This window comes from Choloepus didactylus, chromosome 9, assembly GCF_015220235.1.
Source record: "Choloepus didactylus isolate mChoDid1 chromosome 9, mChoDid1.pri, whole genome shotgun sequence".
NCBI classification, from domain to species: domain Eukaryota; kingdom Metazoa; phylum Chordata; class Mammalia; order Pilosa; family Megalonychidae; genus Choloepus; species Choloepus didactylus.
In genome coordinates this window covers 117,350,490-117,494,668 of record NC_051315.1, presented here as the reverse complement: position 1 = coordinate 117,494,668, position 144,179 = coordinate 117,350,490, and the positions used below count along the sequence as shown (strand labels likewise).

The 144,179-nt window shown below is 36.1% G+C and overlaps 1 protein-coding gene across 2 annotated transcripts; it reads left to right on the top strand.

The window, feature by feature from the left end:
* The first annotated feature begins 30,367 nt into the window (after positions 1 to 30,367).
* Positions 30,368 to 121,022, top strand: CUL3 (cullin 3). Of its 2 annotated transcripts, XM_037848554.1 has the most exons (16): positions 30,368 to 30,838; positions 55,060 to 55,257; positions 71,223 to 71,336; positions 89,694 to 89,854; positions 90,907 to 91,021; positions 93,626 to 93,854; positions 97,478 to 97,623; positions 98,370 to 98,546; positions 99,737 to 99,907; positions 100,467 to 100,574; positions 103,326 to 103,450; positions 104,066 to 104,162; positions 105,476 to 105,610; positions 112,582 to 112,768; positions 116,005 to 116,150; positions 118,272 to 121,022. In XM_037848554.1, exons 1-16 carry the CDS (start codon positions 30,773 to 30,775, stop codon positions 118,401 to 118,403), a joined length of 2,307 nt encoding a protein of 768 aa, XP_037704482.1. In that variant the 5' UTR covers positions 30,368 to 30,772; the 3' UTR covers positions 118,404 to 121,022. The 2 variants fall into 2 exon arrangements, with proteins under 2 accessions (XP_037704482.1, XP_037704483.1); XM_037848555.1 differs by lacking the exons at positions 30,368 to 30,838; positions 55,060 to 55,257 and adding an exon at positions 56,485 to 56,605.
* Positions 121,023 to 144,179: the final 23,157 nt, after the last annotated feature.

Genomic DNA, 144,179 nt, shown 5'->3' with positions numbered 1-144,179 from the left:
CCAACCCAGCCAGCCTGGCCTGGGCTCTCAGCTGTGAGGTTACCTCTTCTGCTTTCCCCCTCAGCCACGAAGCCCACCCTCAGGCCATGAAGGTCTGTCCCAGAGAGGGGAAGGATGAGCAGAGGGAGTGGGGAGACAGAGGGGAGGGAAAGTGGGAGTCTTTCCTCTAGGCGACAATCACCCCACCCCAGGCCTCCTCTGCCAAGAGGCAAAACCAAACACATCCAGCAACATGAAGATTCATTTCCTTCTGAAACTTGGTCTGGTAGCCTAGCACAGAATTCCATATTCCTCCCCTTAACATAACTTTGACTTTATTTCTTTCAAATTAGTATCCTAATCTTAGGAGGCCTAGACTTAGTAGGCTGGACTTTTCCTCAGATCCACTGAAGTATCCCATGGAACCAGACAGTGAATAACACAAGGCCCAAACTACGTTTCCCAAGCGAAGAGGCAGGGGAAGGGAAGGATGGAGAAGGGAGGGAAGTCTTGATGTTTCCCTTAACAGTTTAAGAATATGATAAATTTTGAGTAAATGTTGTTGCCTTTTTAATATTATGTCTTTAAAAATCTACATAAAAGGGGGGAAAAAGACACCCAGAAAATGCATCCATGGTTATAGAACCCTCGTCATCATACCTATAGATCTCAAACCTGACTCCTTCCTTATGCATCGCAAGAGGCTGGGGGAGGCAGGGGCAAGGTGGGCACCAGGAGAGGGGCCTGCCAAGCAACCAGCTCTCCTGGGCCCTAGAAGTAATCCATGTGATGGTACCAGGCAGCTTGTAAAGGGAAAATAAATAAGTAAATAAACAAGGCACACATGCATTCATATATTTATAATGTATTCAGGGTAGAAAGCCATTCAAGGCTAATTGCTAAGCAAATTAACAGACTAACCGAATTGCCTGGAGATTGTTATTTAGTATGGGTAACATAATGCAGTGAGTTAAATACCAACTCTCGCTGACCCTAGAGAAACTTTTATTTAAGAAGGGGGGTGGGCAGAAATTATGCCTTTGAGAATTCATTTTTTAAGCTCTCTGCCCTCTGTTTGGGTGAAAGACTATATAAAGGCTGGTAACCGACATTATCTCCAATTATCTGCTGCTGGAAATCTTTTTTAGTTTACCATTAGCATTAAATTTGAAGCCAGAAGGAGGCGTATTAAATCCTAGAGTCGATTTTTATTCTTTACAGACATGCAGTTTACAAAACATTTTTGATATTCTAATGTGGACTCTAAGGCCAAAAACAGTGTCTCCAAGCCAACTGCACATCTCTGCATGGAACTGCCTGCCCAGGCCTTGGACTAGGAGGGCTGTGTAATCTGGACTAGCTGCTTCTAGCTGGATGACCAGTTACCAGGGATGTGTTCAAGGAAACTCTGTCCCTGCATTGGGGAGAGGACAACAGAAACTGTGTTTGGTGCTTTTCTTGGATGCTGCCTTACACACTTCTTTGACTAATGTTAATCTACATCCTCTACCTGTAAAAAACCATAACCGTGAATATAAGAGCTTTTATTGAGTTTTGTGAGTCCTTGTGGTGAATTGTCAAACCTGAAGACAGTCTGGAGAAACCCTCAAATTTACAATAGGTGTTGGAAGTGAGGGCAGTCTCTTGTGGACTTTTCCTCTAACTTCAGAGTTAGCTAATCCTTGTATCAGGGGTGCTGCTAACCATCTTACTGAAATGCACCAGGATCCCCACCCCCAGCCCCAAAAGAATTATCCCGACCAAAATGCCAATAGCACTAAAGATGAGAAATGCTACTTTAGGGTACTGGGCAAGTGACCTTGAGCAAGTTACTTAACAACTCTCTGCTTCAGAATCTTCCTCCATAACGATACAGGGAACACTACCTAACTCATTCTATGAAGCCAACATCACCCTACTAGCAAAGCCAGATAAAGACACAAGGAGAAAATTTCAGACAATTTCAGACAAATTTCTTTTATGAATATAGATGCAAAACTCCTCAACCAAATACCTGCAAATCAAATCCAACAGCCCATTGAAAGAATTATATACCATGTATACCTTGTATACCAGGTATACAAGGGTGGCTCAACATAAGAAAATCAATTAATGTAATAAACCACATTAACAAAATGAAGCACCCCCACATGATCATCTCAACAGACACAGGAAATGCATTTGACAAAATCCAGTATCCTTTCTTGATAAAGATACTTAGAAAAATAGGAATAGAAGAAAACTTCCTCAACATGATAAAGGGCATATATGAAAAATCCACAGCTAACTTCATACTCAATGGTGAAATACTAAAAGCTTTCCCTCTAAATCTGGAAAAAGACAAGGATATCCATAGTCACCACTGTTATACAACATAGTACTGGAAGTTCTAGCCAGAGCAGTCAAGCAAGAAAAAAAAAAAAAAGGCATCCAAATTGGAAATAAAGAAATAAAACATTCACTATTACAGATGACATGATCCTATATATAGAAAGTTCCAAAAAATCTACAACAAAACTACTAAAGCTAATTAATGAATTCAGCAAAGTGGCTGGGTACAAGATCGACATACTAAAATCAGTATTGTTTCTATACTCTAGTAAGGAGCAATCTGAAGAAGAAATGAAGGGGGAAATATTCCATTTACATAACAACTGAAAGAATCAAATATCTGGGAAACAATTTAACCAAGGGTTTAAAGGACTTGTACATAGAAGGCTATAAAACATTGCTAAAAGAAATCAATGAAGACCCAAATAATGGAAATTCTGTGTTCATGAATTGGAAGACTAAATATCATTAAGATGTTAATTCTACCTAAAATGATTTACAGATTCAATGCAATTCCAATCAAAATTCCAAAATCCTACTTTTCAGAAATGGAAAAGTCTATCATCAAATTTATCTGGAAAGGTAAGGGGCCCCAAATAGCCAAAAACATCTTGAAAAAGAAGAGGAGGACTCACACTTCCTGACTTTAAATCTTATTACAAAGCTACAGTTGTCAAAACAAGCATGGTACTGGCACAAGGATAGATATATAGACCAATGGAATCTAACTGAGAGTTCAAAAATAGTCCCTCACATCTATAGCCAATTGATTTTTGACAAGGCTGCCAAGCTTACTCAATTGGGAAAGAAGAGTTTCTTCAACAAATGGTGCTGGAAGAACTGGATATCCACATGAAAAAGAACGAAGGATGACCCCTATCTCACACCATATTCAAAAATTAACTCAAAATGGATCAAAGACCTAAATATAAGAACTAGGACTATAAAACTCCTAGAAGAAAATGTAGGGAAGCATCTTCAGGGTGTTGTGTTAGGCAATGGTCTCTTAGACTTTAACCTAAAGCACAAACAACTAAAGAAAAAATGGATAAATGGGACCTCATCAAAATTAAAAGCTTTTGTGCCTCAAAGGACTTTATCATGAAAGTGAAAAGACAACCTGTTCAATGGGAGAAAATATTTGGAAACCAAATATCTGATAAGGGTTTAATATCCAGAATATGTAAAGAAATCCAACAAATCAACAATAAAAAGACAAACAACCCAATTTAAAAACAGGCAAAAGACCTGAATAGACATTTCTCCAAAGAGAATATATAAATGCTAAAAAGCACATGAAAAGATGCTCAGTATCACTAGCTATTAGGGAAATGCAAACCAAAACCACAATGAGATACCATTCCACACCCATTAAAATGGCCACTATTTAAAAAACAGAAAACAACAAGTATTGGAGAGAATGCAGAAAAATAGGAACAGTCATCCATTACTGGTAGCAATGTAAAATGGTGCAGCTGCTCTGGAAGACTGTTGAGCAGTTCCTCAGAAAGCTAAATATAGAACTACCATATGACCTGGTGTTTTGGTTTGCTGAAGTTGCTGAAATGCAATACACCAGAAATGGGCTGGCATTTTACAATAGGATTTTATTAGTTTACAAGCTTACAATTCTGAGATTGTGAAAATGTTCAAATCAAGGCATCAACAGGTGATCCAGTGATCCTGGACTCTTCTGTCACATGGCAAGGCACATGGCCAGTGTCTGTCGGTTCTTCTCTCCCAGGTTTCGTTGCTTTCAGTTTCTAGCTGCTCCATCTGTGGCTTTTTTGCTGAGCTTCTGTTCATGTCTGTCTCAGCTTTCATGCTTTCTCTCTATTTCATGCTCTTATAAAGGGCCACAGTAAGAGGATTAAGACCCACTTGGGTCATGCCACAACTGAAATAACCTAATCAAAAGGTCCAACCCACAGCAAGTCTACATCCTCAGGAATGGATTAGCTTTAAGAACATGATCTTTCCTGGGATCCATAAAACCTCCAAACCATCACACTCAGCGATCAACCTACTAGTTATGTATCCAGAAGACTGAAAACAGGGACTCAAACAGATGTTTACACATTGATGTTCATAGTGGCATTATTTGTAATTGCCAAAAGATGGAAGCAGCCCAAGTGTCCGTCAATAGACAAATGGATAAACAAAATGTGGTATATGAATACAATGGAATATTATTCAGTCCTAAAAAGGAATGAAGTCCTGATACATGCAACCACATGGATGAACCTTGATGACATTATGCTGAGTGAAATAGACCAGACACAAAAGGACAAATATTGTATGATCTCATGAATATGAAATAATTAGAATAAGCAAACTCACAGAGTTAGAATCTAGAATATAGGTTATGAGGCGTTGGGTTGGGGTTAGAGAATGAGGAGTTAATGCTTAATTTGTACAGAATTTCTATTTAGGTTGACTGCAAAGTTTTGGAAATGGATGGTGGTTATGTAGCACAATATTGTGAGTATAATTAACAGCACTGAATCATATATATTTTCTTATGTAAGTTACAAGAATAAAAATTAAAACATAAGACTGTATAACACAGTGAACCCTATTATAGATGATAGACTATTATTAATAGTACAAATATAAAAACGTTCCTTCATGAATTATAACAAATGTACCACACTAATGCAAGGTGTTAATAACAGGGTGGTGTAGGGGAAAAATACACCTAATGTAAATTATGAATTTCAGTTAATTGTACAATTTTAATATTTTTTCCATTAATGGTAACAAAGGTACCATACTAATGCAAAGTGTCAACAATAGGGGGTATATGGGAATGCTCTATTTTTTACATGGTTTTTCTATAAAACTACAACTTCTCTGATTAAAAAAAAAGATTTTTTAAAGTATAAGAACTCAAGCAAAAAAAAAAAAAGTTTATTTCTTGTCTATGGTCCAAAAAGAATGCTTGATTGAAGGTAGGCGAACGATGATTCAGAGACCTTCCTTCTTGTGGCTCCCTCTGCCATCTTTAACATGTGGCTTTCAAGGCTGCCATGTCCATCTTCATCAAGCTGGTAGAAGGAGACAGAGAGCATGGAGAAGGAATGTCTGCTTCTTAACCACCTTGGTTGGAAAATGATACATGCAACTTTTACTGTGGAGCCTTTGCATAACAAGTCACCTAGCCCTTCCTAGGTGGCAGAAAGGAGCTGGGAAATTTGGTCCCTGACAGTGTAGCTGCTTCCCGGAACCACTCTGTCCTTGCACTGTCCCATGTAGTACCCACTGGCCACATGTAGCTATTGAACACTTGAAATGTGACTTGTCCATATTGAGACATTCTGTAACTGTAAGTGGACATATTGGGTTAAATAAATACATTATTAAAATTAATTTCACCTGCTTGTTTTTACTTTTTTAATGTGGCTAATAGAAAATTTTTTATTACCTATGTGGCTTGCATTATATCTCTGGTGGATGCTGCTGCTATGGAAATTGCCTTCTCTGTTACACAGATTATCTTACAGAATCAAGATAGGAAGTACATCTGGGCACTCAAGGAACCAAAAGGAACTGGAAAGTTCTCAGGAGTCAAGGTGCTGACTCCTTTCTTCCTCCCTCTCTCAGGAAAACCCCATGGTTGCTGGTTTCTGTCTCTCTACAGAATGACTTCGGCCTCCTCCCTCTCGGCCTTGTTTCAGTCAGCTGTGGTCAGGAAGGTGGGGTCACATGGCTTGCTGCCTAGTCACCAGAAACAATGGGAGCAGGTTCTAAGGAAGGGGGCATGGACAGGTCAGACAAATTGACTGATGTGTTTGCTCAGCATGTAAAATGTATAAACGCTGTGTGGGGTTGGCAGCTGTCAACATTCCCACTTAATAGACTTATTTGCTTTGTGGCCTTTTGTAAGAACCCTGTGTTGAATAGGTGACAAATTTAATCTGCAGTTACATTATTTAGCTCATGTTACCACTAAAGAAAACATGTAACTAACCTTTCTTTCTGGCATTTGTACCAGTGCCCAGAAGTACTCAACCTCACTGACAAGCTTTGAACTTCCAGCATTTTACCTAGGGCTTAATGCATATTCATACATCAGATTTAGTCAAAAGGACAGGCTCATCAAACCATATGCAGACATTATATGAGGATACAAAGAAAATAAATGGGAGATCTACCTCCAAGTATAACTCTCCTGTAGGGCTAGAACTTTTACATTTCAGTGCCATTCTCTGTAGCTTAAGAAATGTCTCCAAGTGGCTCCTGTTAGAATATATATAAATGAACTAGGGAGATTACCAGATGCTTTTATATTCTCAGGAAGCATTTATATGCCAGATACTGTCCTAAATCCATTATCAACTTTAACCATTGATCAGAAATGGATTTGTAAGATTATTACCTTCCACATCGCAAAATAAATAAATAAATAAAATAAAGGACACACTCCTAAGGAATGAAATACAGTGTCATAACTTAAAGACCAGCTTTAGTGGGACCCTGCAGTGAGGAATATTGGATAGCCAGGATGTGGATTAGGGCCCTGGGCATCTGGGAGGGTAAGGGAGGTAAAACATGGCATAGAAAGAGGGGGCAGTAGCACAACAAATACATGCTTTGCCTGCTTTATCATTCTGATAGAACTCAAGCTCTGAGAATGATAACTCTTTGCTAGTCCAGTGTCATAGCTTTGCTTTGAAGCTGTCATATTTGAACTCAGTAGGAATCGCCTCCATTCCTGAGGTTCTTTTGGGCTGGTCTCAGTAAGTGGATGACCTTCCGGAAATGAGCTGACATTTCCTGTGGTATATTTTGGAAGCTGAGCAGGGCTGGTTATAAACTAAGCTGTTGAGGATGCAGGCTTGCCTCTCTCTCACTCTCCTGCAAAGCCAGCTTGGAGCTCAGTAGATGTGTTGAGCTGTCAGGAGATGGCCTCTGCTCCACGAGCACATTGAGCTGGGCCTACCATCTCCCACTGAAATGATGATCCACTTCAACAGAAGCCGAGCCTTTCCTGAGGGAGCACTTCATATCCTTCAACTGAGTGGAGATGGGGTGAGCATGCTTCTGCCAGCTGTACTCCCCTCTCAGGTTGAAATCCAGACAAATGCCAGAGGAGTGTGTGACTGGGAGTGGGATGAAGTAATGCAAACAGCTTAGGCATCTTCTGCTCCTTGTGGAAGACTTTGAGGTCTACCTATAAATCTTGATTAAATCATTGGCCCTACAATTTATAACAGATATTATTTAGTAGCTCATGGCATTTCTAGTACATGTTCATGAAATAAAATTTCTTCCCAAAGAGCCTGAACATATATCTTCACATGTTCACAACATTTGACTAGAGCTAGATTATCAGCTTGATGAGGGCAGGGACCACATCTGTCTTATTGTCTTGGTTTTCTTAGTATCCTTAGAGGTAAGCACTGATGGTTCGTTGAATGAAGGAAGGAAGGAATGAGTGAAGAAATGAGTGAATTTACTTATGCTCTTGGTTTTACATTGTCTATGATGATCGTGCATCTTGGCTATGATTATCCTTTCACGGAAAATGTTATTCTGTGCCTAGCAGGCAGCTATATCACAAAACCCTTTACTAAAAATTATTTGCTAATAAACAATTGGGTAAGAACACCTAGACATATTAGTTGTAGAGGACAAACAACCCTTTCCTCTAAGGTACTGTCTCCTTTCATCCGTTTGCCTTACAAAAATAAGCAATAATGGAGCTCACGTAAGAGATAATACTATTTGCATAGAACCCTATTGTGTAAAGAACAAAAACAAAAACAAAAACACTTTCACATACACTATTTCATTTTATCCTTAGATCAACCTTCTCAGAAACAGAAGCCAGCATTATAATCTGTTTTTCTAATAAAAGAGGAATTTAAGGCCAAATAGTTTTAGTGCCTGAGGGAGCATATCTCTGATGAAGCTAGAGTGGGGGTGGGGTTGGGGGTTGAGAGGATTGTAACTAATTTGGATGTGCTGCGAACTTTGTGAATCTGGATACAGATTTCTATGCATGGACTCTCAGGTGAATATAGGTTTTGACTCAGACTGGCAATTACAGCCCAAACTGTATTTCTTGTCTGACACTCTGACGTGTCCCTCAGATCTCAAATCAAGTGTCACTTCCTCAAGGAAGGGCTCCCCCAGTCACCTGGCTGGGTCAGATCTCCCCAGTATCCGCTCCCCTCGTGCCTGGTACATTTCTTGCAGGGCACTTACCACAGTTGTCTTTTATGGGGTTTTGAGGCATTATTTGATTACTGTCTGTCCCCTTGACCAGAAAAAGCATTGTTTACCAAGAGCTTGACACACAGTAAGCACTCAATGAACACATCATTCAATTAATGAGTGAAGGAACAATGAATGCTGAATTTTTAGAGATGGAGTTTAAAATCTAGACGGCATTCAAAGAAAAAGTTAAGAATAGAAATTCACTTTCAGAAGATTTGGATTGATGTGTATATTTCAGAAAAATTTAGAAGAATTTTAAAAATTTAAATAAACATAGCAAAGAGATGGATTTCAAACATTAGTTATTACTATAGTTAAATTATTTTTATATTCACGTATATGCACAAATGGTGATTTAAAACATTTGAAACACTTATTATGCATAAATCTGGAATACAATTTGGACTTATAAAAGAACTTAATTCATTTTATGCTTTACTCATAATTGTGTAGGTAAAATGCTGAATTTTATTAGTTTCTCTTTCCAAATAGCCTGAATATCTTATATTTAAGATAAAAGACATTTGATTTGTTACCTGTAGCAATGTATTTTATTAAGCTGATACTGAGCAGGGAGGAAATTGGCTAGGAAATATCAAGAAATAAAAATAGTGTTATAGTATACATGGATTAAATTTATAGGAAACTTTCTCATACCCCCTACTTAGAAAAGTTTTATAGGTCAGTAAGACATCAAACATTTTAAAAAAAATTTTAAGTTGACTAATGGAACAAAAAGTGTTCACAGGTTTTTCCAACCCTTCTTGGTCCATAATAAAAATTAAGCACCATTTAATAGGGTTCAAATGTAAGATATTTAAGGGGGTAAACAAGCAGTAGGTAGGAAAAAATGTCTTATTAAAACTGTTGAATTTTTAACATTCAAAATCATGGTTAATTTTCTTTTAGCCTAACACTGATAAAATATTTATAGAAAGATTACAATTTTCTTAACTTTCTTTTCATATTCACATATATGCACATATATGTTGCCTTAAGATATCCTCAGACTTCGCAAGTGTGCTGGTTTGTATATCTATATTGTGTTACCCAGAAAAGGCCATGTTCTTTGGTGCAGTCTTATGGGGGCAGTCTTGCAACTTGTTGGCTCCTTGTCCATGGGGACGTGACCCACCCAGCTGTAGGTGATAACTCTGATTGGATAATTTCCCTGGAGGCGTGGCCCCGCCCATTCGGAGTGGGTCTTGGTTGGTTTACTGGAGCACTATATAAGCTCGGACAGAAGGAACTCACAGGTAGCTGTAGCTGAGACAGACGTTTTGAAGACAGCCGTTGGAAGCTGATGCAGACATTTTGGAGAATGCCATTTTGAAACACAACCTGGGAGCAAGCAGATGCCAGCCATGTGCCTTGCCAGCTAACGGAGGTTTTCCGGATGCCAAAGGTCTTTCTCCAGTGAAGGTACCATTTGTTGATGGACACTTTATGGCCTTAAGACTGTAACTGTGTAACCAAATAAACCCCCCTTCTGGTGTTTTGCCTTCCGGCAGCACTAGCAAACCAGAACAGCAAAGAAAAGAAAAACCAAGTGAGCAACTGCAAAAATGAAAAAAAGGATTTTGAGAAAAATTCTTTTAGCAATTTCCTTAATAATAAAGACTTGGATCATATGTAAAAGTGATCAAAATCAAGAGTCAAGGCAGAGAAAGCCAAAAGAACTATTTGGGGAGAAGAAAAAAGGATAGAGTTCAGGAATGTTATTAGAGTGAGAAATAGACAAATCTGTAGAACACTGAAGAATTGGTTTCCATAAAGATGGGTCTCTTCCCTGGTAAGCCATGAAGCCGTGATCTCCTACTTGTGTTGTTTACCTTAATAGCAGAATTTTACCTTAATCAAAAGTTAAGTAGCTTTACTAAAATTGTTGAGCATTTTGTTTTGCTGAATTCAGTAGTTACCAGGATGGTGATTTGCAAGAGTCTGACATAAATGATACATAATGCTAGAAAATTGAGTTTAAAATACACTTCTCTTTTATATCCTCATTCCCATAATAGAAGAACAGAAAATTAGAGTCTAATGCTACTGGGTTACTGACACTTCAAATAAGATTTAATTAGTTTCTCTGACAAAGCAGTAAATCTTTAAATTAAAGAGTTCAGGAGTGCTTAGCCCCACAAATTCTCTGGGGAAATTTAAATAGGAATAACAAGTTTTAAATACATCTTTCTTGGTGCTTCCCATGAGGCAGCTAATGTTGCCCCTTGACAAATGGCAAGCATAAAGTTACCTAGAATCTGTAAGAGTCCATCTCAGGCATTTAGTAAACTAAAACTTCACTAAGTTAAGGAATTAGAAGAAATCAAATGCCAGAATATCAGAGCCATGATATAGGCAAAATATAAAAAATAAATAACGTCATGTTCTTCTATAATAACAGGCAACCTTTCCCAAGTGCTTTTCAAGTGCTGTGAATTAAAGTCTTCAATCCTCCTATTATCCTTTGTAGTTTGGGCTGTTATTATTTATTATTCCCATTTTACAGATAAGGAAGCTGGGGCATAATCAGGTTGAGAAACTTTCTGAGAATGTTCTGCTGGAGGGCATCTCTAACAAAGGCTGTGGGCGTGCCAGTTAAATCCCCTTGGTCCCTGTCAATGTAGTGGGCTCAGAGGCCTCACTTCCAACTGCCAGAGACCGCATCTCTTTGCCTAAAGGCTTGCTTTGGCTACTGGAGCCCACTCTGTGCTGTATGCCATCCAGACCAAAGAGACAGAGCTGGAATCAGTTCCCCTCCTCCCGGGGATAGGTGTTGGTATAAAATACCCCACTTCCCTCAGCCTCCAGGGGAATAACTTTGAGGCACATGTTCTATACTGGCTACCAAGAGTTCCCAGACAAGATTAAATTTCAATTATCCACAGTCATAACTTATTTGAAAACGCACCCTCAACTGGCTGCCTTCCCTCCCTTATCTTACTCCCTCAGTCCTACCAGTGATTCCAGGGATCACCTTCCAGATAAACTATTTTCACACATGTCTTTGACTCACAGTCTGTTTCTGAGAGAAGCCCAGGCAAGGATTAGAACCCAGACAGTCTGGGTGCAGAGTCTATGTGCTTAGTCACTGGAATACACTGCCCAGTCTCCCAAAAAGTTGACATACATTTTGTAAAAATTATTTCAAGATGTGACAGGAGGAAGAATTGTTGTCTCCATTTTACACCCCAAATTCTCATCAAGAACTGCAAAGGGTCTGAGTTCACTACCCTACTTGCCAGCTAGTGACTTACTCTGCAAACAAATTAGTCTGCCACAGTTTCATGGAGGTTGGCAGAAGACATGAGACTCCAAAGGTCAGAGACTAAGGACTTCATTACACACAGCAATAGAAGTAGCCCCAAGTATCAGTATCTGCCGTGGTCCCAAAAGGCCCATTTCCCATGGGATAGCATGGACAAGCACAGATGGATGGCTGTATAAGCTGTGGGTTGCATTTTGGGGGAGGAATCCTGAGGTTAGGGAACCCAAATCTTTTGTACTGGACAGTAAGCACGCCTGACCTTTGCTCCAAATGGAGATACCATCTCTGTTGTTCAAGGCGATTTGCTATACCAACATCCTTGAAAGATAGTCCATAATAAAGGGGCATCCATCCCTCATTCACAACATACACACATGTGAAAGACCTATGGAGAATTGTCTCCCAACCATTCTATGTTCTAATTTGAGAAAGATGTTCACAGCTTCATCCCATACTGAAAGCATATAATGCTTTATAGAAAACAGCAAAAACAAGTAAATGTTAAAATTAAAAAATTGTTTAGTGCATTGTTCTGAGTTTTTATGTTTTTTTGATTTTTTTATGTTTTTATTTTATACAATTTCTTTTGATGCACACAAAAATCCCCTGGAAGAATGATCAGAACATAAGGTACTTCACCTACTGTTCTAGTTTGCTAATGCTGCAGAATGCAAAACACCAGAGATGGATTGGCTTCTATAAAAAGGGGTTTATTTGGCTACACAGTTACAGTCCTAAGGCCATAAAGTGTCCAAGGTAACACATCAGTAATCGGGTACCTTCACTGGAGGATGGCAAATGGCGTCCGGAAAACTTCTGTTAGCTGGGAAGGCACGTGGCTGGCATCTGCTCCAAAGTTTTGGTTTCAAAATGGCTTTCTCCCAGGACGTTCCTCTCTAGCAAGCTTGCTCCTCTTCAAAACGTCACTCACAGCTGCACTCCGTTCAGTCTCTTTGAGTCAGCATGTTTTATATGGCTCCACTGATCAAGGCCCACCCTGAATGGGTGGGGTCACACCTCCATGGGAGTATCCCACCAAAGTCACCACCCACAGCTGGGTGGGGCACATTCCAAGCAAATCTAACCAGCACCAAAACGTCTGTCCCACAAGACCACAAAGATAATGGCATTTGGGGGACACAATACATTCAAACTGGCACACCTACACTCACCGAGGGAGTGGTGGAGCCAAAACTTAAACCCAGGACTTAACTCCAAAGCTGCCAAACACTGGACTAATAGCGCTACAATACAAGGACAATTGCCTAGGACTTAAAATCAGAAAGATTTAGTCAATCTCTTCATTTTTTCAGTGCTGCCACATCTCCATGTCAGGATTTCAAAAGCAGTATTGGATTCAAAGTTGGGGGGAGGGGCACGGAGGAAAGCTACAAGTGGAGGAAAGAAAGGAAATAAATGTCCTTTTTCTTCTTCTTCTTAATGCTTAACTCCCCTTTTTCCTATTCAGGTTTTTTTTTAAAAGGAGTTTGTAATGTGTAAATCAGTCACTACTTAAAACAAAAAAAGATAAATATCTTTGTTTGAAAGACATTCTGTTCCAGAAATACCATGAGTTTGGAATGGAGTTATGAAAAAAATCCAGATCAGAATTATAGCATTTTCACACAAATGGATGCGATAGGTATTTACTTCAGAATCTGAGGGCATTCAAAAGCCCAATCTAATGTTGCACTTTTGGATATACTGATTATAGCATCAGGGTACCTCTGTTTGATATATGTGATTCCTAAAAAAGAGTATATAGATCAGATTATACTATATCAAATTATATTTAAAACGCATTATGGAAATCTGTTATTTAAAGGAATAGCGAGTACATTTTATAAAAAGATGACGTGCTTAGCGGAAAAAACCTTGGACAAGGAGTAGAAAATCTGGGGTTCTAAGGTTACTTGAACACTTGAGTCATTTGTAACAGGGCATGAGGAAATTGAACTAGATAGTCCCTAAAGTTCTGTTCAGACTTGCTTTCCAATAGTGGAGCAACTAACAGCATTGGCTGGAGATTTAGGTGTGGTTTAACTCTCAGCTGTGTTGCTCTGCATGTGTACCCTCCTGAACTTCTCAAGTTTATTTCCTAACCTATAAAATAAGGATAACAGCACATACTTCAAATGATACTTGTGAATATTAAACTAAATTGTATAATGCATACGAAGCACTTTATACTGTGCTTGGCACATAATAGGCGTTCAATGAACTGCTAACAATGTCATTAACAATTATACATTTTCACGCATCACTTTCACTTAATGTGATAAGTCCTATAACACAAGCACATTCTGGACCCTTAAAAAAAGTCTGACTATAAATTATTTAATCTGTGCATGTATTTCTTTCCCAACATTTTATTGAAAAATTTCAAGTCTACTATAAAGGTGAAAGAATTGTGCAGTGAATATCATATACCAACCACCTAGATTCTACACTTAACATTTTACTGCATTTGCTTTATCACACATTTCCCTGTCTGCCTATTCCTACATCCACTTATGGTGGTTTGGAGTAATGTATCCCAGGAAAACATTTTCTTAAACTTAATCCATTCCTCTGAATGTGAACCTATTGTAAGTAGGACTTTTTGATGAGGTTACTTCAGTTAAGGTGTGGAGCACCTCAATCAAGATGGATCTTAATCCTATTACTGGAGTCCTTTATAAGTGGAATGAAATTTAGACAAAGAGAGAGAAAGTAACTGAAGTAGGAAGCTGAAGGTCAACAAACCAGGAAGGGAAGGGGGAGGTCAGGAAGGCCACCATGTGCATTGCCATGTGACAGAGGAGCCAAGAACCAAGGATCACTGGCAGCCAGCCCCAGAACAACAGTCTTTGGGAAGAAATCATCGCCTTGATGACGCCTTGATTTGGACTTTTCCAGCCTCAAAACCGAGAGCTGATAAATTCCCATTATTTAAGCCAACCCATTGCATGGTATTTGAGCAACCAAGGAAAACTAAAATTCCACCCCAACAATTCTTTTTTTTTTTTGATGCACTTCAATCTCAGTTGAAAACATCAGTACACTTCACCACTGCATATTAATTACAGTTCAGTATTTGATTTGTTGATCTATTTTTTTACTTTTTGAGGTAAAATTTTTATGCAATAAAACTACACAATTGTTTTTATATGTTGGGGTGATTTAAATATTCAAAACACATACTTGCAGGGATTTAAATATTAAAAATTGAATCATCAATGATCTATTTTATAACCTATAACGTAAGGCATCAGAATGTCTTTAGAATGCTGGTGTTAGAGAACCATCTTACCTTATAGGTCAGCTGAATCATATCAAGTTTCTCTGTGGTGGCTGCTCTATTTAAGGACATGTAATTTTATCCACATATCCAAATACATAAAATAATGAACTATTATACAAATAATTTTTACTTTAGTTACTGAAAAAGCACCAGTGAATCATGGCTGGACACTCAGGTTAATCTAAATTTTCTGATGAACTAAAAAAATCCATCTTGCTCCAAAACCTCTGTTGAAATTTTAGTTCCTTTCTCTAACAGTGAAAAGAACACATTCAGCAAAAATAAAACTTTCCTTGCTGATCTAATTTATGCCTTAATGTATGCAGAGAAGACCTTCATGGGTTAGGATCAAAGTAATGTAGACAGAAACAGAGAAATCTGCAGACGAGATGAGAAGCATTGACGGAATCTGTTATGATTCAGTCCCCACCTTGAACCAAGCCCATGACAGTGTTTGCTTTATTTGCTAGTGTGTTTGTTTGACTTAGTTTTTCATGTCACTTCTTTGGTTTTAAATGCTTACTTTCATATCATTTCTTTCACCAGAGAACAGAAAACAAAGCCTTGTCCTTAAGTTCTGGTAATTTAAGGTTTTGCTTTATATTGGTAATAAACCAGAGCAGGGAGCTCAGGAGCCTGTAAGATACAGCCACCAGGACTTGCCCCCAGGACTATGTGACACCCTGGGAAAACTGTTTCTCTTCACCAAGCTATTATTATTATTATTAATATTATTATTATCATTATTACATTTTCAGGGCATCTCTCAAAACTGCAACAGGGTCATTGGTCAGGGTCATAGGCATAGACTCCATTTGTCATTCAGCGACATCTACTAGTGCCCTCCAGGTATAGTTTGATCCCCAACTATGAGGCACTTCATCCTGTTATCCTGTGTAATTGGAATAAAGTATGTGAAATAGATGATTTATTAAAAAATGACAGTGGGGAAACATACAGACTCTAGAATTGGGCAAACCTGAAGTTAGATAAAAAGGTTTTAATCCCTCTCACCATTTATTTATGTTTTGACCTTAGGCAAGTTATTAACTTCTCTTAGGTATATAACAAGTTACTTAATCTCTCTAAGACATGACTTTCTTACCTGTAATATTATGATATTTAAAACAAGAACAGATATTTATTAAGTGCCTATTATTTGGAAGGTGCTGAGCTATGAGCAGTTGATGTCCCCTAGTTCATTTAATTCTCACAACAATCTTTTGAGATAGGTACTGTTATTCCCTTTTTCTCCAGAAGCACCCAGGGTCTTTCAGCTAATTAGTAAAGAGCCTGGGATCAAACCCAGTGCCATCAGTCATGGTGCTGATAATAATGGCAAAGGGCTGCTGTGAGGATGGAATGAGCAAAACTGAGTCATGGAGCAGGCACAAAGTAGATGGTCATTCAAAGGTGGCCCTTGTTTCCCTTGCAAAGTGTACCCAAATCAAGACACCCAGAAATGGTACTTTAGACTTTTTTTTTTTTTTTTACTTTTAAGAAGTTAGTGAATGTCAAAAAGTAATAAATTAAAATACACACGACCTGAAATACTAACTTCTATCCCCAAAGGAAATTTCCTTGTTACAGCAGCTCTTCACATCTTGGGGATGTGTGTGTGTGTGTGTGTGTGTGTGTGTGTGTGTGTGTGTGTTACCAAACTGTAATGAAAGGATCAAGGGACTGAGGGGTTCCAGAATAACTGTAAACATTTCCTATCTAAACATCCCAAAACAAAGTTCTCACAGACATACCCCCAACTTAGGGGGTCTAAAATAACCCTAAATCATACTTCATTCTTTGGATATGGCTTAATTAATTTCCATTGTAACATAGAGAGGAGCCAACCTCTTGATGACAAGCAGGAAGTGAGGAACAGAATTTCCAGAATCCCCAAAAGGAGCCAGACTAGGAGAAGAGTTGCTCTCAGAGGGCCACACCAGCCCCTCTTCTTGGAGATTTATAGCTGCATTTCTACCCTATATATTTGCTCAAAAAAAGAGCATGTTTGAATCTCTGCCATGATATTTTCCCACAGTTTTATGTAGATAGGTCAGTTTTACCCAAAATCTAGCCAAAATGATAAAGAGGTTGTTTTTCCCTTTTTAAATTAAATTTTTGTAGCAGTTTTATTGAGATAAAATTCACATACAATTTACTCATTTAAAATATACAATTCAATGGTTTTTAGTATAGCCACAGTTGTGCAACCATCATCATAATCAATTTTAGAACATTTTTATCACCTCAAAAAATAAACCCTGGACAACTTAGCTATCATCCTCCAATTCTCTGATCATTGCTCAGCTCCAAGCAAGCACTTACCTGCTTTCTGTCTCTCTATATTTGCCCATTATGAACATTTCATATAAATGGAATCATAATACATGTTTTTTAAATGACTGACATAATAGTTTCAAGGTTCATCCATAGTAGAACATGTATCAGAACTTCATTCCTTTTTTATGGTGGAATAATATTCCAGTTAATGGATATAACACATTTCATTTATCCGTTCATCAGCTGATGGGCATTTGGGTTGTTTCCATCTTGTGGCTATTATGAAGAATGCTGCTACAGACATCCGTGTACTAGTTCTTGTGTGGACATGTTTTCATTTCTCTTGGGAACGTACCTAGGAGTGCAACTTCTGGGTCAGTTGTACCATGTTTAACTTTTTGAGTGACTGCCAGTCTGAATGTTTTCCTTTTTAAAGTTCCCATCCAGCTAAGGAATGGGCTTATTTCCAGATACATTCAGATTTTATGATGAAATAGTGTTAAGATTTTGGTGGCTTAATGTGGTCTTCTTCCGACATTTGTTTGCCTCTTCAGATCTATTCCCCACCCTGACCCTTGCTCTGTGTCCAGAAAGGCTGACCTTTATGGACCCCATCCATAGGCTCCCTTGCCTTCCAAGGGAAGGAGGAGGGTGAGGCCTGGCTGCCTCCCTACTGAGCCAGAAATGAGCAGTAGCTTTGGTCCTTTCCTAAGGCCTCAGCTTTTCAGGCCATCTCTCCCATAGCATCCACAACAGTTCCCTCTTGAGGTTCTGGTGCCCGCTTCTTCCCTTGATCCTTCTAGCCTAGAAGTCGTGCAAGACTCCCTGCTGTTGCTAGTCCTGAGATGCTTCAGCAACTCTTGATCATGCCTTGACTCTGCCCACACTTCTGAAAATACTCCCTTAAATACCCCCCCCCCCGCCTCAATTTTCCTGTTTGAGGGAGCCATCTGTTTCCTGCCAGGACCCTGACTGATATGCAGCGGAAACTAACTTTGACTATTTTAAGCAAAAGTGGAATTTGGGGAAAGCATGTTTGGAATCACAGAAACGAGGAGAGGTGGGAGGCCCAAACTTGGAAAACAAGCAGGAACAAGGGGCCCACAGAGGAACTTGAGGCGCAGGAATGACAGCAACAGTTATTAAGTGGGAGGAGCCTCAGCCCCCCACTACTACTGCCCTCATGTCTACCAACAGTCCCCATGTCCTTCAGGCACCTGTTGAAGAGTCAGTTTCTAGGGAAGGGTCTGATTGCCTGGGTCAACTTTATACATACACTCCAGGAGGGACTCCCAAGAGGGAGAATCAGTCCTTTTTGGCTAATATGGTAGGAAGTGGAAACCACTATGAGCCAAGACTACACCCAATGGATGATTCCTTATCAAAAAAAGAGAGCAGGTGTGTTATGGTTAGGTTTATGGGTCAATTTGGCCAGGTGATGGTGCCCAGGTATCTGGTCAGAAAAGCACTGGCCTAACTGTTACTGCAAGGATGTTTGTGGCTGGTTAATAAACCAAAAGGCTGGTTTATTAAATCTTCAGTCAGTTGACTGCATCTGTGACTGATTACATCAACGAAGGGCGTTGTCTTCAGCAATGAGAGAATTCAATCAGCTGGATTTAATCCAATCAGTTGAAGACTTGTAAGGGAGAAAAGAGAGAACCTGCACTTCTTCGGCTAGCCAGCATCTCCCGAGGAGTTCATTGAACAACTTCATCGGAGTTGCCAGTTTGCTGCCTGCCCTAAGGAATTTTGACTCGTGCACCCTGCCCTACAGAATTTGGACTCGTACATCCCCACACTTGCGTGAGACACTTTTATAAAATCTTATGTTTACAGATATGTTTTTTGTCGGTTCTGTTTCCCTAGAGAGCCCTAACCAATACAACTTGGTACCAGGAGTGGGGTGCTGCTGAGTTTGCAAACACCAAACATTTTGGAATGGCTTTTTAAATGGATAAGGGGAAGATTCTGGAAGAATTGTGAAGAGCTTGATACAAAAGTCCTAGATTGCTTTGAAGAGACTGTTGGTAGAAATATGGACTCATAGCTCTGATGAGGCCTTGAATAGCAATGATGATTCTGTCATTGTAAACTGAAAGAAAGGTGATCCTTGTTTTAAAGTGGCAGAGAATTTGGCAAAATTGAGTCCTGGTGTTGGATGGAAGGGATACTTAGCTGAAGAGATTTCAAAACTAAATATCAAACGTACGGCCTGGCCTCTCCTTGCAGCATAAGCTTAAGTAAAATGAGAGAGGAGAGGGATATGCTGAGAACTGAACTCATGGGTACAAAGAAACCAGAAGTTGATGGTCTGGAAAACTCTGGGTTCCAGAAAGTGAAACCCTAAAGACTGCAGCCTCACCTAATGAAACCTATGGAAACAGCTAGCCATTTCAGTACAAGTCAGGATTGGAGATGGAGTTATCCAGAAAGGCTTTGTGAAAAGTACTGTTCTCTGATGGTTTTGACCCCTGTAAGCTGCATGCCAAGCCAACAAATTTTTTGAGAGATCTGTATAAATGGAACCACTGCCAGTCTGGACTGGAGGGGATGGAGAAGTGGAAAATTGAGAGAAGGATGACTTCAAAGGCAGAACCATGGAAGCTAAAGTCTGAAGCCAAGAAATCTTGGGCAAGGAGAGTAGAGCAACCCATTCATGTAGAAAGGGTGAGTTTGTCCCGGAGGCAGAGAGTGGGTTTTCCACCTGGGTGCTCAGGAAGAGTGCTGCCACCCCAGGCGTCAGAGAGGGTGGTGCACTTTCCCTGGCGATTGGGGAGAACCTGGCCGCCACCTCACTGTTTGGAAAAGGGGAGAGCTTTGTCCCAGAGAGGCAGAGACAGGGTGGCACCCCAATGCTTGAGGAGGGTGGGGCCAAGAAGAAGGTGGTCTCCCCAGTGCATGGATATGTTGGATCACTTGCCTCAGCATTTGGAGAGAAAAGGGCTGCTGCAAAGCCCCTTGGAAAGGGTTGGACTCCTACTCTCTCAAGCCTCAAGGATAAAATGTCATTCTATCAATGACTCTCAGACTTTGAAATCTAATGGAGTTTGCCCTGTGGGTTTTAGAAACTGTTTTGGTCCTGCAAACCCTGTTTTCCTTTCAGTTTCTCTTTATGGCAATGGGAACTTTTATCCTACGACTGTCCCTCCTCTGTATATTGGCAGCAGATACCTTGTTCTAAGTTTCACAGGTCCACAGCTAGAGGAGAATTTTGCCTTAGGATAGACCATGCCTATAACTGATTTTGATAAGATCTTGTACTTACCTATTGTTACTGAAATGACTTAAGTTTTTGTGATATTGTGACGGGATGAATGTATTTTGTATATGGAAAGAACAAGTCTTTTGGGGGACACGGGGTGGAATGTGCTGGTTTGGATGTATTAAGTCCCTCAGAAAAAGCCACTTTCTTTAATGCAATCTTGTGGGGACAGGCGTATTAGTGTTGATTAGGTTGGAATCTTTTGACTGAGTGTTTCCATGAAGTTGTGACTCACCCAACAGTAGGTGATAACTCTGAATTATTTCCATGGAGGTAATGGACCCATCCATTCAGCGAGGGTCTTGATTCATTTACTGGAGTCCTTTAAAAAGAGCCACATATGCCCAGATGTTTGCTGAGGCTGACACTTGGAGACACTTGGAGATGCAGACAGAAGGACATTTGGAGATGTTAAGCTAAGAGATAAAACCCAGAGTTTGCCCCAGGATACGTTAAGACAAGCCTCCCAGGCACTGAGCGGGAAACTTCCTGGGAGAAAGAACCAAGGACACACAGGAGCTGAGTGAGACATTTTGGAGAAAGCGATTTTGAAACACAACCCGGGATCAGCAGATGCCAGCCATGTGCCTTTCCAGCTAACAGATGTGTTCCAGGCATCATCAGCCCTTCTTCAGTAAAGGTATACTCTTGTTGATGCCTTAGTTAGGACACTTTTATGGCCTTAGGACTGTAAACTTGGACTGTAAACTTGTAACCTAATAAACCCCCTTTATAAAAGCAAACACATTTCTGGTATTTTGCTTAATGGCAGAATTAGCAAATCAGAACAAGGTGCTAATAGAAAGTCATCCTTCCCTCCAGAACAAGACAAACTTCACTATATTAATTAAAGGATGTGAAACTGTCTTAACAATCTAATTACCTAACAGAGCTTTCTCTCAAATTTTAGGATGCCAAGAGGCAAAATGAAGGTTCATATAGAGATAGGCAATTCTCAATAAGAATATCAGTAGCAGAGAAGTGCTATTTCTAGGGGTCTAATAAATGAAAGTTCTTTAAAAGGTTATAAGTGATACTGACCAATGGAATCGAATTGAGTGTTGGGACCCTTTCATCTATGGACAATTAATCTTTGATAAGGTGGTCAAGCCAATACAACTGGGAAAGAACAGCCTCTTCAATAAATGGTATTTGGAGAAATGGATATCGATATCCAAAAGAATGAAAGAGGACTCATATCTCAAACCTTATACAAAAATTAACTCATAATGGATCAAAGACCTAAACATTAGAGCTAAGACCATAAAACATTTAGAAGAAAATGTAGGGAAATATCTTAAAGATCTTGTAATATAGGAAGTAGTTTCCTAGACCTTACACCCAAAGTGCAAGCAATGAAAGAAGGAATAGATAAATGGGATCTCCTCAAAACTGTACACTTTTGTGCATCAAAGGACTTTGCTGGAAAAGTAAAAAGGCAGCCTATGCAATGGGAGACAATATTTGGAAACTACATATCAGAAAAGGGTTTAACATCCAGAATATATGAAGAGATCCTACATCTCAACAACAAAAAGACAAACAACCCAATTAAAAAATGGGCAAAAGATATGAACAGACACTTTTCTGAAGAGGAAATACAAATGGCTCAAAAACATGTGCAAAAATGCTCAACTTCACTGGCTACTAGGGAAATGCAAATCAAAACCACAAGATATCATCTCATATCTACTAGAATGGCCATTATAAAAAAAAACAGAAAATTACAAGTGCTGGAGAGGATGTGAAGAAAGAGGCATACCTATTCACTGTTGGTGGGAATGTAGAATGGTGCAACCACTCTGGAAGACAGTGTGGCCATTCCTTAAGAAGCCAAGTATGGAGTTAACATACGATCCAGCAATCCCATTACTAGGTATATACTTGGAGGAATTGAAAGCTAGGACAAAAATGGACATTTGTAAACCAATGTTTATAGCGGCATTATTCAAGATTGCCAAGAGATGGAAACAGCCCAAATGTCCATCAACGGAAGAGTGGATAAACAAACTGTGATATACACATACGATAGAATATTACTCAGCTGTAAGACAGAATAAAGTCACAAAGCATGTAACAATGTGGATGTCCTTGAGGATGTTATATTGGATAAAATTAACCAGAAACATAAGGACAAATAGTGTATGGTCTCACTAATATGAACTAACATTAATGAGCAAACTCTGAGAGTTAAAGCTGAGAACACAGGTTATCAGGAGATAGAAAAAGGGTAGAGATCAGACATTTGATGCTGAAGGAGTGTAGAAAGTTCAACAGGTTTGATTGCATAGATCCAGAAACAGAAAGCACAATGCTATATTATAGCAGCACAATATTTACAATACACTGAACAAAGATGAGTCTGAGTATGGTTGAAAGAGGAAGACTAGGGGCATGTATGACACCAGAAGGAAAGATAGAAGATAAAGACTGGGACTGTGTAACTTAGTGAAACCTAAAGTGGTCAATGATGGTGATTAAATATACAAATATAAGAATGTTTTTACATGAGGGAGAACAAATGAATGTCAACTTTTCAAGGTGTTGAAAATGGGATGGTTTTGGGGAAAAAATACAGTCAATGCAAACTAGAGTCTAGTTAACAGTAACATTGTAATATGCTCCCATTAATTGTAACAAAGGCAATATACCAAAGCTAAATGTCTATTAGAGGGGGACTTAAGGGAGGGGTATGGGATTCTTGGTGGTGGTGGTGGTGGTGTCTGACCTTTTAATTTTATTTTTATTATTTCTTTTATTTTTTTGTCATTTTTTTCTTTTCCTTTTTTCTCCTCTTCCTCTTTATTTGTGGAAGAAATGGAAATGTCATCATATAGATTGTGGTGGTGAATGCATAACTCTATGATTAAACCAGGAACCATTGATTGTTTAATTAGGATGGATTGTATGGTGTGTGAATAAAACTGTTTACAAATAAACAGAGGGATACAAGTGCTGGAGAAAATGTGGAGAGAGGGATGTACCTATTCACTGTTGGTGGGGAAGTAGAAAGGTTGGGCAGTGTGGTGGTTCCACAGGAAGCCAACTATGGGGTTCCCATATGGTCCTGTAACCCCCGTTATTGATTATATACTTGGAAGAACTGAGAGCAGGGGCATGAATGGACATCTGCATACTGGTGTTTATGGTGGTAGTAGTCATGATTTGCAATGGTTGGAGGTGGCTTAAGAGTACATCCACTGATGAACAAAAGGGCAAACTGTGGTGTATGCACACATTGAATATTAAGCAGCTGCAAGCAGTAATGAGGTTGTGAGGCATGCAACTAGGTGAATGGACATTGAGGACAGTATGTTGAGTGAAATAAGCCAGAAATGAAAAGACATACATTAGAATGCCTCATTAATATGCACTATTATATGCAAACTCTGAGAATTGAATCTGAGTGTATAGGTTATCAGGGGAAGGCTTATTGTAAAGGTTCCCAAACCGTAAGCTCTTACAGCAGTCACATCTATTCCTGAGTTGTTATGGTTATTTCTAAATTCTGAGATACTGAGCTGTTTGTGTATAACCTGGTTGGTCTCTGGAACTTTGGTTATCTGTGGGACACCTGAAACTCAGAGCCAGAGTTTGGCAGCTATGAATGCCAGCACTACCCCATACAGCAAATGTTAAAGAGTCTGAAAAAGAGATCAGACTTCAATTAGAGATATGAATGAAATGGCCTTGGTTAGGATTAAGGTAAATCAGACTAAAGGGTAAAGGATGATAATGACTGTGTCTTAAAACTTCAACTTCTGTGTGAGACCAAAGGAAGAGATATCTATTTAGTGGAAAATCTATATTTTCTATAGCATGCTTTGTAATTTAATTTATATGGTCATTCAACCACCATAACTACATGGAACATTGAACAAGACATGAGATCTGGTTGGCTTGTATAGGTTAGTGGGAAGCCCCAATACATCCAAGAGCAATTTGGGCAGAGAATAAAAAATTATTTGCAAAGCCCCCTTGAGGAACTGGGGAAAAATGTGGAAATATTAAACTTCCTCACCTGGAGAATTACCGATATTCTCACAAGCATTGGGGATTATCAATTTTGTAGGCCAAGCTCTCAATCTTGGGGCTTGCATTTATGATGCTTGTTGCTCCAAAGGAGAGGCTAAGCCTACTTATAATTGTGCCGCAGAGTCACACCAAGAGAACCTCTTTTGTTGCTCAGATGTAGTCTCTCTCTGTAAGACACCTGGGCAGATGGACCCACTGCCTTCCCCCCTACATGGGACATGACTCCCAGGGGTGTAAATCTCCCTGGCAACATGGGATGTGACTCCCGGGGATAAGCCTGGACCCAGCATTGTGGGATTAAATAGTCTTCTTGACCAAAAGTGGGAAGAGAAATGAAACAAAATAAAGTTTCAGTGGCTGGGAGATTTCAAATTGAGTCAAAAGATTATTCTGGAGGTTATTCTTATGCATTATATAGATATCTCTTTTTAGTCTTTAGTGTATTAGAATAGCTAGAAGGAAATACCTGAAACTGTTGAACTACAGTCCAGTAGCCTTGATTCTTGAAGACGACTGTATAAGTACATAGCTTATGCAGTGTGACTATGTGATTGTGAAAATCTGTGGCTCACCCTCCCTTTTTCCATTGTGTGGAAAGATGAGTAGAAAAATGGGGACAAAAAGTAAATGAATAATAGGAGGGGATGGGAAGATGGGATGTTTTAGGTGTTCTTTTTCTTTTTTTACTTTAATTAATTCTTATTTTTAATTTTTTTTTTTTTTGAGTAATAAATGTGTTTAGTGGCCGGTTGTGGTGATGGACTCACAACTATTTGATGATACTGTGAACAAGTGATTGTACACTGTAGATGACTGTACAGTATGTGAATACATCTCAGTAAAATTGTGGGGGGGGATGGCTATAAGTGGGTTAGATATAAAGTTGCTGGTTTTTATCTTAATGAGGTGTTCACTGTCTTAAGAACTGCATGTTAAAACTAGCCATTCAATGGGTCTTTTACCCAGTAATCAGCCACTCAAAAATTGCGGATTTAGAAACCAGTAACTTAAAATCAATTTATAGGTCTGTTGTAGGTTGAATTATCTACCCCAACAAATATATGCTCTTAATCTTAATCCACATCTCTGTGGTGTGAATCCATTGTAAATAGGACCTTTCCAACATGTTATTTTTAATCAAGGTATAGCCAACTGAGGCAGGCAGGTCTTAATCTGGATCACTGGAGGCCTTATAAAGAGAAAGCCACAGGGAGGAACAAGAAGGTGGAAGTCAGAGGGAATCCATCCATCACGTGATGGTTGGCAAAGATACAAGCCATGGACCCCCAAGGATTGTCTGCAGCCAGCACTTGCAGCTATAGTCTTTGGGGATAAAGTAAGCCTTGCTATAATACCTGCAGGGACTTTGGACTTCTCTTGCCTTAAAACTGTGAGCCAATATATTCCCATTGTTTAAACCAACCCATTATGTGGTATTTGCGATTGCAACTCTGGCAAACTAAGACAAGGTCTAATAATTAATGCATGATATTAATCTTGGGCTAGAAATAGGCCTTGATAATTTTTACATCTTTTAGTTTCTTAAAGATTTTTCTTCTCTCTTTACTAGGGCTCCTTTGCTTTACTCAAATTTTTATTTTTACTAGTTCAAGATATAAGAACTAAGAGTATAGTTTATTTGTAACTAAAGACAAATAGCTTATTGAAGAAGTTTAAAGATAATGCTATTTTATTACATTTGTTGATTGTCATATTTATAATTCATACAATTTCTAAAGCTAGTGTAAAATTTAGAATATATACTTTTACAGCTATTTAGAACCATGCTTTGTCAACTCCAAAATTAACTTACGTCACAAAGCCAGACTTGTGTTATAAATTTCAACATATATTTTACTCATCACAGATGAAAGCAATACATATTCATAATTGCCCCCTGGAGGAAATTCTTTTGCTTCCAGATAAAATCACATGGATGCAATGCCTATAATTTTTAATTGAGAATTTATATTCGATAAATTAGGTTAGTCGTATACATAGATACTTTCATTTCCAAAATATTAATGTACTGGGTAAATGTAGGATAAATAAACCCTGTCCAGGCCAACTAGAAAGTTTCTAGAGCTGCCAGGGCAGTCATTTTTTTTAGCATGACAATGTGATGAAAAATTAAGAGATGGGTTTTTATGATGTAATTAGTCATTTACGATTTTTCTTTAGATCAAGATATAGCTTGTTTCACATGCTCACGTTTCATATGCTTCTTGTCTCAATGATGTAATAAATAATAAGGACAACAAAGAAAAGGTACATGGAGAAGGCCTACAGTTTTCACATATTTAAGTATCTGTGGTTATGTTCTTGATGGGGTACTCTCTCCCCAGTCACATGTCATCTTACAGAGCACGTATGAATACATCTACCTTAAATATATACAAATCCATGCTTAAGAGCCTACAATGCTTATTAATTGCCTAGTGGGGAAAAGCAAAAAAGTAGAAGACATAGCTCTTGGTTTCAAGGAAATGATAATATTTATAATACGTATAATCTACAAATCTTTCCCTTCCAATTTGAAAAACATTCATCTATTCTTAACAGTCTTTGTCTATTCAAACCCATTGAATGGATCTTTCTAATTGAATTGGTGTCAGCTGTTTTAATAACCAATAACTGCATAATCAAATCAGCAGGTCTGAGGCTGTTCCCTTTCACAGGCTCTTCAGATCCCTTACTCCCCATTTACAGACTGGGATGTAGAAAAAGAGCTGTCCCTGCCCCGCAAGCGCTCCCCAACCTCTGTGCACGTGCTCCATACAAATCAATGGAAATGGGGCCACCATTTTCCCTGTGTCAGGACACAGCGTTAAGTAGTAGTACCAACCGGCAGGCATACAAGATCTAGTGAGTTCCTATTCCAGCCCTGGCTTTCTCTGTCAGATCAGGTGGCAGTCTGTAGAAAAGCTAACATCCTGAAAGTTCATTTGCTATTTGCAACTCAGGGAATACCACTGAGCATAGAAGAATAGTCTACTGCTACTTTAGGGGGTATGTCATAAAAATTCTAAGGATGCTGCTTTGCTAGGAAGGAACATTTCTGACTTCTGGACTGTAGCATATGGAAAGTTATTGCTGAATTGTACACGGGTTTGTGGTTTCCAAATTCTGAGATGTGAATAAGGACTACATGTCCTGTGATGGCAGGTCTCATCTCTTATATTTACCTTAGTGCCTGACATATAGCAGCCATTCAAAAATATTTCTTGAATAAATGAATGAATAAATGAGCACATGAATGGTTGATTTCTTAATGGCAGTGATAGACAAATTCATTTTGAAGTTTTTCTGTTTTTTGTTTGTTTGTTTGTTTTGTTCTTTTCTGTGGTTAAAAGCCTAAGGGAAGACAGGGAAGACGTAGCCGAAGAGAATCTTTTTAAGAGTAGCAAAGTTTTGCATAAGCAAAATCAACATATGAAAAACTGGGTTCACAAAACAATTAAATGGAAATGTGTTTTGATGCAATGGGTTCCTAAATGCTGGAGCATGATGACATTTTTTCAGGTTTACGGTGGAGTGAGAAAAATCAGCGCAATGTATTGTTTTTCATAAAGCTAAATTAATCAATGTAAAGAATTGCCCTTTATTCAAAAATTGACCTCCCTCCATTTCAGTGGTTAAAATACTTTTTCTTTAATAAAATAATGGGGACAGTCTATGATAGCTTTTCTTTCTAATGCCCTACTTACCAAAATAAAGTTGCCAACCCTACATCAGTTCCTCAGTTTTTTGAAAAATATTTTATTGGTTTGTGAAATCTAAATCTTGAAGCCTGGCTTAGTTTCAAAATACGAATCATTTTACAAAAGCATACAAGCACCTTTTAGAAACCTACATACTAAACAAAGGAAGATAAACCATTCTCTGTGTGTATAAGCGTGGTACCAAGGGTACCTGGTGAGCACTGCTCTCAAGGCTTTTAAAAATGTATTAACTCATTTAAATTTCATAACAGCCCTACAAGGAGATATTATTATTATTCCAATTTTACAGATGAAGAACTCTAAGCACAAACCAACCAAGTTCTTGCCCCCAAATACACATAACACAGCTTGTAAAATGGCAGAGCTGGGATTCAAACCAATATTACAAACAAACCGGGCCACATGACAGTACAACCAGCAGGAAAGCATTGGTTGTTTTTATATTCCAATGGTTAGGGAAATGAAGGTTCAATTAGCACACAGATTATAAACTCCTAGCCAAGATTTATATTATCTGATATATAAGCCAGAGCCGCTCCCAATCTTACTTTATTGCCCCAGTTCTTGATGACCTATTTTTAGCTTCAGTATTTACACAGATATTGCTTCAATCAACATCCTCATTTCCTAAGCTCCTGCTTTGATTAGTAAATACCAAAAAACAAAAACAAGAAAATGCAACATTTCCAAAGGGGTATGTCAACCAAGTAAGGGCTGAAAGCTCAAAACACACAAAAGTGTAGTTACCAGGACTATGTTAACTTAGGGGCAAATTCGGCCTTATATCAAACATAAAAATAGCACATTTGAGTTTACTTAATAGGTTGCTACAAAACAATTAAAACTCCAGCTTCCCAAAGTAGATACCCATCCCAACAATAGTTTATTTAAAATGTGAAAAATCAAAAACTTTAGTGGCAGACCCACATACTCCTCCGCAGAGCCTGAAAGCCAAATATTACAACAGAGCAAGTAGGTAAAATCAGGAAGTAAAATTCAAAATAAATACAAGAGCAAAAAGACAAGTCAAAACTAAGTGTTTTGAGTACAATAACAAAAACCCTTTCAAATTTACAGCAGACCGAGTTAAAGACAATAATTTTGGCTTTAAATACCTACAGTGTTCTTGGTAATAGTAAAAATGTTTTGGCAGGTTAAAGATAGGTTCCTATCTTCTATTTAATGCCATTTACCAAACGGTGGCAGTACTCTAAGGGAGATAGTGTATTTCGACGGTAAGGAAAAACAGGTTTTAACACCAATAAACCATGGGTCCCCAGAAAATGTCAGTGAGTCAAGAGGTCCTGAAGCTTCCGCAATTTAAAGCAACTTTACGGATTAACATCTTCACCACTCAGTCCCAAGAGCTGGGGAGTGCACATCCTGTTCGAATACCTTGTTAAGCATACAGAACCCTAATTTCCGACACTGCAGGTTACTCTGGCACAAACTCTTCCGACTTTCTGGCTTCTACCCAAGTACCCATCCCTTGCACATATGCCCTAGAAAAACATAGGAACCAGTTCTGGGACGTAGTTATGCCCCTATCATCCCACGCTCCTCCCCGAGACTGCCCTCCTCCGCCCCAGCCCTGGCCAGTCCAGTCCACTACCCTGCCCAGGCGCCTCTCGGAACCTCCCCTGCCCACTCTGCCCACGTGACAGGCCGCGCTCCACCAATCAGCAACCATCTCTGCCCAGAGCCGGGTCTCCGACGCTTGCTTGTGGAGAAGGCTGCTAACACCTTCCGCCCTCAGCCCCGCCCCTTTCCCTACTCCCCGCCCCACTAGCCCCTCCCATTTCTGCAATTCCCCTTTCCCCTCCTACCCTCTCTCTGCACCCTCCCGCTCCCGGGCTTTGCCCCGCCCCACCTGAAGTAGCGCGCTCGCCCCCTTCTCGCGAGATCTGAGTATCGCGCCGCACCGCCCGCCTCCCCCTCCCTTCCTCCCACCCCCCTCCCCCCAATCTCTCCACTCTCCGGCTCTCCTCCCTCCCTCCTCCCCCCTCCACCCTCTGGGCCGGATCTCGCCTCGCTGAGGCGGAGGAGGAGAAGGAGGAGGAGGAGGACGTTCGGCCTGCGCAGTGAGATGTTTGTCCGTCGCCGCCGCCGCCGCCATCGCGGAGGAGCGCGATAAAGGGAGCGGAGCCGGGCGTGAGGGGACCCCGCGGAGTCGCCGCGCCAGCGCAGCCCCGTAGCCGAGTCTGAGCCGCCTGAGCCCGCGACGCCGCCGCCGCCGCGGCCGCCCAGGGGCCGGCCAGCTCGCCCAGCCCAGCCCGGGGGCCGTGCCGCCGCCGCCCCCAGCGTCGCCCCTCGCCTGACCGCCCTCCTTAAATGTGACACCGGCGCTGGGAGTGCGACCTGAAGCCGCCGCCGGGGAGGGGACGAGCACCATGTCGAATCTGAGCAAAGGCACGGGCAGCCGGAAGGACACCAAGATGCGGATCCGGGCCTTTCCGGTGAGTCTCTTCTTGGCGCCCGGGACCCCGGGGCCGGGGCCCCGGCCGAGAGCCGCACGCGAGGCCCGGGCTGAACTCCCCCAACAGGCCGCAGGCCCAGTCTCCCCTCCCCCCCACGCCCGCCGGCCGCGGGGCGCGAGCCTTCGCGACAACCGGGCGGCTCGGGGCCCCGGCGCGGCCGCCCTCCTGGGCTGTTCCCGGCGCCCGGGCCCAGCTCCCCGCCCCAAAGCCGGGAGCTGCGCTGCCAGCCGGTCGGCGGGCGTCGCTGTGGCCGGAGCCTCTTCGCTGGTCCCAGCACCTTCCCTCGTTACTGGGGTGTAGGCCCATACCCTGGCAGTCCTCTCCTCGCTCGTTTCCCGGGACTCCCAGCCCTGCAGGGATGGGGACTTGTCGTAGTTCTCCTTGTATGGGGTGTGTGTGTAACTTTTTACGTACGATTTGCAGGGGTTTAAAAAATAGTCCAGCTTAGAAGACGGCCAAGTTTTTAGGGGGATGAAGGGGACTATTCTTTCTCTCTCTCTCTCTTTCCTCCTCTCCCCCCTCCTTAGGAAGGGTTATGGCCATCAACCTACCCTCGACGCAGTGACAGTGGTTCCACGTAATGCTCGATGGTAATACATCGGTATAGTTATGACATCTTTCATCCCACAACCGTCCAAAGCACTTTACAAATTTTCTCGTGCAGGAATTGCCTCGCCACTCGTATGAGGGACAAGGGGAAGCAAGAGAACAAATTGGACAATTCGTCCTCGATTTCCCAGCCTTGGAAGCCCTAAAGAGTGAATAGAGTCACTACCCTGAGTTGCTTTGCTCTGTCGGTTTTAGTGACAGCAAACGTGTTCTGTTTAGAAACTTTTTCTTTTTAGGTATCGTGTTGAGTCAAACGCTTGCGGCGTTTAGTTATATAGGGTATAACTTCTGATGTCTATCTGATTCAGATAGCCAATGGCAAGCAATTAAAACGTACTGCTGTAATAGAGAAACTGGACATACTTGCTTATGTCGCTATAGTAACAGGCATACGTCAGGATAGATAAACTAGTAGTTGAACTAGAATGGATTTTGAAAAGTCAAATTAGAGAATCTTGGCATTTCTTTTTCAAAATCATAAACATATAAGGTGAAGGAGGAAGGGAGGGCATTTGTGCTCATTTTTTTTGAAGCATGCTTTTTCTAAAGTGCACTGTTTGCATAGAGGAAAGACTTAATCTTAATATAATTGTCCTAGTTGAATGAGTAACTTAGTCCCAAAGAACTTGAGGGCCTCTCTGAATTCTTAAAATTTAAAAGAAAAGAATACACCTGGTGCAGAAATCTGAAATTCCGAGGACATAATATGAATGTCACTGTTTAGAAATTTAAGACTCTATGTAAATAAAGGTAGAGAAAGGGTATACTCTGGAGACATACATGTTTTGATACCCTTTAAAGGGGTTTTGAATTTTTGAAGTTTTTTCCTAAGCAAATGTGAGACACTTCATCAGAAAGTGAGAAATGTTGGCAAAAGTACGAATGAAACTCACTTACATGTTTTCCCTTATAATGGGGCAAAAAGCTGAATATATGAATTTGTGAGTAATGTTTTCCTACTAAGACCTTTTTCAGCAGAATTTAGAACTATTCAGACTTTTGTGAATTAAATAGCAGGTTTTCTAGGGAATGTTTGCTATCTTAACATTGCTCATTCTCGAAGTCTGAGCTCTTCTAGTTGAGATTTATTGCTAAAAATGTGAAATAGTTCACAGTTGACGTCAACTGACTTGTTATATTAATAATATTCTGATTAACCAGTTGTGTCTCTGTTTTTCCTTTAACTACATGTATAATCAACTCGTGGATCTCTAGATTAGCCTCCTCTTTTTATGTTCCCCTATCCTTTCATTCATTCAATAAATATTTTGAGTATGTGTGCCATGTGCTGTTCTAAGGACCTCTGGGATATGTCTTTGCAGCTTGAAAGACAGAGATACCTGCTTTCTGGAGCTTGTATTGTTGGGCTGGGATGGGAGTGAATTTTCTTACTCCTTTAGCTGACAAGTATTATATTGTGTGATAGGTTAACAAATAGTACTGCAACTAGTTTTATTATTATTTTTCAAGATCCTACTTAATGTTACTTAAAATGCTGTATGATTATGAGCTAATTAGACTCTCTCTGTCTATACTTTATTGCCCTGTTTTTCTAAAATCCATTAATAGAAGTTTGCAAGTGTTTGATGTTCAGTAGTTAATACCTGCTAATTTTTAGAAGCGTGAGTTTTTCATTACTAATTCATAAATATTAATGATAATGTATTCATAAATAGTTCCTGTGGAAAAGAACCATTATATTTTTAAATATATACATTTTCATTTATAGTTCCTTGAGCCTTCATTATCCCTCAGTGAATGCTCTTCAACTTACTTATCCTCTGGTGGTTAAGTACTTATAGACCTCCTTTTTCCTTTCTTCCAGGTTAGCGACCTTGACTACATAACTACAGCCTTCATGGGTCACTAGTCAGAAGTAGTAAATAGTCTTCCTTAAAGAAAAAAATATATTGTTTTTGTGTATACAGTGGTACATACCTAAAATTATTGGGTTTTAACCGTAGCATTTGGATACATAATGACATATAAGTTAAAGGAAATTGTAGTTTACCCCCAAGTCTCAAACGCTCACTTACGTTTTACAAAATTCATTTGTCAAAAGAATGAAAACATGTTTTTGGAGCATTTTGATTTTACTGCAAAATAGAGTGGTGAGTGAACTTACAGAATAGTGTATAGATGTGTGAGTATATTCTCGATATAGTCCTTTTAGTGAAGATAGGTTCATTTAGTGATTTGAATGCATATTTAAAGTGTGCCTTTACCATTGTTCACAGGAGTAAAAGTTGTGTCATACCACCTTTTTTTTTAAAATTTTATTTTAGCATCCTGTCACACCATTTCTTTCTTTCCCTCCCTCCCTCCCATCATCCATCATTTGCTCTGTTTTCTGAACACATGAGAGCAAGCTGCACACATCCTTGAACAAACAATATAATTCACATATACATTTCCCGTGAACAAGAACATTCTTTTATGCATTCCCATTAAGCACAGCTAAGAAGTTCAAGAAATTCAACATTGATACAAAGCTTACATTCTATATTTCCTTATGTCCCATCTGTGTCCCTTTGAGCCTCCTCTACTCCATCCTCAGATCCTATGCAGGATCATCCTTGGCATTTATTTAATTGTCATCTATTTAGACTGTCTTTTTTTTTTCCCCCCAATTGTGGAAACATATATACAGCCTAAATCTTCCCATTCCATCCCCTCCCTGGCGTTCCATTAGCGGGATTAATCACATTTAGAATGTTGCAATGCTATCGTCTTGCCACCATCCATTACTAGAAATTTCCCTTCACCCCATTCAGAAACCCTACACTCATTTCTTAACTCCCCATTGCCCCTTCCCCCACTTCCTGTAACCCATGCTCTACTTTTCATCTCTATGGTCATACTCTCTGATACTTTCTTTGTGTTTACCTTGAGGCTTATTTAACCTCTTAAATCTATAACAATCTTGTTTTTCTTTGATACCAACGTAACTTCAATAGGGCACGTAAACTATGTTCCTTTACTCCTCTATTCCCCCACCTTTATGTAGTTCTTGTCAAAAATTACATATTTTGCATTGAACCCAAAACCACTGCTTTATCATTACAGTTTATGTATTTTAGATCCTGTAGGAAGTAAATAGTGGAGTTACAAATCAAAAATGCAGTAGTATTGGTATTTATATTTACCATGTGGTCTTTACTGGAATTCTTTATTTCTTCATGTAGTTTCAGTCAGTTGTTTAGTGTCCCTTCCTTTCAGCCTGCTCAACTCCCTTTGGCATTTCTTATAGGACTGATCTACTGGTGATGAAGTCCCTCAGCTTTTGATTATCTGGGAGTGTTTTCATCTCCCCCTCATTTTTAGCCTCCAGGTGTTTGTGAATTCTCCAAGTCTCTGATGGTTATTGACTTCTATTTGTATTCCATTGTGGTCAGAGAATGTGCTTTGAACAAATTGAATTTTTTTTTTTTTTTTTTTTTTAATTTATTGAGGATTGTTTTATGTCTCAGCATACGGTCCATTCTGGAGAAAGATCCGTGATCACTAGGGAAGAATGTGTGTCCTAGTGACCTTGGATGTAATGTTCTATATATGTCTGTTAAATTTCTCTATGTCTCTCTCTCCTGTCTTTGTTTCTCTTTTGGTAGGGCTCCCTTCAGTATCTGAAGTAGGCCAGGTCTTTTATTAGCAAAATCTCTCAGCATTTGTTTGTCTGTGAAAAATTTAAGCTCTCCCTCAAATTTGAAGGAGAGCTTTGCTGGATAAAGTATTCTTGGTTGGAAATTTTTCTCCCTCAGAATTCTAAATATGTCATGCCACTGCTTTCTCACCTCCATGGTGGCCGCTGAGTAGTCACAGCTTAGCCTTATGTTGTTTCCTTTGTATGTGGTGAATTGCTTTTCACTTGCTGCTTTCAGAACTTGCTCCTTCTCTTCAGTATTTGAGAGTCTGGTCAGAATATGTCTTGGAGTGGGTTTATTTGGATTTATTCTATTTGGAGTTCACTGGGCATTTATGCTTTGTGTATTTATATTGTGTAGAAGGTTTGGGAAGTTTTCGCTAACAGTTTCTTTGAATACTCCATCTAGACCTTGACCCTTCCTCTTCCCCTTCTGGGACACCAGTGAGTCTTAAATTTGGATGTTTTATTTTATCTATCATATCCCTGAGATCCATTTCGATTTTTTAGATTTTTTTCCCCATTCTTTCTTTTGTTCTTTCATTTTCCATTCTGTGGTCCTTGAGGACGCTGAGTCGTTGTTCGGCTTCCTCTAATCTTGTATTTTGAGTATCCAGAGTCTTTTTAATTTGGCCAACAGTTTCTTTTATTTCCATAAGATCTTCTGTTTTTTTAATTTACTCTTGCAATTTCTTCTTTATGTCCTTTATATCCTGTGCCAAGCTCTCATTGTTTGACTTTAGTTCTTTGATTAATTGTGCCAAGTACTGTCTCTTCTGATCTTTTGATTTGGGTGTTTGGGTTTGGGTTCTCCATATCATCTGGTTTTATCATATGCTTTAAGATTTTCTGTTGTTTTTGGCGTCTTGGCATTTGCTATACTTGATAGGGTTCTTTCAGGTTATAAAAAATACCAATCTCTAATTTGTCAGATCTACAGCTTGGTGGCATACACTTTCTCTAACTAACCAGCAGATGGCATCTGCGAGTCACGTATTCCCCTCAAGTCAGTTCTTAACTTTGTGGTGCGTGGGGATCTGATTCTTGTGGGGTTCAGTTGGTGCACTAAGTTTGTGTGTGTTGTTGGTGCTGTCTGCCCTGAATGTGGGGCATGTGTATGGGTGGTTAGGGAGGCAGGGCAGCTTTAATAATCAAACCTCCCAGGTGTTCCCGGAGATTTAAGGCTGTTGCAAGAGTCTAAGCCTTCATTTCAGTCTTGCCACAAATTGTCTCTGCTGCTGACCCACAAGTCCTTAGTATTGGGTAGGGTCCCTGGGATTTCCGAGTGGGTCCCCCTTCTTAGCCATGCTCTTCCAGGACCTTCATTTCAGAATGCCGACTCCCGGTTTCACCAAATGCATGGTCCCTGTGGATTTAGCAGACCTTGTCCAGCTGATGTATCGCTGGAACTGGTGTTCTGGGTCACTTTCTGGTTTTTATGTAGTATTTTTCACAGAGGTGTTTGTTTACCCTGTCTCACCTAGCCGCCATCTTAGATTCCTCCCCATACCACCTTTTAATGCACAATTTGCATTTAACCTTTTCATATGATTTCAAAAGAAACTGGTTCTTTTTAAGATGAAAAACGATAAGGAACTTTCTGTATTTATAAACTGCTGACAGAAAATAAGTTTATTTCAATTTCTGAGCTTTCTTGCAGTGTACAAAATATTTGATGTTTTACATGTTTTTGTTAATACATTTAAAAAAAATTTTTTTTTTACCCAAAGTCACAGCAAGGGCCACTAAACTTATATAAGAAAGCTGTAGTAGAAAGTTTCTTATATAAGAAGGCTGTAATTGTGGAACTCCTGAAATCATACAGGTTTGGACTAAATAATGTGGCCCCAGGAAATCCCTGCTCTTCTTTTCCTTGCTGTTCCCATATGTCTTACTCCTGAGTCTTTCCTTCACTATGTAGGGTTAATTGCTGTCAGATGAACCTTTGCTTTGAAAAGCCATTCCTTGCCATCTGTGCTGTCAGGGGTTTGGTCCACAAAGATGTGAAAAGCTTTGTTGGTATCACAAGTAAAATGTTTGAATGAAAATGTTGTCCTCTCCTCTGGATTTGCCATTCTTAGCTCAGCTTTCATAGTTTAGGAGACATGTGACTGAAGGGGATCAGGCTCTTAAGATCTCTGTCTTGAGATCCTAGAAATGGCTTCAGTTACTAGTTAATAAAAGCATGCTAAATCATGATAAGAAAGGATCCCTGGTTGTGAAATCTCTGTAACTCTAGAAGAGATCCATAGAGAGTAATCTTTGTAGCATAGACAAGTGAATGATTTGGAGGTTTTGTTTGATGGAGCCCACAAAGGACTGACATTAATGAACAAAATGAGTTTTAAGATCATTTGTGATGTACCTAAGAGCATGAATGGTCTAAGAATAAATGGGGGTAGTGAATAGTTTTGTTTTTCTAACTATAGTGATATTTGTCAAGTTTTGGGAAATAGCTTTGATCTTCATAATAGGTTTCTCATCCTTAGGGAAGAGAAATTTTGCCTAGTATTACCTGGGCCATACACAGGAGAACTGAGTAAAAGTCTTGCCAATCACATGGAGAAGGGAATTAGCTATAAATTTGTTTTTCTCTCAATATGTATTTACGTAGGGAAATTATGGAGTAGGGTGTAACAGATTCATTAAAATGTTGCTAATTTTTTCTGTGTAATAGTTCTGGGAGAGTCAGCTGTATTGTAGTTGTTTCTCTGGCTTTAGAAGTTGGGAAATTCAAGGAGCATAAATTAGTTATCTATAAAGTGGTTATTTTGCATTGTCTTCCTAGATAGCATTTCCGTGGAGAATGGAAAATTATTAATACCAGTATTAAATTTTAAACTATTTTAGTAGTAAATATAGTGTGAAAATTTGGCCTTTTAAATAGCACATTGGTCACAAATTTGAGCCGTTTGAATAAAATAGGGAAAGCTTCATTTGTTTGCACATCACTCAGTCTTCTTCAGATGTAGCTAAGTATTGGCAGCATTTGTCTAGTTCAGGAAGATTATATAATTAAGACTAGAGAAAGTAGTATGCATTCTCTTTGTAATATAAATTGGGAGAGCTTAGAGATAATTTTTTCTTACTATTTTCATTCAGGATTGTATATAGAGTTTTTAAAGCAGTTTTCTTAGATTTTTATAAAAGTTACTGAACAATTTGTAGTTTTAAATAACGAAACTTTTGGAAATAGTTCTTGTTTGCCCATTGTAAGGTCAGCAAAAATGTATTGGTGTTATTAGTAAGAATAAATCAATGAAATAATTATAAATTACAATTTGGTGAGACTCTATTAATGTTTTGTGAAAACTATTCTGATGTAGTTTGTCAAAGCAATACTTTGTTTTAGTAGTTTTTCTAATTATAAAAGTGATGCAAATTCATGACAGTTTGATAAATATCTAAATTTATAAGGTATATAAAAATCATTGTAATCCTACCATTTGAGAATAAGCAATATTAACATTTTGATATTTTCTGTCAAACTTTCATACACAGTGCACAGTAAAATTGAGATATGGTATTTTATATACTGCCATTTTTTCACTCTTACTGTACATATTTTCTCATGTTAAATTTTATTTCTGAAAACATGATTGTTAAATAACTGTGTAATACTCCATAGTACCTCAGTTTGCTTAACCTTTTCCCTACTGCTCAGCACTTTGCTTCCATTGATTTCATACCTTCCCTATTATAAGTAAGGCAACTGTGACTAGTCAAATAAATATTTGTGCCCGTCCATGATTATGGAATTACTGGGCTAAACGTAATTGGTATATATTGCCAAACTGACCTCCAGAAGGGTAGTAATAGTAATATTGAACACTTAGTGAATGTTTACCATGTGTCAGGTGCTATTCTCTGTTTATATAAATGCATTTTATCCATATAACAATTCTGTGGAGTTACAGAAGAGGCCTAGAGAGGTTAAGTCATTTGGAACTAGGATTCTAACTCAGACAGTCAGACTCTAGAATGAATGCTCTTAAGAATTAATTATGCCTCTCAAGTTTAGCGTCTACTGTATAGAAGTGTCTTAGTCAACATGTATCTTTAATTTCAAAGGTGAAAAAATAGTATGTTAATACTTAATTTGCATATCTTTACTTATATGACTTACCAAGAATAAAAGTATGGATAGTCTGTAGGGAATTTTCATATAATTTTGTATTATTCAACATATGTATTAGGAATGTGATTAAAAAGTAAAGAGACTGAGAGTATAATAGTTAAGAGCATGGGCTCTGCATTGCCAGGGTTCCAATACCAACTGCTCTTTCTAGCTGTGTTACTTAACCTCTTTTAGCCTCAGTTTTCTCCTCTGTAAAATGAGAATACTGATAGGACCTGCTTTACAAGGTGGGTGTGAGATTTTAGAACAGTACCTAGCACACAGTTAGCTATTATACCAAAATTTAGCCATCATTATGCCAAAATTTATGTATTTAAGTTTAATGTTATTTTTGTAAGTAATCTTGGAATGCTATATATCTATTTTAGTGATGCTGTAAATTTTTTATACAATTTTTAGAACTCATGTTTTGAAAAGCTCAGAGCCAATTTATGAACCACACTAAGAAATCAGTCTCAAAGGATGTAGGTTTGGTACCACTGGGACATTTCAAAAGAATGTGCTATGGACTCTTGGGGAATAGTTTCAAAAGAGAAGTTCCAATAATGATTCTCATAATCATTGGAATAAACGTGTAATTTTATTGAAGGAGTAAACACCCGTTTGGCTTGTACATTCTAATTTGTACATTAAATGTTCATCTAAAAAAAATCTTGTTTTTAAATTTCTGTTTTCCCTCCGTCTTGCCTTTTTCTTTTCAATCCTGAACTAGGTTGTGGGCCCTGCCAAACTTATATCAGGCCCCCTTTTGAACCACAAAGCATTTATCTCAGTGTTAGACACAGAGCAGATGGTTAGGTTAGTGAATGATTGATTAAATGAGAAAACTGTTCCTCTAAGCCAAACCATAGTAGTTGATTAATTAGATAAGTCAATACAAGTAGTGCTCTGAAATGTTTGAACTCTTTTTGCAGCTAAAAATCAAGTCTTAAAATGTAGTAGGTCATTAAGGATCTGTGGCACTTTCTTTGGAAGGGTAGTCAGCCTAGCCTCCTGGAATGATAATGATTTCAAAGTAAAGGTAGTCACATGCATTGGCAGTAACTCAGGATTGAGCTTCAGAAGAGTTAATCTTTGGTGCAGTTTTTCTGTTTATAGACTTCATTTTGCTTCCTGTACCATGATTCCTCTAGCATCTGATCCCTTACTCCCAGCATGTTACACTTCAAACCCCTGCTTTGATTGCATATTAACTCTCCCATATCCTCAACCCGTTCTTAACCTCCTCTGCCCTTTCTGCAGTTGAGACCTGGCTTTGCCCTGAGGAATTGGGGTATCTGTTTTACTTAATAATTCTTGAAGCATTGGGCCCAGAGGCCTCTTATTGCCAAATCTGTCATCCTCTTTTGTGGCTCCTGCCCTTGCCAACTAGTCTTCTTTCTACCTAAGGCATTTACTAACTTACACATGCTCCTTCAGTCATTGAAGACTTTAATACCTGCTTCAGAGACATGCTCTGTAGTCCATATCTTACTTTTATCCAATCCTTGTAGGCAGTCATTTGTTTATGAAAATACATTTATTGAGTCCTTACCATGGGCCAGGCACTTGATACACAGTGGTCATCAAACATACCTGGCCTCTGTATTGCAGTGATCTTCACCCTATCCTGGAGCTTGACAACCCACTACTACTTTAGAAACCTTAAAACTCCAATATTGCATTCTGTCTTAGCGCCTCTATTTACTAGATGTGGGATTTTGAGCGTGTCACTTAATCTCATTTTCTCTTTTGTAGAATGGAGATGAATAATAGTACATACTTCTTAAGGATGTTGTAAGGATAGAAAAAATTAGTACGTTATAAATAAATGCAAACTGTTATTATTTAATTATTCTGTCCTACGTGTTTTCTTCTCACATTACTGTGACCTTGAATTTCAGGAAGACCCCTTTCATTCTCCAAGCCATAGTACCATCAGTTCTGCCTTTTCCTAGTTGCTCCTTATTTCCTGCTACCTCCTGAGAACAAGGCCAGAAATACCAACAGAATGTACCTTAGATCATTCTACCCTCTGCCTTTATTGGTTCTATATTCCAGAGTATTGTATGCTCCTGCAGAAAAATAACAGGGCATTGGTCTCTAAATTAGCTGGACAATTTTTTGCATCCCTAGTAAACTCCCTCTCCCCTTTCCTGTGTTAATTATTCCAAACTTCAGTCATTATCTTTAAGCTCTTTATTGCCAATTCTCTTCTCTCTTTCTGTGAACTTGCTACTCCTTCACTCTGAAACTCAAGTTATTAGGTGCAAGTTCCTTCAGCTTTCTTCCCTTTTGATTATATATTTTAACTTGTGTCTTTTTATTCTTGGCTCCTTTTCTGTGATCTCAGAGAAGAAAGGTGTTCCTTTTCCTGTCTTCCCCATCTTAATAGCTACAGTCTCTTTCCTTTTACAGCCAGATTCTTCAGAGAATGGACTGCATCTTTATTGAGGCATAATTTCATTTAGAGGAGGCCTCAAGTTTTTGTGTTTTTCTCTTTTTTTAATTGATTTTAGTATGACACAATAGTGTACAGTATACAGTAGGTAATGTTGAATGAATGAACTGAGTTTTTCTCAACTTTAAAATGGGATATAGCAATCTTTGTCACAGACTGTGAGAATTAAATGGAATAATGTCAGAAAGTGCTTTCTAGTAAACAGTGGTATTTAACTGAGACATTTAAAAAGAAGAATTTCTTAATCATAAAGTCAGAATTTTCAACTAAAAGTAACATTACATTTGATGTAGGAATCCTGGAGGGTTTCACGAACCCAAGAAGCTTAGGAGGGGGTGGAGTAGGTATCTTTAGAGTCTCCCTCATTGGCCACTTTATAGTAGCTGCTGTATTGTCCCTTTGTATAAAATAGAGTACTGTAAAAGATTTCTAAAAAGTTTTACTAAGCATTGCTTTAAAATTAGTAAATCTAACCATTTTAAAGATGAGGAAAGTAAGTCCTATTTACCAAAGTTGATATAGTTAATAGGAAATTGAGAACTGATCAAGTGGTTGCCTTAGATGTTTGCTACTAAAAACTTCTTAATTTGACTTCTCGTTGTTTAGTGCTTGTAATCATTTGGAAAAGAATGGACCCAAATTTGTTCTGGTTAGAAGAGAAAGGATACTGCTAGGCAAATGAATATATTTCAAAGGGTAATCTTTATCTACTTTAAAGAGAATATAGTATTCCTTAGAAATACTTGTCTATAAAAGCCATCATTGCTAGAAGGAATGCTTTAATATATTGATTGCAAGTCATTCTTATGTAAACCAGGGCAACACTTAGCCTATTCTATTTGCTATATCCTCTTGAAAGTAATTATGTATTTTTTATTGCATTTTTATTTAGATACAGTCACATACAATCAATTATGTATTTTTAATACATACAAATAATATGTAAGTATATATATGAAATGTATGTGTGTATACCTATCTATTCATCTCACAGTTCAGATTGCCCAGGAGTCCAGATTAAGGAAGTTTTAATCTAAAAGATAAACTAAGCAGACAGTTGGCACATTTATGAAATGAAATGAAAGAATGAATAACTTTTGAAAAACATCTTTGACTAAATAATGAGAGAAGCCATGTATGCTGAAATCCTTGTGTTAGGCTCTGTTTTAGGTACTTTGAACCAACTGTCTCAGAATCTCACAACAGTCTTAAGAAATTTAGATGTTATTACCTTTAAAACAAAATCTTATCTGAGGCTTAGAAAGACCTAGGAAAATATGTATGATTATACTCACCCTAGGAAAGGGCAGAGCTGGGATTGAAGAGTATCTGACTCAAAAGTCTGTGTTCTTTCTATTACACCATACTGCCTAATTATATCCTGTTAAGAATTTGCTAGATATTGAAATATTCATTTTCTTAATACAAATATATTGGAAAACTAATTCCAAGGTTGCCATTTATATTGTTAGTCAGCAGCAGACCCAGAGCCCCTGAAGTGTATACCTTTCGGTGCTCTCTTTAAGAAAATAATTCAAAATTAGGTATGGGCCTCGGGAGGAACTTTTGCAAGATTAAACTTCACTAGATTTGGGGTAATCAAGCTCTTGTAAGAGAATAAAATTCAAAGAGTTTGAATCAAATTACATATCTGTTTCAGTAAAATTTGAATATGTAAATTACTTTAAGGGGGCCCTGGTAGTATTGAGTTGAATAAAACCATAAAATCATAAACTATAAGAAAGATGTATTAGTTGGCATATGTTAACATTTTATTTTAAATTGTAAGACTGAACAGATTTTTTACTTTTTCAGTCAATTGAAATTTATCTTTTTAAGTACTGTTTTTAAAAAAGTGATTCCTTGAAGTTAACATGTTTGAATACTTTAAGTCAAATTTTTTTCTCTTTGAGACTAGACTGCAAAATAGGTTAAACAGTAAAATGAATTTGGAAGCACAAAAAACCAAGTATCTTAAATTAGTAATAATTTACTTTTCCACATATTTTATGCAAATAAGACATGAAAGAACTGTATTTTTTTATGACCTCTATCCCTAACCAAATAAACATGTAATTTATTTGCACCAATTTGTGTTAGTATCTTAATTTTTAAAAACTGAAAGTAACTTCAGAGACTGTTCTAATCTTATTTAACAGATGAGGAGAAACTAAGGCCTAGAGGGGATAATTTACCCAAGGACTACTCTCATGACCTGAATTATGGAAGAATCATGACTGATTTCAAGTTAAAAGCTCTTTTTCATGAACTGAACTAAGTATATAGCCATAGTAATTCAGTGCTCACATTGGATCTATTCAATTATAAAATGATTTCTTGATATTGAGCACCCTGGTTATGTGAGTTAACATGGTGTAATGAAGGGCACAACTTAGGGCATTTGGATTCCTTCGCTACTCTAACTAGCTGTGTGATCTTGGATAAGCCGCTTAACCCTCAGTTTCTTAATTTGTAAAATGAAGAGTTCTCAACCTGGGGGTAATTTAGGCTCATTCCAGCTGTAAAAAATGCAGTTAAAGGTAGTTTTTAGAAATGACTAGGAACTGAATGCTAATGTGTTCTCCTGTGGCCTTTGTGTAAAATGTTTTGCCTGACATTGTAAAAGTCACTAGCTTCTCAGCCTTAGGTTGTTTGTTAAAATATAAAATATTTCAGTAATGATAGTTAAATAGTAATATGAAGCAGTTGAAAGGTTAGTTCTTGCATACGTACTCCTTTTTTTTGTGAGTTCATACTTAGTTTTTTTGAAGTTCTGAGGAGACTTGATATCTGTTTTAGGTAATAATTTTATGTGATGGGCCTTTTGTTATAACACATTTGGTTACAATAGATTCACTCAGACTAAAAGCTAAAGGTAGCAATTTATATTGTGTCACATGCTTTTTCTCTCTGGATTGTATGTAGTTGATTGAGGTGAAAACATTTGTTATTGTCTCACAGTTAATAGAGTTTATACACATTATCATAGTTTCAGGAGAGGTGGCTATATCTAGTAAAAGAAAACATTAGTGACTTAAGCTGAAGAGAAGCAAGTATTGTTACTTCTGATTAAAATTAGTAATTTTAGATTGTAGGATAGAAGTTTGGAACTAAAAAATGTACTTAAATATAAAGTTGTTTTTTTTCCTCTGTAGCATTATTACTACTCCTATGAAATTCCACTCAAAATATGATTCCTGCTTTTCTATTTGTATCTTCCAGTTAATATTTGAAGAGTAGTTTTATACATGACCCCAAAATAGTAGTGTTTGGGATTTAATAGTGTGTTGGGAAATACAGCACATTTCATTATTATTTTAAAGTAGTGTTATAGATGTAATCTAATTTTCTTAGTAAAGAGGGTCTCTGTTTGTAATGTTTGAAGAGATCCAGTTAAGATGATATTATATTTAGCCTCTGGATAAAATGTGTTCCAGGGGGCCCAGTAATATATCGCATCTTATTTCATTGGTGAAAACAGCAGTGACAAACTTCTTGCCTCAATGAGAATACTTAAATAATTCCTTCTTATTTATTGTGGTCCTCATCAGATTATGAGATGATACACACAAATTTTTTCATGTAGGCAAAAGCCATTCATGTAGATATAGTATTGTCATTGCTATAAGTCAACTTTGTGACAGATGTTTTGTCACAAATCCATAGCTAATCAGGGAAATTTAATCTTGTGTCTTTAAAAAAATTGTTCCAACTTCCCCAAACAAATTTTCAAATTGATTTTTGAATAGCCCATTCAGGTTGAGGACTGAAATACAGATCATAATTGAACCTTCTATTGATGATTTCACTTTCTCATTATGAATGTTATTGTTGTGTCATTTAATGATTTTAGAAGCCAGTAGAATGATTATTAGGCTTACTTTGTGATTTCATGGAATTGTCCCAGACTACAGTGCTTTTCTTTTTATTAATCTTTTTTCTCCTTCCTTGACATCGTTTAGTATTTCTGGCTGCAAACTTCCACTCCTGTCTGGTCTCCCTCCACTGTAACCAAAAAGAAACCAGTTAACCAAACGTTAGTAGCCTTAACTTTACATTCACTTTTAACATTAGACAGGGCTCTGTGTCTCTTCTGTATAGTAAAGGAAGAAAGGAAATTAGTTTATTGGCCAAGTGCTGCTATATGTCAGGTGCTTTCACAAGCTGTCTTAATTACCATGTAATTATCATCCTCTCCTGTTCATCTTGCTACAAGCAGATGAGGATATTGAGGTTTACAAAAGTTAAATAACTGTTCCAAAGTCTGTTTAATGGTACCCCACAGTGCTCTTTACCTTGAAGTTTGGAGACTTGGCTATATTTTTGATGGTTGAGATTGCTTGAAGTTTAACTAATGGTTTAAATGAGATTATTGCGGATGTCATAAATCATTGAATAGTTATTGATCATCAGATAAGAGTCATCAGTATTATCTGTAACTGAACTGCATTCAAATCTTAATTTTTGATTGTCATCTCTGCAGCCTATATTATGGGGGATGTAGTAAAATGAAGATATACCTTATTGACTCTTAAGTTGCTTAAATCTGAGAGGGCGCCTCCTAATGTAATTTATGGCTTAGTTGTGACTGATGAGAATAGTGTGATTCCTCAGATATCTGGTAACCAAAGCAGCTTTTTTTGAGACTGAAGTTTGAAATTAACATCAAGCCTTTTTTCTTTGTTTGTTTTTTCTAGCTGTGTCATTCTGAATTGCCTGGAATGTCAAATTCTCACCCTTTTCCCCCACCCACCCTGTTCTAAATTTCTTCTTGTAGGAAATTATTCACAGGGTGCAAAAGACTTCTTGTCCTTTTTTGTGCAGTGGATGGGAAGAATACAGTTCTCTTCATTTTAGTTTTTAATTTTTCTCATGAAGTAGTTCTTCCCTACCCTCAGTAATTACAGTACCTTCAAGATGTGTAAGTATTTAAGAGATTGACATGCTTTCAAATTCAAGTGTTTCGGAGGTTATGTTTTTATGTATTGTTTGAAGTAAAGTAGATGAACAACCGGAGATACTTGTGAGAGAAAACAAGAAAAATTAGAGTTTTTTTGTTACTGATTCTTAATACTGGATTGGGGGAGGCCCTGGGGGTTAAGGTCACATTTTAAATTTAAAGTTTTGATTTGGTTTTTAAATCTCTAAACCGTAAGCATTTAGGAATATGTAGTTACATATATTCCACCAAAACCAATTTTTGTTTCTTTTATTGCTAAATGAATTTACTTCGCTTCCTGGTTACTTTGTAACTGGAGCTTCTTGGAGAAAGGTACTATATTCATCTAATAATTAGATAGCAAACATTAAATTCATATATATGTATGCATGCATTCTGTTTTACTGTTTTGCCAAAACATTGTTGCCAAATCCCTTCCTAAGAGTATTTGCTATTATTGCAACCTAAGTCAATAAATTTCATTGTTAGGATTAAAATCCTGCTCAAATAGTTTAGAATATTACTTTAAAATAATGTTACTATTTAAAAAAAAAAATGTCCGTAACTTAACATGAGGTTAGGTCCTTTAAATTTTATTACTCTGTAAGTGAAATGTATGTGTCAGTATAGAGTGATGCATTTACCATTAACATAATGATGAGATTGGACTTTAACGTTTAGTCCTTTTAAGTTTCATTGGCCGTTAGTACTATATTCTGCATCAAGGTGGGGTGAGTGAGAAATTTAGGTTCGTCAATAACATAGTAATATTTTGACACCATTTGTCTACTTGATGCTGAAACCAAAGAGTATTTCTGTATTGGAATCTGCACTTGAATCCCATCTTACTTGGCCTCTTGTTTTCGGATTTGATTGATTAAGAGATTGTAGCTTGTTCATCTCTTGTAGGGCCTATTCCTTCTGTTTTCTTCCCAGTTAACATTTATTTTATGCATTATGATTAAGCAGCCTTCTGAGGCATTTAGTTAGTTGATACATGAATTGAGTGTCTGTCTCTTGTACATTATTGTACTTCATTTCTATTTGAAAAGGACACCTGATTATTTTTAAATTGTTTTATTTGCTTTAGATAATCACATTAAAATATTGTTTCCATACCATTGTGCCTAGTCATTCAAATGTTGTTTTCAGAATTGCATTGGTGTAACATGGGCAAAACAGTACTCATTCAGCAGACGTCATTCAGTCAATGGCGTCCTAAGTGGCATTGAAGGAAAATGCACAGCCTAGTGGGAGACAAAAAATGTGCAGACAGTTATGAAGCAGTGTGTGAATGAGGGGATAGAGATACAACCTGAGTATTGTGGAAGCACTGAGAAGGAACCATTAACTTTGCATGAGGAGGTCAGGGAGGGATTCCTGGAGGATGTGACACTTGAACTGTGTTCAGAGGATATGTAAAGAATCATAAAGAGGCAGAAAGGAGGGGCGGGGCTTAAGACATTTGAGGGGAGGTGAGCAGAGTAGGTTTGACAGTGGACACTGAAATGTAGAGATAAAGAGCAAGTTATTTTGGATTTAGTATCAGTGGCGCTTGATGGTTGGATGAGAAGGGGAATAAAGAAAAGAATAAAGGACAGTGCTTATGCTTCTAGCTTGTGGAACCAGTGATTGGTGTTGCCACTCCAGAATTCAAGAAATAGGAGAAAGATTTGGTGGGCTGGGTGAGTGAGTTCACTAGGGATTTTGGATGTTGTGACTTTGATCTGTGTCTGGAGATATATATATTTTTGTTGGAGATATATAGTAGGTAGTTGAATATGGGAGTTTTTTTGTTTGCTTATTTAAAAATTTTGTTTACAAACACTACACCCACCAAGCAAAAACTCCCCCTTCACTTGACTCCCATTCCCTGATAACCTGTAATCTACTTTCAATGTCTACATATTTGTTATTTCTAGATATCTTTTAAGTGACATCATAGAATATTTGTCCTTACGTGCCTTACTTCACTGAGCATAATGCTTTCAAGATTCTTACATATTACAGTGTGTCTCAGAACATCATTCCTTCTTATGGCTGAAAAATATTCCATTGTGTGTATGTTCCACATTTTGTTTATCCGTTCATTTGTTGATGTATGCTGAGGTCGTTTCCACCTTTTGGCTGTTAAGAATAATGCTGCTATAAACAGTGGTGTCCAAGTATCTGTTTGGGCCTCTGTTCGCAGTTTTGAACACAGAAGTTTTAAACTTTGGGTTGGAAATAAAGATGAGGGAGTTTTAGCATATAAACCAATATTCATTTTCTTTGAGACATGGACCAAACTTCTTTGTAAATCTGATAAAAGTTAGAGACCAATCCTCTAAAAAAAGTACACATACATATATATATTTGCAATATTTTGTATACCCTTTTAGGAGGCTGTAGAATTCCTTGTGGTCATAGTCTCATGTTTTAAAACCCTTGGTGTGTAGTTAGTAGTTGTAATCATAATAATTTAAAATGTATAAGGACCCTGTGCAGAGTGAAAAGAGCCAAGGACAGAAACCTGGGGATTAAAATGATTTAAATGGCTCTAGAAGGCTAAGAGACACAAAGTGGGGAATAATATTTCTGAACGAAAGCTACCTTATACTGATTTGCATTTAACATGGTTATACTCTTAAGTTGCTTTTGTTTTATCTGTTATGTATTTATCTGCTATGCTTGAAAAGCGTTCTTTCTTTCTGACATTTGGTGCTCATTGGACACTTTTTGTTAGTTGATGTTTGAGGAATTATATTGTGTCCTGGGCTGGAGTAAGTTCTACTGACATTCTCATTTTATCTTCATGATAGTCCTTTGAGATAGATACTATTATTAACCACTTTACAAGTGAGGAAATTGGACTTAGAGGCGGCAAGCTAAGGTTACATGGCTTGACACAAATCCAGGCCTGTCTGACAGCAAAACTATGTTCTCTACTACTGTATCATACTCTGTTTACCAAGATAATCAGTGATTAGCACTGTAGTATTATTTTACCATAGTAGTGGCATGGAGTGTTAGGTGAGTCCAGTGGTTTGGAGTAGGTTTTGGGGTACATGAGTTCTAATCCCAGTTTTGTGATTTTGAGTAAATATTTGATAACTCTGGGTCTGTTTTCTTTTCTTTTGTTTGGAAAATTTTATACCTTAGCAGTCACACAACAGAACAGTTTTGTCCTTTTGGACTCATCTCAACTCTTATCTGTAAGGCACAGATACTGAGAAAAATACTGCATGCAATCTTGGCTTGTAAAACAACTCTTGATTACTTTTTTGTTTCTTTTTTTTTATTGTTTGAGAATATTTGTATCATATTTGAATCTTTTTGGTTTATATTTTAAAAATTCTTTAGTTTCTATTTGAATTTTTTTTGCATTGAGTAAATAACTTTTTGTACGTTTGTTGGTGTTTATGGAATTAAGAGTTTATGTTATAGAACCAGAAAAGATCGAATGAAGTTTTACCCAAAACTCAACTCTCTGGAGTTTATAGTCCACAGTAACTTCATTCTTTCTTTGAAGTTGTTCCGAATTTAATGTCTTCTTGAATTTAATGTGTTCTTTAATGTCAAGGAATAGTATCTTAGTTTGAGTCATCATAACCTCAGCATGTGCTGTCCGTAAACTAAATCCTACATTGCATATACATGAAGTATTTGAGGTCGTCGTTATTACATGGACTTGTATCTTTTATTTGGTGAAAAGTTACAGATAACCACATCTTACTTATGTTTTATATGGTTGGCATCCAATGTATCAGGATATCTGATATGATTAGATAGCAGTTTAGGTCATTTGATAAAAGTCTATGATAGTCTTGGGGTTTGAGTAAGATCTGAGTAACAGGAAAAAGTTACTCTTTCAGAGAGTTCCTTTTTTTTTTTTTAAATGCATTTTTTTATTGTGAACTTTAACGTGTATACATAATAGTGATAACTTTCAAAGTACAATTTAACAAGTAGTTAGCAAATTTCAAGGAATATCATGGGTCACAGTTTCAAAACTTCAGCTATTTCCATTATTGTAAAATATTCATACAGAGAGGTGTTAACTTTTGATATACAGCTCAACAGGCAGATGTAGGTAATTCCAAAAATTGTATGGATTACAGTTCCACAGTTCAGTACTTTCCTTATTATGCAATACAGGGTATATACTGAAAGGTGAAGACTTTCAAAGCACAATTCAACGAGTAGCTATAGAGCAAATTTCAAAGGATGTTATAGGTTACAGTTCCACATGTCATTTACCTTCTTCCAGCTATTCCAACACCCTAGCATCTAAATATATATATATATATTTATATAAAGTTTCAGTATTCATACACCTTTGTTAAATCTTATCTTGTTTTCTGCAACCCCTTCCTCTCACGTAATCAAAGAGTTCCTTTTTTAAGCTTTCCAGAAAGGATTAGAATAATAGACTCAGTTGAGTCCTCTGCTTAGGGATCCTCTTGATTGCAAGTTGATCTAGTATTTATTATACTGCTATGGCCAGTGAAGGAACTATTTTGCTTAATCCTTCCTCTTTCACATTCATATCCATTGGATGGCTTAGAGAATTATACTAGTTCAGTAATTTCTATCCAGTTCAGGTTGGAAGTATATGTGAAGCTGAGTGTTAGTGTTTCCCAGGTTGTAAATACAGTATTTATAGGGTTTATGTGGAATAAAAAGGGCTCCTTAGTAAAATATTAGAAAATTACTCACTCACTCAAATATGAGTACCTGTTACATGCCAGATACAGTTTTAGGAACTAAGGAATTCAGCAGTGAAAAATTCCCTCTCTTCATGAAGCTCACATTTGGCTCTGGTTAGGGAGGCAAAGAAAAGGAATAAGGAATGTTGGATTACAGTTGGGTTGGAGTGGGCAATTAAAGCTACATTGTAAGGTGACAGGTGAACAGAGGGTTGAGGTTCATGAGTGAATGAACCCCATGGATATCTGGGGGGAAAACATTCCAGATAGGGACAGTAGCAAGTACGAAGACCCTGAGGTGAACTTGTTTGGTGTATTCCAAAAAATAGCAAGGAGATGGTTGGGGGGGTGGTGGGGGGGCGCGAAGAACAGCTGTAAAAAGATTATCACATCCAATAAGGCTTTGTGGGATATTGTGAAGACTTGGATTTTAACTCCAAAGGAAATGAGAAGTCATTTGAGGGTTATGACCAGATGAGTGATGTGGTTTGTCTTATTTTTCAGAAAGTCATTCTTCCTGCTCTATGGGAGTGGGGCAAGAGCAGAAACAGAAACAAGTTAGGAGACTGTTGCAGTCATCTCAGTGACAGATGATAGTGGCTATGGAAATGGTGAGGAGGAGCTGTATTTTGGATATATTTTGAAGATGGAGACAACAAGATTTCCTGTGGTGGATTAGAAGTGAGGTGAGAGAGTACTCAAAAAGGATTACAAGGTTTTTTACTAACACCTGGAAGGATGAAGTTGACGTTTGCTCAGCCAGAAGAGACTGCAGAAGCAGCAGAATTTGGCAGGGGTGGGAAGATTAGGTAGGTCTTTCCTTTTAGACTTGATAAGTTTGAGATGCCTTTTAGTCATTCAAGTGAAGCATTGAGTAATATAGTCTACTCAGTACTTATATATTCAAGTCTGGTATTCAGGGGAGAGGGCCAAACAGGATGTGTAATTTTGAGATTGTCTTTGTTGGGTAAATGGTATTTAAAAGCATGAGACTGAATGAGATCAACCCCACCTAGAAACTGAGTGTGGCTAGATACGAGCTCTAGAATCTGAGCCCTTACAGTTGAGGTTGTGGTGACGAATGAGAACCAGTAAAGCAGACTGACAAGGAAGAACCAGTGAAAAAGGAAGAAAATCAAGAGATGATATTGCTTGGAAGGCAAGTGAGGAATCTGTTTCAAGAAGCAGGGGTGATCAGCTTTTTCAGATGCTGCTGGACAGGTCAAGTAAGATGATAATTGAAACACTGACCACTGAGTTTAGCAATGTGGAGGTCACTGGTGATCTTCTCAGAGTAATTTCATTATAATGATAGAGATGAAAGCTTGGTTGGAATGGATTCAAGGTACAATGGAAAGATGGGACTTGGAGGCAGTGCATGTAGAAACTCGTCCCCAAGCCCAACCCCTGTGATTTTACTATAAATGGAAAGAGGTATGGGAGAATATGTGAGGTTTGGAAGGTCTGTTTTTGTTTTTGTTTTTGTTTGTTTAATGTAATTTTATTGAGATATATTCACACACCATACAATCCATCCAAATTATACAATCAGTGGTTCACAGTATCATCACATATTTGTTTATTCATCACCCCGATCACTTTAGAACATTTGCATTACTCCATAAAAAGAAAGAAAAAGAAAAAAGAAGACCCCCAATATCCCATACCCCTGACCCCTCCCTTTTATTGATCGCTAATATTGCACTCAATTTTTTTGAAATTCAGTTTTATTGAGATGTATTCACATACCATGCAGTCATCCATGATGTACAATCAGCTGTTCGTAATACCATCATATAGTTGTGCATTCATCACCCCAATCTATTTTTGAACATTTTCCTTATACCAGAAAATTCAGAATCAGAATAAAAAAGAAAAGTAAAAAAGGACACCCACATCTTCCCCTCCCCATCCCACCCTATTTTCATTTAGTTTTTGTCCCCATTTTTCTACTCATCCATCCATACACTGGATAAAGGGAGTGTGATCCACAAGGTTTTCACAATCACACTGTTACTTCTTGTAATCTACATTGTTGTACAATTGTCTTCAAGAGTCAAGGCTACTGAGTTGGAGTTTGGTAGTTTCAGGTATTTACTCTAGCTATTCCAGTACTTTAAAACCTAAAAAGTATTATCTATATAGTGCATAAGAATGTCCACCAGAGTGACCTCTCGACTCCATTAGATAATCTCTCAGCCACTGAAGCTTTATTTCATTTCATTTTGCATCTCCCTTTTGGTCAAGATGTTCGCAATCCCACAATGCCAGGTCCAGATTCATCCCTGGAAGTCATATCCTGTATTGCCAGGGAGATTGATACCCCTGGGAGTCAGGTCACACAAAGGGGGGCGGGCAGCCAGATCGCTTGCCAAGGTGGCTTAATTAGAGAGAGAGGGCCACATTTGAGCAACAAAGAAGCACTCGGGGAGACTCTTAGGCACAGTTATAAGCAGGTTTAGCCTCTCCTTTGCAGTAATCTGTTTGTTTTTAAAATGGGAAACTTGACAGTTTTTGAATGCTGATGGAAATGAATCTAGTAGAGAGGGGAAACTTGCTACTGGGAAGGGAGACTGCTAAAGTGAGGTCTTTGAAAAGGTGAGGTGGGATGGAACTAAAGCAGTACTTATCAAACTTTAATGTGTATAGGTATCAGCCTGGGTTCTTGTTAAAATGCACATTTTGGGGTGGGACCTAAATTGCATTTCAAACAAATTCCTAGTTGATGCCAATGCTTCTGGTCATGCTTTGGGTATAAAAATTAGGCACAGCTCATCTGTGATAACATAGAAGACATATTATATTGGCATAAAAGCAGATAGGTTGTGGTTGTCATTGGAGCTTATGCAATGTCTAATTAGGTTGTTTCTGTTTTCTCAGTGGAACAGCAGGTAAACATCATCCCAGAGTGAGGATGGAGGAAAGACGGTGTAAGATCATCTAGGAAAATAGTCGGGGGGCTAAAACAGTAGGGTTGTGATTTTGTACTAGGGGCCTACTTGTGGCTAGTGGTTATGAATTTAAACTGAGACTGATGAAATATGTTATTCTTCATTTACTTTCAGCTACACAGGTACAGGTGACCAGCAGGTGGGCAATTGGGGTAGCCTGAAAAATATTTTGTAGAGATGGTGGGGCAAGTGATTTATGGATGTATACAAAGTAGTTACAGTGATGGACCGTGGACTCTAAACTGGGAAAGGAAGAAACTCGAAGAATGCAAATGAGAAACAAAGAAAATGTGTGTATGTTTTTAATTGGTTGTCTCCAAATCTTTAAATTTGCTAAGGTGTATTGTAACTCATTAGGAAGAGGAAATAATATTCATGTCCCTAGTTTTTTTCTATTCAAGGAACCCTTTTGGCTCCAGCATCTTTCTGGACTCTGGTATTCTACTAAATAAATTTTTGATTAAAGGAAGTATTACCATACTAATTTTAATTTAAAGTAGAGGGTTCTCCTACAGGTAAGAAAGGAGGGAGGTCTAAAGGATTAAAAGAAATTGCTTCTGTCAGCTTTAGAAACTATTTTTAAATGTGTTCTCTATTTCTGCCAGACTTTAAAATCATTTTGTTAAATAAGTCATACAGATTTATAGTCATAACCATATGATAAAATATTTACTATATTGGCAAATATAGGAAGATTTTCAACCATTGGTTTTTTGTTTCTCTCTCTCTCTCTCTCTCTCTCTCTCTCTCTCTCTCTCTCTCTCTCTCTCTCTCTCTCTCTCTCGGATATTACAGATGACCATGGATGAAAAATATGTAAACAGCATTTGGGACCTTCTGAAAAACGCAATTCAAGAAATCCAGCGTAAGAATAACAGTGGTCTTAGTTTTGAGGAGCTCTATAGAAATGCATATACAATGGTTTTGCATAAACATGGAGAAAAGCTCTACACTGGACTGAGAGAAGTTGTTACCGAACATCTCATAAATAAGGTATCCAACTTTAAAGGACTGTTTCTAATAATATTGAATGTAGAAAATCCTTTATAACATAGTTTCTTTGACTCAAAGTCACTTCATTACTGTATTATAAAAATTCTCAATCAAAATTTATGATGGCTAAATCAGAATTGTTGATAATTAAAGGAAGATGAGGTTCATGATCTATGATAAATGTATTCTCTATATCATGGTTAAAAGCAAACTTTTTCAGTCATTATAAGACGTTATTAATTAATATGCTAATTACAGATTTTTTTTTGCTTAAAACTATTTAATCAGTCAGTGCATTTCAGCTTTTTCTACTTGCTCTGTATATTTGAATAATAGAATTACATTGTTGAAAAAATGCTAAGACTTTTCACTAATTGAAACTAACATTCATTTTAACTGAGTTTTGCTATATTAAATTGAGTTTTTTTTTTTTTCTCTTTTTTAAGATAAATTAGTGGTGGGCTCTTAATATTTTTAAATGGTTCTTTGGTTCCAAAAGGACATATTTGTTTTTTAGAGCCTTTGGTCTCAAAAAGACGTATTTGTTTTTTTAGAGCAAGTGTTTTCATGGAGCAAACTTTCCCCCTGCATGTAAAATGTAATTTCATTTATAAAATAAATTTTCTTCAATGCCTTGCTTTAAGATTGTCAGGTAGATTCATAAAAACTTCCCATAGTTTTGCATTAGTATTGGATATTCGTTCTTTAAATTTTATTTTGAAGAAACAAGTTGCATGAATAGTACAATGACCTCTTGCATACTGTAACTTCACCTAGATTGGCCAGTTGTTAACATTTTGTCACATTTTTGGCCATCTTTCTATTGATATTTGTTATTACCATTATTACTGATATCCTTGCTGACCAGTTAGAGAATAAGTTTTAGATTTCATGTACCCTGAAAATACTTTGGAATGGTTCTCTTAAGAACAAGGAAATTCTCTTTACCCTAAAGAATAATGGTCTAAATCAGTCAATTTAACATTAATATAGTGCTGTTATCTAATACAGCCCATATTCCAATTTCATCAGTTGTCCTTCATAGCATTTTTTTTTCCTGATCCAGGAACAATCCAGGATCAGTTCCTTAGGGTTTCTTTGTCTTTGAGCATATTGACATTTTTGAAGAGTGTAGGTCAGTTGTTTTGTAGATTGTCCCTCAGTTTTTGGTTTGTCTGATTGTTTCCTCATGACTAGTTTCAGGTTATGCATTTTTGGCAGGAATAATACATAAGTGATGTTGTGTCCTCAGTGCATCACATCAGGAGGCACATGATGTCAGTTTATCCCATTATTGGTGATGTTAACTTTGATCACTTGGTGTCCGCCAGATTTCTCCACTGTGAAGGTACCTTTTTTTCCCTTTGTAATTCATAAGTTATCTGTTCAGATATATTTTGGGGTTGTATGAATATCCTGTTCCCCAAGAAACTTTGATGAGATGGTTTTAGCATCCATTGATGATTCTTGCATGAACCATTATTACTATGGTGGTTGCAAAATAGTAACTTTTTATTTCTCTTACTCCTTCTATAATTTCTTTCTCTTAAATGGTATTACATGAGCAGATAACTAGTATCTCATGAAGCTAGGTGATTGTGTTCTTCACTCAGTCAACAGTTTTTTATTAGTGCTTACTATGTATAGCTTTCTGTGAAAATATACTGGATGTAAAGATGTAAGATACTATCCCTTCCTAGAGTTGTTTTTACTCTGAAATGGGACATGATACACACAGAGAACAGTGTGAAGTATTATATTAAGTGGCAAATGAATTGTACATATACTAAATGGTTTAGAAATTCAAACGAGGGAGAGATTACCCTGGGCTGTAAGATTTCATGGGAAAGGATCAAATTGAATTGAGCTTTGAAAATTTTGAGATGTAAGTGAACAATGAAGAAGGCATTCCGGGGTGGCGTATGTCATCTGATTGTATAGAAATGAACTGGGTACACTTGAGTGGTGAGTAGACATTGGAGTTTGGTTGAGGTATGTGGTAGTTTTAGGGATTAGTGAATTATAGTATTGGAAAAACAGTTGGGGAACAGATTGTAGAAACACTTGAATGTCAGGCTAAGGAATTTGGATTTAACAGTGGAGGGCTGGTGGAGGTTTTTAAGTGGATGATAATGTGACAGTATTTAAAGATGAATATGGGAATGATATAAATGTAGGATTTTGGGAAATGTTTACTGAAAGCAGGAGAACTGGGAAAACGGAATAAAGTGGTAGACTAGAAGTGAGTGGATGCTGTCAGGAATTCTGAAGTAAACTAGCTAGAATTTGTTTACTGAGAGAATTATGGTGCCATCAGTGGAAATATTGTAAAGTTGTAGTGAAAAGCTGGTTTGGGTAGATGAGATGACAAACTTTATTTTAGATTATATTGGAGATTTTTGTAGTTGGAAGGGGACTTAGAAATCATTTTGCATGTGAAGAAATTTGAATGTGAGATCATAATAAGATGTTCAAGTAGAAATATCATGTTTGGAGATACAAAGGTTTCAAGCTTGGCAGGAAGTCAGAACTAGATTTCATTTACCCCAACATTTGATAGTATAAATTATGGAGTGAGTTTTGGAGTTCAGAGAACAAAGAGCTCAGAGCCAAGGATTGAATCTTGTGGAGGAAGCTATGGTTAAGGTAGGTGTGGGGAATGAGGAAAAAAAGGCTAAGAAGTTTGGCAGCAAAAGAAGAGTCGAGTGGAAGTGTTTTGCTTAAAGGTACTGAAGGAGAGAATATTGGAGCAGCTGTGATCTTGGAGATGGAAAGAAAGCAATGGTGAAAGGAGTAAGTGTAGAAGAGGGCCCTGTCCTCATTTGACAAAAGTTCTATAAGGAATGATAATGATGATTATTGCTAACTCTTATTTGGCATTTATTTTGGGCTTGGCCCAGTTATAGTGCTTCTGCATGTATTAGTTTGATTAATGCTCGTAACCAAGTGAGCCAGATAATTACCATCTCTATATTGCAGATGAAGAAACTGTGGCAAAGAGAATTGGTAATTTGTCCAGATTCATATAGTTAATAAGTAGCCTAGCTGGAACTGAATCCAGGCAGTGTGACTTCAGGCTGAGCTCTTAATTTCTGTGTACATTTGTACCTGGGGCAGGTTGAATGATCAAGATACAATAGATAATGCTTAAATTGAGGGGGATGAGAACCTTCAAGTTAATTTGCTCACTGTTGGTGAAGTTTATAGTCCTTTACATTCTATATCTTGGTTTAATTATATGTGAAATGAAGAAGTTGGAAATAATCTAAAATTTTTTTAGTTCTAAAACTATTAGGAATCTAATGATTAAGTCATCCATCTTCTGAAATTAAGATGAAGACGACTTGGTGTATCCTTTTCGGGGAATACGCTAAGAAATTGGCAAATGAGTAAAAGGATAACTTAGTTGGAATCACCATGAATGTGTGATTTGTTATTATTTTTAAGTAATGCTTTGTGTCTTGGGCACAGATGAAGAAAAACATCTGTAGTCATATCCTACGGTTGAAAATTGGCTCATCCAAAAAGCATGAAGAGGAAGGGAGGCTAGTGAGATCAGTGTTTAAATGACTAACTTTTGAACTCTGAAACCTGGGTAGGTAGAAATTGAAATTATGTGAGAACACAGTGACTACATGAAAACTCTTGAAAGCTTCAGCATATTGTTAAGTTGCTTAAAGTGGTTCCATAGCTGGGGTGAACTGTACTTGAAAATACAGGCAGTCCTATATAATGTATTTTGGAAAACATGAGTTTAAGTTTTACAAAAGAAAAATAGATTTGGTAAATTCTTGATTTTATTTTTCCCACACATGGTCATCAGTGATATATCACCGGTATCTGAAAATGTTATTTCATTTTATTTTTTTCTTTCACACTCACTCAGCTGCTACTGGCTTAAGTCAGTCAACTAGGCTGAAAATGTACCAATTTCAGCATACCTAATGATTGATATATTATTTCAGTTGAATTAAATTAAACCTCTGCTCATATCCAATTTTATATTTTTGTATTTTCCATTTATCTTGTTACTTTTATTTTATGAAAGATTCTTACTTTACAAATACAGTATGTCTAAAGGAGACACTGACAGAAGAGATATTAACTGATAAATAGTTTCATCATACAATAACTCAAAATATTTGTTCCCTGGTGTAGGATATCAGTTTGTTCTATTGAATGGAATTTAGTGATGTTACTGATAATAATGTGGAAAAGTATCATTTGCATGAAAATCAATAGTACCTGTCTCTGTGTTGCATCTTTTGACTGGAAGTTGAGAGAATGGTTCAGAGTTCTGTGGTATCAAAGTATCTTGAATCTCCCTGAATATATCCCTTTTGTAGTTCTGAAAGCATTATTGCTTGGTCTGTTCAAAAATTTTTTGTCCAAAATGCGTTGCGCTTTTAGCCGAACTAACAATTTTTTTTAAAAGCAGAGTACTTTTCTACTGAAGTGAACCTTTTAATGTTATGGTATAGATAGCCAGGTGTGGATACATTGAAGAATTCAAAGGAAATACAAGTTTCATGTGAAATCAGGTCTGGTTTGTTATATAGTTTGTTGATACTCTGATTTCAGGGTAAGAGTAGTGAACATTTTCACAAACATTTTTGGTGAAGTGGAGAGATACAAACTATTAGGGCAGATGAAGATTCCAGAGAGGACACTTCTTTGGGATGAAGATAGTTGATTATTGACTCTGGAGTCAATAATAAGTTCACAAAATTAAAACAGGCAAAGAAAAGATAAGTGCTGTTTCTCGAAGTAATTTAAATTCCTTGTGGATGTGTATCATTCTTCTTATCTCTAGAAGAATGTGTCAGAGGAACTTGGTGAATTTCTTAGGACAACAAAGCGAAACCTAGAGGATGATGTGGTTTTTGTGCCTCATCATAAGAAAAATCCTGCCTCGTTTTAGTAAACAAGAAAGCATTTCAGAACTCAGAGGGATTATTTTTCTTTGACCCTTTTTTTTTTTTTCTGAAATAAAATAACTTAAACAGCATGATTATCTTGGGGAGAAAACTTTTGCTACTTTCCACATTTAAAGACTTTTAAAAATTTGATTATTTTTTTAAAGTCTCAAAGCTATTCTTACCAGACTTCTCATCAGAGAATTCAGTATCCAGCAATATTTATTATTTGGCAGGCTCTAAGTTATGTGCAAAGAATCTATTTGTAAATAAAACACATCTGATCTCTGTCCTTGTGGAACAGATAATAAGTAAGTAAACAAATTTAGTTTAAAAATATAATGAATAAAACAGGATAAGTGCGAGAAAAGTCATGAGGGCACCTACTTACAGTGGACAAGAAAGGAATCTTTGAGGAAGTGGTGAGTTTATTCTGGGACTAGAAGAATGGGAAGGTGCTCCGAAGAAGAGTGGATTGGAGAGCATTTCACACAAAGGAGATGGCTCTACAGTTTTTTTCTGTAACGAACCAGATATTCAGCATTTTTGCCTTTCTGGGCATACAATCTCTGTCCCAGCTCCTCAACTCTGCTATTGAGCAGCAATAGACAATATGTAAATTAACGCTTGTGGCTGTATGCCAATAAAAACTTCCTTTAAAAAAAAAAGCAGGCCCTTGGACTAGAGAAATTGAAGTGAAAAACCTTTCGTGACTGGAAATTTAAAAGTTAAAAGTTGGCAGTGGGGAAGATGGAACAAGATGAGGTTAGAGAGAGAGGCAGGAGCCAGATCATGCTAGGCCCCAAAGACATAGTGTAAGGAAGAACCAGTCAAAGACTAAGCAAAGTGGTGTGATCTGGTACCTGTTTCTAAAATACTACTTTCTGGCTGTCGTGTAGGGAATAAGTTAGAGGACTGAAGAATTTAGGTAGAGAGACCAGAAAGGAGTAATCTAATAATTCAGGTGAGTGATAATGAGGATGTATACCAATATAGTGACATTTGTAAGAGACAGAAGTTTTCAGATTCAAGATGAATTTTGGATGTAGAAAGATGTTACTTGCTGATAAGATTGTAGGGAGTGAGGAAGAAGGAAGAATCTACAATGATTTCTAGGTTTTTAAATTGGACAATTAACTTGGTGATTCTATTTTCTGATAAAGATTTGGGGTAGAAAAAGGAACCCCATTTTGGAAGGTTAATTTTAAGATACCTGTGGAATTGGGTGTGCAAATTTACTTTAGGAGGTCTGTGCTGGCAATGTAAATTTGGTAATTATTAGTGCATGATTGGTATTTAAAGCCCTGGAAGTAGAAGGAATCCTAAGAGAAAAGAAAAGAGGGCACAGGACTGAACTCAGGAATTTAAACCTTTAGTGTTCAAGTGGGTTAAGAATTGCAGTGAATGCCCTCCCCCCAACGTGGGATCAGACACCCAGGGGAGTGAATCTCCCTGGCAACGTGGAATATGACTCCCGGGGAGGAATGTAGACCTGGCATCGTGGGACGGAGAACATCTTCTTGACCAAAAGGGGGATGTGAAAGGAAATGAAATAAGCTTCAGTGGCAGAGAGATTCCAAAACGAGCCGAGAGGTCACTCTGGTGGGCACTCTTACGCACACTTTAGACAACCCTTTTTAGGTTCTAAAGAATTGGGGTAGCTGGTGGTGGATACCTGAAACTATCAAACTACAACCCAGAACCCATGAATCTCAAAGACAGTTGTATAAAAATGTAGCTTATGAGGGGTGACAATGGGATTGGGAAAGCCATAAGGACCACACTCCACTTTGTCTAGTTTATGGATGGATGAGTAGAAAAATAGGGGAAGGAAACAAACAGACAAAGGTACCCAGTGTTCTTTTTTACTTCAATTGCTCTTTTTCACTCTAATTATTATTCTTGTTATTTTTGTGTGTGTGCTAATGAAGGTGTCAGGGATTGATTTAGGTGATGAATGTACAACTATGTAATGGTACTGTAAACAATCGAAAGTACGATTTGTTTTGTATGACTGCGTGGTATGTGAATATATCTCAATAAAATGATGATTAAAAAAAAAAAAAAGAAAGAAAGAATTGCAGTGAAGACTGAAAAGCAGCCAGATGGTTAGTGAAACTTTTTTAAGACTCAGTGCTAACCTTAATATATAAAATAATTTAATTTTGACATTTATTTATCATTGTAGTTGTATTTTTTCACAACCATTTTGTGTGTGTGTGTGTTATTTTTAAAATGATTCCAAGAAAACAGTTTTAAATTCAGAAATAGTGATAATCAGCTCTCACTTGTGGGAGGGTAAGGGTGGAGCCCATCTCTTCCCATTCTTTTAAGATTTCTATCTGGGTTTCAGACTTGATGTTCAATCTGGGATTCAAACTGTGAGGAGTCTCTAGGCTCACAGATATAATGGAGGACTTGCCTTTTCTTTCTCCACGTGGGGTTGAGCACCTCATGTTTAATGGTAAATAACTTAAAAGCAGCTACAGTGAAAAAAAATATTGGCAGTTATTCTGCCAGTAACAGTCTTGAACAAACTCAAGGTTTAGACCATCTGGATCACAGATTATTAATATAAAATAACATAGGGTGAATTGTATTAGTCTAAAATAGCTTTAATATTATGTGTTGATTATGTGTCTTGATAAATTTGGGTTATTAAGACCTAGGAGGAGCATAGTTGTGGCAGAGTACCATTGTTCATTCCTATACCAAAATACGTGTTTATTATAAAAACACTTCAGTTTTTAATTATTCTTTAAAGTCGGGAGAAACTTTCTTTGGTTTTAATGTAGCAAGAGCTTTATCATCTCAGTTTTGTGGTGCTTAAAAGATTTCCTAGATTTGCCTTTCACTTAATTTCCCCTTCTCTTTCAAATTATTACTCTAGTAATAATTGAATAATAATATGTCAGCCTTGTAAATGAGCCTATTGAAGCTAATTCTTGAACTTGAAAATTTCATTTTAGAAAAACAGCTGAACAGAAAAGATGTTGACTTTTTAAATGTACTAGAAGCAGCTTCTTGATGCTAGTAAAAATATTTATTCCTGTGGTATTCAAGGTCTTTCTATTCATGGATCCTATTCTTCAAATAAAATCTTAGTTTGCTTGAATGGAAGACAGGCAGAACAAAAGGAGATTCCTACTGCTCACTTTTCATTCGGTCAGAAAAATGCCTTTTGAAGACCTATTGTGTGCTAAGCATTGGTCTAAGCATCTGCAGTATATCAAAGACCCTGCCTTTTGGAATTTACGCTCTTGGACTTACATACTTGGATTTTGTGTCTTGTGATCCTGAGCTGTTCTGACTACTCTGCTTTACAGGTAGGGAAAGTGAAGCCTTGAAGGGGTATAGTCAAAGTTTTTAAGTGGTTTTCTTGTTTGAATCTTTTTGTAATCCTGAAAGTCTTTTTTATAGAAAGAATAACACCTTCGTTTATTTTTTCTATGTAGGATATCCTTTGCTGAAAATGATGTCTCTGTGTACTATTTTTTTCGATATATTGATGTTCTCTTTATCTGAGGAGGGGGAAGGAAAAGAGTGAGAGCTTTAAATATTATGTTTATTCATAATTAAGAGGTTTATCTGGGGAAATTAAATACAATGTGAATGAATGTAGAGAGGTTTTTTTAAATGTCATTTGTGGATAAAATATGTTGTAAATGGTCACAGTGAATTATGAGAGCTGAAACACTCCAGAAATAATTTGCCTTTAGCAAAGGCAGATTTAGTTGAGGTCAGCAGTCGTTGGGTTGTTGAGTCTCTCCTTTGTTTCAAGAACCAAAAAATAAATAAGACACAACTCTGGCCAGCAAAAAGCTCATAATTTTAGTGAGGTAATCAGATTCGAAGGGAAATTATTCTACCTGAGGAATTCAGGGCAGGGTAGAAAAGGAGGCCACTTTTGAGTGAGTCCCAAAGTGTTACTAAAGATTCATCATGCAAACAAAGGCACAAAACAGTTCCAGTAGAAAAAATGGTATGAGTAAAAAAAGGCAGGTAGATGTGAACATAGTCATGTAATAGATCTGTATAGATGGAACATAATGGGCTTCAGATGCATTTGTAGGAAGTAAGAATGAGAAAGTGGATTGGGTTAGGTTTTGAAGAACATTGTAGGGGATTTGAGTTTTATTCTGTCGGTAACAGAAACCATTGGTGGTTTTTAAGCATCACAAAGAGACTGCAGTGGGAAGATGGAGTTAAAAATTTGACTTGAGTACCATTGTCAGTGCTTCGTTGGTACTCATCTTTACTTCTCCTGCCATCTTGTCTTGTTCTTTTTTCAAGGGAATTAAGTTGAAAGAAATTGAGTACTGAGGGTGTCAGCCCATTAGAGTGAATATTGGAATTGCTTAGGTAGATGACAGGAGTCATAAAGAAGAGGGAGGCTGTGGGACAGTTGTAAAAGCCCTTAATGAATATGAAGGGTAGAATGACTTGAATATGAATAATATGAATAGAGAAATCCCCAAAGAGGAAGGGATTATTGGGGATTGGGTAGGGAATAGGGATTGTAAGAGACCCAGGAAGATTGGGATCTTCTTGGGACATAGGATTTGAGTAGCTTCCCTTTCAGAGGAATGATGTTGGAGGAGAACCACATTGTTTAGCAAGTTCTCTTGTTAAGTACCCATGATAAGAATCAGCTTCTTCTGCTTAAATTGTGGTGTCGACTGTAAACACCATGGGGGCCAGGTAGCCTTCCTATTTTGTTTCCTGTTGTATTTTCTAGTGACATTCTTTTAATATTTATTAAACAAGTGAATGAATGAGCTAGGACCTATTTTATTCATTTCATCCTCCTTGCATGTAGTTGGCACTCACTAATGCTCTGTTGAAATAAATCTCAGAATAATACCAGCAGTCAACATGGAAACCACAGTAATTTATAGTAATTTATATCTTAGCTTAGACATCTATTATATCTTCTGTATGTGGGATATTACTTCTACCCACCCAAGTTAGTAAATGAAGCTAATCACCCTTTAAAAGCAGAGTATAATTTTTGGGCTGTATACTTCTGGTTTTTTGAGACCAGAGTTTGTCAGTCTGTGGGGAATGAGATTATGATCTTGTAGAACTATGTCTCTTTTTTTCCCATGATACTCAGGAGAACGAAAATTCTAATTGCCGTATTGACTTGCTTTGTCAGTTTTATTACTTAATCTTGTCAGTGTCCATACTTCTCAGTGTTTAGCTATTGTACTAATGGCTTTTATTTTATATCTTGTGCCTTAACCATTGGGGATGCAGTACTTTGCAAATGATAATTCTGTTGTGGTTTACTACCTTTTTTCTTTCCACTTTCATTTCTTACCAGTATGTAAAAAGCTACCCTTTTTCACCGTACTATTTTGTACTCAGAAATCCTGATTTTCTAAGGTGTGTTATTAATAAAAAGGTTAAAAATTAAACTAGTGCATCTTGCTTTTTGGAAACAATAATTAAATATTGAACTGGAGAAAAATTTTTATTCTTTTCGATGGGTGGTATCTGATATTAGGACCTCTTTTCTTTGAGAGTTTCATTTTGGACACTTAAAGAGGGAGTGGGGGAATGTTGTCACTGTGAATGAGTTTGATTTAAAATTGAAAGCATGTTCTTTGAAGTGCTTAAACTTACACAACTAACTATATAGATATGTTAGTAAAATTGCTTTCAGAAGAAACTTCAAACCTGACAGCAGTAGAGAAGACAGTTTTTCCCATAGTGATTGTTTTGTTAATGATGCTATATGATTTCACCAACCAAGATTGCTACCTTTATTCTAAATGTTGGTAAAAATATTGAGAATAATACTGTCATTCTAGGAGATATCAAGAAGGCAGTGAGTTTTATATCATTCAGGACTCTCTGGTCATTAGTGAATTCTTAAAAGGTTTAAAATATCTACAAAACTTCTAAAACCTTAGAATGCTACAGATTTCTAGGACTCAACCTCTTGTCATAATACCCATGTGATACTTTTTAATATTTTGTGTATAACTACCATGTGCTCCATATTCTTTATGCCCCATTTTATGTTTTTAATACATGATATGTATTTCAGTGCAGAATAATGTTAAATACATATTTGCTTATTTTAGAGATTTGTCTGTATTTGGACGACTGAATACTTTCCTGAGTGTTGAGACTGGTTTAGAAGGAAATCGTGCATTTTCAGTAGTCCATGTCAGCATTGATTTTATGGCTCTGTTCTAGTTTCAATGTGAGCTTTAGAATTAAATTCTTTAAGTAATGATATAATGTAATTATGGGGGTTACTGTAGTGCAGATTATTAATGTCCTTTAGCTTTCCAACCAGCCAAGAATTACTAGCCCAGGCTCAGCTTCTTTGTCAACCCAGAGTTGCTTGGATTTGAAAACCCGAGGGCAAAGACTTGGAGCCCTGGTCATGCTCACATGCTCTTAACGCGTGTTGGCCACTCCTGGCATCTCCCTTTCCACCTCTTTTTCCTCCCCTTGCGATTTAATTGATTTGGGGGCAGTTTCATGCAGCTTGGACGTTACCTTATCAGTAAGTAGGTTTTATTACAACGTTGAAAAAAAAGATTTCCTTTTGACTTAGTAATTCCATTTTAATCTTTTCTAAGATTAAAACATTCAGGAAAAGCTATAATCACAGATATGATGAGTATAGTATTGCAATTTGAATTGCTGCAGTTTGCAAGTTTGATGTTACTTAAATAACTTAACATTCTTCCATTGTCATTTAGATTTTTATGAATCAAGTCTGTGGCATCATAGCTTACATTTGTAATATAATAATATAATAATAATAAAGCAGGATTCAACTTGAGAATCATACTTGCTGCATATTCTTTTAAATTAATGTGAAATTGACCCTTGTTTTCATGGACAATTCCATGAGTTTTAACACCTGTGTAGATTTGGGTGTCCACTATCACAATCAATACAGAATTATTCCATCACCCAAGAAAATAACCTCTGCTACCCCTTTAGTCACAAAGCCTCATCTGTTCTCTGATACTATAGTTTAGTATCTTAAGAATGTCATACATATGGAGTCATACATCATGCAGTATGTAACCTTTTGAGATTGGCTCCTTTCATTCAGCATGATTATTTTGGGATTGATCCATGCTGTTGTGTACGCCAATAGTTCTTTTTATTGTATTCTGTTGTGCGAATGTACCACAGTTTTGCTTATCCATTTACTTAATAAAGGGCATTTGGGTTCTGTGTAGTTTTTTGTGATTATGAATAGAACTGCTATGAACATTTGTGTGCAGGTTTTTGTGTGAATATAAATTTTCATTTCTCTAAGGTAAATAGCTAGGAGTGGGATTAACAGGTCATGGTAAGTGTATATTTAACTTCTTAAGAAATTGTAATACTGTTTTCTTGAGGGTCTGTACATTTTTGCATTGTCACCAGCAATGTATGGGCATTACAATTGCTCCACATCTTCATCAACAAAAACGATATTGTTAGTATCTTTTATTTTAGCCATTCTAATAGGTATGTAGTGGTATTTCATCATGGTTTTAATTTGCATTTCCCCAGTGGTAATGTGTTTGGATATCTTTTCATGTGTTAAATTCTAATTGCCTTCTGTATATCCTGTTTGGCGAAGTGTGTGTCCAAGTCTTTTGCCCATTTTTTGAGTTGTTTGCTTTCTTACTGTTGAATTTCGAGATTTCTTTATATATTGTGAATGCTAGTTATTTGATTTGCTAATATTTGTCCCCATTCTTTTAAGTTTTTTTTTTTTGTTGTTTTAATAGTGTCTAGCAGAGCAAAATTTCTTAATTCTGATGGTGTAGAATTTGTCATTTTTCTTTTATAGATTGTGCTTCTGCTGTCATGTTGGAAGTTGCTTAAAATTCTCAGATGACATTTTTTCTTGTGTTTCATTGTAATATAGTCTTTTTCTTTGGATTACTGTGGTGCTTTGGAAATGACATAATATAGCTAGGTATTCTAATAAAGCAAAGGTTAATGATACATGTTAATGGATTGGCTTAAAAAAATCAGGCCTCAGAAATGCATTGATGTTATTTTTACAGCTATATAAAAACATACCTTTGTTGAATAAATTCTGCAAAGGGAAGGAAGAGAAATGGCTCTTTTAAGCCAGTGGTTTCATAATCTGGCTGTGTGTCAAAATTACCTGGATAGCCCTTTTAAAAAACAAACAAACAAACAAAAACAGAGGTTTTCTTTCTTTGGGGCTTGAGTGGGGCCCAAAATCTATTTTTAAAAGCTCTTTAAACATACTAATTCACTGCCAGATTTGTGATCCACTGTTCTAAGCTCCTGTTTCCCCCTTCGCCCTTTTGCAAGACTGAGTGTCAAGCCATTAACTGTCAGCTACTCATTTCAGCCTCATTTGCATAAGAGGACATTGGCCCAGTTGTATTTAAGGCATATGTTTCACTTCTAGTCATATGCCTATAAATGTGTAATTTTTTGAAAATAAACATGAAGTTAGTTCTTAATAGTAGCTGGTTGCTCTTGTTGCTTAGTCAAGTTCACTGTTACTGATTAGGATAATACTTTGAAGTATGTAAATTAGATTTTATCATTCATGATAGTGGTAGCTAGTGAATTTTTGCCATTTTGCTGAAAGACTAGTGTAAGTATAATAAGTATTCCATAAATATTAGTCAATATATTTTATCTTAAAATATATAAATAGGTGAATTTAGAAAACATATTCAGTTTTATAACATTAACATTTTATTTACTTGATCACTTTTTCATTCATCCAACAAGTATCCCAAGCACATCTGTATATTCCAAAGTCAAATTGACTTTCTTTTAGACATTTATTACTTAAGATGATTTTATAATAAAGGGTATACAGAAGTTCACTTAAATCACCTAAGAATAATTAACTGACTAAATATTCTGATGTTTGGAATATATAATTTTATTTTTGTTACATAGTACAGTTTGCTTTAGTGTTGTAATGATTTTAGTTTAATTGCTACTCAAAATTTCATGGTTCAGTGAAAGTATAAATCTTGGTGAACAATTTCATAAATAGACATATTTTCAATCTGCTGTTTTTATGTAGTTTTAGTTACCTTTGGTATTTGCATCTTACATGTGCTAGACTTAATGAGTTGAAAAAAATGATATATTATCCATTTTGCATAAAAATGTTTGTTTAAAACGCAGTGCTGTCAACTAATTCATTTGGATGTTTAACGCTTTTGATGTGGTCAACATAATTATGGACTAATTTCTCAGTACTGTATCCTGAAGTCAAGGACCTTATTAGTCTTGTTAGAGAAGAGACTTAAACATGAAACAAAAGATTAAATATTATGTAAAGGGTTCTAAATTACGTTGTGTAGACTAGTAGTTTTCATACTGTATGTTTTGTAGACTGGATGTATTGTACTATCATTACAGTCTACTAATGACCCCATTTTCTCTAATTGAAGAAAAAATGAATTAAATACAGTTTTCTCAGTTTTAACTTCTTCTCCAATAATGTATCTGTGTTTTCCTTCGATCTTTGGCACTTCCAATGATTTGTTTTTGCTAGCTCTAATACTGACTGGCATTTTATTTAGCATATATTTATAGTTCAAGTTCATAGATTTCTATATATCTCCACACACATATTAAAAATAAAAACTTCAAGTTTCTCAATAAGTATCAGGACTGTAGATTCTCCCCAACCTAAAAAAAGTCTAACCACTACTGCAGGTTATCTACGGTAAAGGATGTTTGGATATAGAAGAGACATGTTTGGCTGTTGTTACTGAGACTCGAGCTAGACCTTGGAGGGAGGATGGGGTTGGATTTAACTAACTGGAGAAAATAGTAACACAGTTCCATATTGTAGGAATTTACAACACAGACACATTACTTCTTCATGATAAAGTTAGAATCAGTGTCTAGATTCTATTTCTTAGTCGAATAATCTTTTCATGGGATTGATAGCCTAGCAAGGAGTAGAAGGAGTACTAAGCTTTGTAGCCTGTGGAAAGGAATTCTTGAAGTCTGAGTAGTCTTTTATCAGGATCGGATTAAGAAGACATTCCAGACCCAAGGAAACTTTATGTGCAAAGGCAAATAATCATGAAAGTGCTTGCCATATTCGAGGTAAATCATTCCATGCTGTTGGGGGGTGGGTATGAAATAAAGAATCTTTTATGTATGCCAGACATTGTTCTAGGTGTGGGAGGTACACATTGAAAGGACAGAATCCCTGCAGTTGTCCATGGAACTTATATTTTAGTGGGAGAAACAATAAACAAAGAGTGACATAACATAGTGGTTAGATAGTGATAAGTATAAAGAACTGTGAAGAAAAATAAAGTATGGGGTAAAGGATTAGAGACTCTTGAGAGGTTAGGGAAGTCCTCTCTGTAGAGGTGAAACTTGAACAAAATAAAATAAAGGAGTGAGCCTTGTGAATTGGGGCAGGAGAAATGACAGAACATAGTTGCTGTGTGCACAAGGAGGTCATTGTGGCTGGAGCATAGTAAACCACTAGTTTGGTCTTACTGAGTGCCAGGCACTGTCACTAGTGTTAATTCAATTATTACAACAGTCCTACAAGATGGATGCTATGTCACATGTGATGAATCTGAGACCCAGAGACTAATATAACTTGCCCCAAATCACACAGCTAATCAAGGGGCCAGGATTGGAGTTGGGGAGTCTGACTTTAAAATCAGTACACTCAAACATTATTCAATTGTGGAAGAGAAGGGGATGTAGTAGGGAATTTGGTGGGAGCAGTATCCTAGGGCCAGTTCTGTAGGATCTTGTAGTTCATTATAAGGACTTTGGATTATATTCTGTGATGTTAAATCTTTGGAGGGTCGAGAAATGGCCTAGAGGTTGCTTTATGATTCTCAAGGTCAAGAGAGGTCTGGACAATACATATATCTTTGGTTGTCATCAGTTTATAGGTTATAACTTAAAATATTTCTTCTGACCTATACCATTTCTTTAATTTGAAATTGAGAGTTCTATTTCATAATTTTATTTGATACATGCATGTATATGAATATGTGTGTATATAAACAAAATGCAATGAACCTCTTCTGTTAATAGGTGCGAGAAGATGTACTAAATTCATTGAATAACAACTTTCTTCAAACACTAAATCAAGCTTGGAATGATCATCAAACAGCTATGGTGATGATTAGAGACATACTAATGTATATGGTAAGTCAAGTTTTTCATTTTTTTTTTCCTTTTAAGGAGTTAAGTTTCAAAACACAGTGTCTTCTTTCAGATTTTCTTGGATGGTACATGTCAGCTGTTTAAAGAACTTTTTAATAAAAAGTATTTGTTTGCAAAGGCCAAGTTCAGCCCTTAAATTGTTCATATAGTTACTGAAGTAATTATATTAGAATGGAAAACTGAAAGGTAAAGATTAAAATTTTATTTTTAGTGTCCGGCACTGGTGCTTCAAAATGGTAAATATTGAAAAGCCATTTCTTCTTGAATAAAGGTGGTCGAATGACTTGAAGAACAAAAGCTGAATATTCTCTTACAGGTATTTTTTAAATCCTAATGTCTTCCTCTGTCATCTTCCAGTGACAGAGGTTGGCATATTAACACAAATTTTTTTTTAATAATCTAATAGCTGTCATCCATCTCTCCTATTAGTAAATCTCTACTAATAATAAATTCTTGCAGAGCATTATTTTAGCCAATCTTGTTTAAGGATCCTAATTTCTTCAGATGTTTTTCCATTTTTAATCTGCTATTGCTTTTTTTGAATTGTTACGGTTTTATCACTCAAAAGAAAAATCTTGTTCAGCAGGACAAATTGGAAAACATTGACTTGAGCTAAGCTGTTCAATAGTTTTCAGAGGGGTTAAGCTATTTTTGATTGTAGGGTATGATTGTAGGGTGAAGCCAGATTCATCAAGCTGAACTATTGTGTCAGTCCAAAATTAGTCTAGTGATTTATCTTGTTAATTCAGGGTTTATGTTTAGAAATTGGACATATAATGACATTCTTCTAAGGTTTTGCTCTCTTTATTTCGATTTTTATTTTCAGTTGCTTTGGCTTTGATTTTTTGCTACAGTGTAGCAATGAGAGCTTGCTCTAGTTTCTGTTAACTTGATAGAATAAAGCAATGTTTAGAATTTCCAGTAAGAGCAAACAGAGCTGTAAAGTTTTTTGTCCTGCTGAGTGAATTCAGTTAGACTTCTTAGCCCTGATTTTGTAAGAACTTAATGGCAAGGGAGTCAGGAAGAGGCCACTTCATTTTTCAGGGCTTTAATAAAAGGTATAACAAATTATTTAGCCTTTCCACCCTTTCTTTTCCTTGTCAGGATATGGATTCACCTTGTAATATCATTTTTTCTTTAAATTCAGTTTTATTGAGATATATTCACATACCATACAGTCATCCATAGTGTACAGTCACAGTACCATTATATAGTTGTGCATTCATCACCCCTATCTATTTTTGAACATTTTCCTTATAACAGAAAGAATAAGAATCAGAATAAAAAATAAAAGTAAAAAAGAAGACCCAAATCTTCCCCCCATCCCACCCTATTTTTCATTTAGCTTTTTGTCCCCGTTTTCCAACTTATCCATCCATATTCTGGATAAAGGGAGTGCGAGCCACAAGGTTTTCACAATCATACTGTCTCCCCTTGTAATCTACATTGTTATACAGTCGTCTTCAAGAGTCAAGTCTACTGTGTTGGAGTTTGGTAGTTTCTGTAATATCATTTTGAGGGTAAAAAAGATGGCATGTGAAAACATATGTCATGGTGCCTGGCATATAAAAATGTGAACTAAGTTAGCTTGCCGCTGTTTGATTGCTTTAACTTCCTTAGCAACTATACTAGGCTTGAAAACCACTTGTAATTTCATGGTCCATTGCTCTATGGACAAAAGAAGGATTTAAAAGTAGTAAATATGATATTTTTAAATTATATGTTTTATTTTCGTTTCATTCTTTCTGTCTTTCTGTCTTTCTTTCGGCAAATGAATTCTCAAACCTTGAATCCTAGCTTGTCTCTGATGCGACAACAGTCAAGAAGTTTTATTAGTCTGTGCCTCAGCTTTCTTGTGTATAAAATGAAAATAATGTACCAATTGGGTAGGGTAGCTCTGAGACTTAAGTGAGCCATTCATGTAAAGCATTTGCAGGACTGGCCTGTAGTAATGTGCTTTTAGTAAAAATGAACATTTCTTGTCCCTTCATCTTTTCAGCAAACCCAACTGGTGGTGCCACAATCCTAGAAATAGACCTTTCCTGAGCGTGTGCTGGAAGAAACTTCCCACAGGGCAGATCAGTGCCACTATCTTTCCATATCACAAACCTCCATTGGACCCTCCACAATGCCCAGCAGACTTACTTTTTCTCTGGTCAGCTTACTCTACTACTTTGAAACAGATTTCCCTTCATACCCACAGCTCTCCCTCTTAGTAAATGATCTTTGCTTTCTCAGAGGAAAGAAAAAACATCAGATGGGAACTGTTAGGTTTTTTTCTCGCCACTGAATCTACAACTTTACGTGTATTCCACAACCACCACCACCACTTCCCCCACCTCCACCCCCCGGTTTTAATGGAAGACAGTGTCTCCTCTCCTGTCAAAGGCCAGTTCTCTACCTGTAGTGTGGATCTCTACCTAAAATTTTTATGGACTCTCGGCACTGCCTCCCAGAGTTTCTCTCATTCACAGCTAAATGTTATAAGAATTGTTGACACTTTGCCATCTCCTGTTTTCATCTTACGTTCACTTTGATTATGTTCCAGTTAAGCTTCCACCTCAGCTACTCTGGTCACTTTTGCCCATACTGGGATCACCGTGTCATCTGCATATCTCTGGGTACAAAGATCACTACACATCTTCATCCTCCTTAATTTTTCAGCTGCCATAACATTATTGGGTCCTTGATTTCTGTGACAGAGCAGTTCTTTGGTATGCTTCCTACCTGTCTGGCTGTTCTTTCTCAGCCACCCCTCCTCCTGCACCCCTTAAATAGAGGCATTCTTGGGGCTTAGTCCTACCTGTCCTTTACATTGGTTTCTTCACTTCATTTATTCCCATAACTTCATTTACTGCCTCTCTGTACAGCTGTACCTTGTTTTATTGTGCTTTGCAGATAGTGAGATAGTACCTTTTTTTTTTTTTTTTAAACAAATTGAAGGTTGGCAACCCTGCTTTGAACAGGTCTATTGATGCCATTTTTTCAACAGCATAAGCTAGCTCTGTGTTTCTGTATCACATTTTGGTAATCTTGTAATACTTCAGACTTTTTCATTATTATTATATCTGTTACAGTGATCTGTTAACAGTGATCTTTGATGGTACTATGTAGATGATTCCCAAATTATGTCTCCAGCCTAATTCTCTGAGATTCAAGCTCATATCTTCATTTGTCTAGTTGATGGCTCTTTTGATTTTCTGAGAAGTACTTTAAACTTGTCATGTACAAATGAACACATATTCATTATCATTCCACTTGTTTATGCCAGAAACCTGGGGAATTATTCTTGTCTGTTCCTTCTCCCTCTCTCCTTCCATCATGTATTGCTGTTACCACCATGCAGTTTCTCTGTGCTTTCATGTCTACTACCCAGCACCAAACCACCTTCATTTCTCTGGGGGTATCAGTAGTCTCTAGTCTAATAATGTTCACTCGTGCTCCCCTCTATTCTGTTCTCTAAATTGCCCCAGGGATGTTATTTTAAAGCACAGATCTGATCATGGTCCTTCCCTGCTGAAATCCTTACCTCCCATCTTGGAATCTTCACACATCTTCCCTCTGGAAATCTTTTTCTTCAAGCCTTAGCTTAAATTTGTGGTAAGCTTTCCCCAACCCATGCTGTCTACCCCCACTGGGTACAGTTGCTCTCATTGTACCCAGTACTGTTCCTTGGCAGCATTTATTACGACTATTATTAACAATTGTTTAGTGCCTGTCTCCCTACTAGAGTTTGAGCTCTGTGAGGATGGGGACCATGTTTGTGTTAACCACTGGGTCCCCAACACCTAGCACACAGCCTTGTGCACGTTATAGGTGCTCATGTATATCTTGAATAAATTAATACACACAGTTTTTATGTAATATCTTACAGTTCTTTTTTTTAATAGATCATGGCTTTTCAAACTGCTCATAGAAGAAGTAGGCTGTTTTAGATTCAGAAAGAAACTGAAGTAATGATATTCAGGTTCCACAAGATGAAATCCTTTCATTTTCCTATCTTTCATTCTCTCATTTTTGACTTTCTGGACTTTTAATAATTAAAGTAAAACATGTACATTAAAATGTATAGAACTAAAGTAAATGAAATGATTTTTGCAAATGTGTGCACCTATGTAACCAGTACCTCAGTCAAGATATAAAACATAATAAAGGCTTTTTAATTTTCCAAAAATGAAAAATGTTTTCCCTATCAACATCGACATTCTTTGCTTAGAAGACTTTTACCCTCATCTCAGACATCACAGGTCACATTACGGTGTACCCTAGGTGAACTGATTATAACTGCATGGGGCTTTACAGGTTTCTTTTCCTATGAATAGTGGCTCTAATTGTTGGAATTTGTTGAAATTTTATACCACAGGCTCAGAGAGGGAGGAGTGAAGATGCATCACTGTCTGCCCACCTACACCTACTCAGCTAGCTGAGTTTTACTTTTAACAAGGAGGTGTCTGCCTAAAATGTCATGCATGAGCCTCAGCATATGGTTATCATGAAATACACTTGCTCCTCAAAGTGAAATGGAATCACATTACATGAAGGCAGCCATTAAAATTTGACGCATGTAACTTTCTTTTGTTTGGCAGGTTCATTGTTAAAAAAGGAAAAGTGTCCGTGTCTCTAGATGGGCCATGTGACCTCTAATTTTTGCCATTCTTCTCTTTCCTAATGTTTCAGACTTAACACTGCCTGCTTGGTCCCTGCAGGCATTAGGTTTTAACCCTTACTTTACTTAAGTTTGTTATTTTCAATCCATTCTTAAAGAAATGTTTGTATGTTAAGCTTGTAAAATTAGTTTGGGGCTATATAGTAAAAGTTTTATTTTCAGTTTGAATTGTTCAAAACATTAACAGTTGGGAAAAGATTTGAGTATTTTATGGGGAAAATTAGTTGTAGATTATACAACAATCTTAATTATACAATCCATGAATGTAAATGTATTTCATTTTTCACTTAGATTGCTATAATATATCAAGGGAAAATTAAATTAATGCATAATATTCCATAGTCTGCTTTTAAGCAATTGGAATTAATGTCAAATAGACTAGAAAAAGCATTTCCTATCTTGATAGATAGGGTGAATAGAGAAATTTTCTGTGTAAGACTTTATGGTGAATTTCAGAGATATTTTCAGGCTTCCACTTGACATTGTCTGCATTTCCAGTCATTTTCACAAATGAGATTTGTACTACAGTAGGATTGTAGGTTATCATTAAATAAGATTAGAGGAGATAAATTCAAAAGCACTGGTGGAGAGTTAACCTAGGAAAGGAGGATCACTGCTTCTTTGAGCCATTTGGAAAGTCATTAAGGATGGGTGAAGAGGTGAGGTGGAATGTAGCAAGATTTGTGAAGAGGAGAGAAGCTGAGGAACTCTTCAGATACCCTGAGTCTCCTTAATAATGGAGAAGGTAGAACTATCAACTTAGGATGATAGTTCTAAGCATTTAAGGTGTTGAGAGTGTGGGAGGGTGCCCTACCACAATGTACCCCCAAATATGTCCACGTCCTAATCCCTGGAACCCATGAATGTTACCTTGTATGTCAAAAGGGACTTTTGGGATTGTGATTAAGAATCTGAAATGAGGAGATTATTCTGGATTTTCTGGAGGGCCTGATGTAATCACAGCAGTCATTATAAGAATGTTGCAGGAGGAGTCAGAATGGAGGAGAAGGTTATGTGTGATGATGGAAGCAGAGACTGGAGTGATGCGATGCACTTTGAAGATGGAGGAAGGGTCCACAAGACAAGAAATGCATATGGCTGCTAGAAGCTGAACAGACAAGGAAGCAGGTTGTCCTCTCAGAGACTCCAGAAGAACCAGCCCAGCTGACACCTTGACTTTAAGCTCAGTGAAACTGGTTTCAGATTTCTGTCCTTTAGAACTGTAAGAGAATAAATTTGTGCTAGGTTTGTGGTAATTTGTTAAACAAGTAATAGGAAATTAATATAGAAGGAATATGGAAAAAGTTGGTAATGCCCACTGTGCTGGTGTCACCTGGATATGAATAAAAGAATTAGTGTAGTTGTCAGGGCATAATTTTGGTGAGTTGGCACACATATAGTAAAGCAGTCAACAGTTCGTAACTTTTTCCAGGAGTACTTAACTGTTTCGGGGAAGAATGTTTGAAATAAGGAAAATTCACTAAGATTTACCATCTTGGATATGGGGTAGAATTCTAGGCTATGAGCATTGTGGAATGGTTGATTGTGGTGGGTCCCTGCAGTTTAAGGAGGCAAGTGAATCAATCATAAGGTCCCCAAAAATAGAAATGTTAGTTGTTAGGTATAATAGACCTGGAGATTCAGTGAGAGGGAATATTTGGTTCATTTAAATGTAACAAAGTTGGGAGCGATGAAAAGAAAAAGGATCATTTTCAGTGTCAGAATTATTTGATATCATTGAATGATGAGGTTTAAGGTTTGCCTATATTGATATGTGGTTGAGGGAATCCTGATAAAATGAGAATTGAAAATTGAGGCATTTATATCTGTGATTGGTCATTGGAATGATTGTTGCAGTTCCCAAAGCTAATAGAAGACAAGGAGTAGGGTTGAGAGAAATACTGTAAGTTGATTGTTGAAATTACCAGGAAGGACTTGTGTGCCATTGGAGGTTAGAAGACAGGAGGAGGATATGGAGATAGTGGAATTTGTGGTTCTTTCTTTTTTCCTGTAGATTTCGATACCTTCAGGTCCAAAAAACATTTCTTCCTCTCAGTTTTCTAGATTGCACATTCAAGGAAGTTTGAAAATAGGTCCATTCTGGAAAAACACAGATTGCTTAAAAGTCTTCCTGGTATGTTTTTACAGCTGTGACTGACAACATGTAATACCTGAGCATATGGTTAGGACATATGCTTATGGTTAGAGCAAAAGTGAATTAATAGGGCTTCAAGTAAAAGAAAACCAAGGTATCATCGTAAATACTGATAATGAGTTTGGGGTTTGACGAATTAGTTTTTTTTTTCCTTATTTTCCAACTCAGCTCCTGTTTCAAACAAATTAATAGAACCATAAAAACCTTTATCACTGTGCTCTGTGAACTATTCTTTATGCAGTGACGATTTAGCAGTTCATGGTATTGAGTTTAGGGATGTAAATCTTTATTCACTCTCAGTACTGCCCAGCATGAAGTAGGCTTTGTGGTGCAGAGATAGAGCACACATCAAGTAGTAAAGAAAATGAAAATTTGCACTAAAATGGACTGCCAACATATGTATGAAGCATGGAGTAGTGAAAAAAAGTATTTGACAATGAATTGACGTCCTAGATTTTAGTTTATATCTTGTCATCAGTTTGCTTAAATCATTTAATCTCTCTGGGTAAGACTCTTGTTTTTTTGTTTTGTTTATCTGTAAAATAGGTTTATTGGATAAGTCTTGTGGTTTTTATCTCTTTTGGGGCTATAGACTCCTTGGAGAATGGTCAGAATTCAGGAACTTTCTCCCAAAAGTCAGCATGTGGGCATACATATACCACACAACACACGTTTTTATATATAGTTTCAAGGGATTTATGAGTGTCCTGAAGGGCTAGGCCATGGAATCTTAAATTACCTTGGTTATATCATTTTAATCCTTTGCAGTTCTGAAGTTTTACGCCATTTGAAAACTGAAGGTTATGTGATATTTGTGAAAGAAAACAGGTGTACATTGATCAGTATTAAGCCAATCTCAGTTTCCGTAAGAACCCTCAAAGTGGGTTGATAGAGCCCCTCAGTGGGCTACAAGTCTACCTACTACTAAAAAATAAAAATAGTAGATAACACTTACATAGCCTTTAGTCTGTGCCAGGCACTGTTTGAAGCACTTCAAGTATATTAATTCATTTAATCCTCATAGTGTCCTTTGTTGTTATTTTTAAACAGTAATTGAGGAAAACAATACAATTTAATTTTTTGTGTTTCTTTGAAGAAGTAAAAATACTTTTCTGAGTACATAACAGTAGCTATCATTTATGACATAACTATATTACGATGCTAATGGTTTTAAATACTTGACTTTTGAGGTGGGTTTTGTAATTTCCATTTTGCAGATGAAGAAGCTGAGGTTAGAGAAGCTAAAAACTGAGTTCAAAGAGATAAACCAACCCGCTGAGATCACCCAGTTTACTAAATACTGTTGTAGAGAATCAAATCAAAATCTCTTTTGTCTAAAGTATATGGTCTTCACCACTTTGCTCTACCACCTTAGTGCAGAAGAATTATGACTGCTTAACAGAATTTATCATAATTTTCTCTGTGGAGCTAACATTTTCTTGGTACTATGAGGATAAATTCATTCATTCGACATGTTTAATATATATTGTGTATGAAGCACTGTTCTAAATAACTGTGTTCCTTTTTCCAAGTTCCTTCAGTATGGGGTGATTTTGTAATATGGATACCATTTGGACTGATAACTCCTGGTTTATCAAACATTACTTGAAAATAATGACTTTATCCATGATCCAAGTGTAAGATACCAAAACATATTAAAAATCTTTGGTATACTTTGTTTCTTTTATCAGTTTTGATTTTGAATCTGAGGTATTAACATTCTGATCAAAGAAGTGACTTTCTAATACTTAAAACACCTAATTGCTGTCAGAAGTTATTTAAAAACCATCATTATTGGAATACTTAAAAATAACCAAAAATGTTAGATTCTGTTGTAGTTATTCTGTCCACTAGCTTTAAGCTTATTTGAAAGTCCTTCTCCAATTTTTTTTGAAAACTTTTATTGATGTATAACATAAAATGAAAGTGCACAAGTCGTTTGCCTTCTTTTAAAAAGATGTGTTATCTGTCTTTTTCTTATTAGTTTATAGGAGTTCTTTACTTCCCTTTCGTAACTTGCCTTTTCAGTCTCTTAATGGTGCTTTTGATGAAGAAAAGTTTTAAGTTTCAGTGAATTCCAGTTTTTCATTCTGTGTTGGCTGAAGATAAATATATTTGGTTGAATTTATTAATCATGTTCAAATCATCTGTAACTTTAGTAAATTCTTTTTTGTCTGCTTGCCCTATCAAATGTTAAGTGTTAAAACTTCAGATTTGATTGTGGATTTGTCTGTTTCTTCTTTTAGTTTATGTATTTTGACATTTTGTTATAAAGTGAATATAAGTTTAGGACACTTTATCTTCTTGTCGAATTGATGCTCTTATTTCTTGAAATGTCTCTCTTGGTCTCTAGTAATATTTCTTGCCTAAAGTCTGTCTTGTCTGGTATTACTGTATCAGCTTCTTTGGGTTAATGTTTGCATGGTAAATATCTTCCCATCCTTTCACTTTCATCCTTTCTGTGTCTTCATATTTAGGGTGTCGCTTGTAAATACATATACTTTTAAACCCACCTTTGTTTTTAAATTGACACATTTAGTTCATTTACATTTAATGTAACTATTGATATATTGGTTTTCAATTTACCATCCTGCTGTTTTCTTCTATTTTCCCACTGTTCTTGCCTTCTTATGGATTAATCAAGTATATTTTATTATCCAATCTTCTACCTACCCTTTAGTTTGTTGTTTATATATTTTATTACTATTTTAGTGGTTACCCTAGAGATTGCAACATCCTTTACTTCTTAAAATCTACCTTAAAATTAGTACCTTTACCACTTCCTGGATAGTGTAAGGGCTTTAGAACACTTTGACTTCCTGTTTCTTTCCCTCTTGGTTTTCAGACATTTGCTCCTGTGTTTTGTCTTTTTGATTTGTTTTGTTTTTTGTTTTTTTGTTTGGTAACATGCCTGGTAATTTTGGATTGAATGATGATACTCTATATGAAAAATTATGGAGACTGGATGATACTATCTTTCTTCAAAGGAAAACTAATTTTTCTTCTGGCAGGAGGCAGTATATGGGCAGAACACCAGATCTAGTAGAGGCCGCCTTTTAAAAGGTTCTGTTTGGGCTGGTTTATTTTTAGTTATGTCTTTATTTCCAGGGCTAGCTTTGCTCACAGAACATAGCCCTTCTGGGTTCTCAACTGAAAGCCTGTAGTGCTTACCAGGTTGCTCTCCATCTTACTGTCTTGAATTCCAACGCTGGTCTCTTTAAGCATTGTAAGACTGCCAAAAATCTCTGTTCAGCCTTTTAGCTTCCTGGTGCTCCTGTTTTTGCTTGTTTGTTTTTTGTTTTTTTTTTTTTGTTTGTTTGTTTTTTTAACATCACACCCTGTGTTTAGGTGAGCTATCAGTAAACGTCTTTATGGAAAATTTTGTGCAAAATTTCTAGCTGTTTCCTTTGCAACTCCTTCCTCTTAAGAACCTTGGCCTCTTAAGTCCTAGCTGTGACTTTTTGCTTGGCCTCTTATTTCTAGAATAACCCAAGGGAACAAGCAGAGAGACAAAGGGTAGGGGTCCCCTCAGTGTATGTGCCTTTTCTCCAAAACCTTTGTCCCTCAAGTCCAGATTGTATTTGTTGCTCTTTGGTGCTTTTTAAACAGTTGATGGTTTTCTGTTTTTTTTAATCCAGCTTTTATAGTTGGTCTCGGGAAGGGAGTTGGTCTTATAAAAGCTATTCTTTCAGTACAAGAAGTAGAGATAGGTGGAATAGCATTTTGAGGTATATTATTTCACCTGTTATTTTATAGATGACAAAACAGACATAAAAGGTTGCACCAAGTGAATGGCAGAGACAGGATTCAAACAGAAGTCATCTGACTCTATAATTGGTGCTCCTTAATTATTGAATATCATTTCTCTCCTTAAAGATAGTCTTATTTCATTGCTCTAAGATCTTGAGATGATTACTCTCTTATGGTTCTAATAAGACTATTTTCTAGTGGGTCCTCCTCCCCCTTATATTATTAAAATTTGAAGTAAGGAACAATGCCAAAACTCTCAGTATTCAGCTTCTGTACATATATACAGTATTTTCTGATTTGGAGCCATGTACACAAATGTAGAGAAATATAAATAGGGTTTTGCCTTGTCAAGTAGCTTAGTAGGCAATTCTTAAAATAAATGAAAATCATTTAAGAAGTTTTACAATTATGTTGTAAGTTTTAAAAACATTTTCACAGTCTTGAGAGGTTTGGGATCCATTTTAGAGTAGTGGAAACTATGACTCCTAGCTTAAGTTGTAGAGCTACGTCTTCAGCCCAGGTTTTCTGACACCATATCCTGTCCTTTTCTACTCAACTTCACCAGTAATATTGTTGAATCCATGAGTGCTATCAGTCAGTACAGTTTACTGATTCGTCTCTTACCCTTTCAACAATTGTAGTCAGACACTAGCATTGTGGAAAAGATTAGGGCAGTTCTTTAAACTTTAGTCTGACATTTTTCTTCTATGGATTTGAAGTAGAAACTTTGTTACTTTTTATTTGGTGTCTTCAATGTGTAATGCCTTCCTAACCTGTATTTATTTCATGGTTTAAAAGTGAACCCTTGTTGAAAACACATTTATTGCTCTTTGATAGAAGCTTGGCTGGTAATTAAACTTGGGAAAGCAGGTTCGAACATGTTCTAACAGACAGTAGCTACTTGCTAGAGTTTAGTTTTGTTTTTTTTTTTTATAAATGAGTTTAACTTTGGGGGATACGTCTCTAAGTTTACCAACAGGATAAATATTTAATATTTGTGCAGATTTTTAACCCTGTTTAGTTTCCTCTTTCCCTTTCCTTCCTTAAAAAAAAAAAAAAGAAAGAAAAAACAATTAGGCTTCCTTTTGCTGTGAGAAAAGGGGAATGGAAGAATAGTTATTTAAGAGTTTGATTAACCAACTTGACAGCTTGATAAACCAACTTTCACAGCTCTTCACTACAATTTTAACAGAAGTCTTTCCTTAAATAAATAGCTGCTGTAATTGGGACCAGGCAAGAGAGTGTAGATGAATGAGTACTAATTCATAACCACCCTTGGTTCATTAATGGTAAGTACTGAAATAATGAACTTTGAAGCAGAAATTTTATAAAGCATTCCTTTAGACTTTATAATTGAGACAAAGAACTTTGGGGCTTATTTATATTTGTAGAACAAGTTTTCAGAGTTGAATGTGCCCTAGAAATTAGTTTCAGAATTGGCTTTCCAAACAACTTGATCTTGCAAGAAAATATTTGTTGTTCAAAATGAGAGAGAATAATTATGAATGATACTGAAAGTGCATGTAAGTTGTTTCTTTCCTTGAGTGCTCCGCTGATTACCCAGAACTCTTCCGTCTGAGTTTGCTTTCAATGACGTTGTTTAAAAGTATTCGCTGAACCATTTCTTATAGATAAATTATTTAAGTAAGAAGAATTATTTTTTAACTTCATTTTGAAATGTATCCCTTCTTTGTTTTTGCTTTTATTTATTTTTTGTTTTATTTTGTCTTGTTAGTAATACCATTTCCTGCATAACAAAGCCATTTAGCTCACTTGTTTACAAAGGGATTCTTCTGACTTTGCATAAGTATGGCTTTCTTAAGATACATATTTTTTGCATATTGCTACTTGGCATCTTTAAGGGCACTTTTGTTTGCTGAGTTTAATTTTTCATACGTTAGTTTACTGTTCAGGTATTTTGTTGCATTTTGAGCCATTTTTTTAAGGGGAAAGGCACTTCTTTGCCAAGATGATAAGTGTAGGAATATCTGGCCTTTTAATCAAGCACCATGTTGGCTGGTGTACTTTTGTCTGCTGGAAATGCAAAGAGTCGTATGTCATTCTTAGGAGTTTTGCATGGAGATCAGCTGTTTGAGGCTCATTTTTCTTATGGCAGAGGAAGAAAGACTCCAGCTCTCTCTACCCCAACTCTGAGGGACCTGCTTGTCCCTAATTTGGAGGTTTTAAGATGCAGAAGCAGTCTGACCTCTTCCCAGCTCTGTGAAAAGGGAGACATGAGACAGGCCTCACCACTGGTAGTTCCCTCTCACCCCAGGGTCCATCTGGCCTGTTAAGGTTTCTTGCCCACTGCAGGCTTGCCTGGTCTAGAAATGGCAACTTCTGATAGAGAAGCATTAAAAGAGTTTTAAAATGTGGTTTATCTATGTGGTGATGAAACACACATCCCCTTTTGTAAATCTAATGTTTGATTCAGACATGAAGCTTTCTAACATGGTTTTCAGAACATTTTAAATTTAAAATATCCATATTTGGGCTTAAAGAAGGCAAATAGTAGCAGCCACCGACTTTGTCTGCTGAGCTCTCCACCATAGACAAGTGACTAATTAATGTTGTGCCCAGACAAATTGCATTTCGGTCAAAGACTGAGCTTAGGATCTAAGTTTTAAGTTATTATTTAATATTTTTTTTCTCTCTTTTGGGATTCCTTTTTTTTAATACCTTAATTTTGTTTTTTTTTTTTTGTTTTTTTTTTTAATCTTGCCTGAAATTAATCTTGTCCATATTTGAGTTTATAGTTTTTTTAATCTACTTGAGGTTAACTGGAGCTGGACTTTAAATAGGTCTTTGTTTTAATGAAATATTGATAGGGAAACATATACAAAAATAAAAGTCCCACAGTGGTTCAGATGACTGGAACAACATTAATATTGTATTACATAAAAATAGCTACTTATTTTTTAACTGAGAGAGATCCTATTAGAATCTATTATAAACATGCTGTTTGTGTATTCATAGGCTGCATTCCTTTTGATAGTGCTAATAAGCAATAAACACATGTTCATTCAGCAAATAATTTCATATTTATGTGTAGATCACAGGTTCACCATATGTGCATGGCCAGTGATTATTTTACTTACAGTAATATAGCATACATAATGTTATTTAATATACATGACTATTTAGTATTAATAATTTCATATAGCCACACTTAACAGTTCCATTTATTAGCTCTCCGTGATCTATCATCAAAATTTCAGGGTTAAGAGGTGTCATTAATATCATATATCATATGTCATTTAATTATAATCATTATATACACCTTGATAGTTTCAAGTTAAAAGACAAAGATTTACCTGTTCTATACTTCAGCTGTTTCCCTTGTTCTCTACTTACCCTCCGTGAGCTTGGGTGTTCTTTGCCTTTCCTGTATATTCCTCCAACCATATGTTTCCATCCTACTTGGCTTCTTTTACTGAACCATCATTTCCCTCATATAGAGTATATCTCAGGAATTCATTAGCTGCATTTGACCCCTTTTCAGTCTTTTGTCAGAGGGCTTGAGAAGGCAGACAATGTAGTCCTTAAGGTTATAGATCCACCTCCTTCAGAAATGGTAGCATCACATGGAATCCCAACCCAGAGGACACTGATAACAAATGGAAAGCAAAGAAGTCACAGTGAAATATATCCTGCCTGCAGTGTGTATTATTTTTTTCATCATAAGATCACACTTCATAGGAAATCATGGAGTTTTTAGAATAATCTTTGTTTTACTGAAGGCCAGAGTGATAAATAGTCACACAACCAGCTAATCATAGAGCCAGGGCTCATACAAAGAATTCCTAATTCCACATCTAGTATTCTTCCCACTATTATAATTTTCCCATTCAAAAATTTACCGTAAATGGTAAAGCACTTTAAAAAACAGTTTGACAATTTCCATACAACCCTGTAATCCCATTTCTAGGAATCTAGCTAAGAAAAAACGAAAATTATATCCACACAAAGACTGTACTCAACTCTTCATAGCAACGTAATTCATAATACCCAAAAACTGGAAACAATCTGAAATAACCGTCAACTGATAATTGGATGAACAAATATTATATACCCATGCAATGGATTTTTCAGCACTGAAAAAGAATGAAATACTGATAAAGGCTACAACATGGATAAACTTCAGAAACATGCTTAGAGAAAAAAATGAGACACAAAAGATTACATGGTGTGTGATTCCAATTATATGAAGTATCCAGAAAAGGGGATACAGGGAGACAGAATGGGGTGCTTGGAGTAGGAGTGGAGATTGATTGCATATGGACTTGAGGGATTGGGGTGGGGGGTGGGTAATGGATTGGAATGTTCTAAAACTGGATTGTAGCAACGGTTGTACAACTAGAGAGAAATTTACCAAAAGTTATTGAACTGCACTCTGAAAATAGGCTAATTTTATGGCATATAAATAATACTGCAATAAAGTCATAAAAAAGAAACATTAAAAAATTGCACTGTAACCCTCTAAGTTACTCTGAACATTACACTGTACATGGCTTTTGTTCTGTAGTTCTTGTAGGGAGTGCCCTTTTAAAAACAATAAAATCTGATCTAATTATTTGGCATGTCTCTCTTAGCCTAAGTTAAGAATATTGGGTTTCTTAAGAAAGGGTTTAGTATCTCGGTAGAAATATGTTAAATTTTCTAATATTTATATTTCTCCTACAAAATTTAATGTCCATGAGCATGTCATACAGTTGAAACTTAAAGGAGTTGCCGGAATTACCATTGCTTTCTATTCTAAGTGTAAAACATGCTGGCTGATGCAAAATTCTCTTGCTACTGTTAGGTTACTTTCTAGTATATCTTTCCCATTCTGCTCTCACCAGTTGAGCTGTGTGCTTTCTGGAGGGCCAGTGGAATGTGTTCTCAAACCTGTTTATGCCAGTTGCACTACGTGTTACTACATAATTGAATATTGTGGAAATTGATAAAATGATGGTGTACAAAGTGGAATTTAATTTAATTTTTTTATTTTTGGCAAACTAAGTTGAATGCTTTAGAAAGACTTTAATGCAAATCATTAAATATTGGTTTTCATTAGACTTGGGTTGTATAAAAGATGGGAGGAGAAATTGTAAAAATCTAGATGGATTTTACATTCATATTGCTTCATAAATGTCTCTAGTTCATGTTTTACCTTAATGAAACTGTAACTAGGAATGTTAAGACAATATATTATATATGAGTGTCATATATATTTAAGAAAGACAAGGTTGAACTCTAGTCAAAGGAAATCATGTTCAAAAAAGAGGTCTTGATAGCTGAACGAACATTTTCATGTTTTGAATTCAAATGTTTTAAGATATGCAGGTGTGTGTTTAATAATTTTCTTCTTTTTAACACTTACTTTCAGTTAACTTACCAGATAGATGATGGTTCTGATCACATTGAATAAGAGGGATCCTCCTGTTAATGGTGCTTTTTTGTACCACAGAAATTGATACTCAGAATTATAACACTCAAATTCTAAAATAGTTCATTTAAGCAATGATAGGAGTAATTATTTTCAAAATAAAAAGGATTATTATGGCTTTATTTTTCCTTTTTAATGTAATTTTATTGAGATATATTCACACACCATACAATCCATCCAAAGTATACAATCATTAACTCCCAGTATCATCACATAGTTGTACATTCATCATGGCAATCAACTTTAGATCATTTTCATTACTCCAAGGAAAAAAAAAAAGAGATAATCCCAAACATCCCATATCCCTTGTTCCTCCCATCATTGATCCCTATTGGCATGGTACATTTGTTACTGTTGATGAAAGTATTAAGATACTACTGTTAACGATAGTCCAAAGTTTGCAATAGGTGCATTTTTCCCTATTTACTACTCTGTTATGAACTCTTTGTAATTGTTTCGTACATTTGTTAATGTAGTTCATGGAAGAAATTTTTGTATTTGTACAGTTGAATCATAGTCATCGTCCATTACAAGATTTACTGAGTTACACAGTGCCATATTTTTTTGTTTGTTTTTGAGTTTTAGTAAATTTATTGAGTTGTGCAGCCATCATATAATCTGGTTTTAGAACATTTTCTTCACCCCAGTCAAATCTATCAGTTTGGTTTACTGTTAATCTCCACTCCTGTGGTTTTATTTATTTATTTTTAACAAGTTTTTATTCACACACCATACAATCCATCCTAAGTGTATGATCAGTGGCTTTTGGTATAAATCACAGTTACACATTCACCACTACAATCAATATGAAAGCATTCTGATTTTTTCCAAAGGAAAACAATCCCGTATCCTTTATATCCCCCTATTATTGACATTTAATTTGGGTATACCTTTGTTATAATTAATGAAAGAATGTTACAGTGTTACTGTTAACTGTAGATCTTAATTTACAGTAGTTGTATTTTTTCCCCATATAACTCTTGTTACTTTTTTTTTTCTTAAATTTGAATCAATTTTTATTGTTTGTGTTTTTGTTTTATGCTGAAAGGCATGTCAAAATTGGGCTGATAGTAGGGAAAGATTGACCATTAGGGAAATGATGAGAGCAAAAACAGATGCATTACATATGAAAGAGTGGGAGCCATCACAAGAAAGGAGGAAGGTGATCAGGAGGAAGTGGAATTTAAGATCCTGAATGTGAAATTATGAACCTAAGAACTTAATGGATAAGTCATTTATGAGAATTTTGACCTCATTAAAGTTGATGTCAGGATCTGAAAAATATGAGCTTGCACTAAGATACAGAATGTAGAAATGTGAGCATTGACGATGCTAATAAAAAAGTGCCTGTCTTTTTGGCCGTTAGATACGTATATTGTATAAGATGAATGAAAGAAGGTTGAGAGGAATGTTGTCTATGACTGGAGGGCTGCAAATGGAGAATTGAGTTACAGTTGGTTGGAAGGTTGATCCATACCATTCTAGTTGCATTGTTAATATGGTAGAGCTTCTCTTCATGTTTACCCTTGCAGCTTTGCAATGAATTAGATTTATATAAATGTCATTGTTTCTTTTAAAAGTCAAGAGGTTATTGTTTGCAGTAGTTATTAACTGTTTTTGGATTACAGATGCTTAAAAGAAGCTATGGCCCTCTTTCCAAAAGTATTTATGCACAAACACACACAATAATTTTAGGATGTTCATAGAACCACCAAAGCTGAGAGATCCTAGTTAAGAACAGAAAGGAGTATTAGTACTAATCCTTTTGTGAATTAAATAAGTAGTTTTATTTCAGTGTGCTTTATGGTATAAATTTGGATTTTCAAATAATGCACAAAATAGGGATTTATAGCCAAAGTTTCTGGGTTACCTGTGTTCCATAATCATTTTGGTAAGAACCTGAAAGTAAGATCATTAAGATTTTCTTTAACTATTTTCAAAACTTAAGAAAATAGAAAGGAATCATATTTGGGCATGTTGGCTTTGAGAGAAGTAAAGTCCCTTCTGTCTGCCTACGTTTGTCTCCTGTTTCTTCTCCACTCTGCACTTGCTTGCCTCTCTCTGGGTTGCAATGCTTGCTTTTTTCCCTCTCTTTTACTTAGGATAAATAGGTGACAATCTTACAGCCATTGTTTATTTCAGTCCCCACTGTAAATCATAAAGACTTCCTCAGGAGGTACTAGAAAATGTTTAAGATAATTTGAAGTTTCTCATCTGAAAAATGACTGCTTTGGGAATTTTATTTGCTGGTACATTCATTGTTACAGCTCACAGTGATTGTTTTTATGTTCACAAGAAATGCACTCAGCATTTCCGTGATTTTGTCTTTAACTGCAGGACCGTGTATATGTACAACAAAATAATGTGGAGAATGTCTACAATCTGGGCTTAATTATTTTTCGAGATCAAGTTGTACGTTATGGATGTATTAGGGATCATCTACGGCAAACTCTATTGGATATGATTGCAAGAGAACGGAAAGGAGAAGTTGTAGACAGGTATAATCAATTTTTACTCTTGGGGTTTTGGTTTTTAATAGTTGTATTATGAGAATTGATTCACTATCATAATCTTACTAAAATGAAAAACGATTTGAATGTCCAGCACACATTATGAAAATTATACATTATGAAAATTCTCAAAAACCTTTATATCACAGTTAGAAAAATTACCTAGAATTTAAATGAAAACAGCACACATCTATTATATTTTTAGGTGAGACCATCCTAAGCTTTAATTTATTTACTTAAAAAGAATCAGCTATTAATCTTCCCTTTTGGTTTTTTGTATTCTTTTCATGCTAACGTTTTGTTCCTTTTTTACTATGTGCTAACATTTTTATTAATTCTAGTCCTTTTCTTTAAGGACTTTTGCCTATATTTCATTTTAACATGTTTTAAGAAAATGTTGCACATAATCTAAAAGTACTAAGAACTATCTCCTTTCTGTTAACTCATAGTCCCTTCCCCTTCCTAATGTGATTGCAGTGCCATTTTGTGGCACTGCAGCTAGAGTGACTTGAAATTTGCAAGTTTGCCTTCCTCTGCTTCTCTGTTTTCAGAACAGCTGATAGATGGAGACTTGTAAAGATCTTATCACTTGAGCTTTTGTGCATGGTGTTGGGACTGCCCAAAAGCCATTTAGTACAAAAAATTATATTGCCAAGAAGTAGCTGTATGTTGTACCCATGTCAGGCAATGCAGCCTGCCTCCTTCCCTCACTTGCTCCTCTGTTTCCTGATAAACAGCCTTTTTATTCTCTCACTGTTTTTACATACATAGACATATTCAGACATTAAACTCATTTTCTTAAAGAATTTTAAGTTATAATTGGGTGAGAAGAACTTGAAGTAAATAGCTGTTCAGTTAAGATACATTTTCCATTTAAAATTACTCTTAAATCCTTATTTCGTAAATAAGTTGCAAAGGGAGATTGGTCAGTGCAATAAAAGCTAAATATTTTGAGAGTATTTTTAGCTATTTTTGTTGCATTATTTTACATGATTTTTTATTGTAATCTCATTATCAAGTGGTTTAATTTCTTTTGACAGAGGCGCAATAAGGAATGCTTGCCAGATGTTAATGATTTTAGGTCTTGAAGGAAGATCAGTCTATGAAGAAGATTTTGAGGCTCCTTTTTTGGAAATGTCTGCAGAATTTTTTCAGGTAATCAGTGAAAATATAAATTTATGCTCCTTTAAGGTGTTCTTAAATTTATTGAATGCAGTTACTAATTTGAACATTTTGAACATTTTTGACAGAGACCTGTGGGGCAAAATACTCTTCAATATACCTACCCCACATTCTCTCGTTCCAATAAAGAAATTTGTTGATGACAAAGAATTTAAGAGCTTGAACTTATACAGATGATTTTTAAACTAAATGTTATAAAACAGTGCTCTTCACACTTGGAAATAACCTTATAATTTTATTAGTTATATGGTACAAATTATTTAATTAGCATAAATTCACAAACAGCACATCACCAATGAGGTCTCATTATACAGGCTTTTTATAATAGGAATATGGTTGATGGCATAGTGCGTAGGTGTCTTAAAGGCTATTGATTAAGGAAATTATAAGCCAATATACCATTGATACAAATATGCAGCATTATAAGCAATCCAAAACTAACTAAATTTCTTAAAATGAAGCAGTTACACTAGTACTAACTTGTAATGAAATGATGATGGCAACGACAATGATGATAACGATGACAACAGAAACTGAGTATCATGGCAAATACAAAACGATCTTTATAATGTAGTGGTAACAAGGCATCTTCCCTGAAAGCTGCAACTCTGTTAATTTACAGTAGGGGTTTTGTAGTGTTGCCAAAGCAAACTTTGTAGAATACTAATTTAAAGTTTTCATTCCAATAACAGACTTTAAAAAAAATTAATGAATACAGAATTATCATAACCCTTAATAATGTAGTAGGTCACTCATAAGAGCCCTTGGATCTACATATCAAAATGAATTTTTGTGAATTTTGGTGTCATTTACACATAAAGAAACAAAGAATGGATCAGGTGTTTCCCCTCCCCCCCACCCCCTTATTAGAGAAGTTGTGGGTTTACAAAACAATCATGCATAAAATACAGGATTCCCATATACCACCCCACCAACAATACCTTGCATTAGCCTGGAATGTTTGTTACAATTTATTATAGCACATTTTTTATAATTGAACTATTAAGTCCATGGTTTAACTTAGGATTCACTGTTTGTGTAGTATAGTTCCATGGATTTTTAAAAAAATTTTATTCTGTTACCATGTACACAATCTAACATTTCTCTCCTTTAATCATATTCAGACATATATATATATATCAGTGCTGTTAATTAGCTTTCTTTCTTTCTTTCTTCTTTCTGTTTTTAGATAATCAGTTTGTAGCTAGTTCTGGATTTCTTTGACAATATTTTTGGCCTTTATATCAGTTTTAATTTCCTTCATTACAGTAGATAAATTGTTTGTAAATCAAGATTACAAAATGTACTGCATGGGCACTCTTACGCACACTTTAGACAACCCTTTTTAGGTTCTAAAGAATTGGGGTAGCTGGTGGTGGATACCTGGAACTATCAAACTACAACCCAGAACCCATGAATCTCGAAGACAATTGTATAAAAATGTAGCTTATGAGGGGTGACAATGGGATTGGGAAAGCCATAAGGACCAAACTCCACTTTGTCTAGTTTATGGATGGATGAGTAGAAAACTAGGGGAAGGAAACAAACAGACAAAGGTACCCAGTGTTCTTTTTTACTTCAATTGCTCTTTTCACTCTAATTATTATTCTTGTTATTTTTGTGTGTGTGCTAATGAAGGTGTCAGGGATTGATTTAGGTGATGAATGTACAACTATGTAATGGTACTGTAAACAATCGAAAGTACAATTTGTTTTGTATGACTGTGTGGTATGTGAATATATCTCAATAAAATGATGATTAAAAAAAAAATGTACTGCAGTGACATATGTGTGTGTATAGCTAACATATTCTTTTTGCTTTTTTTAAAATAGTGAATGGAAAGATGATCTGACAAGATTTGTGTTTGATGAGTTAATGTCTTCTTAGGGTCTTATTTTCAAGAGTTAAAACTTTCGTTAAGAAGATGGGAAATGTGAAATTTTGTACATAGTTGCTATAAACATGCCTTCTGTTTTATGATTCTTAAACATATCCTGTTAATGTGTACTATCAAATAGGTTAAAATCAATTGAGATAACATTTATAATTTTGGTGGAAGTCTATAAGGCTGGTTAGCATACAAGATAGTAGTTATTTAGAAGTTCTTTCTCAAACGTTGATATATCTACTCTTTTGATCCTGGGGAGGGGGTGGCCAGAGGACTTTGATAATCAGCAGTATTCCAGCAAAGATGTTTAATTAACTTGATGAGTCCTTCTAGGCGTAATTTTACATTAAAACATATCAAAGAATTTATCACTCTTGGTTGATGGGAGAGGTTTCATTCTGTACTTTTGACTCTCACTATTATGTTTACTTTTTCTCCTATTTGGGGTACTTTGGCAAAGTTTGAAAAACACTGGTTTAAGGACAATATATTAATTTAGTCTTACATGTTATATAAGTAATGTTTTCAAGGTTATGGTTCAGACTATATGAGTCTTTGTAGTAAAAATAACTAATGTTAATAGTGATTATGATATTTAGGCTGATGTATGATAAACATATAGAAACCCAATTAAAAGCAGAAACACATTTTGCTTATGTGTTTAAAAAAATCATGCTTGTTAATTGCAGATGGAAAGTCAGAAGTTTTTAGCAGAAAACAGTGCTTCGGTATATATTAAGAAAGTAGAAGCTAGAATTAATGAAGAAATAGAACGGGTGATGCACTGCCTTGACAAATCAACTGAAGAGCCAATTGTAAAGGTAGTTGAGAGGGAACTCATTTCCAAACACATGAAGACTATAGTAGAAATGGAGAATTCTGGGCTAGTACATATGTTGAAAAATGGAAAGACAGAAGGTAAGTGTTAGCAGTTGAAAAATAACTGAGTCCTTGTAATATCAGGTTTTTGGTAATTTTTTTAATCCCTGGCATTTAAAGAAGTGATTATGAATGTTTAAAAGAAATTTTTTTGTGTCATTTATTTATCACCATTGTTACTTTGATGGGATTTAACTATAAAACTTTATACTGTCTTATTAATGAAGCTTGAGTTTTTTAGTGAGTCAAGTGGCTATTTCTCCTGTCTCTCCTCTCCTGTCTCCTCATTTCATGTTTTTCTTAACTAGAAGATAAGACTAATATTGTTAGTGAGACCAGTGAGCTCTTCATTCATTCCTGTTCTTTGCTTTTATTTACTGAAGGATTCAGATTTCTCTACATTTCCATATACTCTCCTGTAGTTTTTGTGATTCTTCTAAAATCTAAAGTTTTAATCTTAAAATGTCAGTAGGCTTTCCTTCGGGATTCAGTTGTGATAAGGGTGCTGAAAAAACAAAAATATCTGTGTCTTCATATTGACAAATTTAGATAAGTTAATAGATTGGTTTTGGAAACTCTAGCATTATGAACCAAAAAAAAGAGAAATGAGAATTGCATAGAAGTAAAGGTAAACATTTTTTAGGTAACTGTAGCATTTATTGCTTAGAACTATTTACCTTTATTTTCCTGAAAAATAGATTTTGTAAGTGACATGTACCCCAGAAGAAATTATAAGTAAAAGAACAATTATATTGTCCTCATTCTTAATTTTTTTGTTGCTTTCTTACTTTAAAATTTGCGCTTTATAAATTACTGATAATGATTTAAAAAAATAAGCATGGTTACTCTTGCTGTTTTCCTGCTTCCTCCTTTTGTAAAAGCAAACAAAAAACACACAACAAAAAATCAACTTCAAGTGTGCTCTGTCATGTATTCTAAAGCGAGGTACTGGAGTCTAGTTCAGGGGTTGGGAAGCCTTTTTGTAAAGGGCCAGAAAGTGAACATTTCAGGCCTTGCAGGCCAGTCAACTACTCACTATAATAGTGAGAAAACAGCCATGGATAATATGGAAACAAATGGTGTGATAGTGTTCCAGTAAAACTTTATGGACACTGAAATTTGAATTTCATATAATTTTCACACATCACAAAATATGTTCTTGTGATTTTTTACTCCAACCATTTAAAAATGTAAAAAGCATTCTTAGTTCTTGTACAAAAACGGGGCGGACTGTATTTATTCTATAGGCTATATAGTTTTGACGACCCTGATCTAAATGGTCCCTAGCAGTTGAGGACTTTATGAAAAGTATTTTCTTCTGATTAAACAAAATGCAGATCAGTGGATTATCTGAAAATCAATAGATCATCTAATGTACTATATAGGTATTGGGTTAATGCATCCTTAACTAACCAGGGGGAATGATTAAAGGGGCTAAAGATTAGGGGCTAGGAGTTTGATGCAGATATTCTTGAGCATAGTTGAATTACGGTATCTCTAACCTGTGTAGATATTTATGTTAAAGGCATTAGGTGTGCCTAACACCTGGTAAATGCTCAAAAAGTATGTGAATGAAGGAATATGAGTAGCTACACGTTTTCTTTTTACACAGTTCCTCTCTATTTACTGCTTAATATTTTCAGCGAGTAAGTGTCTATGATTAAAGTTTCCTGACCTTCCACTAGAAACGTAATTGCTAAATGTCTTAATTGCGTTAGATGTTACTCTTGCAGTGTGTTCAGATGAGTCAGAGGCCAAACTTAGCCATTATGAAGCCAAATGTCTCATAAATCAAAAAGGGAAAAGCAGTATTACTACTAGGAATGGAGGATGAATTGGGTTGGATACTAGATGCACATAGCACTATGAATTTACATTCAAATGGTATCTCAATTTTTAAATTAAGTTTGTATAGAAGTAATGCTTAGTTTTTGAATGCCCAATATTTTTCATTTTCTTTCACATTCTCTACTACCTCATACATTTAAATACATTGAATTAAGTACAGTGAAGTTGCATTAATTTAAGTAAACATATACATGTGATATCTAAGAAAAATTTGTAACTATGTAGGAACAAAATAGACAAGATGGGAGCCATTTCACTAGAGGTATTTGGTATGCCAAATTTAGTGTAGTATACATCTATAAATTGCTGATGTGTTTGTAATATCTATTTTTAAAAAATGGGATATTTTGTTGTAATTTATCCCAAATATGTGAGAAACTTGGAAGATTTGCCCTGTGTATATTACTTTGGATGTATATTATTAATGAAAACTTATTTTTAATAAAATTTGCCCTTTAAAGTTACTGAAACAAATTTTAGACACCCTTTTTGCAGAATGGTAAACTTTGCTTCTAGGTGTTTTTTAAATACATAGAGTTTTAGTTTTAGTATCTAAATTGCTCTTATAAATCTAGACCAGGGTGGGCAAACTATGGCCTGCCAGCCAAGACTGGTCTGGCCTACCGTCAATTTGTGTTCAGCCTGTAGTATTGTACATTTTAAAATCATTGAAGAAATCAAAAGAATAATATTCCTTAACACATGAAAATTATGTGAATATCACATTACAGTCTATAAAGCTTTATTGGAATACAGCCGCATCCCTTAATTTATATATTATATATGGCTTCTTTCTTGTAATAATGGCTGAATTGAATAGTGGGGACAGAAACTGTAAGGCCCACAAGCCTACAGTATTGACTATCTGACCCTTTCAGAAAAAGTTTGACTACCTCTGATCTAGAACTGCTGTTCTAACTCCATTTTTAAAAGGTCTTTATTATAAAACCTTTTATACATCATTGTAAAATTCTGACACTAGTTTACCAGTAAATTATTTCAAAGAAACGTTTGAAAGATAGAAAAACAAAATTGTTTTAAATCTGTATTTTAGTCTTAAATAAAATGGACAGGTTCCAGAATTTTTGTTCTAAATAAAAACATGTTTGAGATAACCAAATTTTTAAATGCAGTTGTTGGCTTTGGAAATATCAGGGATTGCTTTGAGGAAAGTATTGAAGAATAAACACTTACACTGTAAGTTTCATACAAATTTTGCAGCCATGAGTTGCAGTGATATAAATCATGTATTTCATCAGATTTGTTGTCATAGTTGTCATTTGAACTTTTGAGATAGAGACACTTGAATGTATCTGTAAGACTTAATGATTTCTTGATTTCCTCCTTATATTGACTATTAATTGCACCATAATTCTCCTTTTGATAGATGAGTTTGTAGTATCAGTAGGTTCTAGTTTAGATTTATGTAAGATTAAGTAGGAATTCAAAACTGTTAACTATTAATAGCCCATTTTTTCATTTTGCTATTTTTTTTTAATAGTTTTTCATGTAGTCAGAAAATGGTAATGGAGATACAAACTTCTTTGAATATCACAAATCAGTGGTAAAATCATCTGACCCTTTACAGAAAAAGTTTGACTACCTCTGATCTAGAACTGCTGTTCTAACTCCATTTTTAAAAGCTGTTTATTATAAAACCTTTTCTATATCATTGTGAAATTCTGACACATTTCCCAGTAAGTTGTTTCAAAGAAACATTTGAAAGATGGAAAAAAAATTGTTCTAACTCTGCATTGTAGTCATTTTTTCTTAATCTTTATTGTAGCCATTTTGTTTTTTCTTTCTGTTTGCAGACCTTGCTTGCATGTACAAATTATTTAGTCGTGTGCCAAATGGTTTGAAAACGATGTGTGAATGTATGAGTTCCTATTTGAGGGAACAAGGTAAAGCCCTCGTTTCTGAGGAAGGAGAAGGAAAGAATCCTGTTGACTATATCCAGGTAAGTAAACACAGATTCTCTTTAAGTTTATGATTAAGTAATTTTGACAAGTATTGGAAAAGGTGATTCCTACCAAGCTACACATTATGTACTTTTGACCTAATTGTCCCAGTGGTGAATTATTAAGTGTAATCATCCTAAATATTTTAGAATTTTGCAGGGTACACATATTTATATGAGGGAGCCACACTCAGCTGCTCCTTTTCATTTATTAACCTGTCCTATGAAGACCTTATTTAAATAGTCTCAAGAATGAACATGTGCTATATTTTTTATATGTGTTAGTGTTTGTATACTTTACTATGCTATAAAAATAATTGTTTTAGTCAAATACTTTTTGTTTCAAAATGTTTTGTTCTCAAGCAGTACTATGAACAGATTATGCTCCAATTTTTCCATGTGTTTTAATAAAATAAACAGCTTTTATATATGAATTTTTAAAACTAATTTTCTCTCTGGCTAGCCCATTCAGTCAAGAAAGGGGGGAGGGTGGAGTGAAGCAGTTGAGGTTCTTTGGTTCATCTTCCATATAGTATTATATAAATGGAAGATAGAATACCTCTCTCATCACTGGCATTTTTAATAGGGACTTAGATACAGGCTTGAAAATAATATAGAATCTCTAAGTTAAACACTAAATACACATATTACCAGCAAATTAAAATATACTTTCATGATCTTAAGCATATTGTTTATGGGGAAATTATTATAATGTATCCTGAATTTCTTTGTTTTTTATCTGTAAGGGCTTATTGGATCTGAAGAGTAGGTTTGATCGCTTCCTTCAGGAATCGTTCAATAATGACCGGCTCTTTAAACAAACTATTGCGGGTGACTTTGAATATTTTCTCAACCTCAACTCCAGGTCCCCTGAATACCTCTCATTATTTATTGATGATAAGCTGAAAAAGGGAGTCAAAGGAGTAAGTATGAATGCTTTTGAAAATACATTGTTTTACTGGTAGATGTAAAATTAGGAAAAGGATATGATTTTTGATTAGCCCTTTGTTATGCTTGAATGTGTGCTGTGACCTGTTAAACAGATTGGTTAGGGTCTTTGCAATGGTCAAAAGTACTTTTACATTTTACTTGTATGTTATTGATACCATAAGCAAGAACTACACAACCATGGTTGTTAGTCTATGACCATGAAAGTCACCAGAGATAACAAGGAACTAGAAAACAATAGAACAGAACTTGGCCTGCTCTCATCCAGTTCTGTGGATTAAGTACCAAAAGATTCTTGGATGACGAGAGTTTAAAAGCATAGACTAGAAGAAATTAGTTTGAAATAGTTTGAAAGCATTTACTGAAGCTCAGTTTCAAACCTTTGTGATATATGTGGGATCTTAGACGCACGCTATAGCATAGAAAATCAGATTAAGTGTACTGTAATCACACATGAATTGGTCTTTTTTTTTTTTTTTAACTTCACGTTGGAATTTGTGAGAGAAAAGGAAAAAGTAATGAATGACCCTAGGTTTTTTAGGCAGCATCTTTAACAGTAGCACAGAAGGAAGATCGTCGAGGACATTGAGTCAAAAAGACTATTAAATAAATATACATCCATTTAATCTTTCATATTTTTAAATACAAGCTTAATATAACCTGCCACAGATTCTTATTTCCCTCATTTAAAAGCTGAGGGCAGGGAGCCTTTTTGCTGTTTGAATTATAACAAATCATTACCCTTATGCATTCAAAATTTAAGTTTTGAATCAGCTTAAATGAAAATATCTTCTGGGTTTGTAAATGCTATGCAAAGACTTCAGAAAATAATCTTTTTTGGGGATTAAAATTTCATTTCTTCTGTTCTTAGTAATCCCTTAATCCAGACCTATATTACCATTTACCTCAGTTTCAGCAGTAGTCCTCTAGGGACTAAAATTCTACCCCATCCCCTGATTAATTCTGCCACTAGAAGAGGATGTAAGAATTGTGTAATTATGTAAACTAGAAGCCACTTTCTCAAACCAAATCCCTTCTTCTGACATATGTCGTTTATCAGATTTTTTTTTTCAGAGTATTACTTTTAAACTGTAAAAGAGCTATGGTGTTATTTTTGCAGAACTAAATTTCATAATTGATGAATATTCTTTAATTAATTTTGCAGCTAACAGAACAAGAAGTAGAAACAATATTGGATAAGGCAATGGTCCTTTTTAGATTTATGCAAGAAAAAGATGTATTTGAACGTTATTATAAACAACACTTGGCAAGGAGACTTCTCACAAATAAAAGTGTTTCTGATGACTCTGAAAAAAATATGATATCTAAGTTAAAGGTAAGGTATATGTAAAGTGGAATAGAATGCACCTAACAGTATTTAGCACATGATTGAGTACCACAAACATGAGTGAAAATTATTTAGTTGGTTTAAAATGTTTATTTCTAAAAATTGATGTTAGGTATTTTTGAGCAGGAACAGAGTATACTTCTATTCATTTAAGGTCTGGGACTCAGAATTCACAGAAATTTCTCTTGATGTGACAGGATACATTCATGGGAGTCTCGGGGAGGGTTAGTACAAGGGAAACAATAGAGAGAATCCTATAACTGTACAGTTCTGTTTCACAAAGTGTGGTCCATAGACTACCTGTACCCTTGTCACCGGAGGTGCTTGTTAAAAATGCAGGATGCTGGGCCCCACTTTCAGTGGAATATATTGGGGTCTCTCGAAGAGTCTGGGGATCTGCATTTTAAAATAAAATCTTTGGGTCTTTCTGAGTACACTGACATTTAAAAATCAGGCATACAACAACTATTAGAAAGATTTCTTTCTGCATTGCCTCATTGAAAAATTTTGCATTTATTTCCATATGGTTTATGTTTTTCTTCTGCAGACTGAATGTGGGTGTCAATTCACATCAAAACTGGAAGGAATGTTTAGGGATATGAGCATCTCAAACACAACTATGGATGAATTCAGGCAACACCTGCAGGCAACTGGGGTAAAATTCTGCACTAATTTGTGCTATACATACATTTATATAAAGCCCTTTGTAATGGGCATTTTCTTCCATATAGCAGTTAAAAGAACTTCTGGGTAACACATGTATTGACTGTGAGTACTTCTAAAGCGATTTTCCCATATCACCTCTTTTCTAAGCATATTTGTGTTAAAATGTTTTGGCATTATTATTATGATTATCAATATTATTATTCTAAAGCTTAGTCTATCCTCCCCACTTGAAGGAATGCAGTGAAAATCGAACAAATAGAATGGCTCTGCCATTCATTATAACCATTGTAGCTTGTGGAAAGAATACTGAGGCTTAGTCAAGCATACTGACTTTTAGTACTCGTCATTTTACACCAGGATTGTGTTACCTTGGGATGGTTACCTGTCCTTCCTATACCTAACTGTTCTCATGTGTAAAGTCAGCATACGTGGGTCTGATATTCTCAGGGTAGCTAAGGGACAAACTGAGACTACTTAAAAAATAGAGGAGTTAGTGTATTACATCCAAGTTTTGTATTGTGAATCCCAGAAGGTGGAGTAGTGAGACCTTCACTGCTTTGGCATCAGGTGGGATTTTGTAAGACTTAAAGGAGGTTCAGAATTCTGTTGCTTTATTGCTCAGTTTTTCAGCTTTACCTTAACCTTAAGTTTAGAGAACTCCACAGTTGACAAACTTTTTTTTTAAGGGACCACATAGCATTATCGTTCAGATATGTCATGACATTAAAAAATTTGGAGGTCTGTCCTTTGATATTTAAATATGAGATCATAACTTCTGTTCCCACAGACTCATACTCATAGAACACAAACAAGAATGCCTGATTCTCTGGAAATGCACATTTATATACATTAAGACATTCTGACTCAGTTGCTTTTGGTCTCTCTCCATTGTCAGTAATTGTATGATTTGCCTCATAAATACCAGTTTTTACCATAGAGGAGGACTGAGAAGCAGGAAAGATGCACATCAATGAAAAATAGAAATTTGGGTGGGCAGGAACTGAATAATTAGATTATCCTAGGTAGTTTTTTCTTTCTTAGATTGGTTAGGGATTTGTACTTACATCTGTTAATAATTTTCTGTAATTATATTTTAATTTTTATTTGCTATAATATTTTTCTTCCATTCATCTTACACATATTGACAAATACAGAGAGATAACCTTGTCTGAATAAATACTCTGTTGAAGCCATCTTTAATGGAATATTTCTGGATAGGTTCAAGTGCCTAAATATCATGTCCATGATAGTTAAAGGCCTTTTGATTAGGAAAATTACAGTCTTCACCACCCACAGTTGGCAGTTGTTTGATTCTAAAGAAAGGACTGTTGTTTAACATGGCAATTTCATCAGATTCTATTTGCCTTTGTTTTTCCTATTGTTATAAATTTATGTTTGTGAATTTTCTACAGTCTGTCTTAACAAATATTCACTATATCCTACACTCTGTGGTAGAATATTTATTCAATAATTAGTTCCACAATCTTCCCATGTTTTAATTTTCAAAATGGGGCTATTACATTCCTATTTATTTTTTTAAACAAGACATGTAATATCCTTATAGACTTTCTGGTACTCTTACCTGTCATGTACTATCTTTGACTAAAAGCTGAATGTCTTCAGAATGGTACTAAGGTAATGAAGAAGTGGAGTTAACCACTAGAGTAACTTATTTGATGTTCTTTTTTAAAAAAATATTTATTCATTTAGTAAATAATTCATTAAGTGCCTTAACAGACAAAAATCCCTGGCATGATGGACCTTATATTCTAATCAGGGAAATATGATAAACAATACATAGCACCTTAGTTGGTGATATGAGCTAGAGAGGAAATCTGTAGCAGGGAAGATGGTCAGGGAAGTCCTCATTTAAAAAGTGACATTTTGAAGAAAGATGTAAAGGAGGTGAGGGAGCAGGTACGTGATTATATGGGAGAAGAGACCAAAGACATGATTGTTATTTCCATCTTTGAAATCTTGGGTGGATCCCATGCAGTCTGTATCACTGAACATCCAGGTTAGATAAAAATGGAGTAATGATTTAGAACAACGTGTGAATGTCAATAACAAAGACAGTGTTTCACCCTTAAGAGTTCTTTTGACGTATTTTATTATCATTACCTTAAAATTGTAATGTATTTAAAAAGAAGAAAATACCTGATTGTGACAGTGATGCTAGCATACATTTTGTAAAGAGAAGTTACTCATTTTACAGTTATTTATAGAGCACCTACTCTATCACTGGGTCTATAGCGTGCTATGCAAAGGCTATTAGAATGTGAACTACATGTGAAAACATGAACATTTGGATCGATGAAGTGTAAATGGGATGTTAGAAATATGGTGTTCACATATTAAGATGATAAAAATATTTAAAAGCTGAGGTTTAAAAGAATGGGATGTGTGGCCCCTTGACATTTTGAAAAAAGCGTAAAGGCCAAACTTGACAGTTTTTAGTGGCACCAGTAAAACTTTGTTCACATGCTAAGAACTATGTTTTGCTTTTTAAGAAGCTACAAATCAATATCTTAAGCAATAGCTATAAATATTTGCCAGAATAGTTAAAATTTGAAAAAACACTGGATGGGTCTAATCTTTAAGAAGACTTGTTTAATTACTAGATATTGGACATGGAGCTAAGACTGATGGAGCTGTTTCAATAAATCTTAAGTGTCTAGATGGAATGGACAGCAAATCCTAGCTAATTATCAGGAGCGGGTATTTTTTCTGTTTTGCATAGGTGTCTTTAGGTGGTGTTGATCTCACAGTCCGGGTGCTCACAACAGGATATTGGCCCACTCAGTCAGCCACACCAAAGTGCAACATCCCACCAGCACCAAGGCATGCTTTTGAAATATTCCGAAGGTAAATCTAAATCAGACTTTGAATTTCTAAATTTGACAAATAATTGTCAAAAATTGAAGTAAATTTGAGTGTAAAGTGTCCCTGATTGATATACTCCCCTTTTTACCTCATGTTCACAAGGAAAGTTTATCCTTTATTCTTTTGAATATGTAACAGTAAGTTGCATAAAATTCCCTTCAGAGGGTTATTTTATTATTGTCCTTTGTTGAGCATTAATGCTTTGTTAGAGGAGTAGTTTTATACTGTCGATATCTGCCACTGGCTTAGGATGAATCAATTATTGGGTTACTGTGGAGAAAAGTAGTAGTGTGAACAACAGTGACTGAGAAGCAGGCCAGGAGAAATTATTTAGTATTCTACCCTTGATAATTTCATATCTTGTTGAATTGCCTAGGTTTCCCTTCCCCCCCACCCTCCTCCTCCCTCCTCCCTTCCACTCTCCCATTCTTTTTTATTTTCTCTTCTCTAAAAAGTGAGAACTGAACTTCATTCTTAAGGTTTCCTTTAGCTTTTAAAGTCTCCCTTACACATGTATTTGTTAAGGAATGTTATCTCTAGCTTGTGATTTCACTTATTAAATTATATAAATGTAAACCTTGGTCTGATTTGCTGAAGGTTTTACTTAGCCAAACACAGTGGTCGACAGCTCACACTCCAACATCATATGGGTTCTGCAGATCTCAATGCTACCTTTTATGGACCAGTTAAAAAGGTAAATATTGAGAGTTTGAACTTATTTATATTAAGTAACTTAAAATTCATCTGTAGGACTGTTTTGTGATTTATGTTGACTTTTGAGAAACCTAGCTAACAAATTCTAAGTTTATATGCATTATCTGTTTCTCCTATTTCTCTACCAGTTTCAGGTATTAAAGAAAGAAAACCTTGGTTTGATGTATTTACCTCCATTCCCTTCATTTGAAAATGTGAAGACTATACCAGTAGCCCTTGTTAAGAGATAAATAATACTAGGATAATTACACATTGTATTTTATAAGATTAGACTTGAAGACAGTATTGCTAAAACAATAAAGTATAAGTTTCTTTGAGGGCATAAAAGCCCTGAGCCCCTTTTCAAGATTCTCAGTCTCATATAATCCTTATTCTCAGTAAGTCAAAACTTTGGAAATTAACACTTGAGATTTGTGAGATATACAAAATATAACCAAAGTCATTATTTAAAAATTAGTAATAAACCAGTGTATTGCCTTTATTTAAAAAGAATAATTGCTTTTTTTAATATCTAAAATTATGAGCTTTAGAGAAATAATTTCTTTTCATTACTTGGTATGAATCAAATCATGGTCATTTGCCTTAAAAAGAAAAAGGATAGAAAAGCATTACAAGAAAATGCCCACGTTGTCATCTAGGCAGCAAGTAGCAGTGCTTTATACTGTATTTTTGTTAGATTCTTACTCGTTTTATATGACAAGTCACTGTAACACCAAAGTCTTTTATTTTATTTTTTAGTATTATTGAAAATGCTTATAGGTATTCCAATTTTAATATTTACTTGAAATGGGAAATATTCCTTATAATTCATTTAGTTGAACTATTTGACACTGTTATATATATAAGTATAAAATGGAAAGATCAAGGAAAGTAAAGAACTCACTTTAATTATTCCTTGCTTATGTTTAAAGAAGCTGTTTCTAAATAATCATGTTTATCTTTTGAGGATTTATGAAATGGATCAGTAATTTTTAAAATATAATTCATATGTTAAGTCATACAGCAGAAACAGGCTTTGAGAATGGTAGAGTTTTCCCCCCTCCTATCTTATGCTATTTTTTGATCTCTGAATTTAGCTATAAAAATAAGGAATACGTTAAAATGTTAACAGTTTTTAAAAAATGCGAACAGTCCTGAGTAAAGAAAGTTTCAATAGCATTTTCTTTTTATATAAGAAAAAGTTATATGTAGTTTCATTGAGGGGCTTGGGGATTACAGGGCTTATTCCTGAAACATGAATGTGTTAGTTACCAGGAGATAAATATCTTGTTTATCTTTTACAAAATGAAACAGGAAGATGGATCTGAAGTTGGTGTTGGAGGTGCACAAGTAACGGGCTCTAATACACGGAAGCACATATTGCAAGTCTCCACTTTCCAGATGACCATATTAATGCTCTTCAATAATAGAGAAAAATACACATTTGAGGTATGGGTTGCAGTTATGTGAATTTTAATCAGTTGTATTGTTTCTAAATGTCTCTTGTTACTGGAGTCTTTCTTATTTGAGTAACCTTTATAGAATGTTTTTGTGAGTATCTACCATTAAAAAAAAATGGCATAAAATTGGGCCATGGACAATATGAACATCATACATTTATTGCACCATATTTCATTTCATTGGTTTTTTTTAATCAACTTTATTTTAGTATAATTTTCATATAATAAAATATATCCCAAATGCACAATTTGATGAGGTTTTACAGATGTATGCATCTATATAAATACTGTCATAATCAATACATAGAACATTACCCAAAATGTTTCTTTGTGCCCCTTTTCAGTTGCTTCCCTCCTGCTGTGCCCAGGCAACCATGGATCTGCTTTATGTCACTAAAAGATTAGTTTTGCCTTTTCTAGAATTTCATATAATGGAATCATGTAGTACATATCGCTTGTGTCCAGCTTCTTTCACTTAGCATAACATTGAGATTCATCCATGTTGTTATGTCTGTAGTATCAGTTTGTTCCTTTTATTGCTGTGTGATATTCCATTATATGGATATACTACCTTTTCTTTATCCATTCACCTGTGTATGGGCATTTGAGTTGTTTTCCAGATTTTGGCTCTTATGATAGAGCTGTGTGTTTAACTTTATAAGAAACTACCAAGCTGTGTCCCAAAGTGATTTTACCATTTTACATTCCTACTGGCAGTGCATGAGAATTCCACCTGCTCCACATCCTCTTCAAAATTTGGTATTGTCAGTCTTTTTAATTTTAGCCATTTTAGGTCGTGTGTAGTTGTATGTTATTGTGGATTTAATTTGCCTTTCCTTGAGGACTAATGACGTTGAGCATCTTTTATGTGTTCATATGCCATTTCTATATCTTGTTTGGGGAAGTGCTGGTTCAAATCTTTTTGGCTTTTTTTCTTCATGATTGACTTGCAGGAACTCTATAAATTCTATATACAAATCCTCTGTTAGAAATACATGTTGTCAGTAGTTTCTCCCAGTCACTTGCCTTTTTGTTTTCTTAATGTTGCCTTTAAAGGGCAGAACTTTTAAATATTGAACTTCATATCAGTTGTTTTTCTATTTTGGTTCATTCTTTTGGTGTTCTGTCTTAGAGATCATTGCCTAGCCCAAGGTTGCAAAGATTTTCTTCTGGGTGCTTTATAGTTTTAGCTTTTATGTTTAGGTCTACAATCAATTTCAAGTTAATTTTTCATATGGCATGAAATAAGGATTAAAATTTCTTTACCTTTACACAGAGATACTCAGTGATCCACCACCATTTATTGAATGTACTCTTCTGTACCTTGAATTACCTTGGCACATTTATTAAAAAAAACCAAGCGACCATATATTGGTCTATTTTCTAAGCTCTCTGGTATGTTTTGTTGATTTATATGTCTATCTTTATGCCAATTTCACACTGCCTTGATTAGTCAAATTTCTTTTTTTCCACTCATCTTTTTTTCTTAGAGTAACTAATTATAATATGATTACTTTCTTATTATCTTTTCTCTTTTTTTCTCCCCGTCAAATTATGATTTGGTTGCATTAACTTCAGTTAATCTTCTATAACTTTATAAAGTATAGGTTGAGGTTGTGTAGTTCATGCAATTCTTACTAAACTTAAATTTAAGATATGGAGTGAATATTTTGTAAAGATTTAAAATTATTTATACTTAATATTAATGCTTAAAAGCTGATTTTCATATATTCAAGTGAACATAAGAAAAATATCTTTGTAAATTTGAAATTAAGAGCAAGATTAAATTCTAAGCTGGTTTTAGTATCACCTCCATTTATGTGGTGGATATAAATAAGAGATGGCCATTTTTATGTGATATACTTAAAGGAAATGTTTTGAAACCTAAGTGTTTTAGTTCAGTAGCTGAGACAAAGGGTTTTCACATGTATTTCCAGGTGGGTCTTACCTAGGGAATAAACTTAATTTTCAAGTACAGTTTGTATGTGATTGAGTCCTAAGAATAATGATTGAGTAAGAAAATACTGAGTACCTTACTCAAATATTATGCAGCTTTTCAGACAGAGGTGGAATTATCTCTAACAGCTGGTTTTATATAGGTATGTTTTAATTTGTAGCTCTCATAGATAATATATGTTAAGCAAATAAACTTCTTGATAAGTGTAAAAGTTGGTTTTCACAGTCTTGGTTTTTAAAGAAATGGTAGAAATAATGAGATAAGCAAAAATATAAATTCATTTTCCATAGCCATTATTAGAATTGTTGGTAATTTTAGTTGGTTCTCTTTCCCAGACTCCTTGGGATCATCGATACTACTTAGCGCTAATTGAGTAGAAGGTATAATTAGATAGAAAATTCCTCTAGTATTTCAGAGTTCAGCTAAACCACAGGCCAGAAATCTGAACATAAACAGCTTATATAGAATACCATGCCTGTGACATCAAAGCCTTCTGGCTAGTCACCCCTCAAACTGGGGACATTGGGGATAAGGCAAATCAAGTGTATCTTTTCTTATGCCATGTGTTTCTCTATAGTCTGCCACATAAGTGTTGGCTTAAGTGATGACTTCTTTCACAGAAGTCATCTGCCCTAATTAGAGAAGAAAATTAAAAATTTTCTTTCTTCATGAAGTCAGTAAAAGGGTATATTAGTTATTTAATGCTACATAATAAGTACCCCCAAAACTTAGTGGTTTAAAACAACAACAGTAACAATTTATTCTCTCTCTCTCTCTCTCTCTTTTTTTTTTTTTTTTTAGGGATGCGGGAAAGGGGCTTTGTTGCATGCTTCAGTCTCTGGGTTTCCCATGGGGTTGCATTCAAATGTTGGCTGGGGCTGGAGAATAGACCTCCAAGGTGGCTCACATGGCTACACAAGTTTAAACATACCAGGAGAGGAGCACAACTGCCAGATGTCTTGTAGGCTAGTTGTAACAGGTGGCATTTATTTGTAGCATTATATTTACCCCATAGTAGTCAGGCTGCTGAGGCTTTTCCTTTTTTATCCATATTTTTTTTAACAAATAGAAGTCAGTTTATTGTGATTTAGAACTGCTGAATATAGGAAACATAGAGAGTGGATTTTAGTAACTGGCATTTTGTTTTCGAAGGCAGTAAAGGTCATAATTATTAATTCATATTTTTCTGAGTGTTCTTTTTATGAATGAATCTCAAATAGAAAAACCAGTTGTAGGTAATAGCAATACTAATATCAGACAATAGAATTTAAGATAGAAAACTATTAACAGTGATATTTGATACTGATAAAGGGGTTGAGTTCATCAAGATGTATACCAATCATGAATGACATAACTTCACACTATATGAAGGAAAATGGTTGGAAGTACAAGGAGAAATGGACAATTCCACAATCATTGATATCCCTTAAAAAATTTACCAATTTACCAGGCAGTAAGAAAGGAAGATATAGAAAATTTGAGTAACACAATTAGCAAATTAAATTGAAAGTTATTTAGAGAACTTTGAACTCTGAAAGCAAAATACATATATTTCTCTGGAAAATACATATATTTCTAAGGTTATGAGACTGGCATAACCTTATTGCTAAAACTGAACAAGGAAAATACAAAAAAGAAAACGATAGGTCATTCAACATAAATGCATAAATCCTAAATAAAATATAGCAAGTCACATTCAGCATTGAGTTGAAAGAATAATCCATGTGTCCAGCTAGGATTTATAGAATACAAGGAGTCAGCCAAAAGAAATTTGTTAACAGATATTTATAAGATATGAGAATAATGATATCAACTGCACAGTTTCTAATTTTATCACCAGGCACCATTTTAAGGAGAAAACCAGTTGATTTCTATAGATATACAAAAAGCATTGGATAAAAATCGGTGTCCATTGCTCATTTCAGGGCTGGGGTACTACTAGCCACTTAAGAATCGAAATAAATGCCCTTAATGTTATAAGTATATCTAGTAAGAGACTTACACAAACAGTAATTAGTTGTGAAATATTGGACACCATCCCATTAAAGTTAGGAACAAGATAAGAATGACTACCTTTGCTGCTACTTCAGCCTTGCTCTCCACTTCCTAATTAATACACAAGAAAAGAAAAAAAAGTGAAATTTATAAATACCATAAAGGAGTTGACAAAGCTTTCAAAATTTTTAGAGTATGATTGTCCATTTGGCCAATAGATGATAATCAAATAAACTATTCTCTGAGAATAGTTTAGTTTGAAAGTCACCTTTTCTGTAAATCATTAATCAACAGGAAAATGACATGAGAAAAGGATATATTTAACTGCTATAAGAGTCACACCTTCCTAAGAATCATTCTAATTAAAATGTAGAAGATATACCAAGAAGACTGTAAAAGCAGAATATGAAAGGGTCAATGTACCTGAGTGAGAGGACTACATGTTTAAAGGTGTCTCCTTTAAAAAGAAAAAAAAAATCATGTATGCATATAAAGAAATCTGAATCAACATCACAAGAAATTTTGTTATTTTTTTTTTAATTATTTTTTAAATAAAACTTGACATGGAAGTCCTAAAGTTCATCTGGACAAGAAAATGTACATGAATAGTCAAAACTATTTTTTGGAGAGTTTAGGATAGAAAAACCTAGTGAGAAAGGAAAGAATTTTTCCTAATATCAAAACATACTGTAAAGTTCAAGTTACTTTTAAAAGGCTTAGACAGGTAGTTCATTTGAACAAAATAGAAAGTCTAGAAACAGAATGATATATATGTAGGTGTTTGGAATATGAGAGGTCTATCATTTCTAATCGAATTGAATTAAAATAATTGGCTCTTCGTTTTTGGGAGTGGGAAGAGGGTAGTGTGAGGACCTTAGATCCATATATCATATCAAATACAAAATAAAATTCCAGAGAGATGTATCTAAATATAAGAATAAGTCTATAAAAATAATAGAAGAAAGTATACAAAGTTTCAGACAACCTTGAGATAAGAAAGTCCTTTTAAAAATCTGTTACAGAAGCCACAAAGGAAAAGTTTGACAGATTTAACCATATAAAAAGTAATAAAACATATTACATATGAAATATATATAAGAAATATTTAGTATAAAGTGAAAAGATAAGAGACTGGAGAAAATTATTTATAATATATAACAATTGAAAAACATAAGGAGCACACCAGTAATAAACAGTTGAATAGAAAAACAGGCAAGAAATAAGAATAGGCAAAGCATAAAAGAAGAAAAGTTAAAAATACCCTGTAAATATAAAAAGATGCTCTTTTTCCTTGGTGGTGATGGAAGTACAAATTAAAATAATGAGATACCATTTTTAGTCCATCAAATGGGCAAAAGATAAAATCCAATGTTAGGAGTGTGAGGGAATGGATACATGAACACTGTTGTTGTGGGTGTTAAATTGCTAAGTGACTTAAAAGGCAGTTTGTCATTATCTGACAAATGTAAAGTTCTTACAGCTTTTGAGGAAGCAAGTGCATTTCTAGAATCTGCTTCAAAAAACTGGCTTTTGTGCCCAAAGATAGATATGTGCATACCCCCACACAGCATTGGATGTGATCTCATTGTCCAGCCGCATAGCAGTACCATGGAATTCCCTATATTTTTAATCTCTGTATGCTCCCATGGAAGATACCCAAGAAATTATTAGAAGAACTCATTTGCTATGATCCCATTTGTGTTTCATCACTACTACTGATGTGACTCTAGGTGGATTCATGTACGTACATACATGAATATTTGTGTATTTGTATTCATATATGTGTGTATACATGTGTAGAAAAAGGTATAGAAGGATACAGATTGAATTGAAATGGTTCTCTTTGGGTATAATCTTTAATTTTTAAATACCACCTAGGAAGGTGTTTCTAGTTTTTTTAATATGAAAAAACAATAATTAAAATGTGTAAATAAGTCACTTTTAGTATAAGCGTAATTACCATTGCCAGTGTAATAATACCACTTGTTTAATTTTCTGAGTTTAACATTTACAGTATTCGAAATGTCCAGAGTTGGTAAGCATAAGCCAGAGATTATTTGAAAAAAGAAAGGAGTAAGTGGTGTGCATCATCACTGAAATTCACATTTCTCTGAATCCTCATTTACATGACAATTCTTCAGCAAAATCTAAACTGTTGCCGAAAGACTCCTATGATAGGGAGAAAGGCTCTGTAGATCAGTTAGTAAACTGAGTATCACTATCTTCATGCCCACACTTCCCAAGCTGCTTTTGAGAAAGAAATAGTTATACAGTGAATCAAAGCTAAATATCCTACTGTGAAGATTTTTGTTCCACCATATACCTCTTAGTTGTATAGGACTATATCATATAAGCTGAGAATTTTCTTGCCATCACATTGACAAAAAACTAAGAATATGTAGTGAATTAAAAATCATACTACATTCTTTCCCCAGCTGCTTTTCTTTTTGTTCTTCAGGGTTGAATTTTATTTATGCCATAGTATATAGCAAAAGTTATCAAATCTAAGTCTCAAAGCATATTTCTTGTTGATTTTCATATTTAGTGTTGATTACCAGGTATTTTAGATTTTTTTTCCCCCATTTGCTCATGGTCAGTTTAGATTGTAAACTTTGTATGATGGAAGGCTTAACTCCGGCTAACTTTGCTTCTTTCTATGAAAGAAATTGCTAATACAGATAAGCTTCTAAAAGCAATTATATGTTAGTTAATATTTAATTTTTGCCTAAATATTAAAACAGATCCTGAATAATCTCTACTTGATGACATTTTTAGACTAGGCATTATATCTCCTGAAAGTAACAAAAATTATGTCTTTTCAATATTTTCAAATTTGAATCACTCTTTACTTTGCTCAAATAAGTGAAATTTTAGTGAAGTGTCATAATGCTCAGAGAATTTTTTGTTGTAAATTATTTTGTTAATGGAATTATCTCTACTGCTTTCAATTTACTTGCTAATTTTAATCTTTCAAAGAGTATAATAATGTCAATCTGATGAAATTTCAGGAAATTCAACAAGAGACTGATATCCCTGAAAGAGAGCTTGTTAGAGCCCTGCAGTCCCTCGCCTGTGGTAAACCAACACAGCGGGTACTTACAAAAGAACCCAAGTCAAAGGAAATAGAAAATGGTCACATATTTACAGTTAATGACCAGTTTACATCCAAACTACACAGAGTCAAGATTCAAACAGGTATCTGGAATTAATATTTTTCCTTATAAAATATATATATCTATACACACACATTTTTCTATCTTTAAAAAATTCTCATCTGTTGGATTTCTGTCTTGAGGAAAAAAGTAAGTAATGTTTTTCTGGTCCTACGTGACACTTTGGCTTAAGAAATAAAGCAGCTTTTATTGATAAGTGTTCTTTTCCAAATGCAGTTGTATATTTTGATAAATATCTTTTAAGTTTCAGAATCTTAAAACCCTTATCTCTAATTTAAAAATGTAGAACTGATACTCTCTTGTGATCAGGTCTTGGTACAACCTTACTTTCAAGTTGATAGTGAAAATCCTCTTCATTTTATCATTCAACATATAATGCAAGATGTGTTTTTCCTGTGTATTTAAGCCAGAAAATATGCACTCTCCCCATGCTGATGTTTAAAACGCTAATGCAGTTTGCTAAGACTGATTTCAAAACTGGTGTTAAATAGTTTCCCAGTAGTACTTTCCATTACAGCATACATTGATTTAAGAACTTCATATACACATTTTTAATTTGTTTTCCTTTTTGACCTTTATTTTATATGTATGTTTTGTAAAGCTGGGTGTTTCAGTTAAAGACTTGACTACTTTATCCCATAGTTGTAAACTATATCATTGTAGTCTTCATTGGCCAAGATTGCCCCCACGTCTTTGTGACACAGGTGTATATTGAAAATAAAACATACCTTTGCTAATGAGAGTCAATGGAATAACTGTCATTTCCCCTGGTGGAAGAGGTATGATTGACTTTACAATTTTAGAATGATACAGGTTTTGGATTTTAGGGTAGGGTTTATATGTATCCCAGATTTGGAGGAAAATATATGGTAATAGATATCTGAATTACTTGATCCCACCCTGCTTTACCCTAGTTGAAGTTCCATATGCCATGATATCCATGGATAAGATTGTTGGGAATTATTATTATTATCAAAACTGAAAAAAAAAAATCCTTTCTTCATGGATTTTTATTTTTTGGTGTTAAATGTCTGTGTATGTATGTTTTTTGTATTTAGTTATATATGATGAAGGCTTTGATTAGGTGATCTCTTAAAGTTCTTTTCAGGTAGAAAATTCTGTATAATGTTTTTCATTTGGTGATGATTCTTGGATTATCTTGGTTCTTATATTTTGTCTTAGTTGAATTTTTTCCTCTGGTGGCAAATATTGTGACCCTATTGCTTAAGTTGTCAAAATACATGTTGGCCTTTTGGAGAAAGTACTCAGGCTCAATAGCATATCAAATACTCAGAGACTCTTACTTTACTTATACTGCTTTTTTTTTTAAAAAAAAAAACTGTGCCGGTAATGGAAGCCCAAGCAAAGGTATTCCTCATGTAACACAACCTTTGAAAAGAAGTAGATTTGTTGGAATTTACAGTATTTTCCATAGTTGATAGTCTTCCCCCTTCCACTCACCACCTCTCTCCCTTCTGCTTGTAGAAGAATAGATACATATGTACTCACACACACCAGCAGCACACACCATCTCTTTGGCTCTTCCTAAGCATAGAGGATTAAGTATTTCCTTTTTTATCCCAACTTTTTTTTTTAATTTTCAAATCCACAGAAAAAATGAAAGCAGAATACTGGATGTCACCTGTGTTTGCCAGTCTTTAAAATTTTGCCACATTTGTTTTCTCACTCTGTATATGTGTATGTGTGTATGTGCATGTGTGTATATATATAATTTTTTGCTGCATCATTTGAAATTAAGCATTGTAATACTTGCTCCCTAAATATTTTAGCCCATCCTCCTTAGAATGAGGGCATTTTCCCACATAACTCTAATACTGTGTCATACCCAAGAACATTATCAGTGCCTGTTGTCTGTCTACCACCTATATTTGAATGTTGTCTGTTGTTTCAAAATGCCTTTCGCTCCATACCTTTTAGATCCAGGATTTAATCAAATCATACTTGATTTTTATGTCTCTTCAATTCCTTTTAATCTAGACCAGTACCTCTTTTTTTTTTTTTTTTTTCTTCTTCCATGACATTGACTTTTTTGGGAAAAGAATTCTTTCCTAATAGTCTACTTTAATCCTAGTTTTGTTCATTTTTGCTAAGATGCTGATTGTCTTTTACTTGGTCTTTTGCTTGATACTGAAAGCAGTATTCTGAAGAAATGGATTCTAATTAGAAAGCACATAGCTGAGTGGGTATGCATACCAGTATGATTGTACAATCTGCTTTCTCATGGCTATGCCCATGCCTATGTCAGCAGTGTGCTTCTTTTTAATTTTGCAATTTCTACCTCCAGAAACTTCACATTTATCTGTAGGGTCAGCAGTGTGCTTCTTTTTAATTTTGCAATTTCTACCTCCAGAAACTTCACATTTATCTGTATCAGGGGCTAAATAAACAAAAATTCATAGTTCTGATTTCTTTCGCTGCTCCTTCAATTACAGCCAAGTTGTAAGATAAAGGGACCTCTATATTTAATCCCTTAGCAGTTTCCTTGAACCCTATAGGGAAGAGCAGATTTAGACTTCTCCTGAGACTGAAATGTCATATAAATTAGAGATAGTGAGGTATTGACAAAAAATATTAATAAAATACATGACAAGAAACCATTAAATAATAGAATCCTAGAAGATTTGGGTGAGAAGTACAAATCACTAAACTATAGTGGAGTTCTTTAAACTGACATTCTAGTAGTAGTTTTTAATTCTCTATTTAGCTGATAGAATCTTGGAAATGCATACATTTTCTTTCCCTCAAAGCCTTGGAGATTACAGTCACATTTTGAGTTAATAAGACAACAGATATTCATCTATCTGGAATACTTTTGGTGACGTTTAATTTGGAACCACGGTGGTAAAATGCTGCTTGTCCTCTGGAGGTCACAAGCCATGGAAATTGTTGTACTGGTAATTTTACTGCTGAAGATAACCAGCTGCCATTTTTCTTCCAGGAAAGGAATGATTTTATTTTATAGGAATAAAATTGGTTTTATTATCTTTGTAAAATTGAATTCCTAATTTTTAAAAAAGATATTTTAAATTTTTAGATCACTGACTTAATTATTTGAATATTTATTAAAATAAACATTGAATAAGGCACTATAATTTACCTTAATTAATAGGTATGTGTGTCTACTTAAATGCTAAAATAGATTCTTAACCTGTGGATAATACTAAATTATATTAAGTTTGCTTATAGACCACATTTGTTCATTACATTCATGGTGACATGTCTTTGTTTCTATTTTAGTTGCTGCCAAACAAGGTGAATCTGACCCAGAAAGGAAAGAAACAAGGCAGAAAGTAGATGATGACAGAAAACATGAGATAGAAGCTGCTATAGTGCGGATAATGAAATCTAGGAAGAAGATGCAGCACAATGTGTTAGTAGCAGAGGTGAGAGCACTTCAAATCTGTATTAATGTAGAAAAAGCAAAATAATTTTAATTTAAATTTAGGAAAGTACTATATAGTCAGCTACTTCAAAATTAATTTCACAATTCAGAAACAGTAGTCAAATAAGGCTTCTCATTAAGAAAACATGGCACTCACTTGATACTTAAACATATCAGTTGATTGACGTATGTGCATACTTTCAGAACCAGTGTGTTTTTATGAAAATGATGTTGAATAAAGGAAAAAGGTTTTCAATGCTATTTAATAAATCTGTGTAAAACTAAACTACCTTATTTCAAAGAATAGCTATTATCATTTATTGAGAACCTTCATTTTACAAATTAGGAAACTAAGGAAGGGAAGACCCATTGAGAGACCATTAAGATAGGTAAGAGTGATTAGGGCCTGAGTTAAGGTATTCGTAGAGGGTAGAGAGAGCTGAATCAAGGCAGTTGGGAAGTAGAATTAACAGGATTTATTCATAGGTAATGAGATATGAGAGGGAGGAATTGAGGATGACTCTTAGATATCTGGCTGTAGTGGCTGGGTAGAGATTGGTTCCTCTAACCAGAAAAGGAAATACAGGTAGAAGGGCAATTGTGGTGGTCCAAATGTCAGTTAATATCTTGTACAAGTTGACTTTATTGTATTTTGGTGTATCCAGTAGCCAACTGGAAATAGGAGAAAAATGAGGGCTGGAAATTTAATTGGTGATTCACTATGTAGGAATGTAGTTAAAACCATGAGTGAAATAGCATGAAGAGCAAGAAGAAAAGGAACTAGAGAACAGACACCCTCTTCATCATTTAAGGGGCAATGAGACACTGAAGAGGAAAGCCTAGAGAGCATCACCTGGGAATTTGTTAGAAATGCAAATTCTTAGGCTCCAACACTGACCTGTTAAATCAGAAACTCGCAAGGTAAGGCCCAGTAAATGTCACTTGACATGGGAAAAGATAAGGAGCCAAATGGTCAGTAATGTCATAAATCATAAGACCAGGTCACATAGACACTTAAAATGAATTGGCAGTTAGGTGACTGTTTAGCTTTCACAGAGCCGTTTCATTGGATGGGTCAGAGTGGACATCCAAGGGCAGTACCTGGAGAAGAGAATGGAGGTGGAAACGAACACAGTGGTTTGTCCTTTGAATTGATGGCTCATGGGAAAGGGCCAAGAGAGCACTACTAGAGGATTAAGTGTTCAGTTGAGGGTTTCTGGATTTTGTTGCTGGATTTTTCTCTTGTTTTTGTTTTGTTTTGTTTTGTTTTGTTTTGTTTGAGGTAGGAAGATCTGGAGTATGTTTATATCCTAAGGATAAGAAAGAATGCATAAAAAAAAAAGAAAAATGGAATGAGGAGATAAGGCAAGATGGTAGATTTAGTAACATGGATGTTATTGAATGTTTCTTTTCCTTAACAACCTAGGCAGGGCCCAGGGCTGTGTGCAAAACAACCTACTTTGCAGGGTTAAGAGCATTATATAATGTATACAAAGTGATCAGTATGTTCTGCATAGTCAGACTGTGGCTGTTGCTATAGTTAGTTTATTATTACTGATGACTCAATAGCTCAGATTCTAGCAACAGTTGGGGAGATGAATAACATAATAGCATTACTCTAAGATATTAAGCTATTAATTGATTTAATATGCAGGAAAACCTCAGGAAGTGAAGTAACTTCCCCAAATTCCCAGAGCTAGTAAGTGGTAGAGCTGGGATTTAAACTCAGGCATTCTGGGTCCAGAGATTATGCTTTGAAACATAACATTGTGCTACCCAAGTTCTGTGAATTGGAAGAGTGACCCAGAAGTCAGTAGAAAATAGCATCAAAATGTAGACTGTAGGGTGGTACATGTTCATACTGAAATATTCTAACTCACTGAAATACTCAACTCTGGTTCCTCTTCAGCATTCACATTCTGATACGAGGAAGTAACATTACACTTTCAAATAAAACCTTTCTTAATTTTTCTGTACTTTTAACTCTGGTAATAAAGTGTAATCTGAGTCTGAAAATGACATTGGTTCTATTCAAATAAAGGAATTTTTGTGTGTTCATAGAAAAACGTTTTATTTAAAAAAATTTTTTTGGTAGGAATTAGCCTTTTTCTCTTCTTTTTAGGTAACACAGCAGTTGAAGGCTCGATTTTTACCAAGTCCGGTTGTTATTAAGAAACGTATTGAAGGACTTATTGAGAGAGAATATTTGGCACGAACACCTGAGGATCGCAAAGTATACACATATGTAGCATAAAATGCATTCAGAAATTTGATTTATTCTCGGACTGTACTCTTCGCATGGACCTGGAAGTTCTTTTAAATCATTAAATATTAAGACGACCATCTCTTCTATTAAATTACAGTACATGTTCTAGACCATTCAGATCAAGCCTTTACTCCCTTTGAGAGTTTTCAACATCAGTTGATTGAGCTTCAGGCTTTTCAGCGTTTATCCCTGTAGAGATCATCTTTACAGTTCCTCGGGAAAATGTGAATGTGCCGCGTTTTGTTTTCAATACTGTATGAAAACAGGAAAAAATAAAACAAAAATTTAGAAAATACAGCTCATTAAAATAAAATTGTTGGATTTCATTTCCCCAGGTCTTCAGTGTTGATGTAAATGTGTTTCTGTAGTGTTGCTTAGCACTTTGCGCATTGTATAAGTTGGGTAACAAAACTGATAAAAGAAATGACAGGATTCTCAATTATCTTGCTCTGCTTAAGACATTTCTTTAACTAGTCTTGTTTAATTTAAAGGTTTGATAAATATACAAAGACCCAAGCATACAATTTGAGCATGCTTTCTTCTACCACTTGCACTCACTAATCTTATAGCATTATGACCAGGATACTTTGTTTTGGGCTCAGTACACACCCTGATTTGATTTTTCCCTGTTGTAATTTGAGATATCCCAAATTAAGTGTCCTATAATGATTAGGTTTTGTTCTGAGTTATTTCTAGAGACAGAAAATATTTTAGTCTGTATAAATTGTACAATAATTTTTTGCTGTTGTACTCTGCTAATAGTGGATTGTATAGGGCAGTGTTTTTATTTCATTTATTATAGACAAAAATAAATGAGCTTAGTATACACAAACCCACTAATTCAAGTATGTCAGAGCACAAAGTTGGCAGCTGGTTATGTTTACTTCAGCCCCTTTGAAAAGCACATACAGTCTACACTGTTTATAAACATCTTAGGTCTCCTGCCCTCCCCCAACCGAAAATATATATTTTGGTGAAGCTGTGGTGCACTATTAATTTTCTGTTTTAAAATGCAATCTAAAGATGCAATAAATATGATTAACTTGATATTTTTAATGAAATATTCAGTTCTTGCAGTTAACTGTTTTCGAGAGTGATTAAGCAATATTTTTCAAACCTGATGATTCTTGGATTTTTAGCTATTGTCCTCCAAAGAGTCATTGTTTCACATTTTCAAAGATGTGCTCTGTGCTGAAGATTCAGTTATCCTGTGCTTCCAACTTTCACCAGAGTTTTTTTACCTGATTTATCTGCCAAGGACTATAGTTTGCTTTATTCTAACTTCAAAATATGTTTATCTTCAATTTTATTTAATTTAGTTTCATTTTGTTTTAATAAGACAATGTTTCAAATATGTATTTCGGGCAAACCACTACAGATTTCTGTTGGGTGGATAAGTGAAATGTTAATAAGCTCAAGTAAACCACCCTTCACTGACTGTAAGTACTGTCGATACATTTATTAGAATATATGTCTCAGAAGATGGTTTGTGTTTAAATTTATAGTCGAGTTTAATCTGGATTAAAAACTCCACGTTTTCCCCATGCGTCTTGGATTATAGTTTTCCTTTTAGACTTGCAAATACGCTTTTATTGCATTTAAGTTTGTCTCCATTTGTACTGTAGAATTATATGCCTTATGCTATTAATCTCTACATTTTCTACTTTTACATGATGTAAGTAAAATGCAGATGAAAATATCACAAACATTATTCTCAGGACACTTTTACCATGCTTGAGCAGTAGTAAGTCAGGTGTAACATGGAAAGCTGAAGGGGTTCACTTTCTGATATTTACATAATTGGAATTTCTATAATAGTTAGATGCATATCCTAAAGAAGATACTGGTATTTCAGGTTTGGAATTTTTTTTATTGCTCTGAATGCCCAGTTAAATGATATATAACACCTTGAGAAATGGAACAGCTGAGATTCCCAAGTGATATGAGAGATGTAAGAATTTCAACTTTTAGAAATCTCCTCAATGAGACATTAAAGCAAAATGTGCCAAACTTTAAAAATCAGTAAAGTTAATGTCATTGCCTCTACTGGGAATTAGAGAGACATACTTGTTTGGTGGCACAGATTTTAGATTTTGCTTCTGAATGCTTATCAATATATTAAAATAACATTTCTGAATTACAATTGAGTTGAATGGCTGGGGAATGCTGGTGGTGCTGCATTGAGACAATGATTAGGTCACCTAAAGTATTTATGTTTCTTAGCTCATAAGTATTATTTTAGCTAACAAAGCTCATAACAAGATACCCTTTGCCATTTTCAGTAGGAGGTTATTGGTGGTATTTTTTTCAGTAATAATATGTTTTCATTTCAAAGAATAATGCATCCTAACCATCTAATCCTGTTTGTGTGGATTAATTTTGGTGACTTGAAGAATTTTAGGAGGGTGGATGCATGATTTTAAACTGTAAAAATGATGTAATCTCTCTTCAGCAATTGTTAAATTGTAATTCTCTTCTATCATTTTTGAATCCAGGTCAGTGTTTGTTTTGAATAATGTTCTAGTTATATTATTTAAAGTCTGAAAATTCATTGCACTTAGGGAGCACACAGCCTCACAAAATAAACAGTGGTTGTGATTGCAAGGATTCTCCATGTCAGTGAATTTAAAAAGGAGCTGGGGGAAGGGATGCATGCTCTCCATGCATGCATCTGTAGAAGGATATATTAGACTCAACTGTGGGGCTTTGTGACCATACACACGTACCACTCCCAACCCCTGAGATGCCAACATACCTCCACAATAATCTTTGTTATCAGTGAGGCACATTTTTGTTCTATCTCTCCAGTATGTTTGGTAGCAGGAAAGGCTCAAGTGAGAAACAATGATCTGAAAATACATCTGTATCTCTAGAATAGTACATTGGCATCACCCCAGGCTTTTACATTAAATTTAGTTTCTCAATTTGAAAAATAATTTTAAAATGTTGAAATTATAGATAATACTGCTTTTGTTTACAGTTTTAAATACTGGCTTTGAATAACCGGCATCTATCTTTGCCCATCTATTACTTAAGGCTCAACTTTAAACCTAAATTTTTGTGAATCACATGTATACCATTAGGTTGGCTTGGAAGACTCAGTCTCGGAAGGAAAGCTGTTATATGTCAGAATCATAGTTCGTGTTCGCTATATGGTGCATAATTTTCAATAAGTATTTTGTACACTATTAATAAGGATGCTAAAACATTTCAGGTTAGCAGAAGTATTATAAACCATTTCTATTCCCAAAGGCAGAAGTAATTACAATGTTAAACAATAACTTAAGTTTTAAGTGTTTATCATGTGCCAGATGGTGTTCTGAGTGCATTATATTGATTCTTTTAGCCCCAATCAGCTCTGTAAGATAAAAACCATTATTATACCCCTTTTGCTCAAGAGTACTGCTAGGAAAAGGCAAAACCAGGAATTGGATCTAGATTTAATCCTAGGTTCTGACTCAAAAACCTGTGTTCCATGTTGCAAGTTGACATGGTTTTCCATTTAAAAATTTTATTTTCTTTAACTTTTTTTTTGTTTTTTTCACATGAACAAAATAGACTAATAAAGTAAAATATAATGCATGAAGCATATAAATATGGAACTAGGCATTTTTCCTTGCCAAATTTTTTTTGCTGACATGAGCCTTTGGTAGGAGCGGGAAGCAGGGAAGGTGATGGGTACAGCCATTTTGGAATATGTCCGTTTAATTGCTCTTCTGCCCCCAATGTTAGTGCAAGTTTTACGTACACTAGATATGGACAGGTGCTTAATTCAAATTCAAATCTAAAACTTTAAAGAAACATTTTCCTTATTGTTTACCTTTCCTATACTAAATTGAATATTCAGTTAGAAGAAGAGACAAGAAAGGATAGAGATTGACCATGAAGGTAGCTAGCTCTCAGGAGAACATGAACAGCTAGGCCTTGAAAACTCATTCATTTAATAAAGAAATAGCAAATTTCAAATTTGTTCTGTAAATGTGTCACTTAAGTGGTGTGTTCCTCAATATTAAGGTTTAAGTTGACCTCAAGTGAGCTAAGGAAAAAATAGCATTTAAAATTAATATGTGAAGAGCTCAGAGTAACCTTGTGTTGTATATTTTTAGTAACAATGAAATTATCAGATTTCAATATTCCTATAGTAAAGTATAGTCCAAGTAATATATCAAACTTTCTTGTACATATGAATTCTTGTATTGTGGGAAAATTAAAATTCTAAGTCTTGGGATTCTGCTGTCGTGACTCTTAAATAAATGACTCGGTACAGTGTCTGGCATGTAGTGGGCGTAAGCACTCAATAAATGATGGTCACTAAAAGTCTTGGAAAAAAGCCTTGAAAATGTAACTTCATAAATTAAAATTTTTACCTCGTTATTGGAGGTATGACTTGATGGCATAAGGGATATACTTTAGGCTTTATAAATGGGAGTTTTTTAAATCTTGATTTTCATTTAGGTGGAAAATGTAGAGAGACTGCTGGGTTGTTCCAGGTGCACATTAAGTTCCAATTCTGAGGCCCCCTTGTTGTATCAGTCACTGTGATAAGCACTTTACCAATATTAGTTCATTTGATTCTCCCTGTGATCCTACGAAAAAAAAATCAGACTTGGTGCAAGATCCCATTAATTGTAAATGGGGTAGAGAATTTGGGGCCCAAGTCTGACTCCCAAGCCTTTTAAGAACTCTTAATGTGCACCCAGCAACTTGTTCTTTTAACAGACAGTAGACAGAACTTTATAAACTGAGTTTAGGTCTGAAGATAAATATTTCTTTGTGAATATTTTTATGAACATTTGTGTTGGTTTAGTAAAAAATGTGCTTCGAGATTTTGATGCTGTGAAAAACTTGTAGATCCTCCACAGGGTAAATACTGTTAACATTAGCTGTGCATATTGCTATATATGTGTGGATTATTTTGTTTATAACAGGTTTATAGAGCTGATATCAATGTCTACAGAATTAATCTTAAGTAAATGAAGTTTTAATCACCATATCATGCTATCCTCTGTCTTAAAAAAAATCACTGGGCAGATCTTTAAATGGAGTGGAATTGTAGGCCAAAAAACTGAGAAAATTTACCTAAAGGCATGGAATCAAGTGGGACAAAGGACAAAATCTGCATCTTGTTGCAGTTTAAGCTCTAACAATAGGCAACCATTTTATGTGTGTAACTATGAAACAGTGAGACTCTAGCAAACCTATTGCAACTTTTACATCTGAATGGAGATGGAAAGAGAAGAGCACTGCCCTTCAAAACGAAAATCTATAAATACTACAATACTCATATTTTAAAAATTCTCAAGTCTGCAGAGCTATTTTGCAATACTCATAAGAAAAGTGTTAAAATTTTTTAAGCAAAATTAATATTACCCAATTTTGTAATAAGGCATCAGACTTGCCTTAAGCTAGTTAAAAATAATGTAATCCATCCTTGAAATGAAGGTTTGTTATCATTAACGCTACACAGAAGAATGTGCTACAGACTTTAAAAAGCAATTCCAAAAAGAAGGTACAAGTGTCTGGGTGTTTTCAAACCTAGCTGCACACCAGAATTTTCTAGATAAGCTTAGGAAAAAAAAACACACACAAAAGCTAATGCCTCTTGTGAGGATTTAAGAGATCTGAGGTGATATTTTGGGACAGCTAAATGCGGGAACCATTCATTGTTTTAAATTATAGAAGAGATATTCATTTGCTAAGATATGAAAGTTGTGAAATTTTCTTTAACATATCCTACATGCAGCTGGTTAAGGCAACATGCTGTTCAAATCAAGAGGTTTGAGTCTAAAGTAGACCAGTTAATTTCAAGCTATCATGTTCACAGATAACAGTATTCATCATAGCCAACCAGTTGTCATCAATGAATCCTAATGGGGAGCAAAAGAAATCAGTAGTATTTTCCTCATAGCCAAAGGTCAACCTATGTTTTTACTGTTACAATTAGGCACTCCCATTGGAAGAAACTGAATCTGGAAACCAAGTTTAAAAAACTCAGTGAGGGAGGCGGGGCAAGATGGCAGATTGGTGAGCTGTATATTTTAGTTACTCCTCCAGGAAAGTAGGTAGAAAGCCAGGAACTGTGTGGACTGGACACTGCAGAGCAATTTGACTTTGGGCATACTTCATACAACACTCATGAACACGTTGAACTGCTGAGATAAGCGAAATCTGTAAGTTTTTGTGGCCAGGGGACCCGCGCCCCTCCCTGCAAGGGTCAGTACCGTGGGAGGAGGGGCCATCAGTGCCGGGAAGGAGAAGGGAGAACTGCAGTGGCAGCTCTTATCGGAAATTCATTCTACTGATCCAAACTCCAACCATAGATAGACTGAGACCAGAAACCAGAGAATCTAAGAGCAGCCAGCCCAGCAGAGAGGAGACAGGCATAGCAAAAAACAGCAAGAAAAACTACAAAATAAAAGCGGAGGATTTTTTGGATTTCTGGTGAACATAGAAAGGGGAAGGGCAGAGCTCAGGCCCTGAGGCTCATATGCAAATCCTGAAGAAAAAATGATCTCTTTGCCCTGTGGACCTTTCCTTAATGGCCCTAATTGCTTTGTCTCTTAGCATTTCAATAACCCATTAGATCTGTGAGGAGGGCCTCTTTTTTTTTTTTTTTTTTTATCTTTTTTTCTTTTTCTAAAACAATTACTCTAAGAAGCCCAATACAGAAAGCCTCAAAGACTTGCAATTTGGTCAGGTCAAGACAAGAGCAGAACTAAGAGAGCTTTGAGACAAAAGGCAATAATTCAGTGGCTGAGAAAATTCATTAAACACCACAACTTCCCAAGAAAATGGGGGTGTCCACTCACAGCCATCATCCTGGTGGACAGGAAACACTCCTGCCCATCACCAGCCCCATAGCCCAAAGCTGCCCCAGACAACCCAGTGTGACGGAAGTGCTTCAAATAACAGGCACACACCACAAAACTGGGCGTGGACATTAGCCTTCCCTGCACCCTCAGCTGGTTGTCCCAGAGTTGGGAAGGTGGAGCAGTGTGAATTAACAAAGCCCCATTCAACCATCATTTCAGCAGACTGGGAGCCTCCCTACACAGCCCAGCAGCCCAGAACCGCCCTGGGGGGACGGCACTCACCTGTGACATAGCACAGTCATCCCTCAACAGAGGACCAGGGGGTGCACAGCCTGGAAGAGGGACCCACTCGCAAGTCTCAGAAGCCATACGCCAATACCAAGGACTTGTGGGTCAGTGGCAGAGACAAACTGTGGCAGGACTGAACTGAAGGATTAGACTATTGCAGCAGCTTTAAAACTCCAGGAACACCAGGGAGATTTGATTGTTAGAGCCACCCCCCCATCCCTGACCACCCAGACACCTGCCCCATATACAGGGCAGGCAACACCAACTACACACGCAAGCTTGGTACACCAATTGGACCCCACAAGACTCACTCCTCCACTCACCACAAAGGCAAAGCAGGGGAGAACTGGCTTGTGGAGAACAGGTGGTTCGTGGATGCCACCTGCTGCTTAGAGAAAGTGTACTCCACGAAGCTGTAGATCTGATAAATTAGAGATAAGGACTTCAATTGGTCTACAAATCCCAAAAGAACCTTATCAAGTTAAGCAAATGCCAAGAGGCCAAACACAACAGAAAATTGTAAAGCATATGAAAAACCAGACGATATGGGTAACCCAAGCCCAAGCACCCAATTCAAAAGATCAGAAGAGACACAGTACCTAGAGCAACTACACAAAGAACTAAAGATGAACAATGAGACCATAGTACGGGATACAAAGGATATCAAGAAGACCCTAGAAGAGCATAAAGAAGACATTGCAAGACTAAATAAAAAAATAGATGATCTTACAGAAATTAAGGAAACTGTTGACCAAATTAAAAAGATTCTGGGTACTCATAGTACAAGACTAGAGAAAGTTGAATAATGAATCAGTGACCTGGAAGATGACAGAATGGAAAATGAAAGCACAAAAGAAAGAATGGGGGAAAAAATTGAAAAAATCAAAACGGACTTCAGGGATATGATAGATAATATAAAATGTCCGAATATAAGACTCATTGGTGTTCCAGAAGGGGAAGAAAAGGGTAAAGGTCTAGGAAGAGTATTCAAAGAAATTGTTGGGGAAAACTTCCCAAATCTTGTAAACACCATAAATACACAAATCATAAATGCCCAGCAAACTCCAAATAGAATAAATCCAAATAAACCCACTCCAAGACATATTCTGATCACACTGTCAAACACAGAAGAGAAGGAGCAAGTTCTGAAAGCAGCAAGAGAAAAGCAATTCACCACATACAAAGAAAACAGCATAAGACTAAGTAGTAACTACTCAGCAGCGACCATGGAGGCGAGAAGGCAGTGGCACGATATATTTAAAATAGTGAGAAAAATTTCCAACCAAGAATACTGTATCCAGCAAAGCTCTCCTTCAAATTTGAGGGAGAACTTAAATTTTTCACAGACAGACAAATGCTGAGAGAATTTGCTAACAAGAGACCTGCCCTAATGGAGATACTAAAGGGAGCTCCACAGACAGAGAAACAAAGAAAGGAGAGAGAGACTTGGAGAAAGGTTCAGTACTAAAGAGATTCGGTATGGGTACATTAAAGGATATTAATAGAGAGAGGGGAAAAATATATATGACAAACATAAACCAAAGGATAAGATGGCTGATTCAAGAAATGCCTTTACGGTTATAATGTTGAATGTAAATGGATTAAACTCCCCAATTAAAAGATACAGATTCGCAGAATGGATTTAAAAAAATGAACCATCAATATGTTGCATACAAGAGACTCATCTTAGACACAGGGACACAAAGAAATTGAAAGTGAAAGGATGGAAAAAAATATTTCATGCAAGCTACAGCCAAAAGAAAGCAGGTGTAGCAATATTAATCTCAGATAAAATAGACTTTAAATGCAGGGATGTTTTGAGAGACAAAGAAGGCCACTACATACTAATAAAAGGGGCAATTCAGCAAGAAGAAATGACAATCATAAATGTTTTTGCACCCAATCAAGGTGCCACAAAATACATGAGACAAACACTGGCAAAACTAAAGGAAGCAATTGATGTTTCCACAATAATTGTGGGAGACTTCAACACATCACTCTCTCTTATAGATAGATCAACCAGACAGAAGACCAATAAGGAAACTGAAAACCTAAACAATCTGATAAATGAATTAGATTTAACAGACATATATAGAACATTACATCCCAAATCACCAGGATACACATACTTCTCTAGTGCTCAATGGAACTTTCTCCAGAATAGATCATATGCTGGGACATAAAACAAGGCTCAATAAATTTAAAAAGATTTAAATTATTCAAAGCGCATTCTCTGACCACGATGGAATACAATTAGAAGCCAATAACCATCAGAGACTTAGAAAATTCACAATACCTGGAGGTTAAACAACACACTCCTAAACAATCAGTGGGTTAAAGAAGAAATAGCAAGAGAAATTGCTAAATATATAGAGATGAATGAAAATGAGAACACAACATACCAAAATCTATGGGATGCAGCAAAAGCAGTACTGAGGGGGAAATTTATAGCACTAAACGCATATATTAAAAAGGAAGAAAGAGCCAAAATCAAAGAACTGATGGATCAACTGAAGAAGCTAGGAAAATGAACAGCAAACCAATCCTAAACCAAGTAGAAGAAAAGAAATAACAAGGATTAAAGCAGAAATAAATGACATAGAGAAGAAATAAACTATAGAGAGGATAAATATCACCAAAAGTTGGTTCTTTGAGAAGACCAACAAGATTGACAAGCCCCTAGCTAGACTGACAAAATCAAAAAGAGAGAAGACCCATATAAACAAAATAATGAATGAAAAAGGTGACATAACTGCAGATCCTGAAGAAATTAAAAAAATTATAAGAGGATACTATGAACAACTGTATGGCAACAAACTGGATAATGTAGAGGAAATGGACAATTTCCTGGAAACATATGAACAACCTAGACTGACCAGAGAAGAAATAGAAGACCTCAACCAACCCATGACAAGCAAAGAGATCCAATCAGTCATCAGAAATCTTCCCACGAATAAATGCTCAGGGCCAGATGGCTTCACAGGGGAATTCTACCAAACTTTCCAGAAAGAACTGACACCAATCTTACTTAAACTCTTTCAAAGCATGGAAGAAAATGGAACACTACCTAACTCATTTTATGAAGCTAACATCAATCTAATACCAAAACCAGGCAAAGATGCTACAAAAAAGGAAAACTACCGGCCAATCTCCCTAATGAATATAGATGCAAAAATCCTCAACAAAATACTTGCAAATCGAATCCAAAGACACATTAAAAAAATCATACACCATGACCAAGTGGGGTTCATTCCAGGCATGCAAGGATGGTTCAACATAAGAAAATCAATCAATGTATTACAACACATTAACAATTCGAAAGGGAAAAATCAAATGCTCATCTCAATAGATGCTGAAAAAGCATTTGACAAAATCCAACATCCCTTTTTGATAAAAACACTTCAAAAGGTAGGAATTGAAGGAAACTTCCTCAATATGATAAAGAGCATATATGAAAAACCCACAGCCAGCATAGTACTCAATGGTGAGAGACTGAAAGCCTTCGCTCTAAGATCAGGAACAAGACAAGAATGCCCGCTATCACCACTGTTATTCAACATTGTGCTAGAAGTGCTAGCCAGGGCAATCCGGCAAGACAAAGAAATAAAAGGCATCCAAATTGGAAAAGAAGAAGTAAAACTGTCATTGTTTGTAGATGATATAATCTTATATCTGGAAAACCCTGAGAAATCGACGATACAGCTACTAGAGCTAATAAACAAATTTAGCGAAGTAGCAGGATACAAGATTAATGCACATAAGTCAGTAATGTTTCTATATGCTAGAAATGAACAAACTGAAGAGACACTCAAGAAAAAGATACCATTTTCAATAGCAACTAAAAAATCAAGTAGCTAGGAACAAACTTAACCAAAGATGTAAAAGACCTATACAAAGAAAGCTACATAACTACTAAAAGAAATAGAAGGGAACCTTAAAAGACAGAAAAATATTCCATGTTCATGGATAGTAAGGCTAAATGTCATTAAGATGTCAATTGTACCCAAACTCATCTACAAATTCAATGCAATCCCAATCAAAATTCCAACAACCTACTTTGCAGACTTGGAAAAGCTATTTATCAAATTTATTTAGAAAGGGAAGACGCCTCGAATTGCTAAAGACACTCTAAGAAAGAAAAACGAAGTGGGAGGACTTACACTCCCTGATTTTGAAACTTATTATAAAGCCACAGTTGTCAAAACAGCATGGTACTGGCACAAAGATAGACATATAGATCAATGGAATTGAATTGAGAATTCGGAGATAGACCCCCAGATCTATGGCTGACTGATCTTTGATAGGCCCCCAAAGTCACTGAAATGGGTCATAATGGTCTTTTCAACAAATGGGGCTGGGAGAGTTGGATATCCATATCCAAAAGAATGAAAGAGGACCCCTACCTCACCCCCTACACAAAAATTAACTCAAAATGGACCAAAGATCTCAATATAAAAGAAAGTACCATAAAACTCCTAGAAGATAATGTAGGAAAACATCTTCAAGACCTTGTATTAGGCGGCCACTTCCTAGACTTTACACCCAAAGCACGAGCAACAAAAGAAAAAATAGGTAAATGGGAACTCCTCAAGCTTAGAAGTTTCTGTACCTCAAAGGAATTTGTCAAAAAGGTAATGAGGCTGCCAACTCAATGGGAAAAAATTTTTGGAAACCATGTATCTGACAAAAGACTGATATCTTGCATATATAAAGAAATCCTACAACTCAATGACAATAGTACAGACAGCCCAAGTATAAAATGGGAAAAAGATATGAAAAGACAGTTCTCTGAAGAGGAAATACAAATGGCCAAGAAACACATGAAAAAATGTTCAGCTTCACTAGCTATTAGAGAGATGCAAATTAAGACCACAACGAGATACCATCTCACACCGATTAGAATGGCTGCCATTAAACAAACAGGAAACTACAAATGCTGGAGGGGATGTGGAGAAATTGGAACTCTTATTCATTGTTGATGGGACTGTATAATGGTTCAGCCACTCTGGATGTCAGTCTGGCAGTTCCTTAGAAAACTAGATATAGAGTTACCGTTCGATTCAGAGATTGCACTTCTCGGTATATACCCGGAAGGTCGGAAAGCAGTGACACGAAGAGATATCTGCACGCCAATGTTCATAGCAGCATTATTCACAATTGCCAAGAGATGGAAACAACCCAAATGTCCTTCAACAGATGAGTGGATAAATAAAATATGGAATATGCACATGATGGAATACTACACAGCAGTAAGAAGGAACGATGTTGTGAAACATATGACAACATGGATGAAGCTTGAAGACAATGCTGAGCGAAATAAGCCAGGCACAAAAAGAGAAATATTATATGCTACCACTAATGTGAACTTTGAAAAATGTAAAACAAATGGTTTATATTGTAGAATGTAGGGGAACTAGAAATAGAGAGCAATTAAGGAAGGGGGAATAATAATCCAAGAAGAACAGATAAGCTATTTAATGTTCTTGGAATGCCCAGGAATGACTATGGTCTGTTAATTTCTGATGGGTATAGCATGAACAAGTTCACAGAAATGTTGCTATATTCGGTAACTTTCTTGGGCTGAAGTAGGAACATGTTGGAAGTAAAGCAGTTATCTTAGGTTTGTTGTCTTTTTCTTACTCCCTTGTTATGGTCTCTTTGAAATGTTCTTTTATTGTATGTTTTTTTTTAATTTTTTTTTTAATTTTTTTTATTTTTCATACAGTTGATTTAAAAAAAAAAAAAAGTTAAAAAAAAAAAAAAAGGAAAGTACACAGGACCCAGCAATTCCCTGTCTAGGTATATACCCAAGATAACTGAAAACATTTGTACAAAAACTTATACACAAATGTTCATAGCATCATTTCTCATAATTGCCAACAAGTGGAAACTGTCCATCAGCTGATGAACAGATAAACAACATGTAGTATACCCAAGCAATGGAACATTATTCAGCCATAAAAAGGAATGAAGTCCTGATACATGCTACAACATGGTTGAACATTGCACTAAATGAAAGAAGCCAGATACAAAAGACTGCATATGACTCCATTTATATGAGATGTTCAGAATGGGCAAATCCACAGAAACAGAAAGTAGATTAGTGATTGCCAGAGGCTGGGGAGTTACTGCTGATGGGTATGGAGTTTCGTTTTCAGGATGATGAAAATGTTCTGGAATTAGTGGTGATGGTTGCACAACTCTGTGCATATACTAAAAACTACTGAACTATATGCTTTAAATGGGTGAATTGTGCAGTATGTGAATTATATCTCAATAAAGCTGTTGTAATCAAACAGACACACACACACACACACACACACACACACACACACACACACACACACACACACACACACACACACACACACACACACAGAGGCATGTTGGCCTCTCAGGAACCAGAGCTCAGTCCTGGCTCTGTGTAGCACATAACCCTAAACATCCACTTCCACGACTAACATTTCTCCACATCTCTTGTCCTGTGTCTTCCAGACAAAGGTCACTAAGTCCAAATGCCTCCCTGGTGCGTGAGCTGTGGCACTGCGAACAGTGGAGATGAGCACTGCTTTAAAAAAACAGGGACGTTTTGGCAGAGACGTGCTTAGATAAAAGAAAAGGCAAATTAATAAAATTATCAAATCCTTACTTTTAGGAGCACAACAACATATTTTTTACCAGTAGGACCAGCTGTTCATTTTCTTCTCTTCCTGTTTCAGTTATGATTCTGGAAGAATTCATGACTTAGCAAAGTATTCACAACTGTTGCACATGATTGTTGAGTATTTTCAATGTTAAGTAGTTCATATTATTCTTAAAATTGTAAATACATAGGTCTAGCTAGATATGCATAAAGTTGATACTGATTCTTTACAGTGGCTAGCAGATGAGCATTGAATACTGGAATTGGAAATTGTTTCATTTTTATAAAAACATGTAACAAGATAAAATTTTCATAAAATAAAATTTAAAATTTGTCATTGTTAAAAAAAAAAATCAGTGACCTTTACCCTATTGGTATGAGTTTATAAATTATCAACACTAAAGGAGTAAGTCTAAGAAGAAAGCAAGCGCCTGTTGAAGAAATTTGGATTTTTCTTCCTTGTAAGAACCATTGGGTTCTGAAGCAATTTGGTGAAATACTGGTAACAAAAATTGGGATTTTTAGTTATTTGTGTTGCCAAGTTTGTAAATTCATAAATACAGGTAAACCATAGTCTAACCCAAATGGTGCAAAGCGAGAGTCTTTAGTTTGATGATGATCCACTTAATCTGACGAGGTGAATCTCTTGAGAGCATGGTACTCCTGACTCCCTAATAGCAAAATGTGACTTTGGGATTATTTCTCTTTAATGAATTTTCCCTGATCATCCATGTTCTCCTCTGTAACTGCTAAGCCAAAATACTTATTAACTTCTCTCATTCTTGAAAACAAAATTAGGACTCAAAAACAACTCTCCCATCAGATTGTTACATAGATTAGGTAGGTGTAAGTGTGAAAGGAAACTCATAAGCTTCTTGATAAAATGCGACTCCAGTTCTCAAGATGGCAAAAGAGGGAGGACCCCCTTCCAGCCTGTACCTTGGCCTCTAAAGATACACCTCACCTTTGCAGATCTTACTAATTATTGTTATTCTCAGAACCCTGGCTTCAGCCTATGTGGATACACAACCTGCTGTTGCGGTTTGCTGAAGCTTCTGGTATGCAGAATACCAGAAATGGATTGGCTTTTATAAAGGGGATTTACTAGGTTACAAAGTTAAGTTCTAATGCCATAGAAGTGTCCAAACTAAGGCATCAACAAGATGATAGCTTCACTGGAGAATGGCCAATGGCTTCCAGAACACCTCTTTCAGCTGGGAAGGCATGTGGCTGGCATCTGCTAGTCCTCAGCTCCTAGGTTGTGTTTCAAAATGGCTTTCTCCAAAATGTCTCTGGTCTTCTTTTTTTCTCTCTCTTATCTCCTCTGTGTCCTTGCTTCTTTCTCCAAGGGCATTTCTATCTTAGCATCTGGGGGTTCTATCTTAGTGTCTCTGGGGCAAACTCTGGGCTTCATCTCTTAGTTTAGCATCTCCAAAAGTCCATTTCCAGCCTGTGTCAGCTCCTGAGCTCTCTTAGGTACTCCAGTGAACCAATCGAGACCCACTCTGAATGGGCAGGGTCCACACCTCCATGGAAATGAACTAATCAGAAGGTCTCACCCAAAGTTGAATGGGTCACATCTCCATGGAAACATTCAATCAAAAGGTTCCAACTCAATCAAAAGACTAGTAAGTCTGCCCCCACAAGACTGCACAAAAAACATGGCTTTTCTGGGGGACATAATATATGCAAACCAGCACACCCACCGATGTTTACTTCTCTGTAGAACTATTCCTTGTCCATAAGACTCAATTATGAATCTATTGATAGATCTGGGTGACAGGTGGCATTGCTGCCCCTGTGGGACATTTTCCCCTTTGTAGACTCTTAGAAAGTCAGGGCTTAAATTTGCTGAAAGAGAAGCCATTAGCATGCTCTCACACAACAGTAGCACAGTACCTGTTAGCAAATTCTCAATAATTCTTCATCACCATCCATTAATGACAACAGCATTCATCTGTAAGACAAAACAACTAGGCTCTTCTGCCCCCACCATCTGTAAAGTTAATAGCTCTGCTATCAAAGCTGTCTCAGCCTTAGCACATCATGCCCTAATCTGAGTGCCTAAAAGATTTGATTTAAAAGCTAAACCAGATCATAATGTTGGCCCCCTCCTTTGAGCTAGTGTAACTTCCTGAAATATAATGCCCAATTATCTATTATGAACTTCCTGTAGTCCTTCCTTAAAAATCCCATTTCCCCCACTTCTTTTCCTTTTTTTTTTTTTTTGAGGGTGAGGCAATCGCTATGACAAAAAAAAAAAAAAAAAAAAATGAATTACCAAAACAGGTACAAAATAAGTTAAAATTCATTTTTGTGTAAATGTTTTTGCACGTTTGTATGTATATGTATGCTTGCACATGTGTGTATGCATAACTAGTAACATTACATCTTAAAATCTGTAGTAGATGGCTGATGGGTAGATGAATCATTTCTGTTGTAAATTACAAGATATACAGTTCTTCAAATGGCAAACCCTGTAGTAATAAAATGAGTTAAAACCCTAGTTTTATTTCACTATCTTTGCTAAAAGCAGTGTATTATTAAACACAAATAAAATTATGTGTTAGGCAAAAGATATATACACATGCAATTATTCCAGACAAGCCTACATAGATGGAAATTTTTAGGAAATTTTAAAAATAGGATATATTAAACTTGTGTCTATAAGTTAATTTCCCATCCTTAACTTATCATTATCAAATACTAGGTTATAAATAACTCCTTTCTACTCTAGTAAAAATATTGTACTAGAAACTGAAGTAAAGATTTCTGCATATCTTAAAAATGTTGTATGTATCCAGCATAGTCAAAGATATACATGATTTATATTCTTTTCATAGTTTTTGGTGAAAATTTTCCCAAAATATGATACACACGTCTATGCCTTCTTCTTGCAAAGAGGAGAGAGGATATATAATCTAACTTTTCTCTGATGACTCAATGTCAGTGAGCATCCACTGTGGTATTTAAAAGTTCTGTGCCTTTTGGATTTTCTATTTCTTCTCTCCAAGTTTGGTTACACGTTGCCCCCAAACTTTTCAGTGTGCTTGCCTCTAATAGCCTCCTTCTCATTTGCTGAAGACTGAGAAACAAAATAAGTAGTGTGGCAAAAGAGTTGTTCAGGAGTAAAAGAGGCTGAAAGAAAATGAAGGGAGGAGTAAAGAGCATGGCTTTGTGAGAGTTTGTATAGATGGTGTAAGACAGTTTGGGTTTGGCTTCTGAAGCGTGGAGGAAATCTGACCTCCAGGTTAATGAGGTGTAGCTGTATAGTTTTAAATTGCACCTCTAACTTGACTTCTTTAAGATAAGTTTCAGTCTAGATTTACTAGGGAAAACACCTTTACAAAGGAGTGAAGAAGTTGAAAGAGTCCATGGTGGGTACCAAAATCAAATTCCACTAACAATTCTAGTTCATGCCTTGATTCACTCAAGACAAAATGTGCAGACAAATTTATAAGATATGAGTATTTTCAAAAGTTACCTGACTGGTGTCATTGGAGTGTTATTAAATGAACATTGCCAATCTGCTACCTAACCCATGTATCATACAAAACCTACCAATTATAAAGAATGTGAATGTAATGAAATACATTTAAACTCTACTGAATAACATTTTTTTTTTCATAGAATTCATTCACATAGTCATACTTACTGAGCAGCTTCTATGTGCCAGGTAGTTTTAAGCACTGGAGACTCAACAGTGAACAAACTAGACAAAAATCTTCACCCTTGAGGAAAGTCCGCTGGGGCGAACAGCCAAATATAGTAAATTATATAGCCTGCTGAATGTGATAAATGTGATAAAGAAAAATAAAGCAGCTAAAGGATGTGAGAAACAGCATGATGGGAAGAGGGCAAATAATAATTCTAAATAGGATGATCACTGTAGGCCTTATTTAGTAGGTGACATTTGAGCTAGGACTTGAAGGAAGTGAAGGAGTGAGCAAGCCCTGCCACTATCAAGGGAGGAATTTTCCAAGCAGAGAAATTAGACAATGCAAAGACCCCACCTAGGGTGTTCAAGCAACGGAGAGGACGCCAACACGGCAGGTATGGAGGAGGGAGGGCAAGATAGAAGCAGGAGATTTCAGAGGTAAGGGGGCCAAATCACAAAGCGCTTTGTAACCATTGCAAAGATTTTGGCTTTTACTCCAAGTGAAATGGAGAACCATTGCAGGGAGCTAGGCAGGGTATTAGCATAATCTAACTCATTATTTAGAAAGATCTCTATGGATTCAGTGTTATATGGCAAAGACCCCAAGGTGAAAGTTGATTAGAAATTAGACCAGGATGATGGGAGTGGACATAGTGAAAAGTGATCAGATTCTGGATGTATTTTGTGCCTGGCTTATTTCGCTCAGCATTATGTCTTCAAGGTTCATCCATGTTGTCATATGTTTCATGAGATCGTTCCTTCTTACTGCCACGTAGTATTCCATCGTGTGTATATACCACATTTTATTTATCCACTCATCTGTTGAAGGACATTTGGGTTGTTTCCATCTCTTGGCAATTGTGAATAATGCTGCTATGAACATTGGCGTGCAGATATCTCTTCGTGTCACTGCTTTCCGACCTTCCGGGTATATACCGAGAAGTGCAATCGCTGGATCGAATGGTAACTCTATCTCTAGTATTCTAAGGAACTGCCAGACTGACTTCCAGAGTGGCTGAACCATTATACAGTCCCACCAACAATGAATAAGAGTTCCAATTTCTCCACATCCCCTCCAGCATTTGTAGTTTCCTGTTTGTTTAATGGCAGCCATTCTAACCGGTGTTAGATGGTATCTCATTGTGGTCTTAATTTGCATCTCTCTAATAGCTAGTGAAGCTGAACATTTTTTCATGTGTTTCTTGGCCATTTGTATTTCCTCTTCAGAGAACTGTCTTTTCATATCTTTTTCCCATTTTATAATTGGGCTGTCTGTACTATTGTCATTGAGTTGTAGGATTTCTTTATATATGCAAGATATCAGTCTTTTATCAGATACATGGTTTCCAAAAATTTTTTCCCATTGAGTTGGCTGCCTCTTTACCTTTTTGAGAAATTCCTTTGAGGTGCAGAAACTTCTAAGCTTGAGGAGTTCCCATTTATCTATTTTCTCTTTTGTTGCTTGTGCTTTGGGTGTAAAGTCTAGGAAGTGGCCGCCTAATACAAGGTCTTGAAGATGTTTTCCTACATTATCTTCTAGGAGTTTTATGGTACTTTCTTTTATATTGAGATCTTTGGTCCATTTTGAGTTAATTTTTGTGTAGGGGGTGAGGTAGGGGTCCTCTTTCATTCTTTTGGATATGGATATCCAACTCTCCCAGCCCCATTTGTTGAAAAGACCATTGTGACAGTTCAGTGACTTTGGGGGCCTTATCAAAGATCAGTCGGCCATAGATCTGAGGGTCTGTCTCCGAATTCTCAATTCAATTCCATTGATCTATATGTCTATCTTTGTGCCAGTACCATGCTGTTTTGGCAACTGTGGCTTTATAATAAGCTTCAAAGTCAGGGAGTGTAAGTCCTCCCACTTCGTTTTTCTTTTTTAGAGTGTCTTTAGCAATTCGAGGCATCTTCCCTTTCCAAATAAATTTGATAACTACCTTTTCCAAGTCTGTAAAGTAGGTTGTTGGAATTTTGATTGGGATTGCATTGAATCTGTAGATGAGTTTGGGTAGAATTGACATCTTAATGACATTTAGCCTTCCTATCCATGAACATGGAATATTTTTCCATCTTTTAAGCTCCCCTTCTATTTCTTTTAGTAGAGTTACGTAGTTTTCTTTGTATAGGTCTTTTACATCTTTGGTTAAGTTTGTTCCTAGGTACTTGATTTTTTCAGTTGCTATTGAAAACGGTATCTTTTTCTTGAGTGTCTCTTCAGTTTGTTCATTTCTAGCATATAGAAACATTACTGACTTATGTGCATTAATCTTGTATCCCACTACTTTGCTAAATTTGTTTATTAGCTCTAGTAGCTGTATCGTCGATTTCTCAGGGTTTCTAGATATAAGATCATATCATCTGCAAACAATGACAGTTTTACTTCTTCTTTTCCAATTTGGATGCCTTTTATTTCTTTGTCTTGCCGGATTGCCCTGGCTAGCACTTCCAGTACAATGTTGAATAACAGTGGTGACAGCGGGCATTCTTGTCTTGTTCCTGATCTTAGAGCGAAGGCTTTCAGTCTCTCACCATTGAGTACTATGCTGGCTGTGGGTTTTTCATATATGCTCTTTATCATGTTGAGGAAGTTTCCTTCAATTCCTACCTTTTGAAGTGTTTTTATCAAAAAGGGATGTTGGATTTTGTCAAATGCTTTTTCAGCATCTATTGAGATGATCAATTGATTTTTCCCTTTTGACTTGTTAATGTGTTGTAATGCATTGATTGATTTTCTTATGTTGAACCATCCTTGCATGCCTGGAATGAACCCCACTTGGTCATGGTGTATGATTTTTTTAATGTGTCTTTGGATTCGATTTGCAAGTATTTTGTTGAGGATTTTTGCATCTATATTCATTAGGGAGATTGGCCGGTAGTTTTCCTTTTTTGTAGCATCTTTGCCTGGTTTTGGTATTAGATTGATGTTAGCTTCATAAAATGAGTTAGGTAGTTTTCCATTTTCTTCAATGTTTTGAAAGAGTTTGAGTAAGATTGGTGTCAGTTCTTTCTGGAAAGTTTGGTAGAATTCCCCTGTGAAGCCATCTGGCCCTGGGCATTTATTTGTGGGAAGATTTTTGATGACTGATTGGATCTCTTTGCTTGTGATGGGTTGGCTGTGGTCTTCTATTTCCTCTCTGGTCAGTGTAGGTTGTTCATATGTTTCCAGGAAATTGTCCATTTCTTCTACATTATCCAGTTTGTTGCCTTACAGTTGTTCATAATATCCTCTTATAATTTTGTTAATTTCTTCAGGATCTGCAGTTATGTCACCTTTTTCATTCATTATTTTGTTTATATGGGTCTTCTCTCTTTTTGATTTTGTCAGTCTAGATAGGGGCTTGTCAATCTTGTTGATCTTCTCAAAGAACCAACTTTTGGTGATATTTATCCTCTCTATTGTTTTTTTGTTCTCTATGTCATTTATTTCTGCTTTAATCCTCGTTATTTCTTTTCTTCTACTTGGTTTAGGATTGGTTTGCTGTTCATTTTCTAGCTTCTTCAGTTGATCCATTAGTTCTTTGATTTTGGCTCTTTCTTTCTTTTTAATATATGCGGTTAGTGCTATAAATTTCCCCCTTAGCACTGCTTTTGCTGCATCCCATAGGTTTTGGTATGTTGTGTTCTCATTTTCATTTGTCTCTATGTATTTATCAATTTCTCTTGCTATTTCTTCGTTAACCCACTGATTGTTTAGGAGTGTGTTGTTTAACCTCCAGGTATTTGTGAATTTTCTAAGTCTCTGATGGTTATTGACTTCTAATTGTATTCCATTGTGGTCAGAGAATGTGCTTTGAATAATTTCAATCTTTTTAAATTTATTGAGGCTTGTTTTATGCCCCAGCATATGATCTATTCTGGAGAAAGTTCCGTGAGCACTAGAAAAGTATGTGTATCCTGGTGATTTGGGATGTAATGTCCTGTATATGTCTGTTAAATCTAATTCATTTATCAGATTGTTTAGGTTTTCAATTTCCTTATTGGTCTTCTGTCTGGTTGATCTATCTATAGGAGAGAGTGATGTGTTGAAGTCTCCCACAATTATTGTGGAAACATCAATTGCTTCCTTTAGTTTTGCCAGTGTTTCTCTCATGTATTTTGTGGCACCTTGATTGGGTGCATAGACATTTACGATTGTTATTTCTTCTTGTTGAATTGTCCCTTTTATTAGTATGTAGTGGCCTTCTTTGTCTCTCAAAACATCCCTGCATTTAAAGTCTATTTTACCTGAGATTAATATTGCTACACCTGCTTTCTTTTGGCTGTAGCTTGCATGAAATATTTTTTTCCATCCTTTCACTTTCAATTTCTTTGTGTCCCTGTGTCTAAGATGAGTCTCTTGTATGCAACATATTGATGGTTCATTTTTTTTGATCCATTCTGCGAATCTATATCTTTTAATTGGGGAGTTTAATCCATTTACATTCAACGTTATAACCGTGAAGGCATTTCTTGAATCAGCCATCTTATCCTTTGGTTTATGTTTGTCATATTTTTCCCCTCTGTCTATTAATATCCTTTATTGTACCCATACCGAATCTTTTTAGTACTGAACCTTTCTCCAAGTCTCTCTGTCCGTTCTTTGTTTCTCTATCTGTAGGGCTCCCTTTAGTATCTCCAGTAGGGCAGGTCTCTTGTTAGCAAATTCTCTCAGCATTTGTTTGTCTGTGAAAAATTTAAGTTCTCCCTCAAATTTGAAGGAGAGCTTTGCTGGATAAAGTATTCTTGCTGGAAATTTTTCTCACTCAGAATTTTAAATATATCGTGCCACTGCCTTCTCGCCTCCATGGTGGCTGCTGAGTAGTCACTACTTAGTCTTATGCTGTTTCCTTTGTATGTGGTGAATTGCTTTTCTCTTGCTGCTTTCAGAACTTGCTCCTTCTCTTCCGTGTTTGACAGTGTGATCAGAATATGTCTTGTAGTGGGTTTATTGGGATTTATTCTATTTGGAGTTCGCTGAGCATTTATGATTTGTGTATTTATGTTGTTTAGAAGATTTGGGAAGTTTTCCCCAACAATTTCTTTGAATACTCTTCCTAGACCTTTACCCTTTTCTTCCCCTTCTGGGACACCAATGAGTCTTATATTTGGACGTTTCATATTATCTATCATATCCCTGAGGGCCATTTCGATTTTTTCAATTTTTTTCCCCATTCTTTCTTTTATGCTTTCATTTTCCATTCTGTCATCTTCCAGGTCACTGATTCGTTGTTCAACTTCCTCTAGTCTTGTACTATGAGTGTCCAGAATCTTTTTAATTTGGTCAACAGTTTCTTTAATTTCCATAAGATCATCCATTTTTTTATTTAGTCTTGCAATGTCTTCTTTATGCTCTTCTAGGGTCTTCTTGATTTCCTTTGTATCCCGTACTATGGTCTCATTGTTCATCTTTAGTTCTTTGAGTAGCTGCTCTAGGTGCTGTGTCTCTTCTGATCTTTTGATTTGGGTGCTTGGGCTTGGGTTATCCATATCATCTGGTTTTTTTATATGCTTTATAATTTTCTGTTGTTTTTGGCCTCTTGGCATTTGCTGAACTTGATAGGGTTCTTTTAGGATTTGTAGACCAATTGAAGTCCTTATCTCTAATTTATCAGATCTACAGCTTCGTGGAGTACACTTTCTCTAACTAACCAGCAGGTGGCGTCCACGAGCCACCTGTTCTCCACAAGCCAGTTCTCCCCTGCTTAGCCTTTTTGGTGAGTGGAGGAGTGAGTCTTGTGGGGTCCAATTGGTGTACCAAGCTTGCGTGTGTAGTTGGTGTTGCCCGCCCTGTATATGGGGCATGTTCCTGGGCAGTCGGGGGGGGGGGGGCGGGTGGCCTTAACAATCAAATCTCCCTGGTGATCCTAGAGTTTTAAAGCTGCTGCAATAGTCTAATCCTTCAGTTCAGTCCTGCCACAGTTTGTCTCTGCCACTGACCCACAAGTCCTTGGTATTGGCGTATGGCTCCTGAGACTTGCAAGTGGGTCCCTCTTCCAGGCTGTGCACCCCGGGTCCTCTGTTGAGGGATGACTGTACTATGTCACAGGTGAGTGCTGTCCCCCCAGGGCAGTTCTGGGCTGCTGGGCTGTGTAGGGAGGCTCCCAGTCTGCTGAAATGATGGCTGAATAGGGCTTTGTTAATTCACACTGCTCCACCTTCCCAACTCTGGGACAATCAGCTGAGGTTGCAGGGAAGGCTAATGTCCATGCCCAGTTTTGTGGTGTGTGCCTGTTATTTGAAGCACTTCCATCACACTGGGTTGTCTGGGGCAGCTCTGGGCTATGGGGCTGGCGATGGGCAGGAGTGTTTCCTGTCCACCAGGATGATGGCTGTGAGCGGACACCCCCCTTTTCTTGGGAAGTTGTGGTGTTTAGTGAATTTTCTCAGCCACTGGATTATTGCCTTTTGTCTCAGAGCTCTCTTAGTTCTGCTCTTGTCTTGACCTGCCCAAATTGCAAGTCTTTGAAGCTTTCTGTATTGGGCTTCTTAGAGTAATTGTTTTAGAAAAAGAAAAAAGGAGTAAAAAAAAGAAAGGGCCCTCCTCAGAGGTCTAATGGGCTATTGAAATGCTAAGAGACAAAGCAATTAAGGCCATTAAGGAAAGGTCCACAGGGCAGAGAGATCAGCTTTTCTGCGGGATTTGCATATGAGCCTCAGGGCCTGAGCTCTGCCCTTCCCCTTTCTATGTTCACCAGAACTCCAAAAATCCTCCGCTTTTATTTTGGAGTTTTTCGTGTTGTTTTTTCTATGCCTGTCTCCTCTCTGCTGGGCTGGCTGCTCTCAGATTCTCTGGTGTCTGGTCTCAGTCTATCTATGGTTGGAGTTTGGATCAGTAGAATGAGTTTCTGATAAGGGCTGCCACTGCAGTTCTCCCTTCTCCTTTCCGGAGCTGACAGCCCCTCCTCCCACGGGACTGAGCCTGGCAGGGAGGGGTGCGGGTCCCCTGGCCACAAAAACTTACAGATTTCGCTGATCTAAGCAGTTCCACATTTTCATGAGTGTTGTATGGAGTATGCCCAAAGTCAGATTGCTCTGTGGTATCCAGTCCACGCAGTTCTTGGCTTTCTACCTACTTTCCTGGAGGAGTAACTAAAACATACAGCTCACCAGTCCGCCATCTTCTCTTCATTTCTTTTCTGGAGTCTGTGGATGTATTTTGAAAGTAGAATCAGTCTGATAGAATCTGGGGTGTGGAAGAAGGAGAGGAACCAAGGATGACACCACAATTTTTGGTCAGAGAAATGGAAAGGATTTTGCCAATATCCAATCGGAGGAGATGGTGGGTAGAGTACTTTTGTTTCATTTCATTTTGAGGGAGGGAGGCGATCAGGAGTTCAATTTGGAGTGTTAAGTTTCAGTATCTAGACAATCCTGTGTAGATATTGAATAAGCAGTTGGACATATAACTCTGGAGTTTAGGGTAAGGGTGAAGGCTGTATATATAAATTTGGGAGTTGTCAGTACATAGTTATCAATCTATTGCCTTTCAGTTCTAAATGCTCCCTTCAATGCCTGAACTGTGAAAATGAATTTGGGTCCTTTAAAATTTTCCCTTTCCAGTTGGCATGATGTCAAACTGTGTCAGCAGAGGGCTTGTCCTGCTTTATGTACTTTCCCTCAGCATTAAGGTACCAGTTAGAGTTTCTTGGTCATCTTCATAATTACTGTTCTATAATAGCTTAATAATTCTTTATTTTAAACTCCAGTGTTTAAATTACCATGTGGGATCTATCTCCTGATTGGATCCAGACTGATATAGGAGTTGAGAGTAAAGAAGTGGTTTAAGGGCTAAACACTGGGACACTCCATTGTTAAAAGTTTGGGAAGAGGAACTAGCAAGAGGGACTGCAAGCAAGTGGCCAGAAAAAGAAGAACACCAAAAGAATATGGCATTGTGTCCTAGAAATCAAGTAAAGAACATATTTATAGAGAAGGAAGTGATCAACTACATCAAAAGCTAATGATAAGTCATATGCGATGAGAACTGAGGATTAAATGTTGGAGTTAGTAATGTGGAGATCATCAGAAAACTTGCAAAACAGAGGAAAAGTTAGAAGTAATACTGACATCATCTTCCATCCTCCTACACTGCTTTCAGGCACCCTTGATAGATCTTCCACCATGTATGTAAACACCTGAATTCGCTTGGAATATTGGTATTCATTGCATTTGTGAACTTTAGGATTCTATAAATTTTTACAATCATTAAAGCATCAGTTATTGTAAATATAGGAAGCTTTGAATATAGGGAAAGTCTCCACTTCTCCTTATATATCAATTTAATATTTATTGAGCATCGATTCTTTCAGTTATAGATCTAAGAATCAGGATATAGTAGAAATAGGACAACAGAAAGCTTGCAATCCTGAAGCTTATATATC

Excerpts from the sequence above, each read along its gene's own strand:
- CUL3 (XM_037848554.1), top strand. The coding sequence starts at position 30,773 with ATGTCGAATCTGAGCAAAGGCACGGGCAGCCGGAAGGACACCAAGATG. Across the intron at positions 112,769-116,004 it reads CAGAGTCAAGATTCAAACAG|TTGCTGCCAAACAAGGTGAA; the intron begins GTATCTGGAATT and ends TTTCTATTTTAG. Across the intron at positions 116,151-118,271 it reads ACAATGTGTTAGTAGCAGAG|GTAACACAGCAGTTGAAGGC; the intron begins GTGAGAGCACTT and ends TCTTCTTTTTAG.